This window comes from Chrysemys picta, chromosome 3 (assembly GCF_011386835.1).
Source record: "Chrysemys picta bellii isolate R12L10 chromosome 3, ASM1138683v2, whole genome shotgun sequence".
NCBI classification, from domain to species: domain Eukaryota; kingdom Metazoa; phylum Chordata; order Testudines; family Emydidae; genus Chrysemys; species Chrysemys picta.
In genome coordinates, this window is record NC_088793.1 from 116,975,986 (window position 1) to 117,103,224 (window position 127,239).

Below are 127,239 nucleotides of genomic sequence, written 5' to 3' on the forward strand. Positions count from 1 at the left end.
TTCCAGGTCAGGAATGAGATGTTTGTTTTGCTGCTGCCACTTCAGTTAATAAATACGGCCTCAGGCTCCAGCATTAACTCACACACACACACCTAAGAACAGACAAGTTCTTACAAAGAGATCGGTTTTACTGCATAAACTCCACATGGGAATGAGGTACTTGCATTCTTTCAAGGGATGACTGAGGTAATCATGCAGAGAGTTGTAAAAAGGTACATTTATATCTGTTCTAGATCATGCTGCAATGTGTTTCTCTCCCACTGGGAATAGAGCTGGAGAATACTCAGGTCTGATTATTTTCTCTACTAAATATATAATCCTCATTCTTCCCATTAGAGAAATAGACTTGGCAGCCATCTCATGTCTAGTGCCTAACTAGACTAAAATATAGATATCCTGCTTGGCTTGTGTGGTACATTGAGGACTGCGTTGGATCACCCCCAACAAAAGCCCTCTTGGCCACCATCTTTCTGGCACCACATCCTATGGCCAAGAAAACCTACACCCATATTTACAAACTTCAGGGGTTGCCTCAGGACCCGGGAAGCCCTTCACCCTGCTCTTAAAGTGAGAGCTTGCCATTCAAAACTGTCCTCAATACACCACAGCTCTGAAGAATGTTAGGTCAGCGATATTGTTAATGGGATTCAATCTTTTAGCTCTAGACTAAGTCCTTAGTGACCAGAAGTAGCAATCACCTGCTGTTTGATGCTCTAAAAGAAATTAACTGATTTCCATTACTTCTCAGGTGACAGGTGTTCACTATCACCCAATGTTTTGAGTGTGCAAACAACTCAACTACCCTGTTGTTCTATCTAATCTAATGGTCCCTTATTCCCGCCCTCAAAAAAAGGTGAATGTGCTGATTACATGGTTGTCAAAGTGCAGAGTTCTCAGAGTGCAGCTTGCTGTGAGTTTTCTATTTAAAACTGATGGAGCACTGTAGGCAGTTGAGTTCCGTGAGATTACACTTAAAAGTAAGCACTCGACTGCTCTTGTCATATATTTTACAGCTCAAGTCCTATGTACAGAGCTATATATAACTACTTTATATGACTGTCCCCGTTTCAAATATTTTAACACCACACAAATCAGAAATAAGCCAATTGGGAAAGTAATCACTTTAGAACTTGTGTGGGTTTTCTTTCTAGATTTGGCACTACGTTGCTAAAATTGTAATAGAGAGAATATGGAGATATTTACTCTTAGCAGGCTAGAGCAAATCTTGGTCCCCTTCCAAAACATGTAACTAATTATTTTTGAGCACTCTTCCTACACTTAATGTTTTTAATGAATTCCCTGGGTTTTTTAAACATTCTAGCCCATTATAAAACTCAAAGGCGACGAGGAGAAAAAAGAGCACATCCGTGCAATTGCCCAGATCTTTTATTAGGTTCTGCATGGGCACAGCAAGTCTGATGCAGGATCAGGGCCAAAAAGAGGAAGGTAAAGTAGAGAGCCTTCCTTATTGTACAGAATCAAATAATCCAGCCAATGCTTCACTTCTATATCAGAGTATCTGGTGTTGAAGTCATGCTCTGAGACTGTGTAAGCTGTTAGTTATGGAGAAAGTTAGATGAACAAGTACAAAAATAAATAAATAAATCTAGAAACCATGTGCAATAAGGCTGTTTAGAAAGTATATTTTGATGACTGATAGGTCCAGGTGTCATTATCCTACTCAGATAAAAGGGAGGCAGGAGAACTCAAAGAGAAGCTAGGATGAAAGTTGAACAGTTCTTAGGAAGGAATCCTAGCAGCAGCAAAACCCAAAAAATAGGTGGGAGCTGAACTTGCTATTGAATTGGTTAAAACTGAAGCCCAGAATTGGGTTTAAACTGGACTCTCTATGCTGTGGATGTATGTAGGACAGTAGAGGAAGGACACCTGCTCACCGCATGCAACGAAAACCCATCCCTTTACAACTTGTACTTGAAAAACAAGTCACTTAAATCATATTCCCGCAGAGAGAAGTCCAGTCATTCCTCCAATGTAAAGCTGTCCAATTTTTACCATCTGCTTCCTGATTTGGCTGAGTTTTAGGTTTCATGTTGTATTCAGTGAACACACAGGTCTACACAGAATATTGTTTTAAAGCAAGTTTTGCTTAGTAAGAGGAAACATCTTGTTAATTTCCTTTCGTCTTTGGTTTAAAGAAACCACACACACAAAATTTACCCTGTATGCGTGTCACTGTTGGGCAGCCCATTTCCAAACAGCAGTTGTCCAGAACACTTATAAATTTAGTCATCCCTAATACTAGAAAACCAAAATTGCTTTATAGTTGTCCTGAATATATTGTTACAGACTGTCCTCATTCTACCAGTTCATTTATTTCACTTCAACTCTGCAGGCTTCTATTGGCCTGGCTATCCCCCTCCACTGTTTTTGATGTAAACACTCCTGCAACTTCAATGTACAATGAACACACACACACACACACAAAAACTAAAAATTCAGTACACCAACCTTTTTTGTGGAATGGTAACTGATTTGTCTAATGTTGTTCCATCAAAATGTGATGTTCCACCCCCCAGAATGATATTGCAAACAGATGCAGTGATTCTGCATTGTTGTACCACAGCAGGCTAATAAATACTACCAGCTTCCTGTAAATTTAGTATTATTGCATACACAAAGGTCAACTGTTGCTGTATTCTCTAGTAAAATTAGTCTAGGTATTACTCACTAGCGTACACACAGCCTACCTACCAATAGTCAAACCCATGGCAGCCAAGTCTGTACTAACAGGCAAGCTTGAACTTGTATGTTTCCCAAGTGTTGTCTGGCTCCCAAAAGCTGCAGAGCACCCACAATACTTGTTGCCGTCAATGGCCGTTAACATTTGCACAGCACCTCCCAGGCCGTATGACACAAATGTAGGTCAGGAAATATACTTAAGCTTGCAGCATGTGGGCACTAAACCCATGAGAAACAAAAACATTCAGAAGTTTTCCTTTCTGAGTCAGAAACAGCTATTTGAATAAGGTGGGTGGTGTCAGAGGTAATGGAAGGCTAAGAGAAAAACATTAGTCACAGACACATGTACATACCAGACGTGAGGCTCCCTTCTCCAGCTGAGAACTAAGAAGGGACAGGAATGTTTTGTTTAAGTCACATTTTTAATACTTTTCCATGTTACAAACAAACAATGTCAAAAAGGGTTAGACTTTTAACAAAGGCAGTTATGGTACAGAATAAACAATCCAGACTCTGCCATAATCTGGCCTTCATTGCTGCAGGTTCTTCTCTTTATTTTAAATCCTTCTAGCTAAACCAGTAGTTGCACTTGTTCTGTATCGTCTTACTATCTGCTAAACATCAGCTAATTAATACCAAAGCTTGGGGTGGAGGTAGAGAGCTGTTCAAGTAAGACTTTTATCTTGTCTATTCTTTAATTTCCCATTGCCAGTAAAGGAAAATCAGACAGGGAAGTAACTACCAGATATACCTTGCTTGGGGCAATGATGATACACTATGCTATCTTCAAGTTCCTGCTCTTTTTATTCTGTGCATTTCCCCAGGAGTTGGTTTTTCGATTTGACATTCATTTAATGCTCATGAAAAGTGAGAGACTTGATATTGGCTTGAAAAAGATGTAGGGCTTGATTGTCATTTACACTAAGGCCCCTGGTACACTGCTCTACCAGTGTCAATAATACAGGCCACCAGGGTGTACATTTCCCCTTCACAGCTCTGACAAGGCCCCCCCCCTCCCAATTATAGCCCGAACCACCCCCTCTGCCATTCCAGTCCTCCTTCAGTACAGGGTTCCAGCTGTATAGCCATTTTTTAGGTATAACAAGATATTAAGGGCTAAATGCTCTCTGCCTTGGTGTGAGGGAGATCACTTGCGCATGGCATGGGCCAGGATACAAATAGAATGCTCTCAGAGCACCAACTGCAGCCTCTCCACATAGAGCATGGGCTCACGGAACTGAGATATGACCATGGGGCAACATGGCGTGCTTTCCTAGGTATGGAGCCATGTTCCTTGCACAAACTCCTGGCCAGCTGCTTCCCCTGCCCTTCCCCAAGGAAGCAAGAGCACAGCTACCATGGGAAGCAAACACCTGGTCATGCTGCCCAAGAGATGGAAGAGCCTTAATCAGAGCAAAAAAAAAAAAAAAAGGCAGGCATTCAGAGATTGCGCCTGGGATTTTCCTCTAGATTCTTGGACTGAAGATGTTTTAATAGCTACACCCCTTTCCAGGGTTTTACTAGCCTCCTCTCCCTCACCCTGCCCACCACCATGATGGGAAGGTTGTTGCCTCTTCTGTAACCCAACCCAGTTTGAAGCATTGTTCCCCTTGCTCTCCCTATTCAGCCTTTTCCCCATGCCGTAGAGGGGCAAATAGCTCTAGGAGAAGTCACTTGCACCCTTAACCCAGGTCTCCGGAGGTAAAAAGTCTGTGCAGTAACACACTGCACCGCAGAACCCCAGCTCCCAGAAACAGTTTAATGATATACACCAATAATTTAAATGTTCTCATTGGATCAGAAACTTTCAATGATTGCTTTAATTGTTAACCGTGTTCCGGTGCAGCAAATTAAGATTGGGTCCTCAGGAAGGGAACACACTTGCAAAAGGGTAGGCCAGGTGCACGAAAGAGGGCCAGGGTGGCAGACTGCCAGGAACCTGACTGTTGTCTAATTTACATACATTATCAAATATATAAACATACACAACCATTATATTTGGTGATATTTCTAGCTTCTTTGATATGCTACATTCCTTATTAATTGGATTTACCAGCAATGAAAACAAAGAGTCAGTGTAGGCTGTTCACAAGGATGTCAGAGAACAGCAGTAGGTTTAGGCTGCTCTAAGATAGATAAAACCAAAAGCAGGGCTGCGTTTTAGGTACCTCTGTGCTGGGCAGTTTATGCCTACAAACTGAAACCACTGGGCTGGTAAGATGTTAGTGTCTCTTTCCTTCTCCAGCATCCTCTGCCAGCCCTACTCAAAGGAAAACTCCCCAGATGCTCCCATGGAAAAAAAGGTGGCGTAGCCTCCCCATTTGGCAATCCAGTATTTTTTTTTTAATTTTTTTTTTAAAATAAAGTCACCTATCAGGCCTTCAAAATGCCAGCTTCACAAAGAAAGCACTACTACAAAAAGAGCTTGCAATCTGCGCTGAAACAAAGTAAGCAAAGCCTGGGGCTAAGAGACTTATTCCCCATGAGAGGGGCAAGCTCAGGCAGCTTGCTCAAACACAAAGCATGGTTGATAAGCATGTGCCTTTTGCAGCATCTGGAGCCAGTCCATCGTGCTCTGCTACCAGTGTATGCCTGTTGGTGCTTGTTAACCTTGGCAGACCTGATATGGGGTGATCTATTATTTCACGGCAGTTATGTTTAGGAAGAAGGTATTGCAGACTTGCTCTCAGAAAAGCAGTTTTCTTTGTGGTGGAATTGGCAGTGGCAGCTTCCTCCAACTCAGTTTCTTGCAGAACTGGGTTTTTTTATTGCATTCATTCTTTCCCCCCTTGTGCAGCCTCAGTGCTATTAAAAGGTACAAGGTAGGTGAGGAAATATCTTTATTGGACCACTTCTGTTGGTGAGAGACAAGCTTTCAAGCTACACAGAGCTCATCCTCAGGTCTGCGAAAGGTATTAAGGACAGGTCTACACTTAAAACCCTGTATTGGCGCTGCTGCACCATTGTAGTGCTTTAATGAAGATGTTCCTATGCCAACAGGAGAGAGCTCTTATGTCAGCCTAGTTAATCCACCTCCCAGAGAGGGAGTAGATATGTCAATGAGAGAAGCCCTCCCTTTGACATAGCACTGTGTACACCGGGGGTTAGGTGAGTATAACTACGTTGCTCAGGGATGTGGATTTTTCACACCCCTAAGGGACGTTGTTATACCGATGTAAGTCTGTGGGTACACCATACCAAAAGTGTCACCGCTAAATACAAGGTTGAACAAATAGTTCAGCATAAGTTGTTAGCACATTTTAAAGGGATCATTCAAGGTGAAGTGGTCCATTAACACCCCTGTGGTCATAGGACAGAAAAAGGGGGGTTAGTGGGTTACAGATTGTTGTAATATGTCATAAATTCAGTCTTTAGTAGGACCATGATTTTAGCTATTAAAAGTGTCAGTCTCTGCCACAGCTTAGCTCAGGGGTGATCAAAGGCAAGCCGCGGGCCAAACCTGGACTGCCAGACACTTTTGAACAAACCCTCAACTCTTTTTATTTACTTATTATCATTATTGTTGGTCTTTTAAATTATTTTCTCTGGAGTGTGAACCTTGACTATACCTTGACCAAAAAATAATTGACTACCTCTGGTTTAGATGTTTTCGAGCTTCCTTGCACTGCTGTTTTGATTGCATCTGTTGTATGCTATGTACATTATTTGACATTTGAAATTTTGTTGGGGGTGGGTTTGGGCGGAGGGGCACACAGTGTCTACAATGGCCAACTAAATTATTAGTGATGGACAAGCCTCCAGTGTGTGGGGACCTGTTATGTACTTTAGGCCAGAAATCTTGCGAGATCAGGCTCTCTTAGTATTTTGGGTTCCAATGGAAGCAGCAATACAAGGCGAGACTACGTCTCACAGTAGTTTCCAACCCAGCCAAAAATCAGGAATTGCCAAAGTACAAAAAATATCAACTTGCCCTCCAAAATCACAGTAATTGATGACATGACTTTGAAAGAAGCCAGAGATTTCTCCAAGGTGAACTGTAAAGCAAAAATAAATGTGCCGGTATCCTTCACCCTTCCATGATGTTCAAGACCAGTGCTCAGAGACATTTCAGAGAATCCTCTCAGGCGGTTCCGCTGGGTGGGTTTTTTCACCTTCCTCCGCAGCATGGGTTCTGCTAGGATTGTCTGGTTATACCCCACCTAATCTCATTTCTCTGCTGTTGCAGAGGCTTCTGCCATTAGTGGCACCTCAGACCCACTTGTCCTCTGCCTCTCCTGAGGACTGAAATGCTTTGATCTAATGTCACTGGAGTCAACAAAGGGGCATCTGGGTGAAGTTTAGGGTATGTCTACACTGCAATTACACACTCGCAGCTGGCCCATGCCAGCTGATTCAGGGCTCGGGCTAAGGGGCTGTTTAATTGCTGTGTAGACATTTGGCCTCAGGCTGCAGCCCAAGCTCTGGGACCCTCCCACCTTGCAAGGTCCTAGAGCCCAGGCTCCAGCCCAAGCCCAAACGTCTACGCTGCAATTAACAGCCCCTTAGCCGGAGACCCATAAGCTTCAGTCAGCTGGCACAAGCCAGACACCGGTTTTTAATTGTAGTGTAGACATACACACAATGGCCTGTGATAATATGGAGGTCAGATTAGATGATCTAATGGCCTCTTCTGGCCTTACATTTCATGATGTTTATGAAAAAAATTTAAGACCAAGGGCCATATTTTAAGGTAGTTAGGTGCCAACATATGCAGATAGGGGCTAGTGGGATTTTCTGAAGTGCCTAGGTACTAAACTCCCATTGAAATCAAAGGGAGGTTAAAATTGAAATCAATGGGAATTAGGCACCTAAGCACTTGCAAAAACCTATTAGGTGCCTAGCTGCATCTGTAGACACCTGAATAGCTTTAAAAATCTGTCCCCTAGTATCAGTGTCACAGCACCTCTCATTGGGGGAAATGAGCAATGCTGCTACAGCTGTGTGTGACATCACTCTTGGGTTCCTCCAACAAAGAGAAAGAAGTCTCCTTCCTTGGAGGTTTTTAAGGCCCGACTTGACAAAGCCCTGGCTGGGATGATTTAGTTGGGAATTGGTCCTGCTTTGAGCAGGGGGTTGGACTAGATGACCTCCTGAGGTCCCTTCCAACCCTGATATTCTATGAATCTAAGTAAGAGCCTTGCAATATCATTTGTTTTTATTAAAAAGTCTGAAGCTATGTTTTATACACAGTAAAGGGCAAGATCGAAAGTTTAGTTTTGCTTTGCAGCCTAATTTTAAAGAAAAGGCAGAGAGGAGGGAGAGGGAATAGCTAGGAAACAGATTTTTAGATTTCTAATATGGTTTGTCTGACGGGTGTGGAAGTGACCAAACTGTTATAACAGTGTTCAAAATATAGGGATGATAACTGGCCAATCAGATCAGTACAAATGCTGGAACAGAGTAAACTAAACCTAAGATCCAAACTAGGGTTAAGAACCATTCTCAAACACAATTTAAAAACCAGTGTAGATTAAGGTGTAATGACTACTGAAGTTTTAAACTACTTTGACTAAATTAGAGCAAGCTTTCCTCATTATTCTTGTTAGACCGAGTGCGCTTCCAGAGAATCAGACTGGGTGAGCCACCATTACTAGACCCAGAAGGGACAAAGTGTTCTCTGGAGGCAACCCTGCAACAACAAAAAGCAGTACACATCTCCGATTCCACCCATCTGAACACATGTACAGCCCTGTTCACAAATGTGTGCTTCTACAGACACCTTTAGGCCTCTCAAACATAGGATATCAAAGGCAAGCAGAACTTTGTCTACTATGAATTACACTGAATTTAACAGCAGTTGTTGAATTGGACCATAGCGCAACAGCAGCCAGCCTAGCCTGTGTGCACAGGGCTGGACTACGTTGTAAGTGGCTTCTAACACACCGTGTTGGTTGCCTAGATCTATTTATACAGAGAAGTTTCTGCACTCAGCTCTGCCCCATCCACACAGGTGGAACTCAACGGAACTACAAGTGAGTTTGGCCTTGTCTGCACTACCAGTTCTGTCATGTTGAAAGTGAGGGTACTACTGCACTACTCTCCATTATAACGTGGTATGGTCATGCTTATGAAGATGGGACCAAACTGTGTTATAACTGTGTTAAAGAATGGTGTTACAGCTCTAAGGACAAATTCCACCCTAGTATAAATCACCATTTAAGTCAGAGTTGCACTAACTTACCAGAGAGCTGAATTTAACCACCTGGTCTCTAGAGGGCCATAACAGAGTTCCATAACATTTTTGTAACATCAGCTTGGTCACACCTACATAGGCAAAACCATGCTATGTCATAACATAGTCAGGGCAATACCCCAACATGCTAAAATTCATAGTACAGACAGACACTAAAAACTGTTAAACTGTTTTTCCTTTCTTTAATGTAGATGGAACACAGGAGGCTCTGTCATTACTGCAAGATCACCCAATGCAGCATTTGGCAGTTGATTTAATGGAGAACATAACAGTATTTGTTTTTTGGCACTGGTTAATTAGTGCACAGTGCTGTAGATAGGAATGTACAAACTACATATGGTTAAGAGTAAAAAAAAATATACAGCTATATTTAACACTTAAATTAAACACTTTTTTGCATACTAACAACCTCTTGTACATTCAGTTTTAAACAATGATTCTTTAATAACCATAATTTTACAAGCTTTTCCCCCCTCCCCCAATACCAGCTGCTACTTGAGACTTTTAAAGGTGAAAAACTGGAGCTACATTTAAAAATAGCCAGGTGTCTTACTACTGTAACGTATCCCAGCATATTTTTCTTTCTGAAAACACATATCTATCAGTTCAAAAACTGAACCACTGTAGAGGTTCCATAAAACCAACAGGGGTTGTTTTTATATGGATACTTTGGTTAACAGCAAATCATTCTTAAACAATGAAAGAAAAAAATACATTTCTTTTACCACCTCTATAGATGCTCTTTCTTGGCATGTTGTAGCAATCCACATCTTTATGGATGAGCACTGCAGCAAGTCAGAGAACACTAGTTTGCCTGTACTGAGATCTCAATAACTGGATTATAAACCAGGTTTAATATATTCTTAACACAGTTCTCTGGTCATCAGAGAGAAGAAGCTACCTTTATTCCTTACAAAGTTAAAGGTGCAGCAGTACTTGCCACAACACCACATTATTATACAAAATAGATGTTTCCCCTCTTGCCTTTGTGGTCAGAACAGCTCTGGATTTTCACTGAGCCCTACATATTCGGCAAGCCAGTAGGTTGTGCATCAGAGCATTTTAGCAAATGAAGTGCCACTGGACCTCATTGTAATGCATCGATTGCTTCTGCACAGGTCATACAGATTTCAGACCAGATATGACCTCTGATTCACTGAAGCCTTACTTGTTTCCAGAGGAATGAATTCCCTCAACTTTGGGGCAGGAAAAAGAAACTAGACCTTTATCCCACTTCCATCTCACATTATCCAATCCTCTCTGTTCCAGTATATTAGAGCCAAAAAAGGGGAGATGGGTACAACTCTCCAGGAATAGATCAACACACCAGTCACTATGTAATACTGTAGCTGAAAAGCAAGAAGTCTGACTGAGGAACAAAGGCACTTGGTAACAGAAGATGAGAACACATTCTATTAAACAATCAGTGAGTCAACAGTTTAAGTCTTGTGATCCAACTGACCAGTAGCGAGGGCTCTGTGGAGGAAGATTTTGTGGGTGATGTAACAGAGAGTTTTTTAGCTCCTTCCTCCTGGAAAGGTATAGTTGCACTGTTATGAAGATCCGTGTTCACAAAGCACCTGCTACCTCTGATGTAGTCTGCGCCCCTCACTAACTGCCTGTCAGCTACTGGCCTTGCAAAATGTTGCTGCGAGGAGGAACTTTCTTCAATGATTGGGGGTATCCTCTCATTACTGAAATACCTGCAGAGGACATCTTCACCTGCAGTAAAACAAAGTGGAAATCATGTCGTTTTTGCCTCTAAAATTCATTAAGTAACAATCTTGCTTTTTTATAACTATTGAGAGGATCTCAAGGCATGATACAAACATCAATTAAGGCACAAAGTGTGCTTATGAGGTGGATAAATATTATTTCCATTTTACAAATGGGTAAATTGAGGTCTATAGAGGTTTCAAGTGACTTTTCCATGCTTAGACCATGAAGTCAGTGGCAGAACCTAGGAGAGCTGGCATTCAACCACCTGCCCTATCTGTGCACACTTAGCCAATAAGGTATTTTTGGCAAGATGGCAAGGTTATTCAATACCCAAAACAAAATAAAATTGATAAGCACGGAACAGTGTTTGAAGGTTAAGTGGAAAACTCAAACAGGGCAAACCTGCTGTAAAGCAACATTTCACACGAGTTAGTACCATGATGATGCATGTTAGCTGAATGAAATAACATTGTTTTCATACTGTTGAATGACAAATTGAACATGTACCTACTCCTGACTTGCTATAACCCTCTTAAAGCCACAATATTCTGTTTGGACACTGGAAATCAAATATTTTGAAGATATAAATTTAAGCTCTTTATTTCTGATTGCACAGTTATATTGTACTAACAGTTCAGGTACATTTAAAAATCTCCTAAAATCGAAACAAAAAGCAGCCCTGCCACCTGCTGATCATTCTGTTGGATTGGCTAATTAGTCAGTTTCAGCATTTTGCAAACCTCAAATGACCTTCTTTATATTGCAATGACCTTTCTTGGAAATGCACATAGACTTCTGTAATTGACTTCAAGAACAGGTAACAATAGTCATCCTGTCTGCTTTCCTATTCTGCACAGGTTCTTATACAACCCCCGTCCGTCACTATAGTACCTGAACTTTGGAGAAACAATAGGAATCATGCTAAATTAACACAGCTAGTATCCAACATCATCATACTAAGTTTCTCTGCCATTCTGTGCATGCTGCTTTAAGAATCCATCACCTCCTAATTGACCCCAAAGTGCCAAGCAGGTCAAGCCCTAATGCTTAATCGCTAATCAGTTTGCCAGCATGAGTACATGTTTAAAAAAAAAAATTTAATTGGATTTTCTCCTGGCTTCATTTTAAAAAAATTGTTCAAATGGGACCATGTCCCATTAGCAACAAAAAGCCTCGGTCCAAAATTTTAGAAGAGTCCTGATGACCCAACTTTGTTTTGGATTTCTTACCTTGACAGTTGCTGAGGCTTGAATTGGCATTTCCGGAGGAAGTGCTTCTTGCCTGTCTGACAATGGTGCACTGTCTCTCGTGAGATAAGCATTGTCTATAGCACTCCTGGTTTTCTCTCCCTTTCCTTTCGCCTGGTTTCCTCTCCCTGCACTTGGCTAAGTCATCCCCCTCATCCCAACCACTTTCTAAGAGCTTCAAGCTTCTAGTGTTGGACACTAGCAGCAGTTGTAGTGGGGATAATTCCTGGAAAGCTCTGCTTCTAGCTTGCTTCAAAACCAGCCCCTACTTCAGATTGAACAAACAGAAAAGCTCCAACAAGAAACAGCTTAGTCCTCAACATTCACAGGACAGATGTGGGAGGGACGAGAAGGGTACATGTGAAATGGAACAGCTGTTAGTAGAAAGCAGAAACAAACACAAGTACAGATCTGCCCTAATCAGTCCAACCCACCTCAAATGCTTAAGTCAACTGCAAGACAGAACAAAGGTTTTGGTCTCAATGCAAAGTAAGCCTGAGATGTCCAACCACTGCCTTGTGCTATTAATACTTATTAAAGCATAAAACAGTGATATCAGTGCTGAACATCTGATCTGCAAACAATAATCCTTTATTCCTAAATTTAAGATTTTTTCTATCCAATTAATCCCCTAATAGAAGGACGTTTTTGTTTGTTTTAATAGTCTTGCCTTTTCTCCCTGGTGCTCGGGGCCTCAAGAAAGGATCTGCAGCTCCCAGCCAGCTCCCATCTGCAGGCATCGACAGAGGGCGTGGTTTTCCTAAGGGCAACATGGAGAAGGTTATAAGAGGAATGTAACATTAAGTTTAGGAGAACATTATCTCATCTCTATTTATCTCATAACAGTATTGTGGGAACACAAATTATTTCAAGACACTTTGCTTATAAAACAAGGAAGCATTATGAGGAGATCTGACAGCCACACAAAATGCTTATCTCCAACTCTACTAAAAATGACCACCAAAAATTACAACCAATGCACAAATGGGAAACCAAAATCTGATCTCATTCAGCGGGGCTTTGATGCCAGTCATTAAAGTAATGAACAACAGAGTTTAATTTTAGTGAAATGAATAAGTGGTTTCAAACTTAGAATTTTGTTGTTTATGTTTTCCTCAGATTATCTTTAAAATTCAGCCAGAAGTTCTCTCACACATAAAAAAAATCCACACTCTCTGAAGCATTTAAATCCTGAATAGCAACAATAAAAGAGACATGAACTCACCATAAGACTGTGTTTTTTCCCTCATCTTTGTTGGCAGTATATTTGCTTCCATGGAATACCCAGGCAACTGATCAGAATCAGCAATGGTAAACCTTCGCCTTCGGCTTTCCTGATCGAGGAAAGAATTAGGAGACTCTGCACCCTTGGAGCCAGGTAATGGCTGCTTAGGTTTATAACCTCCTCCATAAACGAGACTCTCCTTCTCATCCCTGAAAGGACATTTGCCTCAATTAGCAACGTGAAAGGTATTTTAGTACTGCAGTCATGAGTCCAGAATGATTATTCTAGCTCAGGGGTCGGCAACCTTTCAGAAGTGGTGTGCCAAGTCTTCATTTAGTCACTTTAATTTAAGGTTTCGCGTGCCGGTAATACATTTTAATGTTTTTTAGAAGATCTCTATATATATATAATATAACTAAACTACTGTTGTATGTAAAGTAAACAAGGTTTTCAAAATGTTTAAGAAGCTTCATTTAAAATTAAATTAAAATGCTGATCTTAAGCCGCCGGCCTGCTCAGCCCACTGCCAGCCTGGGGTTCCGTTCACCTAGGCCGGCAGCGAGCTGAGCGGGGCCGGGACCCCAGACCAGCAGCGGGCCGAGCTGCTGGTCTGGGGTTCCATCCGCTAGCTCCTGCCAGCCAGGGTCCTGGCTGCCGGCCCTGCTCAGCCCGCTGCCGGTCTGGGATTCTGGCTGCCGGTCCCTTGCCAGCTGGGGTCCCAGCCGCTGGCCCCGCTCAGCCCGCTGCCAACCTGGTGCTCATGGTGGGGGGTGGGGATGTGGGGGGTGCAAGAGTCAGGGCAAAGGGTGTGGGGAGGCTGGGTATGTGTGGGGAGTGCAGGAGTCAGGGATGGGGTCATTGGGGGGATGGAGGGAGCTGGGATGCAGGGGTCAGGGCAGAGGGCTGGGGGGGTGGGCTGGGATCAGGGGGGTGCTCCTAGCCCCCTGAGCGGCTCACGGCAGGGGGCTGGAGGGATACACCCTGCTCCTACCCCCCTTCCCCCGCCTCTTCTCCACCTCTTTACCCGTCTGAGCAGCAAGGGCGCTGGGGCTTCTCTTCTCCCCTCCCTCGCAAGGGCCATAGGTGGCAGGGAGGAAGAGGAGGCGGGGCTCGACACAGCGCGCTGGCGGAAGAGGAAGCTTGGATGCCGGCGGAGCCTGCCGTACAGCAGCAGCCAGCAGGACCAAGCTTGCTTCTGCCCCCTGCCCCCGCCAGAGAGAGCGGTAGGCGGGGGGCGGAGAAGAGCAGGCTGGGTCAGGCAGGATTTTTAATGGCACGCTGCTGCCTGCCAGGGTCCGGCTCAGCCCGCAGCTGGGGTTCGGCAGCGGGCTGAGCGGGACCCCAGCAGGCAGCAGCGTGCCATTAAAAATCGGCACGCGTGCCATAGGTTGATGACCCCTGTTCTAGCTGATAATCACGCTTCTTTCAACTAACTGCTGTGCAAATAAAATGCCGAGAACTTGCAGAAAATGCAGCATATTTAGAGAGGGAAGACTTCATTAAACATATTTATCAAGAAGGAAAGAAAAAGTTACTCCCTCCAAAAAAAATTCAGTGATGAGCTAGTAGTTTAACACATGTAAAACGTAGTGGTTTCCTTATAAACACCTACAGACAAAACTTTAGGGACAAGAACTGGAAATTTTATCATTAAGACAGCAGGGCCCTCATCCTCTAGTGGTCAAACATACAGAGCAGATGAAGTACTTGGATACTGTGGTTCTCTTGTGAACACATTAAAATTCTTTGAAGGGAAAAGTGCAGGTTAAAATAATGATAAGTTTTTTTTCAGTTTTGGGTGTGTATCCCAATTTGCGAGGTTTGGCATTTCAGTCATTACAAATGATGCTCCCACTGGCTAATATATCACCTTCCCTGCCCACTTACCAAAGTATGATTCTCTTAGGGTTTTTAATTATAAAATAAATAAATAAATAAATATTCCAATTAGATTTTTACATGTTCTAGGGTGGTTTCTGCATGAACTTCCCTTCCTAGAGTGACCATATGTTCATGAAAACCAGAAGCACCTGTTTAATTCTAAAAAAAATAAAAAAAAAAATAAAAAAACCCACCACCCCACAGCTGTGATCTGACCCACTTTTTACACCCACTATTATATGACCATCTGAAGGAGCTGCCAACCAGCTGAGCCATGAAACTGACAGCAGGCTCGGAGTACATATGCACCTTAGGGCCCCCAACCCTCATTCATATAATTCCAGGCCTATCCAGACCTCCATGAGGCCCAAGAGCCACATGTACAGTCATATCTACGGGGATTCAGAGACAGAGTCTCTCAGAACTGAAGCGAGTGTCTAGCCTACAGAGAGCTCAGCTATGTCACCACCATATGCAAGAGGCAATTGAGTCAGGCTAAGCAAATGCCCATGGTTCTCTTCACTCTTAAGAGTGGGAGGAGAGAAATGACAAAGGTATACAAAATATAAAAGGAAGTGGGCACCCTCTCTCCTCCTTCCAGCTGCCAAAAGCTTCCCATGTTTAATTCCTTAAGGGAACAAAACCAACACACAATTATCTATTGCCTTTCCCTGCCCCCTCCAGGAGGGGTGTCCAAGTTTTATAAACCCCCATCCCCTAACTCCAACACTATCCCTACAAACACTCATTCAAGGTGCAGACAGTTGGGCTTAGATTTGCTATTCTGGTCCCTTTAAAAGCACTACAGAGCCTCATAGTAAAAACTGTTTAAAAATACTAGTCAAAGCATATCTAGTCTGACAAATTTTAAAACTGAAGACCAATGTTTTAAAAAAATGAGCATCTCAGTTAGGCTGCTAAATACTTATTTATTTATGTTTATGTTTCATGCTGAGCACCCAGCAGCTTCTCAGGAATATTAACACAGGAGACTAGGTAGGTCAGATCACCAATGATTTGGGAACAGCCTAAATCTAGCACGATCTCAACCACCTGATCTCTCTTTCTCTCATATGTGACTAAGTCTGAATTTTATTATGGATTTAGATCCCCAAAGACAAAAATACAGCCTGCCAACTGACTCTTTCACTCTGCCTAGAGTACTCCTGAGTTTTAGGGTTCTTCATGGCTAACAAATTTAAACCGGTTGTTTTCAATCATAAAATTCTTCCAAGTAGTTACTGAAGCTGATAAGAACAGAACATTGGAAAAAAGTATGTCATGAAAAGGATTAAGTATGGCTATTTTTGCTACTCAGTGTTTTTTCACATGCTATAATAGCATCCGTTAATGTTTTTTGGGCAACTCTGCTCTATGTAGCACACAATGATTTTCTAAAACTGTACACAACTGTTTTCTCCAACAATAAGAAGTACTGTTATACTCTTAGTGGCTTATGCCTTTACTAAGCCCAGAGAAAATCTGCAAGATCTGCAATTTCCTCAAGATAATTTGCGCAGAGTTTTGCAGCCAAGCCAGCACAGAGAAGTCTGATAAAAAGGAGCTTTTTGTTCAGTAGTGCATGCGTATCTGCATACCGAGGAGAATACGGAACAGCTGGTGGTGGAGGTATATAGAGGTCCAGGATGGCTGGCTTCTCTTTCTTCATTGATGTATCAATGGTGCTTTCTGGTGACTGAGTTGTAGTTGGAGGAGGACTGGTCTGAAATTAAAGCAATAAAATACCTGTAAGATATTTTAGAAATTATCTTCTCCAGCATCTCCTACCACCCACCAGAAAAAGCCAATCTTATTATCAGAGTTACCATATTTTACCCACTGTGGAATTCACTGTTGAAACAAACTATTCAATGTGTATATGAGATTATAGAAGTTATTGCTGATGTAGGGACTGTGATGGATGTCTTCAGTACGCTGAAGAAATATTTCATTCAACCCATTGGCATGGTTGAACAATTTACCCTATGTCTAAGGGGCATGGATGAGAGCAAGATATCAGACAATGTAGGTAACACTGAGGTAATGTTGTTAGGATAGAGGAAGAAAAGCATGGAATATATTTGCCCCACTATTTGGAAGGTTTGCCCTGCCACCTCTTACTCAGTTTCACAACCTCCTAGTGCAGCAGAGATTACAAGGAGTGTTTTAATCTTTGCTTGTATCCTTTACTTTCGAACGAAGACCTTTCCACAACTATCCATGATTTTGTCACCTTGTGGTTAGATCAATAGTGCCCAGTTTACATAAAGCTACACCTTGAAACCCATTTGGAAGTTGCTACTGCACCAAGCAATTGCTGATTTATCAAGTGGTATTTCCCAAAGGGATAAATATAAAAGCTGCACCAGTTGATTTCTCTGTGAAGTTTCAGATTGACCTAGAGAGCCAACAAATGGTTTGGCTTCTGACTACCACAGAGACCACCTCTCCCTCTTTGTGATACCACAGCAAGAAAAGGTTACTTACTGTAACTGTTTCTGAGATGTGATGCAGACATATATTCCATGTAGGGGTGTGCGCACCCAGCATGCTGGAGCCAGACACTCTTGCCTAGCAATACCCGTAGAGGGGTGGCACTTGAGTTTCGTGCCTGTGGCCCCAACCTGGTTATATGAGGCAGCACCGCCCCAACCCCGCTCGGTTCCTTCATACCAAAAGCCCATGAGAAGACTCTGATGCAGACTGGACAGAGGGCAGGTCGTGGAATACACATCTGCATCATGAAAAAACAGTTACAGAAAGTAACCGTTTCTTCTTCTTCGAGTAGATGCCAACCTGTAATCTACATAAGCAGCTCACAAGTAGTACCCCAATCTGGAGGCGGGGCTCGAAGTCTACTGAAATAGGGATCACAGGACTGCCCTTCTGAGGTGTGCATCCGCTCTGGAAGACGTGATAATAGCATAATGGTCTGTAAACATACCTATGAGTGACCACTAGGCTGCCCTGCAAGTGTCTAGTCTAGAAAATGTCACTGAGGAATGCTATTGATGTCACTTGCGCTCTCATGGAGAGAGCCCGGATCTGCTGGCGAGGCATAGCTGATGCCATCTCATAGACAGTCTTGATACAGAATATTATCCACCTAGAGATGGTCTGTGCAGAGAGACTACTTGCCCCTTCATGCGGTGCGCATATGACATAAAATGGCTTAGTCCTGTCTAGATTAAAGGCTACACATCACCTGACCTCCAGAGTATGGAGGCGCTGTTCTTCCAGGGAAGAGTGCAGTTTAGGGAAAACACAGGTAAATACAATCGGCTGAGTCAGATGAAAGACCACCTTGGATAAAAAGCTTTGGGTGTGGTCACAGCGTCACCTTGCCCTTTGAGAACTGAGTGTAAGGCAACTCACCCATTAGGGTCTGCAACTTATATATCCTTCTTGCCGAAGTGAAGGCTAACAGGAACACAGTTTTCTGAGACAGGAAGGGAAGTGGGCAGGATGCAAGAGGCTCAAATGGAGAGCCCATCAGAGCCAACAGAACCATGTTTAGGTCTAACAAGGGAATTGGCTCTTGGACCAGAGGATGCAAGTGGAGAAACCCCTTCAGAAATCTCATCACCATGGCATTAAAAAAAAAAAAAAACCTTCCCTTGAATAGGGGGATGAAACACTGATATTGCTGCCAAATGCACTCTCAGTGAACTGAGCACATGGGATGATTTCTGAAGATGTAACGGGTATTCTAAGATGTCCTGGATGGAAGCCCTTGTTGGCTGGATCCCATGGGCCAAGGACCACACCAAGAACCTCTTCCGTTTCACTAAGTAGGCCATCCTAGTGGAGGACTTCCTCCTACTTTTGAGTAGGCTTGTTGGACAGCCTCTGAACACTGCTCTTCCTCTTCATTCAGCCATGCTGCAGCCAGGGCATAATATGCAGGGAGCTGATCGCTGGATGCAGGGTCTGGCTGTGGTTGAGTGACAAGGTCAGGATGGAGACAAAGGGTTTGGGAAGTTGAATTAACGGAGCAAGGAGATCTGAGAACCAGCACTGTCTCAGCTGTGCTGGAGCAATGAGGATGAGCTTGGCTCAATCCGCCTTAAACTTGAGGGTGGACCTGAGGAATGACCAAAATCCGTGTAAAGACATACAGAAGAGTTGTCCGCCAGCTGCAGTGGAAGGTATTTGAGAGAGAGCTTGTACTGAGGCCCCGTCAAGAGTAGAATAGTAGAACTTTCTGTTTTCCCTTCTCACAAACAGGTCGATCGCGGGGATGCCCCATGCTGCAAAGACAACCTGGAAGACACTCTCCTTCAGAGACCTCTCATGGCTCAGAGGAAAAAACCCTGCTGAGGTGGTCCATGAGACAATTTTGCACTCCCAACAAGTGGACTGCTACCATAGTGATGTTTTCTTCAATACAAAATGGTCACAAGTTGATCCCTAGAGGAAGAGTAACATGGAATGCACTTCCCCCTTGTTTGTTCACATATTACATCGCGATGGTATTGTTGGCGAGTAAGTGAACCACTGAGTATCTGATGTGTCCTGGAAGGCACGACATGTATTGTAGACGGCCCAAAAGTTCCAACACATTGTTATGGAGTGAGGCTTCCTGTCCTGACCACAGACCCTGCACCCTCAATGAGTCCAGATGTCTGTCCCTCCCTCCCCCAATCCAGAAGGGAACCACTGACTTGGTTGGCAATGGCTGAGCGAAGGAGACTCCTTGGCACACATTGTGCAGGGAGTCCCACCAGCACAAGGAATCTAGGACTACTGAAAGACGGCGAACCAACCTATCCAGAGTATGCAGAGCAGGGCAGTAAACTGTCCTGAGCCACATCTGAAGAGGGCGAAGGCACAGCCTGACAAACTGGACCATTTGCGTGCAAGCAGACACATGACCCAACAGGCTCAGACACATGCAGACTGTCATGGAGAACTGAGATTACAGACTGAGTCAGAGCCGTTGAAATGCCTGGAAGCAGTCAGCTGGCAGGAACGCCTTTGACCTCAAAAATCTAACAAGGCCCCAATGAATTTGATTTTTTGAGTAGAAGCCAAGGTTGACTTTGTGGTGTTTAAAATGAGTCCCAGATGGTCGAGCAAACACTATGTGGTGTTTATGTGGGCTAGAACCTCCTCTCTGAAGCCACCTGTCAGTAACCAGTCAGAGATACAGGAAGTTGTAGATTCCCTTTCTCCTGAGATATGCCATGACCACCACCATGCATTTGGTGAAGACTCAAGGGGCAGAAGAGACAACGAATGGGAGAACCATATACTGAAAGTAACATTCTCCTACCACAAAACAGAGAAGCCTCCTGTGGCTCGGCAGAATTGCCACAGGAACATAAGCATCCTGAAGATAGAGCAGCATACCAGCTGTTTTGAGACAGCACTGGGAGGATAGTCAATAGAATGGCCATACGGAATCTCATGTACTTGATGAATTTGTTGAGGCCGCAGAGATTGAAAATGAGTCTCATCCTGCCCTTCAGTTTCAGTATCAGGAAATACCGGGAGAAAAAGCTGTGGCCCAGTGTTCCTGCAGAACTTCCTCTACTGCTCCTAATGTCAGAGAGCTGACCAGCGTGATGAGCAGTGTCTTGTGAGAGGGGTCCCTGAAGAGGGATGATGGGGTTGGGGGTGAGAAGAGAGCAGGGAAAGGAACAGGATTGTGTAGCCCGATCTATCAGTGTCTAGGGCCACGTCTACACTATTCGCCGGATCGGCAGGTAGTAATCGATCTATCGGGAATCAATTTATCGCATCTCGTCTAGACGCGATAAATTGATCCCTGAATCGACACCCGTACTCCACCTCGGCAGGAGGAGTAAGCGGAGTTGACGGGGGAGCTGCGGCGGTCGACTTGCCGCTGTGAGGACGGCCAGATAAGTCAAACTAAGATACTTCGACTTCAGCTACGCGAACAGCGTAGCTGAAGTTGCGTATCTTAGATCGATTATATAAGATCCTGCTGTCGGAGGTAATTGAGTCCCAAGAGAGGGCAGAGTAATGACTGGACCATTGCTCTGGACTAAGGAGTCAAAACAGGTGCTTAGCAAGCAACGAGGGAGGGCATGTGGACTGTCCAAAGCCTGAGCCCAACTGCTTTCTCTTGTGGGATCTATCCCTCTTTCTAGGATAGTCCCACTGTTTCAGAGGGAAAGGTTGCAAAAAAGATTGCTGCAGGCGATAATGTTGCTGCTGCTGCACCCTATAGTGGCGTCTTTGTGCAAACAGCATGTAAACTCCCAAGGACCTCAGGGTAGCCCTGGAAACCTTAAAGGAGTGCAAAGTGTCATTGTCTTATCCAAGAACAAAACAAGACTTGGCTGTCAAAAAGCAAGTCCTCGATGGTTTGCTGGACTTCCAAAGTAATCCCAGAGTTCTGGAACCAGGAAGCCCACCTCATAGTTACTGCCGAGGCCATGACCCAGGTGTCCATAATGTCTTTGCAGTCTGTCTTTCACATTTTGGCCACCAAGCGGCCTTCCACAACAAACGCATGAACCTCCTCATGCAAGACATTGGGCAACTGGTCTTTGAATTTAAACATGGCTGATCAATTGAGGAAATCAGTCTTGGACAGCAAAACTTGTTGATTAGCGATCCTATACCTCATCATCCCTCTATATAAGATCTTCCTACCCAGAAGATCCAACTGCTCAGAGTCTCTGTCATTGGGTGTAGACTTAAACCTACCCTTACGATCAGGGAATTCAGGGTCAGGCGGAAATAGAACCCCTCAAATCCTGCATGGGAACAAAATAGCACTTTTCCATATACTAAGCCACCAGTGGTACCAAGGCGGGTGTACTCCAGAGGTGTCTCACTGGCTCGAGGAGTGCATCATTAATCGGGAGGGCCACTCTCACAGGGAAGTTGGGCTGTAGAATATCTACTAGTTTGTGTGAGTTCTCCTGGAGATCAAGGGATGAGGCTACACAGCATAAAAGGTCCCGGTGCGCATTAAAGTCCTCCAAAACCAAGCAGCACAGCATGGTCCAGCAATGATGATACGGGTCTCGGCTGAGTGACAAACCTGCTCTTACTCCCAGGAAGGCATACCCAGGAGGGAGGACTCTGGAGGTTCTACTGGGAGGAAGACTGCCAATGCCTAGGCTTGCGGCTGATCCGCAGTCACTACTGTTGACCTGGCAGATGACTTCGGCTTTGAACAGGACAAGGAATGGGATCACTGAAAATGAGGAGCATCCCACTGAGTCCAAGGAGGTCACTGTTCTTTATATAGATATATGATATTGGTGGCCAGTAGGAGCAAGGCCTGGGAAATTCTTCCCAGCCTGGGCATATGCCAACCCTGGGAGTCATATTGGTCCACTGGCGGCCCTCAGAGCTCATCACGTGATGCAGAGCAAGAAGATGACGAAGATACCTCAGTATCAGAAAAGCCCCAAGATCTCGGAGACATGGGAGGAGTGATGCCCAAGGGAGCCAACAGGCAGTCCGATTCATCTGTCATCCAGAACAAGACAGGAATTCGTGCCCCCGATGAAGGCTGACCATGCTGGTGCCGCAGGCAGTGTTGGTCCCGGTGCCAACACTGGTACTGGAGCATCCAAGTGCATTGACGTCGAGGGTGGTGAGAGCCGCCATCTGCAACGTTGAATGTAGCAGGGCCGAAGATGGTCCCAGTGCCAAGGTCCCCCGTACGGATTCTGATTCAGGTGCTGGAACAATTTTTATAATGGAGGCGCTGAGAGCCAGTGAACCAAACTGTAAACCCTTTATATGATGGAAATCTTCGAGCCAGAGGTGTGGCAGCATCCCTAGTTCCAGCACCGACTCTATCGCCATCATGGGAAGGGGAGCATCTGGATGTGGTGCTGACATACACAAGGATTCAATGGCTCACTCCATCAGCGGGGATGTAGGTGATGCAGCCCTGGGAAAGTCCTGGACCAAAAGGCAGAGTAGGTCTGCGGCTGCCTGGTATGCCGACGAAATGGACACCGTGGGTACTGGCACTCCCTCGTCAGTACTGGACTCAATGGACCCCCAGAGGCCGGAACCAGACCAGATGGTACAGGGTTTCTGCTCTTCCCGCTTGGTACCAGAGAAGGGTCAGAGGTACCCGTGCCATCCCGCATGCCAGAAGTGGTGCTGGGCCAGACCACTCTTTTCCTGGTGGAGGCATAGGAGTCGTCCCTCGACCTAGAGCTGTCCCAGATGGTCTTATGAGATCTCTTCGTTGGCACAGACAACGGAGAATGGCTCCTCTGCCTCTTTGGAGGGGCGCCTGCCCTGGAACCAGAGGTGGCAGCGCTCTCCACGCACAAGGATGATCTTCAGCCCAAGCAGGACCTCAGTACCAGAACAGGCTACATGACCTGTTCGAGGAAGTGCTGCTTGATGTGACGGTCTCACGCCACCCGAGTCCACTTCTACAGATTGCACAACGCTCTTTGAGGTGAGTCTCACCGAGACACACAAAGGACAGTGTTCAACCCTCGGTAAGGGCTTCACCAGGGACACGATCTAGCAATTAACCAACTAACTAACTAGGCTAAGACTTAATGCGAGTTTGAGAGTCTAAAACCACACAGAGCTCTGACTCCATCCAATGGCAGTGAGAAGGAACTGAGGGGGGGGGGGGGGAGGGTCAGGGCAGCGGCACCTCATATAACAGGGGAGGGGCCACAGCCACGAGGCATGACCACCACCCCTGTACGTGTACTTCTAAGCGTGCTGGACACAGACACCTAAATGGAATAAACATCCTCATCTACTTGAACAACTGTGATCAGCTGACACACTCAAGCTAACAGGCCCTGGTTTAACAAGACAGGCTGCAGAAGGGGCCAGACAGTCTCAGAATCTCCTAAGCTTTGAAGTAAACTTCTCTCCCTGTGGTCTGCCAGACCCTGGATTTGATGTCCTTCAGGGGAAAGCTTCAAATTATTTTCTCTCTCTTGCAGGGGAGAGGGAGAATGAGGCGGGAGACTATCTGGTTCTTCTTATAACCTGTCACCATATCCCTCAAGTGCCTGAAATGGAAGGTGTGCTAGAGAGAACATGGTGTGTGTAGGGGCGGGGGGTTAGTTTTGGACACTAGGGCAGAGTTTGTATATTGGATAGATTTGGTTTTTTTTTTTTGTATATGCACCCAGATCTTTGGATGGTCACATTTTAAATGACCCTGTACTATAAATCGTGTACACATTGTAAACCATGTAAAATAATGCTGCTCAAAGCGCACAGGTGTAACTTGATAATCTGAATTCTTTTGAATGAGACTTACAGCTTTCTGGAACATGCATGCACATACACACACCCCTCAAGCACTCCAGATAGCCATCTATGCACTTTGCTGAGAAACAACTACCCCCATAGCTATAGGGATCTTATGCCAGAACAGAGGCTGGAACAAAGGAAAAAATGGTACCTGTAGTCATAGGTAATTTATTAGATGAGAATGTAATTAATTGTCTCTTGCTGTAGCTGTTAAACAAATTGCTTTCTGCTATAACATGCTGTCCTCCAAAACTAGTCTTTGAAGTTATTAACCCCTGTTCCTCCCCCACTCATTACCCCTCCTCTGGCTTTCTCAACATCCAAATCATGCTTACATACGTCATTTGAACACATACGCAAAACAAACAAGAAGCTCACTCCCTTTTCTTTCAGCGCTTGAACTATTTTTCCTTCTGCAGACTAAAAAGGAAGTATACATTGGATAGCATTAGTTTATTCAGCAAAAATAATCTCTTATCAGTTTTCCAAACCAATCTCAGTATTTATTGTTTACTTACAAAATTCATCAGTGCAGATTATCAGCCTTTCAGCCTCAAATGTTTTTTTTTCTAAAATCAGTGCCTTGATAATTTGGATTATGAAAGCCAATGTTAAATACTTTTATTGTTTTGGAATGTTAGATGAGATTATTTGGCTAAAAAAGGACCCCTTCTCATTTTAACTTTGATCCAAAAGGGACAGCCATTTCACAATGAACACCTCCAAAACTCCATAGATATATGGTCATACTGGCTGACGATGTCAGATATTAATGAATAAATTATCTTGGGGGGGGGGGATTTTAAGTAATTCATATCCAACCATTAACGTATAAACACAATTCTTCCGTCATTGTATCACCTGTACAAGTGGTGGTTTCCAGCGTAGGTTCTTCAGTGGGGCTGGAGTAAAATTAAAAGAGCCTGTAGGACGTTTCTTAAGTAGCAGTTTAACTCCAGAAGGATTCTCTCGCAACTTTCCCACAAGGTTTTTTAGTTGCCATCCCACCTTAAAAAGAATAAAAAGTACCTCTTTACATGCATTCAAAATGAATGGAATATAACCAGGTCAGACTGTTTCTCTCAAACACCACAAATGAACACACACAAAATAGAAGAAACCCACTGAAGCAGCCGAAAAGGGTACAAAACTTGAAATGCTAACTTTTTTCTTTAGGAGGTCTCTCAAATATGTACCACAATAATTTCAAGTGCACGTCCATTTGTGATAGGTCAGGCTCCAGTCCAGCATGGGCTTATGCATTTGCTCAACTTCGAACACATATGCAGTCATTATTACAATATAAATACCTAATCTTTAATGCCATTGAGTTCTATGGGTCTGCTCTTGTGTGTGAAGTTAAATGCAAACGTGACTGTTCATGGGACAGGGAACTACAATGAGGGGGGAGAGGGAGAATCCCTCAACTTTCCGAGGGGCTAAAAGATATTTGCCAAAAAGAATTTCTTATTAATTAAAAAATACCAACTTTTTAAACATACACAAATGCAACATTTCACTTTAAACATAGGCCCTAAATAAGATATCATTTTATCCAAAAATATTACAAGGATTTATTGAAAAACAATGTGTGATAAAAATCAAACCTTTCAAGTGTTTTCAGAAATGACTTCTACATTAAAGTCAAACCATTTTTACACACATTGCAATAAGGACACACAAAAAAACCCTAAATACAACAAAGCTTGTTACCCAGTTGGAGGGAAAAGTCTTGCATAACAACCAAGGCTTAGGAAAAGGTTGATAGGGCTTTTGATTACTTACTACAGTCTGACGATTAACCTGGATCACCTCATCACCAGCATGAATCTTTTGAGATCTATCAGCAGGGGACTACAGAGAAGTAAATAAGAGACATGTGTTTCAATAGGCTTTCCCTTTTTCTAACCCCCCCCACCCAGCTCTTCTATGCCAAGGTTGTGAAAGGAATATTTAAAGCAGCAGCAGATAATGTCTGTATATATAACTATATTTATCCACAGAACTGTCAAGTGTGTATTATGTCCCCAGTACCCACGTGGTTAAGTGACAAACAATGGCCCATAGATATTATAACAAGTTCTGTCATCAAGTAACTCACAGGTCCTCATCCTGCAAACCCTACCAAGCATAGCGCTAGCCCCATTGCAGCATGGACTACACTTGGGAGTCTTTTCAAGGATCATAGCAGTATTCCTTCTCGCAAGAGAAGCAGAGAAGGAAAATAGGATAGTTGAGATCCATAAAATCCATATATATCAGAGGGTCAGGAGAAGTCAAGTTACAGTGGAATTATTTGTACATCATCCATTTGTGTGAGTGTGTATAAAGGAAAAAATTACCAAAATAGTGCTTTTCTGGGGTGAATATTGGAGGTGGAAGAAATTTTCTGACAAAACGGTTTTTCATTAGAAAATATCAATTAATCAAAATAGTATTTTTTTTGCAGGAAAGTATCAGTTTTGACAGAACTGTCATCGGGAACAGTTTCTCAGGTCTAGGATGTAATTCCTGGCCTAAATCAGAACTTCAATTCCCTGCTCTGCCTGATTCGGGCCAGACACTTGAACATCAGTCTCCCACATCTCAGCAGAGTGCCCTAACCACCAGCTGTTTTGAGATCTCAATCTCTCCTGTTGGATCTGTTCAGCTTTGTATAAATAAATACTCAGCTTTAACAGGAGCAATTGAGACATTCCCCCTCCCCACCCCCCAGACTCCAGAACAGTCCATGGGTTAGGGCACTCAGCTGGGATGTGGGAGACTGACATTCAAGTGTCTGGTCCAAATCAGGCAGAGCAGGGACTTCAATTTGTGTGTCCCATATTCCAAGTGAGTACCCTAACCAATGGGCTATTCAAGGAGCAGCACGCAAGCACGGTCTCTCTTTTTGAGAAAATCCTTGAAAAAGATCTCAGTTTGGTCCCAATGTGGATCAGGAACACATTTGAAACCTCTAAATTTTTCACGAGACAGGAAAACACCAAGCTCTAGTTAATATACACCCATTTGTGCCAATTCCTTATCCTAGCCTCACACCCAGAACATTTCCCCGCCCCCCAACACACACACACACACACACACACACAAAAGAGAGTCTGTGTTAACTATCTGATCTGCTGTTAGGTTTATGTTGCTATTGATGATAGCTAAGTAAAGAAAAAGTGGCAATTAGTAAGTGCTAAGAAAACCCAGGAACGCGCTAAAAAGAGCATCACAAATTGTTTGGTTCTACAGGCATGGAATAATTGGCTGCATTGCAAAGAGTTTTTAACTCTATGTTATTTTAAATTTGATTTAAAAACAACATGTCTACACAAACTACACTGAATAAAAGGTTTTAGAAGAGAAAACAGCTTTGAAGTGGATAATAAAAGATTAAACATATCCTATTAAGAAACAACATGGACACTGTTATAATAAATGGCAACATAACTAACTAACTGAATCTAAACACAATAACTTGGTTTCATTTAGTGTGTTCACTAAAAGCCTTAAGTCTCAAATACTGAAGATATATGACAGAAAAGTAACGAGTGCAGCTGGGGCCATTTCATTTTCCCCTCACTGCTTACTAAATGAAAGCTGCAAGTTTTAACTTGAAGTCCATAATTTAGTCATTTAATCCAAATGCCTGCATCAAAAAAATAAGCAAATTATATTTAAGTAAAAGGACAACATTATATGTGTGCATGATGTGTCCTGAGAGATATAGGTGTTAAAAAACATTAAAAATTAATTTCGTCCCAAAACAGACAACATGCTCAGCTAGACATTACCAAGCAGCTGTTAAATGTGTAAATATTTACTTTGAGTTATCTAAAGCTGGTGCCATGCACAGGTTATTGCTACAGTTATTTAAAAAATATTCCTGCTACCATAACAACATATCAACTCTGATGAAGCCGTGGCAACACAGGCAGAACAGAGATACACTAATAGACGTGTCCACAGTGCAATTCACACAAGGAGGGCTACTCACCATAGCAAAAGCCTCACTCTCTCCTCAAACAACAACATGGATAGCCGGGCAATACCCCTGAGCTACTGAAGAACTGAAAGCCTGGATGGAAGTTTCTCTCTCATCACCACCAGACCTTCAAAACTCAAGTAATATCTTGTAATAGAGGGACACTACAGGAGTAAATTGCGCAACAAGGACGATGCTGTAGATGTAACGGAGGCTCCAGCTACTAGGAGTAACCACATTTCTTTGCTGTCCTCTTACTACTTCATCAAGGAAATGCCTGTTTGGAGGGATGAATACTGTCCAAACCAAGGCTAATGGCATCTTTTGGGCTGTGATTATGCTTGCAGAAAACATTCTAGGGGGGTCCCCACACAGGTCAGTTCTGGGTCGGGTACTATTGAATATCTTCATTCATGACTTGGATAATGGAGTGGAGAGTATGCTTACAAAATCTGTGGAAGATATTAAAGGGTTGCAAGCACTTTGGAGGACAGGATTAGATTTCAAAACTACCTTTACAAATTAGAGAATTGGTCTGACACTGAATTCAATGAAATGAAATTCAAAAAAGTGCAAAGTACTATATTTAGGAAGGAAAAAAAAATCAAATGAACACCTACAAAACGGGGAATAACTGGCTAGGTGGCAGTACTGCTGAAAAGGATCTGGGGGTTATAGTGGATAACAAATTGAATGAGTGGCAATAATGAGATGCAGTAGTGGAAAAGGTTAATATTCTGAGATGTTCCAACAGGAGCATCACATGTAAGAAGAGTCAGGCAGTCTCACTCTACTCAGCACTGGTGAAGCCTCAGCTGGAGTATTGTGTCCAGTTCTGGGTGCCACACTTTAGGAAAGATGTGGATAAATTGGAGGGAGTCCAGACAAGAGCAACAAAAATAAGTGGTTTAGAAAACCTGACCTATAAGGAAAGGTTAAAAAACTATGCCTGCTTAGTCTTGAGAAAAGAATCCTGAAGGGAGATCGGATAACAGCCTCCAATACGTTACGGGCAGTTATAAAAAGGATGGGGATCAACTGTTCTCCAAGCCCACTGACGGTAGGACAAGTAATGGTCTTAAACTGCAGCCAGGAAGATTTAATTTTTTTTTTCTATTAGCTAATCTAACTGTAAGGGAAATTAACCTCTGGAACAGACTTCCAATGGAGGTTGTAGAATCCCCATCATTGGAGATTTTTAAGAACAGGCTAGACAAAAGAGGTGTCAGGTATGGTCTAGGTTTTTGCTTGGTTCTGCCTCAGTGCAGGGGGCTGGACTTGATTACCTCTCAAGGTCCCTTCCAGCCCTACATTTCAGTGATTCTATGATTCATTAAGCAGTGAGCACTGAATTCAGAGTATCCTACAGGATGATCAACAGTCTGCTTGGGAGAGCTCAGATAATACATACATAGCCAATTTCAGCTCACAAGGCAGCTATTCCACTCCTATGGAGAACTTGGAAGAAAGTGGAAAGATTTGTTTTGGCCAGTGTGTTCTCATGCAACACAGGAAATCACGAATAGGCAGGAAGACCTTGGAAATCCTGTCAACTGACTGAAATTAGATAGTGTATTGCTTTCCCGGAATCATTCAGTGTGGTTGGTGCAGTACTAGAGTTCTGATAACAGCCACCTGACAAAGGTTTCATTCACATATGTTAAACACAGGTTCTTCCTTTCAGCAACCACACCATCCACGTAGATATATTCCTACTACTATTATCTATTTGGATTATAGTAACACCTAGGAGCCACAGTCATTGACCAGAACCCTATTGTGGTAGGCGCTGTACAAGCACACAATAAATAGGCAGCAGTCTCAGCACACCAGTGGACTGGTATCTAGACAGCACCATCCTAAACCCAAGAGGAAAACTTTTAGTGATCTTAGCTGCTGCTTTACTTTGCCACTTAGAAGCGCATAGTTTATTCCTTGTCTAAACTACCCTCCCTGATCTCCTTTGGTAAAGAGAAGTTGTCCTAATAAGAGCAAAGTACAGAAGAGCATATTTGCGCAGCAAGCATTTGTTTACACAAGACACCATAAAAACTTTGTAACTGAACAATAATTTCTGGTAATTCCATAAGGCAAATATTCTAATGCCAATGGTATTTTGAAGGCATTTATATATCTGCATGAACAAAAATGATTAAAGGTCTAGAAAACATGACCTATGAAGGAAGACTGAAAAAAATTGGGTTTGTTTAGTCTGGAGAAGAGAAGACTGAGAGGGGACATGATAACAGTTTTCAAGTACATAAAAGGCTGTTACAAGGAAGAGGGAGAAAAATTGTTCTTCTTAATCTCTGAGGATAGCACAAGAAGCAATGGGCTTAAATTGCAGCAAGGGAGGTTTAGGTTGGACATTAGGAAAAAAAACTTCCTAACTGTCAGAGTGGTTAAACACTGGAATAAATTACTTAGGGAGGTTGTGGAATCTCCACCAGTGGGGATTTTTAAGAGCAGGTTGGACAAACAGGGATGGTCTAGATAATACTTAGGGGACTGGACTAGATCACCTCGAGGTCTCTTCCAGTTCTATGATTCTATGATGGAAACAGAAGCTGTTATGTGACTATTCTGGTAGCCTTTAACCTTGCAACTTGAAAAGCAACAATGAAGGTCGATGTCCCGATGTCCAAGACTGTTGTTCCCTCTATAGCTTCCAGAGACACTGAATGAATCAAGGCTATCCCACCAGAGAAAGATCTTAGTGAGCAGCGGCTCACTAGATGTTAAATAAATTTGAATATCTTCTCCACATTCAAATACAGGCTGTTCTTCTATTTGTGTAGTAGGTAATTGCAGTGCCCCAGCAATGTTCTGATGTGGTTCACTGTGATCCATATCTTACGTGGTGAAGCCACGTGGTTGGTCTGTGGGATCAGTGATCAGGTCTGGATTCTTCACCTTGCTATTTTGCCACAGTCTCTGCCACTTGTCTTTTGGTGACAGTCTTCAGGTTTGGGGACCTTTGGCCACTAACCAGAAGGGATTCCTGGACTTAAGGCAGCATATCCGGGGCTATTGGAGGTCTTTGTAGATGAGCAAGTTCGGGTTTGTTATCATCTGGTCATATTATTGTTGCTTCTCTTCAGAGGGATGGAAGAAAGATATACGTGAGGATGGAGACACAGACTGTTGGAATTGACATCAGCACTCCTGTGACAACTCTCATAGGAGTGTTTCATATGTGTGTTACCTGTGCACGCTGGTGTGCAACATTCAGCTGCTGAGAAAAACACGGCCGAAGGTGCATGTCCGCAAGGCATGAGCGTCTGCTCCCCAGCTGGTCCCAGCTAGTTTGTGGATTATATTGTTCCTAGCCTTTATTTTGGCAGCAGTCATTTCAGATGTTGGCAACATGTGAGGCTATGATCCACAACAAGATATTTTGGGAAATCCTCGTGCCTGAGTTTGGTGTGACAGTCAGGCAATTCTTCGCATGGCGGCTGCTCAGGTGAAACGCAAAGTATTATTTGGGGTTTTTTTAGGGTCAAGTCTGAGTCAGCTTCACCACTAGTACTCCTGCAGTTTTTTCAGATCTTCTGTGAGGATGCATTCCACTGGGGCGAAAGTGCTCGATTGGATGACGAACGCGAGATCCTCCATGTAGCCAAATTTCCGTGACTGGGTTGATGGCATAATGCTGATATTAATATTAATATTAAGACCGATGGTGCCAAGACCGATCCTTGTAGGAGCCTGCTGTTCAGTAGATGAGATCTACTAAGACTGTTCTATTAGGTGTATGTGAAACTTGCAGTTGATGACCATAACTATCAGTAGGAGCAGTGTTCTGCAATGCACTATTTTCGACACTTTCAGAAGCAGGCTGTCCCATCAAACTGTGTTATATGCTGAGGACAGGTCCACAAAGGCCACTGCTGTTGCAAGCCTGCATTGACAGCCAGCTTTGATCTGAGTTACCAGTTTACCTGATCACTGGAGCTTTGTCTTAGTTGAAACCCAGATTGCTCTTTAGGGACGTAGACCTCAAAGATGCTTTCTAAGAGCTTGTATGTTATCCACAGTAAGATAGTTTTTTGGATCGTTTTCCCCAGTTTTAGGATGCCAGTGACCTCTGCCTGTTGCCATACCTTGGGCATTTGGCAAAGGGCATACACGCAGCCATGCTGACCGAGGTTTTTCCGAAATTGTGGGAAGATGCCATTGGGTCCTGCAGCTTCGACACGGTTGATGAGCATTATGGCCTTGTCCACATTCTCAGGAATGACTTTGCTATTACTGGGCAGTCGGATAGGGAGCAATGAAGCTCTCTTTCTTCACTTTCCTTTTGTGATGAAAATCCATTTCAGACTCAGAATTCAGGAACATTTGGGTGGTGATGGCACTGGCTGTGACATGTGGCATTCTCCACTGGGGAGAGTTCACACCACCCATATTACGGAGACGCCTCCAGGCTTTACATAAGGCCATACTGGATCAGACCAAAAGGTCCATCTAGCCCAGTATTCGGTCTTCTGACAGTGGCCAATGCCCCAGAGGGAATGAACAGAACAGGTAATCATCAAGTGATCCATCCCGTCATCCATTCCCAGCTTCTGGCTTTCCTGCTTGAGTGAGTGGAATCTAGGTTCTGCTAGATGAGAGTGATGGGCAAAAGCTACGTGGCGTTCAGTGATTCCAGGAGTTGAAGCAGCAGGGTCACCTGTTATCCAGTACTCCTTTAGGAATGCCTCACTGTCAACCAACAAAAATTGTGGCTTTCCTGTAGCTGGGGAGAGGGGGAGAGTGATGTTCCATTTTGTGCCCTCTTTAAGAAGGCTAAACTGGAAACTGGCTATGTTTGCAGGTATCCTGTGAACCACTTTTTCTGTGGTTTTTGAGTAGCTGTTCCCATAGGCCTTCCTAAAGTTCCAACACGGCCTTGGTAGTGATGTGATTGGAGGGGACTTGGAGAACAACGTATATGATGACAGGAGGATGCTCGCTATGCATAAAATTGTCAAGGACAGTTCGTTCCACAACTAGGAGGCCACTTGTTCTGGCCACAGAACACAAACTACACGTCCAGCAAGTAGCCTTGTCTCCGTCCGGCTGAACGGAAGATTTCTTGCTGCTTGGAATTGAACAGTAGATGCTGGTCTTGATTCGAAGCCCACTGAAAAAGTTGTTCATCTAAAGCATCATTGTCTCATAACCCCAGGATGTCTGATGGCTATTGAGGTCTCCAACCCATATTAAAGGGTGGTTGTGATTCAGCACAACCTGTGTGGTACAGGAGACATTGGTGGTTTATAGACGTTGGGGATCGCAAACTCACCGATTCTCATTGTGATGACATATGGTGTTGAAGAGTTCAAGTCCATGCAGCAGATTTTCCAGAGCTCATCTCACAAATCTTGCCAGTTCATGTTTTATACAATAAGTCTCTCTTGTGAAGTGCTTTGGCATAAGCTATCAACATGGCAACCGAACAGCAATCGATGGCCTCACAGTCTAAAAGCAACTCAAGTGACAGTCAAGTGAAATGGCCCTTCTCAGGGCCATCACCAAAAGAGAAACATAGGATCATACCTAGATGTGTGCCACCACAATGTAGAAGGCGGTCTCCTACAAAATGTGACTACTTGACCAAGCTATTATATCAACAGAAGATCGATGTCCTTGTGTTATTCTATTAAAACATATACATGTGCATAATCTTTACAAATCCAGGATAAACCAATAGTGTATCACACAAAGTCGCACGCAATAGGATTTTGAGATCCATATATGGCAGAAACAAAAGCCTCAGAAATCTGCCTAAACATAGCTTCATCCAGAATAGTTTAAATTAAAAATACATCTACTTCAAATTGAATTAAACATACTCACATTTTCTGTAGTTCCAGTAATTACATGTAATCCATCATAAGTTGATTTGATATACATTCCCTAATGTGGGGGGGGAGGGGGGGAGAAGAAATTGAAAGAGTCAAATTTAAGAACAGCAGTGCCAAAAATAAAAACTTGCGTACTAATTATATAACAGGTTAAGCAACATCTTACAAACTTAAGACTCATTCTGTGTAAAAAACATCAAATATATGAAAATTCATGGACTCACATTTGTAAGTAGTGTGATCTAGTATCAATGTGCTAAATGTTCCTCTCTTCCTGAATTCTTGGGCACTCAGTACATATAAGTTAAAGAGATTGGAATTTTATACTTCACCCTTCACAGATGATGATCTTTAAAATATTTATTTTTAAATAGTGTAACTTAACTTCTTTATAGCCTTGACTATCATTTAGAGTCCCTTGCATGCCAAGCATCTCTTCACAAGTTTGCTACAAATATTCTACAGACAAGCAAGCTCCAATAATCCCTGTTCTTAATGCAAGCCATCTTGTAACATTACAGTGTTGGCAAAAAAACAGAAGCACGGGCAAACCATGCGCTAGCACCACTTTACTATACTACTGGGTGTGGATGCAAAGATAAATGCTAATGAAATAGGTCTGATCGTGAGAATTCTCTAACATACCATCTACAAACAGGCTAACACTAACATTTTAATTGCACATGGTAGACTTCTGCAGCATAGGAGACTTGTATATCAATTTCCATATAGGTAACAGGTAGTTTTCCTTCCTGATAAACTGTTTAAGATTACTTATTGTCTGTACTGTGCTCTTTAGCTATGCAGTGCCACACAAGTACTATTTATGTGCCAGGAATTACCATCCACCACTTAGAAACATGAACGCAACATTTTTCTTTCTTGATTTTCTTCTCCATTTGTAAAGATTTCCCTGCTCTCCTTCGCCGTCCCACCATTTCTTGAAGAGCACAAGCTATCATGCTGCTATTCTGTGAATGCCCTTATTTGATACCCAAAACCTCACTGAAGAGGTTGCCATAGTTCTGAAACATGGTTAGTTCATTTGTGTTTCTTCCGTTAGCCCTGCAATAATGTAGCTCAAAACACTGTAGGTTCTCCATAATAGCATCAAACGTGTTTTTTAAAAACTGTTTAACAAGAGATTTCTCACTTCTTCATAGTTTTAAGAGTAAATTAAATAATTTCAGATAAATATTTCAGTTTCCTTTAAGGCATTTAAATGTGAACCACCTCCAGCCAGAAAGGTCCCATCTCCAATTTTTTGTAAACATTCAATGGAACATCTAACCGGACCAACAACATTCAGCAGTACTGAGATCCAGCTAGTGAAATTACACGATATGCCATTGCATGGTCAAAGGTTTACCACACACCCCTGCTAAAAAGAAACCCCAAGGACACCCCCATACCTAACCAAACCTACAGATCAAAAACTCCCACAAAAGGACAGACCAAAAAAGAAATACTTCAAAAAGTCTCCATGTACAATTGATTTCAGTGACCAGCAAAGGTCAGGGACCACTTTGTTCACCTCCATCAATGAATCCCACCAATAGCCAGGTGTACTCAGTATATTACCACCTCAAAAATACCTTAAACACACACACACACACACTTACTTACACTTATTCCCACCATTGGCTCTCACTCCAGCACACACCCCGCTGTGGCTTTACGAACAAGGGACTGATCCTGCAGACAGTTTTGCCCATGAGTCTAGTTATTCCCACGCTAAATCCTTACTGATTTTAATGGGAGTAAACAGTTCTCATTGGTGTAACGGCTTGCAGCGCCAGGCACTAACAATGCAGACATAGTAACCACAGAGTAGCCACAGGAGCAGACACAGCTGTGTTCTTACCAGGCCTTCCCCAGGTTTAATGTTGGTTAAATGAACCTCCTCCAGACATGCACTCTGGCTCATCAATGGATCCGTAGTTGATCTGATCATCTTATCACAAATTCCATTTAAAATCTTGGACTGAAAATGAACAAAAATTCATTACGAAAGCCATATTCTAGAATCCCCTCCTCCCCATTTCTCAATAAAGCAGAAGTTATTTAATTATAAAATCTGGCCCACTAAGAAAGCTTGATATTCTGCCAGCAGTTCTATGAGAACATTCAGAGAATTCTCCTCTATGGCCTTATCTACCCTAGGCTTCAGGGGTAAAAATCTGCCACTACTGCTACCACCAGTGACAGGAATGTTGGGACAGTTAATGTAGACAAGGTGCCACTACAGTTGTCTGGAAAAAAGGCAATTACGACACCACCACACTCTTGCGAAAATTTAGTCTATATTTTTCTGGAATTTTTATTTTGAAATCCAGAACATTTGACTATCTTTAGTGCCAACAGTTATTTAGATCTGCTTTAAGAAGGGTTAAGTCAGGATGGTGCTAAAGAAGCCAATGACAACTGATGAATACTCTATACCAAGTTTTTGAGTGGGTAGGCATTTAATAATTAAGTATTTTAGCATTAGTTATCTCCTTTGTGCCAGTTGCTGTAATCCTTACAAACTTGTATTTGCTTGTTACCAAAATATATCCAATCCCAAACCAATACCATTTCTGAGGACACATTCGGACCTTAAACACATGTATGTAACTTGGACTAATGAAGTCAGTGAGAGTGAGGCTTATGTATCAGAAGGGAATAATTTGTCTTTTACATTCTAAAAGTTTCAAACAGGCAAAATGACTACTTAATCAGCAAAAATGCAGTGGTCAAAACATCCACTTTCTTCCCACACACTCCACATTGTTTAAATTTATATCAAGACATAAAATACAATGTATTTAACTTAAAGTTGTTTTCAACAGTTAACAAACAAAACAAAACAAAAGAGGCCTTAAAATGTTCAGGATAGCATTTATTTGTAATTGGCTGTGAAACTGGAAGGTAGCTCACCTGAGAGACAGTAAATATCTCCAAGTGCCCTTGGGACTTCTCACTCAATGGAGACATATGTAATTAAAGGGCTGCACAAAATCCAGCTTTGTATAAAGATAGCTCTGTCGAATCACAGTGGGCACAGGGTAAAATATTCTCAAGGTTTGTTATTCTAAACCAGATTTATAGAACTGAAATAATGCAATTTAACTAAAATCGAAACAATGCCTAAGCATGAATACGAGGAACTGCTAAAACAAGGGAATTCCAAACAACAGTGCGTACACGGAATGGGGTGGGGAAAAATGAGAAACTGAAGACTCCTATTTGCTTGGTTTCCTTATTTATGGACAAAATTATTTTTAGCTATTGTGCTACTGAATGCCTAAGCATCTATCAGCAAACGGAAGGCCTTATCAAAAAACACAGCCTGGCTCATGTCAAAAGCAGGAAGCGATGATTAACTGTTACAAAATATTAAAAGCATTTCATTACATCCCACTGTTGGTCACAAGGTTCTTCAAAACGATTTTGAAAACTCAGAGCTTTCAAAATGAAGTATAATTAGACATAGATCTTTCTAGTTCTATAGGCAGGAGTGCCTTTACAAGGACCACCACAAAGTACATTATTTATTAAATAAAGTGATATATCCCACGCTGTGAATCATGGACATTTTGCTTTACTTGGTCTAACGTCCTTTTACATTCCTTTGCCTCCCCTTAAAATCTGAGCCAGACATCGGTCTTGAAGAAATACCAATGGAATAAAACCTTAAGGATCATCTACTGTATATAGCAGTGCTGACTTATACATCATTAAAAATTCACCATTATCCCTTCTGAAAGAATAATGAATGATAAAAACAGCCTGCAATGGGGTTTTGCTTACATGGTACATTTCAACTTTGTCAGTCTGAGTAATCAAGAAGTCATTGAAATAAATGGGAATACAAATAACTAGGTTGTAACTGAAATGCATACTTACTACATGTAGAACTTTATCTTCCATTTCAGCCATAGTGCAATCCTAAAAAGAGAAAACAAGCACTAAATTAACAGAACTGTGTAAACGGACTAGGTTGCAAAATACTGAAATACAGCTACCTCTGACCTCAAGCAAAAAGAGCAGTATCTTTGGAGCAGGGATTAATCAGGCATCTGCTTCCCCTTCTAGGGATCAAATGTACCACTGAACAACAATTTTCTGACACCTGGTCTAAAAGGCAATACAGACCTTCAAAATGTCAAAAGAATACAAGCCTTCAGTTACTGCAGAAAAATTTTCCAGGAAAAATGAGTTATACACAAATAAAGATGGACTTTGTTAAGGTAAACCATACAATCTTGTTTTAGATACTACAAATACTGAGCCAGCTATTACTGTATTCAACATTTCAAAATGGATAAAAAACACTTGTTAAAAATAGCTACAGAAGTGCTTTTAAAATATGCTATTGATGGCATTCAGGAAGGCAAAGGAATGGCACACAAAGCATTATTTACACAGCCCAGGTACAAAAGACTTTGAACTGAAAAGAGTTCATTTAGTAGATTACAGAAGAGACCATTGTTCTCTGAAAAAACAGCAAAACTGGAACACACCAATACATTCCCAGACAAAAAGAAGGGGAGGGAGGGGGGAGAAAGGTTAAATTACAGGATTACAGGTACGGTTGTAAATATTTATCAATTACTTAAGAAACCTCCATTAAGACTGTTATTTTCTCAAAAATAATAAAATGTTAGAAAATACAAAGTTAAGGTTATATTTGGAGGAAAAACCCCAAATCCCAAGGTTATATTTGGGGGGAACCCCAAACATTACAAAAATCACTTGAACAATCTTAACTCTGACCCATATCACACCAGCCTTCCAAGCTGCACAACTGTCACATCTCATTATAAAAGACTGAGACATTTTAACGAAGATTTCATGAAGAAGGATTTGCTGAAGACGAAGTATTCACAGTCTGCATATGCAGGTATCTTAAATCTTTAAGTCTACTTACTTTATATAGTTTGCCGTGAAGTCAAAGAACTTAGCACACAACTTGGGTTTTGTACATAAATGTACATGTTTTGGAAGCGTGAGCTCAATACCCTGAGTCCTTAGCATTACGTTAATTTTTGGCCTGGTTCTTAAGGGGGCTAGAGCCACCGCATATGTATCTATACCAAGTCTGACCACACTTTTACATTTTATACTCCATATGCTTTTGAGACTGGTCCTCAAAATTGCTCCAAAGACAGTCACTTTTAGCAAACAGACAGAAACCTCACTTTTTCTGGTGAAATAAAGAGTAGCTTGCTTTACTAATGGTAAAGTGGCGTACGTGTGCTTGCTATACTAATATGAAGAGAGATGTACTTTGTGTTAAGGGCTTCAATAGAAAACAATATATCAACAAGAGTAAGGTACTAAAAAGCCTTTTAGATCACTTCTAAATTTTCAGTCACTGAAGTAATGACAACGTGCACTGTTTCCACGTAGGATTGTCTTCTGAATTTTGGTTGTTCTGTAGACAGCCATACAGGGACAGAATAAAGGTTGTGTGGTGACTAAAGCCATGTCTACACTACAAAACTTATGTTGACTCAAGTTATGTTGGCATACAGATGCCACGGTTAGTACATTGCTTGTGCCCATGCATACTTGACTCCTTATGTCAGCAGTGTACGTGCTCACCAGGAACACTTGTATTGATGCAGAGTGCGGTGCACCATGGGTAGGTATCTCACTGTGAACTCACCACTATGCAGCACACTATCTTTTGGGAAGTTTTGTCAATGTATGATGGGGCTGAAATGAGTCACTCAGGTGTCTGGAAGCATGTCCCATTTTGCAACTGTCTCCATCCCATAATGTTATCTGTATCCCATAATTTTCATGCCTTTTTTAAAATCCCACAAACATGCATGGCCTCCTCTGTCCACCATTCCTGAAAGAAGCATGGAGCCTGCACTATTATCATAAGCATTGCAAGCACAGATTGTATGATCTTGAAATATTTCCAGAGCTACAAGAACCACCAAATAAAGTGGGGAAACCTGACAATTCCTTGGAGGACAGACTGCTGTGGGACATAGTGAGAATTAATTCAAGGTTGTTAGTGGCATTCAGGGAGCAGATGAAGATGGTGGAGTGCTGCTTCTAGGCCCAAAAAATAAGCACTGACTGGTGGAATCGCATCATAATGCAGGTTTGGTATGGTGAACAATGGCTGCAGAACTTTCAGATGTGCATTCCTGGATCTGTGCAGTGATCTTGCCCCAGCCCTCCAGCACAGGGAAACCAAAATGAGAGCTGCACTGCTGTGCAGAAGTGAGTGGTAATCGCACTGTGGAAACTTGCGATGCCAGATTGCTATCGGTCAGTCGGGAATCAATTAGGGAAATCCACGCACCACAAGGGCTGTTGTGAGGCAAGTGTGCAGGGCCAGTACGCAGGACTGTGACTCTCAGCAATGTGCAGGACACAGTGGATGGATTTGCAGCAGTGCTGCTCCTGAACTGCAGTGCAATAGATGGCTTGCATCTCTCTATTGTGGTATCAGACCACCTTGCCATTCAGTACAGCAAACAAGAAGGGCTACTTTTCTGTGGTTATGCAAGCACAGGTGAATCACCAGGGACTCTTCACTGACATCAGTGTTAGCTGGTCAGGGAAGATGCATGATGCTCACATCTTTAACAACACATGACTGTTGAGAAAGCTACAAGACTTTTTCCTGATCAGCAGTTTACCACTGGAAATGTTGAAATGCCAAAAATGATCCTGGGGGACCCAGCCTACCCCTTACTTCCCTGGCTCATGAAGGCATGTACCATCCACCTTAGCAGCACCAACGAACAATTCAACTACTGTCTCAGAAGGTGCAGAATGACAGCTGAACGTGCTTTTTGTTGTTTGAAGGGTCATTGGCATAGTTTACTTACAAGATAGGACCTTAGTGAGAAAAACATCCCAATGGTTATAGCTGCCTGCTGTGTCCAGCATAATATATGTGAAGCAAAGCGGGGAAGTTTCCATCGGTCTGCAGGGCAGAGGTGGAGGAGCTGTCATCTGAATTTCAACAGCCAGACACAAGGGCTATTAGAAGAGCTCAGTGCAGAGCTATATTGCTCCAGGAGGCTTTGAAAGACCATTTTAATCCTGAACAAGAACAGTGTGTGTTGTAATGTGCTCTATCTGGCTCTGCAGAAGTCATTTGGTGATCGCTGTACATGTAGGAATATAACTTTGTCAAGGCACGTATTAATTTTGTCTGTGAATCATCTCATGAGTTATGTGGCACTGTGTAATAATAGGTAACTGGTTGCTTTCAGAACTGCTGAGCATTTGGCAGCATATGTTATGAACTAATAAAGATGAATTATATTGCAAAAAACACAATCAGTGCAAAGAAAGAGCAATTTTAAAACAAACATATTACAAAACTTAAAATTTAATAAAGAGAACAGAACTTATGAAGGGGAAAGAACACTGATGCTCATTTCAGCTACACATGCACCAACTGTGGCTTTCAGATATGTTTGGCTGTGATTGTCTTTAATGTCCCCCAGGTGGCATGCCAGGGGTAGTGCAGAGGCCCCTGATGCCACATGGAATGTTGCAGGGATAGGGGGAGGTATAGGGAGGTCCTGATATTGAGTTCTCAATGGGCTGCAGAGTGAGGTGAGCCCGGGACTGTTGAACCTGCAGATCCACCACAGTCTGCAGCATCTGTTTGCACTGCCTTAGAAGCCATTATGTCTTGGTGCATCTTCCTCTCCTTTTCCTGCTGGAGCTTTCTCCTCTCCACTCTTTCCTTCTCCAGGCTGTCTGCAATATTCATCCTCCAGCCCTGTGCTCGCAGTCTGATGCGGCAGTGGCTTGCAGGATCTCACTGAACATGTCATCCTGAGTCCTCTTCTTTCTCCTCTTTATCTGGCGCAGGCATTCTACAGGTCTGAAAGGGAGTGTGAAGGCCGCAATGACAACAGCTGAAGATAAAACACACAGAGGTACCACAGTCAGCGTATTCACTACAGAAAGGGAAACTTGCTCCCCTGCAGTTGTAAGCACGACAGTCTCATTTCTGCTTGGGATTGTTTGTGCACGGCACCAGTCACAGCACCAGCCATGGTGAGTATGGCCCGCCAGGGGTGGGGGAAATGAGGAGCAAATTGCTTGCTTGCATGATCCCAGTAGTGTAGGGCAATGGCACTGAATACTGGCACAGTTTTCCACAGGCAGTGGTGATTTTAGCTGATCTCTCACTGCTGAGGGTGACAAAGGCAGAGACCCCACAGCTGCTGTGGCATCCTAAAGGTGCCCGAGCCCATATGCTGCTAGCCTGTACTGCTATTGCAATGGTGCCTATTGAAGTTATAGCTGAGTGTCATAGGAAAATGGCCTACCACAGAGGATGAAATAGGACAGCCATCCCTAGAAACCTTCAGGAGAGGATTGCCGAGTACCTCAATGAAAGTTTCATGGAGATCTCTCAGGAGGATTCAAGGGACACCCCTGTATCCATAAACAAACTGCTCTATGTGGCCCCTGCCTAACTCTAGAGGGGAATGAAAAGCAAATAGCAACTCAATGTCTCTTGGTTGTACCACTACCTTTTCTAGCATGAGTAAATTAATGAAAAAAGTCAAAAATGTGTCCTGCCATCCCTGTAATTGAAAATTTATCTAAACGCTTACCTGAGATTCCTTTCCTTGCATCGGGCTCGCCCTTGATCGACTGATGAGACTGTGGCAGAGTTAAAAACAGGATCTGGCTCGCTGCGCAGCTGGATCCCAGGTCGCCTGACCCCCATACTCCTCCTCCACCTCCTTGCTGTTCATATCGGGGTCTGTGACTCAGTGGGCTCCTCAGAGGTATCCATAGTGCTGTGTGTGGGGAGGGGGTGTCCTCCACTGAGTATGGCTTGTAGCGCTTTGTAAAAGTGGCACATCTGCGGCTCAGCACCAGATTGATTGTTGGCCTCCCTGGCCTTCTGGTACGCCTGCTGCAGTTCCTGGGCTTTCACATTGCACGGCTGCTGGTCCCCATCGTACCAGTTCTTCTGCATCCCCTGAGCCATCTGCTCATAGATGCCAACATTTTTACAGCTTGTTCAGAGCTGTGCCTGCACAGCCTCTTCTTCCCACAGGCCCAGGAGACCCAGTATCTCCTGTCTACTCCAAGCTGGAGTGCTTCTGGAGCACACAACCAGCAGGGGCAGCTGGGCAGTTGCACTCTACAATGGAGAGCTGCTAGGTGTGCTCGTCAAGCTGGACAATCAAGAAAAGGAATTTCAAAAATTCACTAGGCTTTAAAGGGACGGGGGGGGCTTCCAGTCTCAGTCTCCATGACGCCTGCGCAGTGGAGTTCATAATGATGACCTGAAAGGTCCTCAGCTGCTGGAGGACAGTTGGGCTCAACATAGGTAATTCAGTGTCTACACTTGCCCTGTGTCACTCAGGGAGGTGGTGTTACTATGTTGGCATAACAGGGTGCTTACAAAAGTGGGAAACTAATTTAAAGTGAAGACACATGCACAGCTAGGTTGACGTAAGCTGGCTTGTGTCAATCTAAATTTCTAGTGGCCTAACTATGCCCTTCCTTATTTTGTTTTGTTTTAAATGTAACTTAAACAGTAGAAATTTTGGAAAAACTTAGTTGTGAGGTTTTTTGAGAAAACTGCCAGGTTCTCCGAAGGGCTGTCTCTTCAGTAATTGATAGAAATATACAACTTTTACTCCAGTATAAAGTTGTTTGTTTTTTAATGAGAATTTCCTTTGGGTATTTGAAAAACAGAATAACGATTCAGTGAGTCCCTGTGAACCATGCAAGCTGTGCAGGAATTAAGTCTTGCCAGTGACTAACCCTGCTTTAACCATGTTACTAAAATTTGTGTTCTAAACATGACTCTCAAACTGCAGATTTGATAAGGCAGATGGGCCCATGTCTCCATCCCTTCCTCCCCCACCAAACATAACCACAATCTCCATTCCTAATTATTTCAATTTGAGTTGGCCTGCTTAGTACATGTGATCCAACACTGATTGCTCCCATGGTTAGAAACAATTCTAAAAGCAGCAGCATCTCATTAATTTCCTTACACTGGTTAAAAAGGGAGGCTTGTAAACATGCCGGGGACAGGACTTGGGGGGGGGGGGGAGGAGGAAGGGAAGGAAGCAGAGGTAGATTGAGAAGCCTTGAATGGTGATCGGCAAATGCACTGTTAAAAGTTATCTAGCTACAGGATAACGCGCAGAATGCCCCAAAGCAAGGGTAAGAAGGGCACTGAGCAATTAAGCAATAAACCCTGTTTGGGTGCCTGGTTCCTGCTTTTTCTATGACACTCCAGCATGAAACATTTGAGGTCACCTGCAGAAGCATGGAGTTATCCCAAAATGGGAGACGCAATTAACTCATTTTCTTTCAATATATGCATGGTTTTGAAAAGTTTTTGAAAATGGCATAGCTTTTGGGCAGGAAGTCTCTCTCTCTTTTTCTCTCTCTCTCTCTCTCACACACACGCCATAGATTTCACCTCACCTACAAAAAACCCACAAAATCCCCAGGTCACACACACCACATACCTGACCACCTTCTACAAGGGAGTTCCATGCTCCAGCAGGCATCAGTGGGAGCTGCATATCACAGTATGGTACATACTGAAGCATCAAAGGAGAGTGGGAGCCAGCCACTCTGACCCCAGCTTATACCCAAAGCTGGAAATGAGCTGGTCTGCTGAAAGTCACTTACGTGCCAAATGCCCCTCTAGCCATTACAATTTAGGCCAATCACAACTAATAGTTAATTTGTAATAAAACATTGTGGAAGCCAGCCTGGTGGAAGCAGAAACATGAGGGAAAGGCAGCTCTTCCAGTCGCCTGTTGCAGTCCACACCCAGCGGCTAACTGCTCTCTTCCAGGTTATAATTTGAGTTCTATTCTATTTATTAAAACAAGTTACCAACGTTGATTCTAACTGGAGTTAAAAAGCCAGCTTGCAGGTTTTCAAATTCAAAGCGGCTATTCCTGGGCCTACCCCAACTCTTACAGTTAATGAAAACACTAATGGACTTTAAAATGGGAGCCAGATCAGACACCTAGCTCAACACTGCTGAAAAGTTTTGAAATTAACTGAACAAAAATCTCAACTGCAGGAGAACAGTGACCAAAGTTGGTAGCAGCCAGTATGCACCTGCTCATATCACACATATGGTACTCCAGCATATGTTTTCCTCACTAACAAGTTGTACATAACTAGCGCACAGTTACTTCCCCAGCCACCTACCTTCCTTCCTTTTTGGAGAGGTGAGAAGAAAAGCGGGGAGGAGGGAAAAAGTCAACTGACCTTCTGAACCGTGGTGGTGAGATCCAAGCAGAGCTGAATGATTCTGTTCTTTGTCGCTGAGAAGTCAGCAATCCCTGTAAATGGGGCCCTGTAACAAGACAAAATCCCCTTAGAATGAAGAGCCCTCTCAGCTTCCAACTCTGGCTGTTAATGGGCACAGCACATAGATTTACACAGTTGCAGGTCAGATAGCAAACCTGAGACATGCTGGAACTATCACGTTAATACAGTAAAAATGTTATCTAAATAACGTACCTGCAGTAAATAGACTAAAGTGCCTTTTAACACAAGTGCACCAATATGGTGAGGAACACACTACCCTTATAACAAGTGTATTCTCTATCATGAAAAATATCTCAGCCAAGATCAGCCTCTGTAATGGCTTGCTTTCCTCTAAGAGGTAAATCTGAACAGCTGCTAACCTTTCAGCACTGTTTACAAAGGACTCAAGTCTAGCTCAGTGATTATACCCTCCCTTAAAGGAGGCCGCTTTAGAGAGCTGTTGAGGGGCACCTCAGCTCCACCTGCTACTTTATGAGGGGCAGGGAGAGAAGGGAAAAAGTTCCAAAACACTGACTGGGCTCAAAGTTGGATAAGTCAGCCATCTTGCTGCTGGGGCTAGCAGACAGGAAAGCTGGTGGGGGCTGGCAGTGACCGGAGGAAAGAACCAAGTGAGAAGAGCAAGCTATTGCCAGGGAACAGCACCTGACAGTGACAGCAGGGCCATTCATGGGATAACAGCTCTTCCTCCCCGTGATCTCCTTCTGACTTCCCTCCCCACAAGCTGGGTCCTTAGGAAAGCTGGCAACATGTGAGATAATTTACAATCATCTATTATCCTGTCCCAGCATCACTGCTGGGACACTATCTGCTCAGCTGCCTGTCTGTTTCCGCAGCAGCTGTCACAGAGCAACCCTAGCCCGTGTAAGGAAAAGCAAAGGGGTCTCTCTTGCTGCCTGTCTTTTTCCAGGCCCCTGAAGCACACATTTGGGAAAGAACAAATTCATTCAAAAATTAAAGCCATGTTAACAAATGGCTGTTTTTTAAACAATCATTTTGTGTGAGGGGATGGAGCAGAAAGCTTCAACTGTATGGGGGGGGGGGGGGGGTGAAAATATACTTTAAAGCCCTGTCTGCACTAGGGAAATTTGAGGGAGAGAGGGAGGGCAGGGGAAGTTTTCCACCACTGTAAACACTGGTCAAATCCATTGATTTTAGTAATATCACCACCCCATGCCCCACAGCCACCAACAGCCTGGCAATTCAACTTGCTAATTACTGACATTCTAAGATTTAAATTAAGTGGTGGTCTGGGTGGGAACAAAGACATTTACATTCAGACATCACTCTAGAAGCTGCCTTTGCAAACAGAAATAATTCATTTCACTAACTCAAGTGACCATATGGACTTTTTTTTTTTTTTAAATGCGAGTACCAATCTCATACCTGTCCAACCAAGCTAGCAAGGCCTTAGCAGCACCAATAAGCTCCACCACTGAGGTGAGGAATTCATTGGGGGGTTTGTGTGATGTTTTTCCATCATAATTTGAATTTTTCCTCCGGCTGCTGATATAATTCTGCAGGTTGTTGGAAGAAGCTCGCAATTTGAGAACCAAGTTCTTCATATTGTCTGTTTCAAGACCATAATTCTGCAAGAAAAAGATTTGTTTTAAATAGTTTAAGTCATTATAGAGATCCCATTTAAGCTAATTGCACCATAAAACAAATTATTTGGGATGGAGGATCCAGAGAGTTGCCTATAATTTCTCTCTCGAAAAAAGAAAAGTTGCTTGGGAAAAAAGTAACTTTACTGAACTAGTTTCAGAGGGGTAGCTGTGTTAGTCTGTTTCAGCAAAAACAACGAGGAGTCTTGTGGCACCTTAAAGACTAACAAATTTATCGTGGGCTATGACCCACTTCTTCAAATCTTACATCTGTGCTTACTGTCTGTACTGAGATCTTACATCTGAAGAAGTGGGTCATAGACCACAAAAGCTTATTTTCTAATAAATTTGTTAGTCTTTAAGGTGCCACAAGACTCCTCATTGTTTTTGATTGAACTAGACACCATTGGACAACCTGCTTTGTGAAATGCAGTCTCTGATCTATATTAGGCATTTGAAAGTATGCTATTAATCCTAGTTATCCTCAATGCTCTTAACTCCTAGAGAATGCAGGAAGTCCCCAAATCCTGTTGTGGGTGTGTAGGTAACTGGTTTGGAAAGCAGGAGTAGGTGCTGTCTCAGATACAAGGACTTGAAAAGCAGTCCACAGATTTCTGAACATTCAGATGTAGCAGAGTTCGACTTCCAGCTGCAGAATGCCACGCAGACAAACACATCAGAAGCTACCTCACTGAAGGCCTGACTTTACTATGCGACAAACCTCATCAATTTCCACTGAAGTCACTGGGAGTTGAGGGGAACTCGAAATTTCAAAATATTAGGGCCCAAAATCCCATCACATCACTTGATTCTTACTGGAACACAGTAGCATCGATTTCACTTTTCTCCCATTAAAGGAAACGGAAGTCTGGCTGCTCCCAGTACTATGGTGGAAAACCAGAAGCAGCACAGCTAGGTTCCATTCACAACAAAAAAGGGGGACGTTTAAACCTGCTGGGGGACAAAAGCTGAACTACCAGGAAACGGATGTGATTAAATATTTACACCAGGGTTTTGACTTGTAATTTCACAGTTCTGAGTAAGTGTTCCCCTACTAGGAAGAGCATTGATTTGCACGGGTATGGACAGCATCAACACTATGCATGAGTGAAAACTGCCTTTGAAGTCCCTTCTACCTTTCCCCTCGCAAAAGACAAAACCCATGGAATACTAGGCTTGCATCTGAAGAAGTGAGGTTCTTACCCACGAAAGCTTATGCTCCCAATACGTCTGTTAGTCTTAAAGGTGCCACAGGACCCTCTGTTGCTTTTTACAGATTCAGACTAACACGGCTACCCCTCTGATATGGAATACTAGATGGCTCGGGAGAGCGAGAACACGTAGAAAACCTGTAACATCTAGTCACTAGTAACAAAAATTAGAATCCAGTTGGTTTATGCAAAATCAGTTTGCTTCAGTCCAAATGTCAGTCACAAAACCCATGCTGTATCGGTTCTGTTGACAACAGAGGTTAAGGCCAAGATTTTCAAATGTGATTAATAATTTGGGATGCCTCACTGGAGACATCGTAAAGAATTCTGATTTTTAGAGGGCAGACAGGTCCCTCAGCACTTTTTGAAAAATAAAGTCCCTTTAAGGCATTTCAGGTTGAGGACCAAAAAAACATGGGTATCCAAAATCACTAGTCATGTTTGAAAAAGCTTGGCCCTAGTCTCTAAGGTCTTGTCTATACTGAGATTTTTGTGAAATTCTCCCAACATTGCTATTGCACAGATGCATTTCCACCATCCCTAGCATTGTAGACTAGCTATGCTCAGAGGTGGAGCTACACCAATGCCATGGCAACAATGGACTTTACAAAAACCTCTGTTTAAACACAGCCCAAAGGCACCACTCCAGCACAAAGATCACTTAGAAAGAAAAAATAAGTACACAGCAACTCAGAGTAATTACAGGAACACGATGGGTTATAACACATGCTGGGAATGGGGAAGCCTTCGGATGATTTTCAACTGCACTTTGTATCTAAGTGCTAATATAATGATTTGTAAGAGATGAGAGACAGCAAACCAGTTGTCCCCGTACAAATCTTAGTCCTCCTCTTCCTCCTCTCCCTCCCCTCAATCACAGCATTTCTCCCAGAAGCCCTCTTATGGCCTTCAAAAATGCCTCTTCCCACTCCATTAAGCTTACATGACTCGCGCACCAGCTTTGCTGGCAATATTCCTAATGTAGGATCTCTTATGCAGATTGTTGTGCTCCACTCTACTCAAGTTTCATGTACTCTGTGGCTTTCGCGGTCAAATGTGCATAATGAAGTCTTGGATACCTTGGACTGAAAAAGCTGTAGCACAAGTGACCAGGAACTTTTAAAATAAAATAAAAATAAATAAAAACACCCCTCCCCCAACTCCTTCTCCAAAAAAGCCTACAGAACTCCCCCCAAGAATCCACAAAGCTAAAACATACTGGGATTTTTCAGCCACTGAATTGCCTTTAAAACTACCTCCCATTTCTGGCCAGAGTCCAGTGGGTATACACCGCACAAGTCTACTAAAGCAAGGGAGCACATAGTATCTAGAGTACAGCTAGAGATGTGTTGCTGAGATGAGAAAGGATGTGGTCTAAGTAACAACACCCTTCCAACAGCAGAGGATATCCTTAAGTTTTCCATCATCCTAGAGCAGGAAAAATTTTGGCTTTAATAAACAAAGTCTGAGCATTACATTCTGTAGCCATATAAACTTGTCACCTTTCGATTTAAAGAAAAACAAACAGGAGAACATCATTCTGACGAGTTTCTTGCAGCCAAGTTTTTTCATCCTCTCTTACACAATGCTGCAATATTGTTTGTTTTTGGTGTGCTTGCTTCCTCACCACCAGCTCTGAGTGCCAGGCCAGCTCCTGCAGCCACAAGAATGTGAAAATAGCAGTGTGCCAGGAGAGTATAAAAGCCTAATTACTCTGGCAAGGGGAGAGGGGACACAGAATATCCCTTTCACTAGGGACTGAAAATGTTATAGGCCCTTTTAACCCTCAAGGACAGCAAGTGATTAGGTAGTTAGAACCACTCTATAAAGAGCTGTGATCCTTTCGAATGTGGCAGGGTGGGGGACAACTGCAGAATTCCCAAGGCTTGAGTTTCAAGCACTCAGGCATGCACTCATATGCATAAAAATGAGAATGCAACTGCATGCCTAAATTGTGCAAGCAGTTATCACTATTCCACTCAAAGAAGTTACACATCTTGTGCAGCAACAATGGTTCTTCAAGATGTGCATCCCTACGGGTGCTGCTTCCCTACACTACTGATCGGAGTACTTCGGTAGCAGTGTCCGTTGGGCCCATGCATGTGCTTTGTTTCCTTGTGCTGCGCCACGAGGCTAGTCAGCGTGCGTGGGCTAACGGTCCTCAGTTCATTCTCTACCACAGAGTCATAAACAAGAACTCCAAAGTAGAGGGGAGGAGGGTGGGTTGCAGAGCACCCGCAGGGACACACATCTCGAAGAACCATCATTACTGAACAAGGTGAGTAGCAACTTCTTCGAGGAGTGTCCCTATGGATGCTCCATTGTAGGGGACTACAAAGCTGCACCCCTTTAGGAGGGCTGGGATTTTAGAGTTGGGTCAGTCACAGATAACAGTACTGTGGAGCCAAAGATGGCATCAGAGGCGGAGTCCCCAGTGACCTGTGAAGGTGTGGGCTAACACCCACATCACTGCTCTGCAGATCTCTGCAATAGAAACATCCTTAAAGAAGGCAACAGATGAGGAGATCAATCTTGTGGAATGTGTATGGATAGAGTCTGGAGGGATCATGTTACGAATTTGGTAGCACTGTCTGATGCAATTCGAGATCCACTTACAGAATCTTTGGGCTGATACTACTGAGACCTTTGATCTTTCTGCCACGGAGAAGAACAGTTTAGCTTTAGGGGACTTCCTGAAGGTGTTTGTCCCATTGAGGTAGAATGCAAGGTATACAGTATGGCCTCCCTATTGTCTCGGTGAGGCTTGGGGTAGAAGATGGGAAGGTGGATAGACGGATTCATATGAAATGAGGATGTTATCTTAGGAATGAACTTTAGATGCAACCTGAGCATAACCTTGCCTGGGAAGAATACTGTGTAAGGGCGATGCACCATCAAAGCAACTATCTCCCCAATTCTTCTAGCCGAGGTGATTGCTATCAGAAAGGCCGTTTTCACCGATAGGTATGTCAGTGAACAGGTAGCCATAGGTTCAAAGGGGGGCCTGGTCAGCCCTTTCAGTACCAGGTTAGGTTCCATGCAGGGTAGAAAGTCAAGGTTGAGGGAAGAAGTTAGTTATACCTTTAAGGAACCTTTGGTGGTTGGATGCGATAGTACTGAGTATCCCTCTATGGGTCAGTGAAACGTTGTGATGGCTGTTAAGTGGACCCTGAGAGAGCTCAGGGATAACCCCAATTTTTTAAGGGTCAGAGCATATTCCAGAATATGTGAAAGAGTTGCTGACACGGGAAAGATTTGTTAGGACATGCACCAAATCTGAAACCTGGAACCACTTCTGCAGGTAAGTGCATTGTGTGAAGGACTTTCTGTGTAACAGAACTTCTTGCACTTCCCTTGAGCATGACCTTTCTAGGTGCTGGAACCATGTAGGAGCCATGCTTTGAGGCAGAGAATCCCCAAGTTGGGGTGTATAGTACTACCTTTGTCCTGTGAGAGGAGGTGCAGAGAGTTCAGAAGGGAGATCAGCAAGCACATCACAAGCTGCATCAGGTAAGGGTACCAGGTCTGTTTTGGCCAAGTAGGAGCAAATCAGGATTATGTGAGCTCTGTCCCTCTTTATCTTCAGCAGGATTTTCAGCAGAAGGGGAAATGGAAGGAAGGCGTAAAGAAGGTCCTTGTCCTAGGGAGAAGGAGAGCGTCTCCCAAACAGTACTCTCCCATCTCCACCCTGGAGTAGCATCATGGACACTTCTTGTTCTGGTAAGTAGCGAACAGATCTGTGGACTGTGTTCCCCACTGTGTGAACAAGTCGTGAAAAACTGACAGGTGCATCACCCATTTGTGGTCATGCAGAAATTTGCGACTGAGCTTGTCTGCTATTGAGTTCTGCGAACTCGGGAGGTAAGCTGTGGACAAGGTGGTGCTGTGAGAGATGCACCAATTCCATAGCCTCATTGCGTCCGTGCTTAGAGAGGGTGACCTGGCCCCTCCCTGGCGGTTCACCTAGTACATGCAGGCTATGTTGTCCGTTAGGATCTTCGTATGTGATCCTGCTCTCAGCGCAGGCCATTCAAGGAGATTGATGTGTAAGGATATCTCCACAGGTGACCATTTGCCTTGCATCGCATGGCTCTTTAGATGCTTGCTCCATCCTCTGAGCAATACATCAGTGATAAGGAGTGACGATGGGGACGCCTGTGAGAAGGGAATCCCTTTGCATGCGTTGGCTGGGTTCTTCCACCAGGCTAGGCAGTTTTTTATCCTGGTAGGTAGTGACAGGGGGTTGTGCACACTGTCTCTGTTCAGCCTGTAAACCGAACTGAACCATAGTTGTAGGCATTGCATGTGGAGTCGGGCATGCAGTATCACAGTTGTGCTTGCCACCATATGCCCCAGGAGTTGGAGGCAGAGTCTGGCCGGTATTTGAGGTCTGCATTGAGCTGCATCTAAGAGTAACATCAGGGATAGGAACCTGTCTTGAGGTAGGAAGGCTTTGGTGTTGAGCTGAAGGCCCAGATCTGTGAACAAGCATATCATGACGTCAGTGGCTTGACAAGCTGCCTGGAGCAACTAGGCTCTGAGGAGACAATCGTCCAGATAAGGGTAGATCATTATCCCTTGTGAGTGTAGATGAGTGGCTACCACTGAGAGAACTGTGAAAAATATCTCAGGGCTAATGAAAGTCTGAAGGGGAGGAATCTGTATGGATAATGGTCGTGTCCCAGAGTAAATCTGAGAAATCGTCTGTAAGCCAGTAATATTGAAATATGAAAGTAGGCGTCCTGTAGGCTGAAAACCAGTCCATCATTGGAACAGGGAGACTGATCATTGATAAACTGACCATCTTGAACTTTTGAGCCTCAACTAACTTGTTGAGAGCTCTGACATCCAGGACAGGTCTCCAACCTCCCTTCCTTTTGTGTATTGGGAATTAATGAGGGCAGAACTCCTTGCCTCATAGATATTGAGATACTTGTTCTATAGCTCCTAACTGTAGGAGTTGATCTACCTCCTGACATAGTCGACTCTCATGAAAAGGGTCCCTTAAAAGGGATGGGGAAGGCTGTTGTGGGGGAATAGACAGGGGAACTAGATGGTGTATCTGGAGCTGATAATCTCTAGGACCCATCTGTCCCACATTATTCACTCCAGAACGCTGCCAAGCACCCATCGAGACACGACTCAAAGAAGAACCTGCAACTTCTTGAAACTGCTTGAAAGAAAAATCACTCATATACAGGTTTTATGGGAAAATGAGTGTTTCCAGATTGGATTTAATTCTGTTCCATTCTATTTGGGTTCCCATTCTGCACCTAATATCATGGGATCTGAACACCTACGTTATTTTGATGCTCGATCTTCCTTCAAGGAATTATTTTATTTAATCAGACCTTTTTTCATGTGAATTAACGTTTTTAATCTTCAAAATGTTTTACAAATATCAGTCAATCTTCAACACCGCCAGGAACTGGCTAAATATAATCTACTTCATTTTAGTTTCTCCATCTTTAAGAACAAATTAAGTGACTCACCAGAGGCCACCAAAGGAGTTAGAGTCAGGATTAGAATCCAGGAATTGCTGGCTCGCAGTCCCATGCTCCAACCATGCCTCCCCCTCCCTATTTATACACAGTATCAGTTGCTGATGTTTGGTAGGTAGCTGAAGCCCCCCCAAAAAATTAGCTTTTTGCTTTAAAAAGAAGTTTAATAAAATCTGACATTAATGTTTTAACTGTTTATTATTTCAAGAAAAAACAGTTTTGTTGCTTATGTATATGCAAACTGTTTTCTAGTTCAATACATCAACAAACTTCATTTTTCATCAAAACACACAAAGAAGTGGGCCCTCGGGAGCACATTATGTCAGACATTCCTATCTGGTTCTTCATTAGTTTGGGAAGAGATATGCAAGAGTACAGCTTAAAGAACACACCTCAAAGTGTGTCTACTCCCCCCACCAAACCATGTTATAATTTAGAGAGACAACAGTCTACTAAACAATACACTGATCTGACAACAACTTAAGTTAAGGTAACTGAAATAGAAGTAACTGACATTTAAAAAAATATTTTCAACTGGAGACTTCTTAATAGAGTGTTGGGGGGGAGGGGCAAAAGATCCAAGAAAGAGTCAAGTCTGAATATACATTGATTCCAATTTCCTCCAGCCTCGAAACGTTAAAGTGAATGTAGTGATGGGGGTAAGTTGCTGGCTTGAAACCTCCACGAACTCAAGTTATAAATTTATATACATGGACGGTTACAGCACAAGCACAGCAGCATACACTTAACCTAAAACAAAGGTAGTTATCCATCCTGGTATTTTTAGTTCATCTTTAATTTTTCAGGTCAATTCTGCAAGAACTGCTTATATGATGTCACTTTGCATCGGAATCCTTTAAAAATGCCATCGTGATACAACTTGATCTGATGGTCTTGTACCATGCGTGATCTGATCAATTTTTCACATGATGCTGAATACGACGACACACCAAATATCATTACATTGTACTGCACCAGACTGATACAACATCCCAAGCATTGCTACAGCATGAGGGAGGAGTTTGCCCTATCAGGCAAAACTAACAAAGGCAGATCCATCACACCAAGATCCCTCAACCCTAAGGTAGAGGAAAAAAAACAGCTGCATCTTTCTATGATGGTTGAAGTTCTAGTCTGCACTAGACTAGATATATAGATATAGATATAAATAGATAATATAGGAGTATTATAAGATACATGAGAATTCAGGACCCTAATCCCGAGAGCAAACTAAAGATGAAGCTATTTCCCATTAATGCCTGCATTGTTCTTCATTCACTGAACCTATGTCAAAGTCTAGTCATATTCTCGGCAAGATGTTCCACAATTTTACCACCCTTCCAGGTGATTTTTGCACAATTCTCCTTCACGGTGACATCTTATTTTTTAAATTTGTGCCACTGTTTCTGTGGTTTAACTGGAGTTTAAAAAGCAAATGTATGTCCCTTTAAAACTTCAGTCAACTGAAGTGTCTGCTCCCCAGCAAGTACAACCCTGTTTTCTCCCCCTTTAATGTCTGGAAAGCCAGAGATACTCAATTTGATTTTTTTAACAGTTCATTTTCTGACAGAGCACCCTTTTAATCCAAGCTTTTTAAAAAAAAAAAAAAAGTTTCTTCTGCCCCATCTACCTGTTGAGAAGGGTATTTTAGGCAGGCTTAAGAGCAGTAAACGTACATGCTCAGAGGGGAGCCCTTTGCCCTTTCCTCAGAGCACACACTTGCCTGCTGTCTTGTCTCCTGAGTTACAGTACTGTTGCAGGTGTTACTGGTAAACACCCTTCTGAAAAGACTAGGGGGAGGATATACAATCAAAGCATGAAACAGATTTCACACAATGAACTGTCAAATGCACAACGTAAATAAACAGGAAAAAACAGACCTACTTTAATCTTCACTTATACTATCTTAGGGGTGGTTTACTACAGCAACAGACAACATTTACAGATGGAAGTTATTTTCAAGTTGACAGTGTACTTTTAATATCATTAGCTCTCATCCTTCAATGTGGTCCTCCTTTAGATTTTCTTTGATGACCTTTCCATAATGACATCTTAGCTACAGACTCTCCTTTATTCAGTGGCTGGATGGCCCTAGAAAAATCTCAGAGGTTGACAATCTGGCGACCATTTAAGTAGAAAGATGCTCCAAAGGCAACTCTACATTTCTTTCTTTGGGTTCACAGGAGTTCTTGTGGTATGCAGTGGGACCAGAGGACACTCTTGAAAGAGGTCCAGAAAAGAACCATACTAGACAGGACTAGGGGAAAGGGCAATCTTTCATAAAGGCAAAAAAGCATCAAGATCCTGACAAGGCCACATTGTGGGGTATAAGCTCAGAGAAGTCATTTAGTATGTGCCAGGTCACGTAGGAGTAGATCATGGGAGGTAGAGGAAGAAGTCTTCATAAAAGTATGCTTCTAATAGTAAATTATGGTTTATTTTTTGGCTTTTTAATTCGGGGGTTAAAATTTTAGTGAAAAACAGTCACTTCAGCACAAAATACCAGAATGCATTAATGCATAAAACTGTATCTGAAGGACCTGAGGATGGTAGGGGGAAGGAGGAGGAGACGACATTCTCCCTCACATGAAAAGTGAAACCGCTAGCAAAGTCATGAAAAGCTGACTGACATCTAAACTTGAAGCAGAAACACTGGAGCACAAAATTAAGGCTGATTTGATACAACAACGCCTTTCCTAAAACTCAAAAAAGAAATTAAGAAGATGACAAAGGACACAGCTAAAACACAGGAACACCTCCCCCCAAAACTCCCTCCACCCAAAAAAAGAACAAGGACATTTCAGTTACAGCATATGAACTCTGTCTAATGCATTAACTTGAGCTGTACTACACAAAGTATTTCCAGAAATGGGTCTGAGGTCAAAACTTTTGTCTACAAAGGAAATTAGGAGGAAATTGTAGGAGATAAAACACAGCTTTAGGTTCTGGCAGTCATCCAGCTTTGTTTTATTCTAATATTATAATAGTAAGGGGAAAAATGCCTTAGGGTGGCTGCCACATCCATTATTTCACTCAGGCCAGTATACAGTACATTTACTACTTCATTAGATTCTCTCCCCCTGCCTGACACACTATACTCCACCCCCACAGCATGAATGATGTTTCAGTTCTCCCATTAATCTTCACTTAACGTTAAAAAAATATTGATAAACAAAATATTTAGGAAAAAAGCCTTTGCTGTTGTACAAATATTTTGGCTGAAGTATTTGAACAAAACATTTATAAATTCTTTTGATGAAACACAGTTGCTTTGTTATAGGATATCCCATTTGTCCTTGTTTTAATCAAGTACAAACGATCTCTGTACCACCTTTCTGAAACAAGAATAGCACATTTCATATGAAGTAAAAGCTCTGTCCATTTAAGAAGAATACTCTCAGTGCAACCAACATTACATAATGAATGGAATGTAGGCCAGTAATGGCAAAAGAATTGCTGAGCATTCTTTCCCACCATTCTCAGTGATGTAATTGTATATATTTCTGGCTTTAGCTCATAGCATTACATCAAACACGTACTCAAAGTGTGGCCAAATCATGGCTTTTAAATAAACTGTATCTAATACTGTACCACCAATACAGACAGCAATTTATGCATTCATTCCAGAGCAGGTCTACATTTAAAACCCATTAATACAGTTATACAACAGGAAGGAGGGAACAGCTGAAATTTCAGATACAATGACTTTAGTCCGCCTGTTCTGTACTCCTATCATCAAAATATTCCTTAAATCATTTTTAAAGGCCTCTTTATAATTATCTACAAGAGTACAGAGTTCTATAGTTTTGCTAGTTTATGGAGAAGAGATGTGGCTAGCCTAGTTCAGTTTGTATCGACAATTATTAACATCTGCCATTTCCACAATGTCATTTTTTATGACCAATGCACTGTACTTGACAGTAATTTTCTCGGTAATGTGTACAGTGACAGGAACCACATGATTTTACCTTCGTGCCACCCAAATAACTTTATTCTTCAAATACAACCCATAACTTAGTATGTTAACAGGAGACAAAAAGATGCAAAAACTACTGAGATGGCACTGATCTGAATTAAACAATTTTCTACAATTTCATTTTCAACACAATAAGTTTCTTAAGCCTCATCTCTATGTTCACTGTATAACTGACCAGTGCACAAAGAAGATCCACTGCCTCCAGAACCAGTTCCTGGTGTCCAATTCGTGAGATACCCAACTCTTCAAGATCTTGATGGGAAATCTGTAACAGCTGTTCACCATTTATCTTCTCCCGTTCAAATTTGGGGACATACTGCTGCAGGCAATCATCCAAGCCTACCAAGAGAGTGAGAGAGACAAACCAATTATAATTTTTGTTTAATTGTAAATAGCACAAAAAAATGCTGTCACCAATATATGTAGCACTAGATTATCAAGCAAACACCACTTAACATCAGGTTGCATATTGGCAAAAAAGGGAACAAGCGCACCAAGTAGTCTGGTCTGCAAAACAGAGACATGCCTCACTTGAAACATGCTCTCAATTGAGTGCACACTCCAGGAGTATGCCCAAGTAGATATGCTCCCCTTAGCTTCAGATTAGCATAGAACTGTGGAGGACTGTACTCCTTATTGGGATCTTTTCAATTGGGAAACAAGGCCTGCTGCAATAGTGTTCAGCCCACCCTGAATCAGTTATTAGGATTGACCCAAGACCCGTACAGAAGAAGAACACAGCAAGTAGCAATCTATACTATTTAGCAGCCGAGATAAGTGATGTGCTTTATAGGAAGCAAGAAAAAACGAGGCCTGTACTTTGAAAAAAGTCCAGTTTAAAAAACAGAAAACCACCACACTGAAGGGAAGGGACGCAATATAAAGTCAAAGTAATCAAGATGTTTCACATGTCTCAATATTTTCATGATTTATAGGAGACAAATTGCATTTACTGTCATTCCCTGAATCATCCATTCCCCATTGCAAAAGTTGAAGACCCAGAGTCAACTAGAGAAATCTAGTTAGCTTTGTTTTTATATATATATATTTATTTATTTATTTAAAAGTAGTTCCAGATACTACATCTGCTGTCTGAGCTCCCTTGTTGATTTTTACAATAATTTTCCTAGTATTGCCAAATAAATAAATTCCATCTCTTGGTGCTGCATGCAAGATCTTTAAAAACAGAGGAAACTGACTATGAAAAGGAGCCAATGAAAAGCAACTATACATCATGTAATCAAATGAAGAAAAATCTCTTCTCTAATCCCTTACAATTATAACAATCTTAGATATTAGTTCTAAGAACAGAAGGTAAAAAATATTCAAACAGAAGCGTTTTTAAAGTTGATGGGGTCCTCTTAATGCCCTTTTACAATTTGTAGACATAATTAAACAGAATAAAGGAAAACAAATCACACAAATCAATCAGCTTTATACAGATGCATCAGTGTGACTGACAAAATACACAGCTAGACACATGAGAACTACATATTTGAAATATAGCCCATATACATGACAATCGTATAATAGCCAACATATATTGTAAAAGTTGACAAGAATGTATCGATACATTTTCGAAAGCTTAGTATTAATATTTATTTTTCCTTCTTCACTGACTTTGGAGTGGGGGGTTCCACATATCACCAATGGAAACAGTAATAATATCCTGAACAGGAACAAGGACAGATGAGAGTACTGAGTACAACTCATCAACTTGCGAGAGGTGACAGACATATACGGCTTACCACACCCATATCTGTTAGAAAATGAAAGAGGACTTCGCAAGTCAAATGCAATGTGTTCATACAATAGCAGCAATGTGACATACAATTTCTAGCCACAGGATCCTTGTAGACTGCAAGCTCTTGTGGGCTGGAACTTGTTTAATGCACTCAACTTGCTCTGATGGCACCCTACAAGCAATGAACAGCAGCAATAGGCACCACTGGGATGAGGCAGTCTGTCTCTTTCCAAGAATTATGCATGCTTAGTTGTTGTGATAGGTCAAACCCTGTGTGGATGTACCCATATGCATGACTGTTGGCATACATGTGCTTTAAAAATAATAATAATAAAGCTATTTTGTGCGGACAACACCTGCATTAGTGCCCAGATGCAAGTTGGCTGAGCACAAATTTCCTAGTGCTCAGTCACTTATTAAAATTGCAGTCTATTTTGGCGAGTCCTTGAGGGTTCTGAAAATTGAGTCCAGTGTTTTCTTTCTCTCATGTGTGCCAAATTCCCATTTGGGGCATGCAAACTTTTCCCAGAAAAATCTGGCCTTCATTGTTTAAAATATTCCCTTTTTTTAAAGGAATCTAAACCAAGGCTAATATACAGTACACATTTGGCATTCCCCATTTTTAATGCTTGTCCTCTAAACCACTGTTTCCCATCACTTCCCATTGGAAGCCCATAGTTTCCTTTACAAATTGTACAGGCACCTCAAGCAACTACATTTTACTTGAACTGCTATAAAACTTTTTTTTCAAAATTTCTTGGACACAATATTCGTGTTCCTAGTATCTGTCCCGGGTGCTGACCCAGTTTACTTGACTGATTCTTTGGCCTTTTTTTTTTTTTTTTTAAATGAACTCTACACAAAGAGACACCAGACACATTAATGTGCACATCCCCATGAGAAATATAATTGTGCCTTTCCGTTTCCTTGGGGCTTTTCCCTATTCATTTTTTCCCTCTTCTTGAATCTCTACCATCACTCACATCTATTTCTGAAAATATGTATTTAAAAGAAAAATCCTGTGCTTTCACAATAAACCTTAAGAACAATACTTCCATGGTCACTATATGAGAATATTTGTAAACTGAAATAATGCTACCAAATTATGTGGCTATTAATCCAAAACAGTCAACCCCAAGGCACAAGGATTGTTCATGGAGGGAAATATGTTTAAGATCAGTCATGAAAAGGTAATAATTTTTTATGAAAAATAATCAGGAAATGAAGACCTTGAAACCCAGCATTTTTATAGCAAGGATTCACACCGGGTTTTTTTTTGTTTGTTTGTTTGTTTTTTGGGAGGTGGGGGGGTGCAGGCACTAAGGAACATATGTTAGAGATTTTTTATATTTTAATTGAGATTGCAACCATATTTATAGCCTATTGTTTAATTTTCCATAGTGTGAATGAAATATTTATGTATGGTATGTAAGTCAAAAGAGCTCATATTCCCGTAATAGGGCAAAAGAAATTTCAGACAAACTCATGTAAGTCTGCTTAACAAAAGAATTTGGAAAACATTTTTAAAAGTAGCACTCAAATGCATCATGTGATGGGAATCTTGATACATCAGCAACATTCCATCTCCTCCAACTATCTGAAATGTTCCAGATTCTATCAGTTTTATATATGTAGTTTGTGCAATGCAGAGATTCTCTTATACACTTCAGTTTTCTCCATCTGCAGAACCCAGATGCTTCAGAGAACTTTCCAGAAAGCTTAGTTCTTCAGATACTCTTTAGATACAGAGCACTTCAAAAGAAATACAATATTGTAACTCCTGCTTTCCAGTTCAGTTTCAGCAGATTTACACAATGGACAGTAGCATCAAAGCTACACCGAATATATGTGCTTCTAGTAGGAAGGGCAACCCATTACCTGTAGGGTATGTGGCAAGGCAACTTAAAAAAAAAAAAAAAAAAAAGACTTGCTTCTGGCAAATTAATGAATCATTCAGTAGCACATTCAGGGCCAGATTCTGATCTCAATCACACTGGTGTAAATAGTTAGCTTGATTTCAATGGAGTTACTTGAAACTTATACCACTGTAATTTAGAAAAAAATGTAGCCCATTCGGAAAAGCAAGCTAGTTTTCTTCAGAGTAATTAGAACTCCTCTTGCGTCTCATAAAATCCAATTCAGAATATGAAGTTGGAAAGAGTCTATATTCAGTGTTATAAATCCATTCAAATATGTCTCTAGAACAGTGGTCACTAAACCATGCGGCATGCCACCATGCGGGGGTGGGGGGTGTAGGAACGTTTGAGGGGCACGCAGCAGGGTCTGGTTCAGCTACCACAGGGGACAAGGGGGCCCGTGTCAGCCTCCATGGCGGGCAGGGGGCACGCAACGGGGCCCAGGTCAGCCCCAGCCCAACTTTGGGCCAGGCCACAGCTCCTCCCCCAGCTACAGCTCCACTCCACCCCCTGGTACAACTGCTGGCCAGTTCTGCCCTCATCTCCAGTTCAGCCCCCAGCTCCACCTTCAGCCCAAGCGCCTCTGCTGAGCCAACTGTGCTACAATGGAGGGGTGCAGACAGATTCCATTACTGGGGGGGGGGGGGAGAGAGGAGAGAACAACAGGAAAAGTACGGGCACCACTGCTCTAGAACGTCAAGTAGCACTCAGCGAGGTGTGGGATATGGAAAAAGGGTTATAATAGATAATGATTATATGTGAGATTGGTTTTTAGTACACACATTATAAAGCTAAGAGGCTAGACATAAGAGCTAACCTCTTTCCCAGTTATTTAAAAAAAAATCCTAGTCAGGTTCATGTTACTAATATCCTGAAAATCCTCCAAGGAATCCCAAAGTGTCTATTTAAAATGTACAAATCTCTCCCATTACTTTTGGGAGGTGGGGGGATGTGCAACAGATCCTTAGAACAGTCTAGACTCTCGTCTACAATAGCCCTTCATCACCACTCAAAACATCCCAGGAGTTACTTGATATTCTGTATCAGTGAAAGAAAATTAGGACAATATTTGAGTCTATGGATTCATACTGATACCAGTCATTAGACAATTATAGCTAGTTTCCAGTCTCAATTTGTCAAGATTAAGGAGGTCATTCTGAATCATAAAAAGAAACGTAGAGAACTATTAAAAGGACAATATAAAGTTGGGTCCCAGCCTTAGCCAACAGTTCACCGTGCACCGGGAATTAAAATTTCTACTATTTAAAAGACCAGTCACTCAGCAATGAAAGAAAGATAAAATTTGACTCAATATTAATAGAGGACAAAAAGGTTTGTCAACACAACATGAACACACATATATGCAACACTGATTTGTTTTGCTTAATCTGTATGCTGGGCTGGTATCAGACAATTTAAATTAGGACATAGCATGGAAACGGACGGAAAATTTAGAAACCAGTACCTGGTTTCCCTTCTGCAAAACAAATTATCTGATCTGCCAAAGCCGTTAACACCAATATAGCATCGGACTGTAAAAGAATAGCTAAACTCTAGTGCTAATTGGAGAAACCAATTAAGTGGACACTTTGGATAGCATTTTAGGTCTCATGTTAACTGCCAAAGCCTTATCTGTTTCCTTGTCACTCTCAAGCAAACATTCTGACATTGTAAAAATCTGACCTTAGTAACTGAGGATATCACAGTCTTACTCTGCTCCATTCCTTCAGCATTTACTGCAGCACTGACACTTACCATTGGGAAACCACCCCGGAGCAAAAAAATCTCTCAATCCAATCCTCTACTGGTTTTTAAAAATGTCAATCCTTGGCTAAGAGCCTCACCTATCCCATGTTTTTGGTGATATCATAGTGTTGGATTCTTATATTTGATATTATGTTATCATTATTAATTATTATTATTGTCATTTAACCCCATTAATTCATTTTCTTAACTCCAGGACTGAAGGGAATGGAAGTTGTAGAGGTTAGAGGGACCATGTGGCATCATTAAGGTAGGTGGGGGTGAGAGTAGGGAAGCAGCAAGTAGGCATAGGAGCACCATAGCAGGTAGATGGAAAAGGGAACAGGACCTAGAAAATCTGCAAGCCAGCTCGGTGAAGCTACAGAAGCAGCTCACACTGAAGTAGCTGAGTGCCGTAGGGTTGGAGGGAGGTACTAGACAGCCTGCTCAGGAGAGAGTGAGTGTCAGCTGGCTCTAATATAGACAGGCTGCAGCACAGTGGAAGTGCTATGTTATGGATAGGGCCCTACCAAATTCATGGTCCATTTTAGTCAATTTCACGGTCATAGGATTTTTAAAAAAATCATAAATTTCATGATTTCAACCATTTAAATCTGAAATTTGTAGTGGTCCTGACCCAAAAAGGAGTTGGGGGCGGGGGTTGGGGGGACCCAGCTGTAACACAGGAGCTGCAGGGAGGGAATGCTGAGGGTAAGAAGGGGGTGTGACTCAAGCTGTTAAGGGGGGTGAACCTTTAAATTCCACACACACACACCCCCACACCAGTTGTCTCTGGCTGAAGCCCCTAGCCCCACTACCCTGCTGCAGGGCAGAAGCCCCAAGTTTCCCTCTCCCCCCAATCTGGTAAGCGAAGAATGGCGGGGGGTGGTATGGGGAGCTCTGCGAGCTGCACTTTAACTGTAAAAAAACTGCATGCGGCTTGCAGTTTGGCCACCCCAATAAAACTTATCAACTTGACCAGCACTGGCATACTTGTCATTTTGAATTAATTGAATGGCTATCCAGACTGAATTACCTCTCACCCCTTAGACTGCATCTATACCAAGCAGGTTTAGCCAACATAGTAGCAAGAATGCATGGGCCCTGTCTACACTGGTGCTCCAACCACTGCTACAACTGGTGGAGTTAGAGGCAGTCTTCCTGGATAGTATGCATTAGCAGGGAAGTAGATGGAAACTGGCATTCCTATGTTCCATGCTGTACCTATAGGACTGATTTACAGGTTTGTCAATGCCTTAGGCAAATATCAACTTTTTTGTTGTTGTAAAAAAAAAGTATTTACCCTTTTCATAGCTGTGTTATTTAACAGAACTAAAAATGTGGATATTTACCACCACAGAGGCATAAGATCCTTCCATAATCTCAAATAATGTATTAAAAAATGAAAAGGGCTAAAGGTTTAATATTGAATTGTAGCATGACAATTTAAATGAGAAAAATACAGCCAGTTTCAAACTCCAGCGAAAAAGGCTAGCAAACATCAGGCCCTGTAAATAATGCTATGAAAAACAGACAGGAGTGAACTGCACAGCTGTTCATGCAGGTTTTAATCCAGATTGTGATATAAACAGCAAGCAGCAACGCACTGAGAGACTTAGAAATCATGCTTCAATCTGGACCTATAACTGCAGAGTTTTCACCAACAAGACAAACATATTCAATAGAGGCATACAGTATCAGAGCATAATACTGTACTGAGTGAAAGACATTCCTGGGAGAAATAATGATTTAAAGGCCTGTGGCCCATTCTCAGGGAAATCTTGGCTAAAGCTCAACCAAAATTCATTTTTAAAATTGCTCACTTTCAGAGAAATCTTAGACATAACATTATGGGAGCCCCTGGGTCTCTTTTTTGTTATCTTCAGCTAGAGTTATAAGTCATTTCCATTATTTTCCATAGGGATTTTCCTGTTATTTATGGCCTAGTTTTAAGATTTAGAATTACAAGCAAAATAGAACTCTAATACCTGGAAAGCTATATAAATAGAAAAATGAACTCTTCTGTCACATCAGTGTTTAAAAATAAAAAAGGTAACGATGTAACTTAATTTGGCTTTAACCAGAATGACTTAATAAAAACATTATTTGGGATGAAGATATCGATTAGGAGCCAACCATGAACCTTCGTCACACCTGACACTGAAAAATAGGTCGTAACACCACCACAAATGTAATACTACAAGATCTAAAGTGCAGCTGTGTACATTTGCAAGAAACCATTGGCTATATACTGAAAATATAGACATTGCTAGCAGAGAGTCATTGTAGTACACACCCATATATCCCAAGGGCTTCAGAAGCCAAAAAACCTGTCAATTGCCAAACATTATATCAGCACGTTGGCTTGTTTTGGTTTTATTTAGCATGTGCATACACAGAGAAAGAGACACACATGCTTCCCAGTATGAGACAGCAAGGACTTCTAAAAGCCATGGTAGGCTATTCATCTTATTCCTCAGACAAATCAGTTTAACACACTGTGGGTAACATTTGGGCTTGATCCAGGAATTACTGGGTGAAATGGCCTGTGTTATGCAGAAGATCAGACTAGATGATGATAATGATACCGTCTGGCCTTAAAATATATTAATCTGTATCAAACATTTATAAGACTGTATTTACCTGTTACAAGTTGTACACAGTGACACTGAAAGATGGCCAATGTTACCTACATTAAATGGTCTTTTTTCATGAGACAGGTCATTTGTTCACAATGCAACAAAAGCGGCACTATGTAGCATTGCAGTAGGAACATCAAGAGCATCAGACCTGTGCATTATGCAGGAAGAGAACTAAAGACAACTCTAGAGGCATGGCTACACTTGCGAGTTAGAGCACATTAAAGCAGCCCAGTGCACTCTAACTCACAACCCGTCCACACTGGCAAGGCACATAAAGCGCTCTGACTCCGCGGCTAGAGCGCTCCTGGTACTCCACCTCGGCGAGTGGAATAACGTTTGATGCACCCCCGCTGGAGCACTGTGGCGCCAGTGTGGATGCCCTGGTCTGTTAATGCGCTCTGATCAGCCTCCAGAAGCATCCCACGATGCCTGTTCTAGTCACTCTCATCATCAGTTTGAACTCTACTGCCCTGCCCTCAGGTGACTATCACACCCACCCTTTAAATTCTCTGGGAATTTTGAAAATCTCCTTCCTGTTTGCTCAGCCAGGCGTGGAGGGCTCTCAACTAATCTTTCCAGGTGACTGTGCCTCCACAGGCCAGGCGATCCCCAGTATAGAGCAATGGTAAGGTGCTGGACCTCATAAGCATTTGGGAGGGAGGAAGCTGTCCAATCCCAGCTGCGCTCCAGCTGTAGGAATTACGGTACCTTCAGGCAGATATCATAGAATCATAGATTATAGGACTGGAAGGGACCTCGAGAGGTCATCGAGTCCAGTCCCCTGCCCGCATGGCAGGACCAAATACTGTCTAGACCATCCCTGATAGACATTTATCTAACCTACTCTTAAATATCTCCAGAGACAGAGATTCCACAACCTCCCTAGGCAATTTGTTCCAGTGTTTAACCACCCTGACAGTTAGGAACTTTTTCCTAATGTCCAACCTAGACCTCCCTTGCTGCAGTTTAAACCCATTGTTTCTGGTTCTATCCTTAGAGGCTAAGGTGAACAAGTTCTCTCCCTCCTCCTCATGACACCCTTTTAGATACCTGAAAACTGCTATCATGTCCCCTCTCAGTCTTCTCTTCTCCAAACTAAATCAAGAGACATGATGGAAAGGGGCCGTGACCGGGACACACTGCAGTGCAGGGTTAAAGTGAAGGAGCTGCGGAATGCCTACCGCAAAGCCCATGAGGCAAACCGCTGTTCCGGTGCTGCTCCCGTGACCTGCCATTTCTACAAAGAACTGGACGCAATACTTGGGGGTGACCCCACCTCCACTCCGAGTACCACCATGGACACTTCAGAGCCCAGTTTAACAAGGCAGGAGGAGGAGCACCAGCAAAGCAGAAGTGAGGGTGCTGAGGTGGAGGAAGATACCCTGGAATCCCTAGATGCATGCAGCCAGGAGAAAGGTAGCCAGTTGCGGCGGCCGGTGCTTGGGGGGAAGGACAAATACCAGAGGAAGTGCCCGGTAAGCAGCTTTTATTTTGGGAAGGAAATTATTCAGTGCAGGCTCTTGGGGCGAGGAGGGTTAGGGCTGCATGCATGCCTAGATGCGGATTAGGGCATTGATGCGTTCTCTCACATCGCAGTAATGGCCTCAGTGATCTCTTCAAAGGTCTCATCCAGAACTTGGGCAACGCGCTTGTGCAGGTTTCTTGGGAGAGCCACTGTGGTCCTTGTCCCAGTCAGGCTAACATGTCCACGCCACTGTGCCATGAGGGGCGGGGGGACCATTGCTGCACACAGGCAAGCTGCATATGGGCCAGGGCAGAAGCCGCATTGTAGAAGACCCTCCCTTGCTTTCCAGGTCACCCTCAGCAGCCAGATATCTTCCAGAACAAACTCCTGTGGAAAATGTGGGGACAGTATTCAGTATAGGGGCCCCCTGCAGCTGTTGGCTCTCCCCAAAGGCACAGAAACCCAGAGGACAGTACAGTCATGAAACAATCATTCCCCCTGGACCCTGTGCTTACTCACCATTTTGGGGCTCCCGTAGGTTATGTGCGCTCGCTTTGGGACGGGCAAATTATGCTATTTTATAGACTGTGCTTGCCCTCCTTAAGTACGGGGGAATCATTGCTCTGTCTGGTGTGAACAATGTTAAGTGTTGCATTTTGCCTTTACAGATGCAACCTTGAGATCTCAGCTGTCTGTGTTATTACCGGCCGAGAGGCTGCAAAGACTCAGGAAGAGGCCACGTAGAAGCAAAGAAGACATGCTGCATGAAGTAATGCAGCACTCACTTAATGAGAATCTAAAAGTGCGGGAGTGGAGGGAGAATGAAAGGAGGATCCACCAGCAGAATGCGGATCGCCGAGAAAAGCGCAGCGCTTCGGTAGCAAAGCACAGATCAGCTGATAAGCATCATGGAGCGCCAAGCGGACTCGATCCAGGTGCTCTACCACGCCTGCCGCCCCCCTGCAGCCCCTTGTCCCAAAACTATTTCCCTTGTGCCCCCATGTCACCTCCAACCCACTTTCCCCAACATCTGGGTTCTTATCGCCACCAGCTGCCTCCAACACCTGTAGCTTCACCACTCAGCCCTGGAAACTACGACCCTTACCCACTGCACTCAACCCTCATCACCATGCAGTATAGCCATCCTGAAGTGCAGCACTCATTGCACAGCACTCCAGACAGGAAGGCTGAGTATGATCACAGGACATACGCAAATCTGTAATTGTACCATTTCCCACCCCATCCCCTTGCTCTTTCTGTTTCCCAAGCAGTTGTTTCTTTTCAATAAATGGATTTTTTGGCTTTGAAAACATTCTTTATTATTGCACAAAGTAAAAGATACCTTAGCCCAGGAAAGCAACAGGCACTGCAAGTCAGTGTATCATAAGTAGCAAACACAGATTCCTACTAACATTGGAACCACTGCACTTCACTCCCATGCAGGGCACCAGACATTACTGGTGCCTTTCAGCCTCAAACTGCTCTCTCAAGGCATCCCTAATCCTTGCAGCCCCACGCTGGGCCCCTCTAATAGTCCTGCTCTCTGGCTGTTCAAATTCAGCCTCCAGGTGTTGAACCTCCGAGGTCCATGCCTGAGCGAAGCTTTCACCTTTCCCTTCACAAATGTTATGGCGGGTACAGCAGGCGGATATAACTGCGGGGATGCGGTCATCGGCCAGGTCCAGCTTTCCATACAGAGAGCGCCAGTGGCCCTTTAAACGGCCAAAAGCACACTCCACATTCTGCACCGGCTCAGCCTGTTGTTGAACTGCTCCTTGCTGCTGTCAAGGCTCCCTGTGTAGGGTTTCATGAGCCATGGCATTAAAGGGTAAGCGGGGTCTCCAAGGATCACAATGGGCATTTTGACTTCACCTACGGTGATCATCTGGTCTGTGAAAGACCAGATTGCAGCTTCCTGAACAAGCCAGTGTTCTGAAAGATGCGTGCGTCATGCACCTTTCCAGGCCAGCCTGCGTTAATGTCAATGAAATGCCCACAGTGATCCACAAGCGCCTGGAGAACCATAGAGAAATACCCCTCCAATTAATGTACTCAGAGGCTAGGTGGGCTGGTGGCAGAATTGGAATATGTGTCCCATCTATCGTCCCTCCGCTGTTAGGGAAATCCATTTGTGCAAAGCCAGCCACAATGTCATGCACGTTACCCAGAGTCATGGTTCTTCTGAGCAGGATGCGATTAATGGCCCTGCAAACTTACATCAACACAATTTGAACAGTAGACTTTCCCACTCCAAACTGGTTAGCGACCGATTGGTAGCTGTCTGGAGTTGCCAGCTTCCAGATTGCAATAGCCACTCGCTTCTCCACCATCAGGGAAGCTCTCAATCTTGTGTCCTTACGCTGTAGTCTGGGGGCAAGCTCCTCACACAGTCCCATGAAAGTGGCTTTTCTCATCCGAAAGTTCTGCAGCCACCACTCGTCATCCCAGACTTGCATGACAATGTGATCCCACCACTCAGTGCTTTTTTCCCCCAAGCCCAAAAGGGGCGTTCCACAGTGATGAGCATGTCCATGAAAGCCACAAGCAATCTTGTGTCATATGCGTTACTTGAGTCGATATCATTGTCTGAGTCCTCACTGTCAGTTTGGATCTTAAAGAGTAACTCGACTGCCAAACGTGACGTGCTGACAAGACTCATCAGCATATTCCTCAGCAGTTCGGGCTCCATTTCCGCAGACCGAAAGGGAAGACAGAGTGCATAGCACAAAAAAGGTTGAAAGATGGTGCCAATTGTGGACGGAAGCAGAGGGATTGCTGGAATGCGAACCAATGCATCATGGTGCGTTGGGACAGGACCCTGAATGCCCCACACACCCCCTCACCCCCTTCCCACAAGCCACAGTGCCAGAAAGGGAAGAGGTGCTCTGTGGGATAGCTGCCCATAATGCACTGCTCCCAATGCTGCTGCAAGTGCTGCAATTGTGGCCACGCCAGTGCGTTTGAAGCTGTCAGTGTGGACAGATTGCAGTGCTTTCCCTACTGTGCTCTAAGAAGGCTGGTTTAACTCAAAGCGCTCTACATCTGCAAGCATAGCCATGCCCTACAAGTTGCTTGGTTACTTCCCACATCTCTCTCTCCCCTTTTGAGGTTTGAAGGCAGCTAGCAAGGATAGCATAATCTTGGGGCTATGCATGATTTCCCTCATTACAGTAACTACTTCAACACAAATACAGACAAAATTGTCAAGGGCCTTGGCTACACTGGCAATTCACAGAGCTGCACTTGCTGCGCTCAGGGGTGTGAACCCCCCCCCCCCCCGAGCGCAGCGAAAGTAGCGCTGTAAAGCTATTCCCCTCGGAGAGGTGGAGTACTTTCAGCGCTGCGGGAGAGCTCTCGCAGCACTGGTGGCGCAACTACCCTTGCGCTTCACAGCGCTGCCGCGGCAGCACTGTGAATCCGCAAGTGTAGCCAAGGTCAAGGTTAGCTGAATAATATTAAGCACCTGAATGCACCATACTTTAGGTACCTATTATGTGGCCTAATTTTCAGAGCATCTAGTCACCCACCCATAGCCTTTGTCTAAGGGAAAAGTGGATTAATTAGGTTGGGCTTAGTTAATACATGCTAACTAAAGCTGACCTAACCTCAACCTTTTTCCTAGTGCAGTTGTAGGAAAGTTTAGGTCAGGATTAGCTAGCACATATTAACTAAGTCTGACTTAAAGTTGGCCAATTTTTCCTAGTCAAGACAAAACCACTGACTTCACCTTTGAATAGCAGGTCACTTAAATAGCTTTAGGCACCAAGGTTGAAAATGGCTCAATGAGATGGAAAAGATGAGTGTGCCGCGCTTTAAGGATTTAGCACTCCAACTTTAGTAGCCAGACTCTTCCCTGAGACACTGAATACTCAACTTGTAACAGGCGGAAGCACAGGAATTACAAACAAGGCCCACATCCAGGTCTCAAAGTGCTGGCAGCAGGATGTGCTGCTGGCAGCTCTTCAATGCTAACTCCTCACTAATTCCAACCTCTGCCAAAACCGGGGTAATTGACTGGAGCAGTGGTGCCCAAACTTTTCCTGTCGCACCCCCTCTCCCCAGTAATGGAATCTGTCCGTGCTCCCCATCTCACCCTACATTACTGCATAGCTGGCTCAGCAGAGGAGCTTGGGCTGAAAGTGGAGCTGGGAACTGAACTGGGAATGGGGGAGGAGCTGGGGCAGAGGGGGAATGGGAGCAGAGCTGGGGCTAGAGTGGAGCTGAGGCTGGAGCCAAAGGTGGGCTGGGGGCAGAACAGGGCTAGTTGGCACTCCCTTCCCACCGACCCAGGCCCCACCACACGCCCCCTCCCCCACCCAAATGTTCCTCCATTTCTCCCACACACACACACAGAGTTTGGGGACCACTGGACTAGACAGAGTCAGAAGCAATATCTAAGCATGTAGTAACACACATGTACACGACATGAGGAAAAAATTGCATCAAGTGTTTGCATCGAATTTAAATTTCACTGGAGGAGGCGGCTTTATGAATATACATTCTTGGGCCGCTCTGACATTTCTCTAATCTACTACATATGGCTAAATCTTCAACTAAACTTGTTAATGTGTGGAAAGGTTAAACTTAGTAAATCAGAGGAAAGCAAAGCATGTCCACATGTTCACTGCAGACACCTGGCACTTCTATTTTCAACAAAAACTAACTTACAAAACCAACTTTCAGCAAATGCATGCAATATACATTAAAATAAAGTACATCTGCACTGCATAGGCAAGCCCAGGCAGTCTCATGACCAACACCAGAAAGTGGCATTGCTGACAGCATTATAGGTGACTCTGTAGATTAAAAAACAAAAACAAAAAACAACCAACCCTATTTGTGTCAAGATACAATTCACCTGCATCCCTAACTAGTGTACAGAGTGAATGAGACAAAAAAAAAAAAAAAAAAAAAAATCAAATGAATGGGCGCGTATCCTATCACTATTAAGGCATTTCCAGACTTTTTACTTAATTGACATACAGTGCTGTTGAGATGGCCAGGGGTGATGTAAGTCCCAACTGCAGCACTGTTGGTAATACCCAAATATTTCTCCACAGCAAAGGGGGATGGCGTGTGGGGGAGGCAGAGCTCAAGATATATCTTCTAAAGTAAGAAACATGCCTTTCCATTTTTTTTTTTTTAAACATAATGAAATGTAGTGTTTAAATGAGTCATTATAACCAGTGCCACTGACATGGTTATACTGCCATCAAGTCAAAAATGTGACCCAGATCTGGTTACATTCTGTATCTTTCCCCAGTTCATCACTACTGTATTTAACAACAATCCACTCATTTCCCCAGAAAAACAAAAACAAGAACTACCCATATAAACATACATACATACATACACATACACACACGTTCATTACACCCTACAAAATTTTCTGTATGCTGAATACCCAGTTTAGGTGAAGAACTTGTTAACAATTTCAGCTAAGCTCTTCCAACAGTAATCATCTCAAGTAATTATTGTGATGTAGCCTAGTGTTTATCACAGCTTATTAGTGAAATCATCTGGCTGAACAAAAACACATGGCTGGGAAATTGTCTGCAAATAAATAGCTTTTAGCATGGTGACAGAACAATTATCAAAAGCAATTTTATGCATGTGTGTTTTAAAGAGGAGACAAAACAGATATCTATTAAAAGATATGCCAGAAGTAATATAGATAATGATCATATAGATATATCTAACAAGACCTTACAGATTGTGCCATGATCAGCAACACCCAGTCGGAACAATTAGCAATTCCTCCTTCGAGACTGGTAACAGATATCTTAAGAAAAGGTTGCATTGATTTAACTGTGGCTTTGTCTACACTGAAAAATTATACAAGTTTAACTAAAGGAACTGATTTTAGTTAACTCAGTGCAACTTGTGCATTTAGACTAAACCACATAGGAGTTCTCTCCAAACGCACATACCTCCTCAGTTTAATGTGGTATGTAGACTGATTTTCACCTCAAAAGGACCCTTCCAGTTTACCTTAAATAAAAGGCACAGTCAACAAGGCTACAAGTCCCAGTGCACTACTTTCAGCATGGCTGAACATCAGCATGATCTTCTCTACTGGCTTCAGCAATGTAATGCATGATCTTGATTATAGCTTTTTTACTCAATGAACCATTCAGCAACAGAGGTGCCTTTTCATAGATCTCCTCCTATATCAGGACCCAGCCCTATTCTCCATCTTTGTTTTTTAATTTTGGATACTGCCAGGAAGAACTCTGTTCCACAGAGGGCTTGAAAACTCAGTTATCCAGGAAGAAGAGACGTTTTCCACAGGTGAGTGGGGTCACAGAGCTACTGGATCCTCCCCTAGCAGCTGGAAGCAGAAAACAGAAGCCTGTGCACAGGAACAGAATGACATTGGTATCACTTCTGCGTTAAGGCTGAGCCTAGACTAAAAAAAATAACTAACATGTCTTAAAATGCAAGCTAACACATTTTAACTAAGTTTTAAACTGACAATTACGCCTAGTCTACCAAGATAACATCTCACTCAGAATTTTAAGGAAGTTTATGAAAAAAATTAGGGAGGCTGCTTGGAAATCCACCCCTCCCGCTCCCGACTGTTGAGTGACTATCTGAGAGCAGGGAAAGCCATGGGCTATGCTCTAACTGCCCCATGTGGACCCTGCTGGTGCACTAACTGCCTACAGCGTATTAACATAGTCCAAGCAGGCTAGGCCGGTGAATCCAGGAGCACCTCAACCCATTCATAATTACCACAACTTGCCTCTTACCAGCCCCTCACTGCACAATCTGCGCATGTGCCACAAGGGCAGTGAGGAAAGAACGCCCCTCCCACCTCCCACACGGCTGTGGCGCTACTTGTTATATTCCTCGGACAGGAGCGGTAGTGAGCGACACCCATTTTTTATACATATAAAAACCTGTGTGCACTTGCAAAATTTGTAGATTTAAGCCTTAACTAGTCATATCATAATTACGTGTAAAAATTGGAAGATTATGCAAAGCTAGGGAGGGCTAGAATTTGAATGTAGTGTACAGTGTTTAAAAAGTGTTAATTGGTCATGGGCAACGCTAGACTCTTCCCCGTGAAACAGGGAGCATTTCCAATAGTGCAAATGGCAGCTCTGCCTAGCTACACTGGGGCTTTGTACAGGCGCTACTATAGTGGAGGCTGACCATTGATGGCTGTAACTGGGGATAGTCCCCAGTTTAGACAAGGCCTTTGTTTCCCTTTTCATACCACTTACAACTTTGTGGAGAGTACATAGCATGCTTAACCACATGCGTTCTTCTGTGTATAATATCTAGTAACAATTAGCTGAGACAGAGAACACCAGTGGGGAAAATCATTCATTCCTTTTGCAGGTAGGTGGCAGCAACATGAGGTCAGACCAAGTTGTTGCTTCCAACCTCAGGTTGAGCATTCTGGTCAGTCAACTCACCCAAGACCTTCTAAGCCCATATGAGCAGCTCATCCAGTTTCCCTCATCTGAACCAGGGTTTTTGGATCTCCTGGGCTGCTGAACTTCCCAGGAAACTTACTAGGAATTTTCCTAGGCTAGTCAGTGGTGCTGACTACCCCAACATCAGCTTAGAGCTCCTTGGACAAATAGTTAGTGCCGTAACATTCACAATTTTTCCAAACTCTCTCTGGTACCAAATTTCAAGTCCATCCCATATATATTTCAAAGTCCATTATACATAGCCCATGTCATACAATATGAAGCCTGGCACCTTGTCACAGGGTGAACATTTCCCAGAATTCTAAGTAGTGGGTTCACAGCAACTGGGGACCACAGCAGACACCAGTGCCAAGCAAGCAAGATCCTACAACACTGGAAGACATTCCCTCAGCCACCAGCACTCACTCCCTCACAAAGAAGTTTGTGAGAAAATGTCATTCCTCCAACTAGCAGATACAGAAGTTTTGGCTAAACTAAAATAACCTACAGAGAATTCAGTTTTTCTCAAATTTTTCCAGTTCACATAACCATACTAAATTCAACCTTTTCATACCACTCAGTTTTATCATATGTACAAGGCTGAAAAGAGAACTCTCCCCCCTCAAGAGCAGTCTTTAAATATTTCATCATTTCACTTCCAAAAATGAGCTCAAAATACTGTCCCTACTTAGAAAGGTTTCAGAGTGTCAGCCATGTTCATCTGTATCAGCAAAAACAACGAGGAGTCCTTGTGGCACTAGAAACTAACAAATTTATTTGGGCATAAGCTTTCGTGGGCTAAAACCCACTTCATCAGATACATGGAGTGAAAAATACAGTAAGCAGTATAGCATCTGATGAAGTGGGTTTTAGCCCACAAAAGCTTATGCCCAAATAAATTTGTTCCTACTTAGAAAGTTACAAAAGTTATGAAAACCAGAGCACTGTTCTCCATTAAAAAAAAATTCTACAAAACAAACAACAGGCTTTGGTTTCCAGTAGTGAAGATCACATTGAAGCCTTATTTGCAGTAAGAATGGTAAGCCCTGTAATTCCAGTGATGGAAACTGCACACAGAGCTCAGGCCTTTTTATCACTGTGTTACCACCACTTTAAGTGCTGTTGACAGAGTAGTGCCTAATTCAAGTCTGCACTGTGGACTACACCATTGTCACCACCAATGGAGGTGAATTCTAGGTCAAACAACAGTGTCACATTCTTCAAGAGAATATAAAACAATTAGCTAGATATCAGATGCATGTTATGCACTATACACAATCATGCAGCTTTACACCTTAGATTCCCAAGTTACTGGGAGAATAGGTCAGTCAGGACACTGTGAAGTGGCATTTAGCCTGCCTTTAGCTTGCACTAAAGAGAGATGAGGAATACTTGTGGCACCTTAGAGACAAATTTATTAGAGCATAAACTTTCGTGGGCTACGTTCCATTCTATATGCATCCGAAGAAGTGGGCTGTTGCCCACGAAAGCTTATGCTCAAATAAATGTGTTAGTCTCTAAGGTGCCACAAGTACTCCTGTTCTTTTTGCGGATACAGACTAACACGGTTGCTACTCTGAAACCTGTAAAGAGAGATGGAACATCACATTTATGCCTCATCATCGGAGAGTAGCTCTTCAAAAGAGCCCATCTCTCTCCCTGTTCCAAGTGCTCTGATTTTACACTGAAAAGGCAAAGACCAAGTGACATTTAAAATGAGACCTGCTGAGAGAGGCAATGAAAATACACTTAGCACCACCCTCCATTATTTTAATTCTCTCAGCTCACCTGATTGTGAAAGTAAAGCTCTTGAGTAAATCATTACAAATACAGCCACAGACTGAAACACAAGCAGCAGGAGAAGGGGTGAACCTTCCTATACAGCTTAATGGAATATTCTCATCAAATCAGAGTTGTAACAATTTAAATGTTAATACTACCTTTTAAAACAAACTTGTAACACCCAGTTCGAGTCACCACCATAATATTAATACAAGGGAAGACTTGCCAGAGTTTTGAATTTCACACACACACACACACACACACACAGAAAAACATTGCCATCTTTGGGGGCAGGGGGAGAACACAGGCACAGTTTGTGTCTAGTCAGTTTCTTTGTCTCTCTGTATAGTCAGTCTGTTTTTCACCTGAAGAGACCTTTATGCAAACAGGATTTTTTTTTTTTAAATGGCATTACTTTAAAGGGGGCTTTTTTAGAAACTGGAATTTTTTGTATAGTCATTTTAACATTTTAATTGGCATTTTCTCTAAGATTCTGTGCAAACACAGAATTCTTAACTACACACATATATGAGGAGATATGGTATCCTATAAATGGTTGATAGTTTAATCCCGGGGAGGGGCAGGCATTGTGTATTTTTGATTCTAACAGGCAGCATTTCAGTCGCTTTTCTCAAATCTAACTGCTCTCCTCAGTCTGCTTGACTTGTAATCTTTTAAGGGCCAATTACGGAGGGAAGCCCTTCCAGCTATTTAACATTAAGGACATGGATAACTACCAATCAGAATATGGCTTAAGCAAACAAAAAAGTTTTTACATAGTCATATTTACACGTTAATAACATTAACAGAATTCTCCATTTTCATATCTTAGCGCTATGTTAGAGAAAGAGTAAGGAGGAGGAGGGGCAGCATTGCATTGCAAAGGAGTAGTTTATCCCAAAGGTAAGAACCAGACAGAGCTAGCGTAGGCCAATCAGCACTGAAAACAAGAAAGGGGTCTGGTCCTTGGCCTAGTTTTCTATCCAATCCTCCATCCACCTACACCTCTACCTATTTCTAGAGTCACTTAAAAGAAAAAACTTGTTTCTCTTTCAGTTTCTTATACAATTGTTCTTCTAGTTGTTTAATGACTAGGGGTTTTTAGTGTCATTCAAAATTTTCTATTTGATTTAGCCTTCTATTGGTGGTCAAAGGTCCTACATTATCCATTAATAGTTATCCCAAAATACTGAGTTGCACGTACAGACCTAAGCAGGAGTGTGACTTGAGGGGAGCAGGACCCCTAGCACAATGTAAGAACTATTGTAGGTTGTATAACAACGTTCTATTATATAAAAAAAGATACACAATTCCGTAAGAAATCCAATGCAGCGTGATCCTGGATGAAAAATAGCAAGACACAGGGAGAATGGATGGTAGACAGGTGGGAAAAGGAGAACCATGTTGCATGTTTAGAATAGTAAACACTTATAGCTTTGTTAGTTCTCTTTTTTGTAACAAGCCTAGCTGCCTTTAACTCTCCTTAACAAAACAGTATTGTATCTCTAACACATTTGCTAGGTTGAAAGCCATGTTGCTAGAACAATATATTAAGCTCTCTCCTTCCCCCAGTCTTTTATAGGAGTAATATTCACATCTATCACAGAGTGGTTTTATTAGTGCTAGTAACTCAAAACAAGTAAAAAGCTATAAAATCCCTAGCAAAATTAGAGTGTTGGTTTGGGGGCGTTTTTAACCCTGAAAACTACACATCACTTTTTAAAAGCTGGCATGTGTTGAGGATAAAGTCTGTATAAAACTAAAAGGCTTGGAAACTTATGGTGACTGACGTATCTGCTAATCAAAAGATATTAAGTTTGATCCAGAAATTTTGCGAGCTTTGTGAATTCAAACAATATGGAAAGATTTAATTTTGACGACAAACTTGCAGACTGGACTGTTTCCTCATTACCCACTTTGTCTCAGCTAAGCATCAATCTACCCGAAAAGATGAAGAACCCACGGTAACTAAAATCTAGGATTTATTTTTGGATGGTAACCTGTACATTGGTGTGATCATATTAAAATTTCCAGCCTATGTTCACACTTTCACTGTTCCAAATCATGCAAAATTGATCATCATGCCAAATGGCGCACATGTACCAATATAAACCCAAAGTAGTACTGTAGCGGGGTGATCACCCGCTCCAGCCCTGAAGGGGTTGGAAAAGCCCTGCAGAGGGCTGGGGCTGGGTAAAAAGGAGCAAAACCCCAGCTGATTGGGAAAGTGGCTGCAGCTGGGGCCACGCCCCAAACTGAACCACTTAGCCTTATAAGAAGGCCAGGGTAGCCAGAGCAGAGGAGTCTTTCTCTGACAGGAGAGAGAGACAGGCCTGGCTACAGGGAGCTCACCCAGGGACCTAGAGTAAGGCAGGGCTGGGAAGCCCTAGGCCAGCGACTCCCCAGGCTGCAGGACCTGGTTTTAGGCCATTTAGATACTGGGGTTGCAGAGGGGCAGCCTGAGGGTGGGTAAAGGCAGCTAGTCCAAACCCCTTGTTGCTGGTGATGATTGGCTGATAGACTGCAGTATGCCCCAGCGCACGGGGGCTAGATGGTGACTGGCAGTAGCCATGACTGAGGCAACATTGGGATAAGGGGTCGGAGTTCCCCTGGGTGGGGAGACCCAGAGAAAGAGTGGGGTACTGCCAGGGGGACAGCACCTAAGCCAAGGGCACCAGGGTCCGGGAGGGACACGGGGGCCAACGACAGGCGGGACACCTGGCCTGCAGAGGGCGCTCCATATGCTGGTGAGCTAATTCCCCGGACGACCAGCAGGAGGTGCCGCAGGGGTGAGTCTGCGCCTGATTACAAGTACTTTGGTGCAAACATACATGTTATTTTGGGAGAGGAGAATTTAAAACCAAAGAGAACTTCAAGGTTAGAGGACTAAAGTCACTTTGACATTTAAGAGGTTTCAGGATTCTTTGTTACCTCATATTTAGCACCTGAATTACACGATTATTGATTTTATGTAATGATTTCTGGACACTGATCACTGAACAGCTTTGTTCTCCCATGCACTTACTTGCCCTATAGTGGCCTTCTTTATATCAAGCTAACCTTTATTTATGAAAGGTCAGGATTTCTAGGGATTTTTAGTGGTAGTTTTAAAAAGAGAGGAATGTTTTTGCAAGATGCCAAAGCTCTGGAAACTGAAGCTTCTACCCACAGAACAGCAACAAAGCAGCAGTAATAGATGCATTCCACAACCCATCAGTGACGAGCTTCAGCATGGAGCTAGAGAGACTGCCACTAGGAGCATCATTCAGTCGCCATTCCCACTACATCCTGGGCCTCTCTTCTGGCAGGTTCAGTAAGGGTATCAGTTGTGATGCTGGTTTCTGCAAAGTGGATCCCATTCATTAGAAAGAGGACATACTACTAACTGGTTTGAGAGTTATCATAACAGCAACCACATAATAATGAATTTGGCCACCATCAACTGTGGAATGATGAAAGACTCAGTCCGTATCAGCAGTTCCCAAACCATGTTCACTCTATGAACCACTGCTGTTCTACAGAGTACTTGCTAGCCACGTGGCATTCCTCCTCCCTTGTTCTAATGTTTTCACCCCTCAGCTCACAGAGATTCTACACTCTCTGGGTTCTTCACTGCAAAGAGCTTTGAAAACAACTAGGAGGCAGCCAGGCTGGCTCTTAACTATGTAAGAGCAAAGAAGAGAGGGAACAGGAACTATTGCTTCAATGACAGGAATGCCAGTAGAGAAGGAAATAAGATAACTGGGCAGTTTATTCAATAGAACGGGGGAAAAGATGAAAGCTAGATATCTAGAGGGAAGCAGCAGGGAAGCTTGAGCATAAGGAAGAGGGTTGGGATAAGGAGAAAAAGGAAGCATGTTGAGGAGAAAGAGGATTAGTAGGCAGAGATGTGTTCAGGAACAAGGTGGAACAACATTAAGAGCAAAAGTAGGCTGTATAAGACCTTTAAAAATCACATTGCATTGAAGTTCGATAAAATGCATTACTTCCCTCATCTTATTTTTCCTCATTAGCAATTCATTTGATTGCCAGAGATAGCATGATCGAGAATGGAGAGAGAAGCTAAGCTGCCCACAAGACAAACAATGAAAGCTTGTATAGCATATTGCCAGATCACTTTATCCATGTACAATCCTTTTAACTCATGGTTCTCTCTCTCAATGGAAATCCTACCTCTCCCATGTGAAACAGAAAACAAGTATGAAATTTCCCCCCATCCCAGGAGTTTACAATTCTGGGTTTAATGGAATTACAAGTATTGGTTGATTCTGAGTATGCAGGAACTAAATCTCTCCAATTACCATTTTTCCTCTCTCAACTTCCACCCCTGCACCTTCTTTGCATGTGTGAATTTAGTGCTTGTCAAAGACACTGGACTGACACCCCTAGCAAATCAGTCTTCCATTTACTCACAGTGATGGCAGTGCATGCTTCACTATACTATACTATGACCTGGAGGGACCGATTCTAGGCCAGAGAAGATAGGTCAGCTTCCAACCCATTCAAATCCTTCACCGCTTACTCCTGGGGGAATTCTGTGCCAAAAAATTAAAAATCCTGCACAATTAAAAATTCTGTGCATAGTATTTTAAAATTCTGCATATTTTATTTGACAAAACAACAATATAATCACTCTGGTTTCAAGAATTTTGGTAATTTATTTAAACTATGAAATAAGTAGAATAATTTTAACTGCCAGGGGGCAAATTTGTCACGTACACATCGGAGAAAGTAGAAGGGAGATATGCAGTGTCAGCTACGGATCGCCCCTCCCGGGGCTCCTTGCTTGATTAGCAGTGTCCGTCTCTCCTTATTCCTCAGCTGGAACGGACAGGAATTTCTACGACAACTACAATACAATGGATGGAGAAAGGGAGTTGGGAGCAAACCCCCTTGCCTAATAGTAATGTAGCTAGGTTTGACCCTTTATTTCTAGTTTAGTCAACAAATACGTGCAGCCATATGCTCAGTGTTACAACATAAGCAACTGAAGAGCAAGTGAGGGCTGGGCGATAAAACTCACAATTTATACTGGCTACTGACCATCTCCAGAAAGGTCAGTAGCAAACAGTTCATAGAATACATTTTAACAGGAAAATTCTTCAGTCCAAAAATTTAGGCCAGTTAAAATCACTGAAGCACCGTAAGCATTTATAAGGCCATACCGTCTTTTACACCACTCTGGCAACTTAAAGGAACCTTAAAACTTTTACACCTGTTTTATACTCTGGGGAATTCACAAAGATAATGGGACTAATTCACTAAGCAGGCAGGCTGCTACATTGTGCTCTGCCTGAGGGGGACAGAGCCTGCCCCACACGTAACTCCTCAGAAACACCCTGAAGCCCTGCCCCTCCACACCGGGCGTGCTGCCATAGCAAGCAAGAGGGACAGAGGCCTTGGCTACACTCAGGACTTCCCAGCGCTGCCACGGCAGCGCTGTAAAGCGCAAGTGTAGTCGCGCCGCCAGCGCTGTGAGACCTCTCCGCGGGGAGTGCGAGACCTCTCTGCTTTACAGCACTGTACTCGCTGCGCTCAGGTGGAGGCATTTTCACACCCTTGAGTGCAGCAAGTTGCAGCGCTGTACAGCGCCAGTGTAGCCAAGGCCAGAGTGTCTCCCTCTCTCACACATGACTGCCCAGCCCTCCCCACCCGGCAGTGATTTACATCTCTACTTGCTGTTCCTGGTGCCCAAACAAACCTGTTTGTGCTGCCGGGGAGGGGCGTGTAACCACTCTTGTAGCTTCCCTGTCAAAAGTCATTTTTCTGCAGGGAAGCAAAAATATCTGCAGGGGACATGAATTCTGCACGTGCACAGTGATGCAAAATTCCCCCAGAAGTAACTGCTTTGCCGAGACTCCCAACAAGTGAGCAATTAATGCCAACTGTGGCAATGGCTTTTGTGATATGAATACCTGATCACTGACAAATAGACTGAAAACCAACCAACCAATTCCATTTAGGTCAGTTAGGCAGACGTCCATGACAGCTTCTGGTCATAGATTATGCATCCCATTTACCCAACCTCTAGCCATGTAGTTGTCCTTGCTTACCATTGCTAATAGGAGAACTGTTACTCAAGACAGAGTTGTTAATTACCTTTAAGGAAAAAAAATGAGAGCGTGGAATTCAGTCGCTTACGGTGTCAATACTCTTTGGTATAAAAACATACGGGTTATTGAAACCAAAAAAAGTTCCTTTTGAAGCATGCTTCTGAGGGATTTACCTTCATGGCTGGTCAACTAATACTTTAATATTTTAGGCTCCAGCTACACAGCCCAGGGAAATTAGGTCAACACCTTTCTTCCAGGAAGAGACATGTTTATATACTTTGGCAAACCTAGCTAGGGCCTTTGTTGATCTTTAAAAAAATAAATAGTAAGTTTATACAGATCAAGCCCAAATTTATTTTGTTTTAAAACTATTAGTATACTGTGAGTTACTTGTTTGTATTTCTCATACATCGGGTTTGTGTGCTCGGTAACTTCATGTGGTTACTGTGGTACAGCAAATCCCTGCTCTAAGGCCTTCACCTAAAACATGCAATTAAGAGCTCACTCTGTTCAAAAGGGTATGTATTTTTATGGTTTAAGGAGTAGTTCATTAGTCACAAGAGCTCCCTTTCTGAACTCCAGTAATTAAGGCTCTGATGTCTTGTTCCCACAGTGGAAGCAGGAGTAAATGTTGCAAAACTGCCTCTTGGCTCCCAAGAAGAAATGGGGCAACCTCCTCTCTTGCTACCATGTGGAATTGTTCTGGTTGATTGCAACGAGGTCTATTACTCACATTTTTCCCCTTTGTGGATGCACATATGAATAATGTACATATGTGGGAATCCACCACGGCTACTGTTACGTCCATGAGCTAGTCAAAGAATATGATGCAGTAAGGCAAAACCTGCTGAAGTTGACAGATTGCTATCTCAAAGGCTGGTTATCTAGGAGATGACTACGAAATGTCATGAAACATTTATGAGGAGCAACCCTACAATCTAGTTGTCACCAGATGTTTTGTTTATGCCCCTCCTATAAGAATCACTAGCTATCAACCGCTGCTAATCACTTAAATATGGCAGAGCAAGACTTATGAAAATAAAGTTAAATAGTGTTTGAACTCCCAAATTAAAAACAAATTGTGGATACATTCCTTACAACAAAGAGACAAAGGTTTTGACTTATTAGGACCAGAGTTCTGACTCCAGTGAAGGGTTATTATTTGTATTACTGTAATGTTTAGGAGCCCCAGTCACGGAGCAAGACCCCCATTGTGCAAGGTGCTGTACTGACACAGAACAAGACGACCGTACCTGTCCCAAAGAGGTTACTATCTAAGTATAAGACAAGAGACAACAGGTGGAGATAGACTGAGGAGTACAAGGAAACAAAGACAATATTGGTCAGCAACAAAGGCAGTGGTCTCAACACACCAGCAGCCTAATCATTGTCAAGTTATTTGTAGGCATCAGAGCAAGAGAGTTTTAAGGAGATTTTTGGAGAACAAGGAGTTTGTTTTGCAGCTATTTATGAGGCACTTTTCCCAAGTGTGAGGGGCAGCATGGCAGAAAGCTCCAAAGACTTGTTAAAAAATGTTACTAGTGAGCAATGATGGCTGGCATCATTGGCTGTTTCTTTAGTGAATCAAGCTTAGTTTGCGTGCTTTGTTTTATTTGCTTGGTAATCTGCTTTGTTCTGTTTGCCATCCCTTAAAATCTGTCTTTTGTAGTTAATAAACTTATTTCTTGTTTATAACATAACCCAGTTTGTGCAATCCATATCGCGGAGGGGGAGGGGAGGCATCTCTCTCTTCAAATTGAGGGGGAGGGCGAATTTTTATGAGCTTGCACTGTGCAGATCTTTCTATACAGCGCAAGACAATATACCTTTGGGTCCAAGGACACCTGCATGCTGGAGCAAGTCCCTTAAGCGGAAACTTCCCAGAGCTGATCTCAGTGTCTGTCTTTCTGCAGCTGGGTGTTTCCCTGCCTGTGTGTGTGTGCTAGAGGAGGCTTAAGAGCCTGGCTCATCAACACAGGGAAAAAGGGGCCCAGGCTGGGTTCCAGTAAATCAGGAGGCACCTTAAAGGAAGGCAACCATCTACAGCATTAGAAATTTGATTTACTAGAATCCAGTGTGTTTGACTCTGAGATCAAACAAGATCTGTACAAATCTTTCCTCATTCCCATATTTTTATAGTTGCTATAAAGAATTACCTACCTATCCTTTAATTATTCCATATCAAAGCCAAGGTGAGGCGCACACTGATTGTTACTTCCCCAATATGGCCAAAGACCTTGCCTGCATACAAGCACATGTGCAATGCTGTTAACTGTAAGAAAGTTGACTAGTAGTAGACTTTTATATGTTTAAAACAGCAATTCATATCAAATATTTGGAAACCTGGTCCACTTTACTTATGTGATGCGCACTCACTGTTGTACTCAAACTTTCTGTAGCACCAGTTCGTGCTTAAACATGTTCTGTTGGCAACATTTATCATAGATTATTTTTCTTTAGTGGTGTGTGTTCTAGTGTCAGTGGGATGCCGAAGTTTGCAGAAAATAGTCACTCAAACACACACAAGGCAATAACCTCAAAAGGGCCAGTCATGCAAGATGCTGAGCACTTCTTGGGAATGCTGTCAAGGTAAGTGGAGGTTTCAGAAGTTAGCAATTTTGTGTGAGGGCACAGTGGTTTTAAGCAGGGCTTTGGAGTGGAGCGCAGAGCAGCTCCGGAGCAATGGAGCTGCAGGTTTTTGCCTGGAGCTGGAGCAGAGCGCAGAGCACAGCTCCAAAGCCCTGGACTTTTAAGCAATTTTTACCAAAATTCATTCTGCTCTTTAGTATAGCTACAACAGGTGTTTAGCAGAATTTACCAATTGTTAATATGCTGTAATTTCAACACATTTAATCCTTAGAAACCTGACAATGATACAGTATTGACCAATAAGAATTTAGTTGAATGTACAACATATAAAGATGGGTCTGAGACACATGGACAGTTCATTCATCATCCAGCATTTCCTCCAGTAACCAAGTTCTATTAACTGAAGTATACGTAGTTCTCAGAAGAGTTCAGGATCTGGAAAGTAAATATTTATGTGAAGGACTACTGAACAAAAGGCCCCAAGCATGTCAGGCATGTGACTTGTCTCCAGAGAGCTGGAATTCCTCTCCAATTAGACTGTCTTGGGATTTGTCTCAATCCAATTCTTACTGAGCTAAAACCTCTGCCATTTAAAAAAAAAAAATTACCAATGTTACTACGATCACTATCTGATGCTTAGATACCAAGTTGAGGAGAGCCTTAGAAATACAAGATTTGCATCACTTTTAAAACAGGTGGATCAAGAATATAATAGAGTTCTCTAACAGGATACATTTTAAAGCATACAACTGAAGGTATTTCACTGACAATATGTTTTTATCATGTCCAGGGATAACCAGGTTGCAACTAGTTCCACTTCTATGGCCAATTCTGTAAAATAGGCATGATTTTAGATATAGCAGGGATTAAAATTAAACTCTGGAAGGGGGTCCAAAGAATACCATCAAGGTAAAATGGGAAACATTCTGAAAGCATAAGTAGACCAATAAATTTTAGAATAAACAGAAACTTGATAGCACAAAACACCTGACAGCATCTCTGTATAGTAGGTCACCCTTGAATCTATTCTGCAGCTGCTTTCCTGCCTTCTTACAGGCCAACTTGAGGTCTGTCAAGTAGCAATATTTCATCTGTCCTACGTGCAGTCAGGCTAAGTTCTTTACACTCAACATTAGCTGGTTGGTTTGGACAAAATGTCACTCCTTATATACAGTATTATGGCAGCACAGGGGTTCTCAAACTGAGGGTCGGGACCCCTCAGGGGGTTACAAGGTCATTACATGGGGGGGTCGCGAGCTGTCAACCTCCACCCCAAACCCCGCTTGCCTCCAGCATTTATAATGGTGTTAAATATATTAAACAGTATGTTTAACTTATTGCGGGGAGTGGTCGCACTCAGAGGCTTGCAGTGTGAAAGGAGTTGCCAGTAAAAAAAAAGTTTGAGACCCACTGACCTAGAGGTCTAACACAAAGAAGAAGGATGGTCCAGTGGTTAAGAAGGTAGCCAGAGACTTAGGAGAGCCAGGTTCAACTTCCTCCTCTGCCAAAGCAGAGCAAGTTTCTTAGTTTCTCTGTACCTCATTTCCCTGTCTGTAAAATGAGGGTAATAGTCTTTCCCCAACTCACAGGGATACTGTCAGGATAAATACAATAAAGATTGTGAGGTGCTCACATGCTACAGTAATGAGGGACCATATAAGTACCTACAAAAGACTCTGGGCACTGTGCAAACACATAGATGACACTGGCCCTGCCCCCAAGAAGTTTGTTTGCAGAGTCTTTTTAAATTGTTACCTACTTTTTGGTGTGTGTTTTTTTTTTTTTTTTTTTTTTAAACAGACTAAACAAATCCTAGTATGCCAGCATCCCACCATTCACAGACAGATCGTGCACATGCATATGCCCTAGTGCCAGGGCAAAGAGTCAAGATGACACCAGATTTCCCTTGCAACACTCCTCCGTCTGGTCAGGAAGCAAATGTGGGCAGGTGTGTGTACCCCACTTAAGAGATGGGCAGGGGAAGGTCTATGGGAAGCCTCAGATAATCAGAGGATTTGAGGGGGAACAGTTGCTGGGTGGGAGGGAAGCATAGCCCAGCAGTGAAGAGTGCTAACCTGGGAATCAGGAGACTCATTCAATTCTCTGCTTTTCCATAGACTTCCTCTGTGACCTTAGGCAAGTCACTTAAGCTATAATCTACACTAGCTCTTTTGTCAGTGTAACTTGTTTCACTAAGGGGTGTGAAAAAAAAAACCCACTCCTGAGCAATGTAAGTTACACAGACAGAAGCACCAGTGTAAACAGTGTTATGTCAGTAGAAGACACTCTCCCACTGACATGCTCACCACTCATTGGGGGTGGTTTAATTATGTCGACAGGAAAGCTTTCTCCCGTTGGCATAAAGCAGCTGCATGGGCTACAATTGCATCAGTACAGCTGTGCCATACTGTAAGCTCTCTAGTATAGACATGGTCTTAGTCTCTATGAGCCTCAATTCCCCATCTGCAAAATGGGGATAATAGCATTGCCCTACTTCACAGGGATGATGAGGATAACTACATTAGAAAAATCCTGTAGTCCAACTGCAGAGGAATGGTTCAAAAAGTATGGGAGGTGGTTGTTATGGAAAAATTGGACCCACCAATTACATATCCAGCAAAATAAACAAAACAAAGAGATACTTGGTTACCTTTTATTCAAATACTCAAAGTACATTCACCAGCAAAAAAAAAACTGTCCCATTATTTTGAATAGTAAAATTCAAATAAATGTTAAATATCTATCAGATTTCACTCAATTTAATAAAAATCATAGGCATAGTTTGACTTCTATATTTGGGAAGGCAGGGGGCTTAATACTATTAATAATAGGAACAGGTCTAACTTCTGGATTTACTGATTGTTAGTGGTACTTAAATTACAGTGTACTTGAAATCACAAATACAGTTTACGTTCATTATTTAATCACCCTTAATTATTTGCCATGTCTACCAGCTGCCACTTAAAAATCAACATTAGCATAAAAACAAATGCTTGAATAAACGGAACCAATCACTTTCATTTAATTATTAATAACGTCTCCCTGGTTTTATCAATACATAAATGTGCAATGCACACACAAAAATCCATCATTAAAGCCTGTCCCCTTTGCCCATCTGCCTAAGCACACTGCATTCACATTTAACCTTCTCTGTTCACTCTGTCACTCTCCTGGGCTTGACACAGTCAATGCTGTACACTACTCAGACACTTGGGAGCAGCTCAGATCTATGTTCACTTTCTTACAATGTAACTGGTTCTGATTAGAATGTCTAGATGCCTGTGTTTCTGGGGCAAGTCTCTTACTTTATAGGGTAATCAAACTGAAATGGCCCCAAGCTGGAGCTCTGCTGTGAGCATTAGGTGCTGCTCTCCTACCTTCCCCTTAGCAACCCAGGTGGGGAAAGTGACCTGGACACACAGAGCACCTGGCAATGACACCGCTCACACCCCACCCACCCCCTGAATATTCTTCTGCAGGGAGAAAATAGAGCCAAATAGAAAGGGGAAATCTGCCTTCACCCCCACACATCACCTCTGTGATGTATCCATGGGGAGGGGGGGGGTGAGAATGCCCCTGCATACTCCTCACAATCTCTGCCCCTGACAAAAATCACTAGAAATGACCTCACAAGTGTTGAAAGGAGGCACACTCTGTAATAGGGTAACACCCTGCTCTATGGAAAGATCTGATGACGTTACTATACAATGGCTCTAAACAAAAGCTCGCTATTGTAAAGAGTGTTTTGTTTCTGATATTTACATACCAAAGATTTGTGACTCTGTCACTACTCCCTAAACAAACAGTTTAAAAAAGAGGAGAGGAAATCATGAGCAGCTCAGATACTATGACAATTGGGGCAATGTAAGTACTACAGATGGATAATGGGTTGCTTCAAGGCAGCCCATTTTAGCCCCTGGTCCCCGTAAGAGCTTCCCATTTCTCCTGCCTAAGCCACCTCCTTGCCACCCCACTGCTCCATGTGGCTGGGATCAGCAGGGGGAGAACAGTCAGAGAAGGAGACAGAGAAGCTGACTTCTCAGCAATAGCATCCATAGTGGCGAGCAGGCTGACCTGCAACCCATATTCCCCTGCTTGTGAACAGCCCAGGAAAGCATAACATTTAAGATGTGGGAAACAGCCAGGGATGGCCTGCAGGACAGGCCTACAAATCAGGTCAGATAACACCATTATGAATATTAAATACAAGTATTATTGATTCATTAAGTCAATTAACAGGACCATTATTTGGATTAATTCATTAATACTTGTAATCTGTGACATTTCCCTATCTATGCAAGTTCTATTGCAACAAGAAAATGCAATAGACTAAGAGAAAACTGAGTGGCTGCCTGATATTTTGGGAGGGGAATTTAGGTCAAGTCACTTCTTTTGAACTTTCCTGGAGTTTAGGATTATTGGTTAATAGTAGTCATTGTCTGTTTTTGTTTCCTGGGGGCAGCACACCTGCAAGAAAACAGTTCACTCCAGACAGGTCCAGGGACTGTAATATTTTAAAAAAATAAATAAAACATGATTGCAAAACTGTAGGAATTCTCTATATAAGTGTATACACACATACCCTTTTGAACTGCATTTCTGAGGGCTGTGTGTCATCTGTTACAGAAAAAGCTAAAAGTAGAGACTTTTTTGTTTGTTTTCAGCCAAGATTGTATCCATTCGAAGCCATTTCTTAAGAACATAAGAAAGGCCGTACCGGGTCAGACCAAAGGTCCATCTAGCCCAGTATCCTGTCTACCGACAGTGGCCAATGCCAGGTGCCCCAGGGGGAGTGAACCTAACAGGCAATGATCAAGTGATCTCTCCCCTGCCATCCATCTCCATCCTCTGACATACAGAGGCTAGGGACACCATTCCTTACCAGTCCTGGCTAATAACCACTAATGGACTTAACCACCATGAATTTATCCAGTTCTCTCTTAAACTCGGTTATAGTCCTAGCCTTCACAACCTTCTCAGGCAAGGAGTTCCACAAGTTGACTGTGCGTTGCGTGAAGAAGAACTTCCTTGTATTTGTTTTAAACCTGCCGCCTATTAATTTCATTTGGTGACCCCTAGTTCTTGTATTATGGGAATAAGTAAATAACTTTTCCTTATCCACTTTCTCCACATCACTCATGATTTTATATACCTCTATCATATCCCCCCTTATTCCTGGTCTATTACACAAAACCTCTTAATTATTTCTAAACATGAAAAACAAATTCTTCTGCAGCCCAACTACAGGTAACTTTCAAGTCAGAAGAATGGAGATGCAAGTACTTGCAAGTAAAAATCTATAATCCCCACAATATTGTGCTTAAAATTATTTGGTACCTTACAACATTAATGCTCTCTTGGGAAAACTGAATACAAAAAGTGAGGGCTTAGAGAAGTTGGGTGCCCATGTGCCATTCATAATTGTTCCAGCTATGGTTTCCAACTTAGTAGCATAAACAATTGTGGTACAAGTGACCTTTTCCAAGTTGCATAAGTTAAGCAACATAAAACACAAAGAGCTTTAAATAGTCAAGAGGAGCCTTTCAAGATGAATTGCTGCTAACGAGTAAGAAAACAGAAAAAGAAAGGAAATGCATTAAGACATATTTAGTACAACTGTATTTGCAGGTACCAAGAACAAAAATCAGAGTAGTTTATGACATACCAGAGGGCAGAAGCTAATGAGTAAATGCACTGAGTAACTAAACCTGAACTGCAGTAAAAGAAACAAATGTCATCTTGGTTCAGGGCTACCTGAGTCTAGAATTGTAACATATAATCCATTTTGTAATATAACAGAGATACACAATGAAAGAGTCTACACTCCAGTATAATGTCTCACTATCTTTGCTGTATGCAGTTTGGTTTGAAGTCACAATTAATATAGGCATGTCAACAGCTAGAGAAGAACATGGCTATATAGAACTAAAAAAGAAATATAGAGGATATTCCTTTTTGTTCCAGGAAGAAGTAATAGCAACTATGCTTCTTTTACACAAAAGAGAATCACACCGTTAAAAATAAATAAATAAAAAATAAAGTCGGAAAAGAACAAAGCTACATTCTTCTCTATCAACATTTTTTCTGAAGAATGAACACAAAATGACTAAGATCGGATCTGAGGCCTCCAGGAACTTGTCTACACAGGGAAATTTACTAGAATAAATCATATCGCTATTGTTGTACCAGTATAAATCCCCACATGGACAGTCTTATTCCAGAATAAGCGTCCACACAAGTGCCATACTAGTGTAACTATAGTGGTATGATTATGCCAGTAAACTCTCCTGGTAACTAGGTGGAATCTATCCCAGATTGGAAGAGACTAAGGGTATGCCTTCACTGCACAGTTGCCTCAGTCATCAGTACCCAGGTTGGCCTACCTTGAGTGACAGCAGCCACACTGCAAAGCTATAGCCAAGTGCTTCCACACAGGTGCTGCACTCACTCATCTGAGGGCACTAGGACTCCTGGCATCATTTCCCACAGTTGTTAGGGCTGCAATTGAACCACGCTATGATTCGTTCACAGTGAAGAGTGGTAGAACTTGGCCGTCCTTCTGAGCACACAGGGAAATTGCGGGAAGGCACTGAAAGACTTTCAGCACTTGAGTGGTTCAGCCTGTGCCTACATTGCAGAGTGAGCAAGTTACCAGTTGGAGCATAAGCAGTACTTTGAATACCCTAGGACAGACCAACTGCCCTTAGAATAAAAGCAACAACACACTTGGGTGAAAGGATGTGTTTATCAACAGAAATCAGGTTAGGGACAACGCCTAAGAGCATGGAGTTGATTCTGCACTGAAGCCCTGAGAGTGAAATCCTCAGTTCCTTGAAGTCAGTGGTTGAACTCCCACCAACTTCAGTGGAACCAGAATTCACTCTTATCTAATGGCTGGTCAGACACTGTATGTAAGACGGGTTGTTGACCTCAGAATAATCAGTTTCCAGTGAACAGGTGACTACACGACAACTGGCATGACCCATCCTAGCTGACTCCATAGTGATTCAAGGGGCCTACTGACCTAGACAATGAAGTATGCTCTCACTGCAAAAGGTGGGCCTCAACCCTATTCTGGGGCAAGTTTGTGGGTCAGAGCAGAAAAGCTTCCCAGCCACTCTGGACTTTTTCCTGTAAGCAGAGAAGAGCAGTCCGAAGCACTGTCCTCACTAGGGCCAGTACGCATGCTCCAAACAGTTTTCAAACACTAAGCAAACACAAAAGAAATATGGTTTTCAGCTATCATTACAAATATTCAGAAGCAGCACTACAGACTTGTCAGAGGGTAGTCTTGAGCACAGCTCAGAGAAAAATTCTGTGCATGTTGAACAATGAAGCCATGATGAAGACATGTATCAAACCTTGTTATTCTCAACCAAATTTAGCTAGCTAGCATGGTTCTGCTTTTACTGCATGCAGTGTCCAGTACTGTAAATTCAGCCCACTTTAATCACAAAAACATTTATATTAATACACTTGTCCAGGAGAATCATGGAGTATTAGTCAATCAACAAGAGGCAGCAAGTGACAGTAATTGGTCTATATCAGTTGTTAAACTTTGATGACCAACAATAAGGCCATACACACATTTATATAAAACTGTGCACGCCTAAAGCCCATATTCAAAATCAATTTAAATCCTATAATATAAGCTTCTATATCATCATCTCTTAGGCCAATAGTTAGCCTGTCAATAAATCCAAGTGCAAAAGCCAGAAAACATACCCTAGCCACACTTCTTCCCCCCCTCCAAAAAAAGAAAGTCAAATTTACTTTAAGTGCCTCTACTGATACTTATACTATAAGTTTTGTTTGGTTGTTTTGTTGGATTTCTTTTAAAAGGAGAAAGGAATTCCAGAAGTTCTGCTCTAGAAGAATTAGAAGCTGATGAGGCTTTAGTAGAAAAGAAAACCTCTTTCACAGTCTCCTGATGAGCTTCCAAATGGGATTAGCCAGATCCAAATGGTTATACCCCTTATTCCCCACATTTTCTGAAGTGTATTAATCCTTGTCTAAATGCATCAGTATCTGCTAACCTGAATCCTCCACTGAGAACTGCCATCCCCCATTGCATCTATTTATACCATTTTGTCATGATTCATCTCTATGCCATCACAGTTCTGAGTACAGGTAGAACAGAGCACCAAAACACAAGCAGTTTTTCCTCAGACAGTCCTGTCTGTTCAGCTACGCTGAAGATTATTTTAGCTATTACTCAGTGGCACACATATACCTAAACAAACACCCATCAAAACTATAAAAGGAATCCCTGTACTATTATTGCTGTTTATTTGTAAGCATTTTTTATTTTTATCAATTTTAATTTCCCACAACTGTGAAAGTTTTGGCAAGTCAGACAATTATTTAATGAGAGCAGACACTGTAATTCAAAACGTTTAACCTTTATAACTATTAACACACAAACTTAACATCATATGTCAAAATATATAAAGTATCCTTAAAATCAAATGTTAATAAGTTCTCAAGTAGCATTTCTCTTACTTTGCCTATCTATACATTTTGATTGATAGAAATATTTTTCATCAGTTTGAGTGTACAGTGAAGTTGATGTTTACCAATGTTTACTGATAAAAATCTAATCCTTCCAAACCTAGTTATAGGCTTGGAGGGTTGGTTTTTGTTTGTTTGTTTGTTTGTTGGGGGGGGGAGGGGAGAGAAAATGCATGCTGTAATTAGAAAACAGTCCTAAGCTTTGTGAGCGATAGTAATCACAGGATAAAACTTACAATATTAATCTTTGGTCAGAAATAAAATCTGACAGTGATGGGCTGAAAGGCAGACTTATTCTGGATTATTCTGGATTAAAAATTAAACATGAAACATTGTGCCAACATGGGCTATTACCCAGTTATTTACAGGCTTTTAAGTGCCAACTCTGACATTCAGATGCAATGACAGAAGTTAACGTGTACGCATAAAAAAAAACACTTTTTCCCTGCCTACTTCCTTATTACAAAATTGTCATGCATGGAGTGGTACCAGAAGGAGATTTCTGACGTGAAGTTAAGAGGTCAAATTCACACTGTGAAATTGAAAAATCAACGACAGAGTCTTTAATTTATTCACTCCTATGAGCCTCTTCCTTTCAAAGCACATGTCTTAGTGTCAATCAGATGATTAAACTGCAACCAGGACTTGATTATTCTGTGTAATACTAATTAAGTGAGAGTCCAAGTAAAGAGTGACCTGTTAAAAGGAATAGACAAGCTAAAATAAATTATGCAAGAAAACAAACCAAGTTTACTTAAGGCATACAATAAAACCTTTTCAAATGATTAGCAGATTTATCCCTTTATCAAGTAAGGCAATAAACTTTCAATGCCAAGATAAAATGCAGGAGAGACAGACTAGTGAAGAGGAAAGAATGTGTTAGGTAAATATTCCATGTGACAAAGCAAGACATATTTCATAAAAACAATGCACTCCTTTTAAATCGACACCACTGAAAGAAACAGATCTTTCTATGGAAGTTATTTGTGTTGTGAAGTTATGCATTACATCACATTTCTACAGCATTCTCTTTCATAGAGGCTGCTTGCATGCCCTGTCATCATAGGTGCTGTAGCATTCTTACATGAGTTCACACTCACAAATGCTGAAATTACCCATGCCATCCTATAGCAAAACACTAGCATGGCTTCCAAATCTATCTAGTCTTCAGACAAAGTTGCCAAGAACTGACCACAGCTATGCAGTTCAATCAGCATTAAGATGCTTAAGTGAGGGCTTCTGGTCAATGGGAAACTTTCTCTTCACAAGGACAGTAATCATAGCTTCAAGTCAGCTTGATGCCAACAGAACATTTTGATCCATCTTACTATATCAATTCCATCTAACAAGTGAACCCTGCAATATAATGTATAAACTCTCAAAAAAAGAGAGGCAAATGATAGGCTGCAGGAAATGAAGCTCTCACCCAATTCTTAATCATTTTCCTCTCTGTGTAGCACATTGCAATGTACAACAGCAGCTCGTAAAATACTCTATGATGTGACAAGATTTCTGTCTTTACGAAATGGATCATAAAGTAAGTCAAACTAGAGCTGCCAGGATTTGACTATGAAAAAAACAAAAAGGCAAAACATTAACACAGTGGTGGGCAAACATTTTGGCCTGAGGGCCACATCGGGTTTCTGAAATTGTATGGAGGGCCTGTTAGGGGAGGCTGTGCCTCCCCAAACAGCCAGGCATGGCCCGGCCCCCATCCCCTATCCGACGCCCCCCTCCCGGACTCCTGCCCCATCCAATCCACCCTGTCCCGACAGCCCCTGCCCCATCCACCCCTCCCTGTCCCCTGACAGCCCCCGGACCCCCCCACCCCTGACTGACTCCTACCGCCTCATCCAACCCCCCTCATCCAACCCCTCCTCTCATTCCTAACTGCCCCCCCCGGGACCCCCTGCCCCATCCAACCGCCCCTTGTCCCTGACCGCCCCCGGAACCCCTGCCCCTGACTGCCGCCCCGCTGCCCCATCCAACTCCCCCTCTCCTTCCTGACTGCTCCCCCAGGACTCCTGCCCCGATTCAACCCCCCTGTACCCAGCCCTCTGACCACCCCGACCACCCCCCCAAACTCCCCTGCCCTCTATCCAACCCCCCCGCTCCCTGCCCCCTTACCACGCTGCCTGGAGCGCCAGTGGCTGGCGGCGCTACAGCCACGCTGCCCAGAGCGCCAGGACAGGCAGCCGCACCACCCGGCTGGAGCCAGCCATGCCACCACACAGCACAGAGCACCGGGTTAGGCCACGGCTCTGCAGCCCCGCCGCCCAGAGCATTGCGCCAGTGGCACAGTAAGCTAAGGCTGCAGGAGAGGGGGAACAGCAAGGATGGGGTGGGAGCTAGTCTCCCGGGCCAGGAACTCAGGGGCTGGGCAGGAGAGTCCTGTGGGCCTTAGTTTGCCCACCTCTGCATTAACACTTTAAAGTTGCCTTTCCAAAACAGTGTTGCCAAGGGGTTAGAGACGATCACACAAAAAATCCAGAGTGATCACAAAGTTATGGCATCCTGCAGCTGCAAACATAGGGCTGTCTGGTTGCAGTGTGACTTCTCCAGGTGCCTGCCTCCCCATCGTCCAGAAAAAAAAATTGCCCATTTGTTCAGCTTTGAAGATGCTCTGCACTCTTTTCAGATACAACAGCTACACTGAAGCTTCCCACAGCTATGTCAACATGCTGATAAAGCCTCAAAATGGGGTAGGAAGTTGTGATGGATAAATGAGAGAGATGGGTGGTATAGTGTCAGAATCTAGAGTTCAGCATTCCAAACCCAGCTCTAACACTAACTTCCTTAGTTTCTCCATCTGTAAAATGGGATTAATAATTCTTGCTTACTAGAGCTGGTTGCAGTTTTCCATCAAAATTATACAAACTCCATGCCTTTTTTGAGAGTAAATGGCTTTGCTTAGAACTTTGCAGAATGAGTCACATAATACTTGTAAAATTCTTTGAACAAAAGAATATGACCACAAGTGAAAGGGACAAAGGGACTGAGCATTGGACAGAAACTAACACACACACACACACACACACACACACACAAAGTACCATGCAACTCAATCTCAACGCAAAGCAGAGCAATCCAGGTCAAAATGTACTCCTCCCCAAAAATAATACTATAACTTTGCTGGTTTCTGAACTATGGAGCTAGGAGACCAAAGCCATGTAAGTGGACTGGAAATCTCCCAGCAAACTGCCAGGTTTCCAGCAGGATTCTGGAAATCCTAAACAAGTAGTGCCAAGCTTACACACACTCATGGAAAATAACTTTTCCTGCCCAGGAGACTGACTTGGAGTCAACATCAAACATATCCTTCAAGTTGCAAAGTTGGGTCATTTTATCAGCTCCTCTCCTCCCTTGGGGGGTTGAGTGGCTCAAAGCCTAACTACTGCTGCTTAGCCAGGCATTCAGGAGCCCCACGCTTCTAGAGTGTTATTTAATGAGCATTTCAGGGTTCTTCAAAAGGATCACACGAGAGTCACGGTACGCCCCTGACGGCCAACCACCAGCAACTGGAGCGTTGCACAGAGACCAGCAGGAGGCCAGAGCTGTGCAGCACGAGCACTTGTGTATACAAAAGCAGGAGGCGGCGAGAACTACTAACAGCATTAACTCCACAGCCGAGGCTCCCCCAGCAAGCCGCAAAACAACATGTCCGGAGGCGGGGTGTTCGCTTGCAGCAAGTCCCTGGAAGGGGTAGTACAGAGCCGGGGAGGCAGCAGGCGGCCGAGCTTCACAAAGCGCGTTGAAGAGGAAGAGTGAGAACTTGTTCGGCAGCGCCCCACGTCCCCGGCAGAAACAGGGGGTGGCGGGACACGGCAAGTCACCCCCAGACAGCTGCTCCCTTACACAGAAAGTTTGTGCCAACAGCGGTGCGCGCGTGGGACCCCTGGCTGCTCCCCTGAACGGGGCGAGCCCGGCTGAGTTTCTCTTACCTTTGGTCCAGTCCACGACTTGCTTTGGGCTCCACTTGGTAACGGGCTCCATGCTGGGCGCTCTCCCGTCGGGCTGAGCCGCGCCACAAAGGTCCCTGCCGGGAAGCCTGCGCCAGCGGGGCACGCTCGCCCCAGCCACTTGTCCCGCTCTCCCTCCTCCGGCCACAGATTCCCCTTTCAAGCACCCATCCCCGCTCCCCGGCTGGGCGGGCTGCCCCCCTCCAGCAGCTCCGCCTGCCTCCCGCGGGCTCCTCCTCCACGTGCTTCCCCTGTCTCGGCCGCGCGTCCCGGCCCTGCTGCGGCGGCCTCAGCCGGCCCCGCCCCCGGCTCTGCCCCCTTTCCTCTCGCGGCTTCGCCCAGCGGAGGCGGGCGGGGAGCGGCCGGTGGCTCAGCTGCTCAGGTTGCGTGTGCAGCTGTTTCCAGCCCAAGCGGGGGCTGAAGTGAAACTCCTGAGAAGGGCCGGGCCGGCGCCCACGCGACTCCACAAGTGCTTTGGGCCTCTGCACGGATGGGTTTTCAGAGCGTGGCGTTATAGCCTGCAGAGGGGAGCGGGCGCAGGGACTGTGGCATGGACCCGTCCCCAGGAATGGCTTTCTTCCATATGTATAGCGGGGGTGCTGAGAGCCAATGAACCAAACTGTAAACCCTGCATATAATGGAAACCACTTCAAACCACGGGGTGTAGCAGCAGTCCCCCTACTTCCAGCACCTACATTTGTTTCTTTAACCAGTCTCCCCTGGGGTTTTTCTTTCCTTTTCCTGGGTCTCATGTTCCCTTAGAGGGCCTGAGCAGTGCTTAATGTTTGGCAGGGCTGCACTGCTGAGCCCTGGCACTTCTAGGTTTGGTCCCAGCAATCTCAGGGCTTGTCGCCTCAGTTATGAAAATAAAACAATGGCTTGAGCCCCAGCACCTCTTCCATTACAAATAAGCTCTGGCCTGGATCTTGCAAGGAGTTGGGGGAGGACCCCCACATGGAACTCAAATACCCAACCCGAGACCCAGGGCTTAAATTCAGCCAGACCCATCTGGAGCAGAGCTCCAGTAAATATTTTCAAACCCACGGGAGCCCCAGCACACCCTGCGGGACAGAAGTCCCCAGCTCCAGAAAATAATCTGTGAGAATTTAAGTGCCACATAGGCTTCAAACAGGCAAAGACCTAACCCACGTGCCTAACTATATGCACTGGGAGTAGCACTATCAAAGTGGGATAGCCCAAAGTGAAGCATGTTAAGTCTTTGCCAAAGCAGGGCCCTAGAATGCACATCTCTCTCACTAATGGCTCAGATGTGCTTCCAGGAGAGAAGAGACTCTTTAGTAACATAAGACTTATGGCCTTGATCCTGCAAACACTTATGCACATGCTCCACTTGAACAGAGTAGAGCAGTTTGGAACATTTTCAATGAATCAGTTTCAACAACAACAAACAGGCGGACAAATAATTCTATGATTTTTTTCACAGATTTCAAACCACCAGCCTCCTTCCCCTACCCCCCATTTTCCCCCTAGGTCTACTAACAAAAGTTATGCGCCTATATTCAACACTCTGGGGTTATCTACACTTAGAGCAGTGGCACCACTGCAGTGCTTAGTGAAGACGCTACCTACACCAACAGGAGAGCTTCTCCCATTAGCATAGATACTCCACCTCCGCAAGATGTGCTAGCTATGCTGATAGGACAGCAGCAGCTCCAGGCACCAGCGCTCCAAGCACGTGCCTGGGGCAGCAAGCCACGAGGGGCGCCCTGCCGGTCCCTGTGAGGGCGGCAGTCAGGCAGCCTTCGGCAGCTTGCCTGTGGGAGTTCTCTGGTCTCGCTGATTTGGCTGCAGTTCAGTGGCGGGTACGCCGAAGCCGCGGGACCGGCGGACCTCCCGCAGGCATGCTGCCGAAGGCAGCCAGCCTGCCGTGTTTGGGGCAGCAAAAAAGCTAGAGCCGCCCCGTGATAGGAGAAGCCCTCCCTTCAACATAGTGCTGTCTGTGCTAGGGGTTAAGTCAGTATAACTACGTCGCTCAGGGGTGTGGATGTTCCAAACCCCCGAGTGACATAGTTATGCTAGCATAAATTGGTAGTGTAGACCAAGCCTCCTTTCTGAAGGTTAGCATTTACAGAAGGAACCAGCCCTATTTTGTGGCCCATTGAATAAGCATTATACAGTAGAACCTCAGAACGATAAACACCAAAGTTACAAACTGACCAATAAACACACACCTCATTTGGAACTGGAAGTATGCAATCAGGCAGCAGCAGACACACACACACACACACACACAAAGCAAATACAGTACACTACTGTGATAAATGTAAGCTTCTAAAAAATAAAGGAAAAGTTTAAAAAATAGATTTCACAAGGTAAGGAAACTGTTTCTGTGCTTGTTTCATTTAAATTACGATGGTTAAAAGCAGCATTTTTCTTCTGCATAGCAAAGTATCAAAGCTGTATTAAGTCAATGTTCAGTTGTAAATTTTTGAAAGAACCATAACGTTTTGTTCAGAGTTAAGAACATTTCAGAGTTACGAACAACCTCTTTTCCCGAGGGGTTCGTAACTCTGAGGTTCTACTGTATTACAGCTGGTCAGAAACTGGAATTCACATTCCATGGAAAATTTCAAAAAACTTCCATTCTAAAATGGAATAAAAAATTAAATTTTCCCATGGAACAGGAATTCTTAATATTTTTTTTAGAAAAAAATCAAAAGGGCATTTCATTTTGTATTTCTCTAAACACTTCTGAGGTTCCCCAAGCTGCTCAGAGTTCCAGGAGCATGCTTTATTGGGAAGCCAGTCAACTTGGGAGCTAAGGTTTTTAGGCTGCCAAGGAGCCAGGACCCTGAAAGACCTAAAACCCCTGACAGGCTGCCCACAGCCAGGTAGGCTGCTGAAGAGCAAGATGGCCTCAGAGGTGAGAATGATTTTCTAATAGAAAATCTAAATTGTCTGGCAAAATTGAAATTTTCCTTTGGAAAATTTTGATGAGTCAGAAAGTCATTTTTCCTTTGGAAAATAATTCTAACAGAAAACTGCCCCAACTAGCTCTATGTTGTGTACTACCACAGAACCTGGAGACCTGGACAAATCTTAAAAGTCAGTTTCCCCAGCCAGGAGCAAATGTACAGGTAGTGATTTTAGGCTCGAGAGAAAGTGCAGCTGCAGCACACTTTTGCACTCTCCCCGAAGCTGTTTATGGGGTGGGGCTGCAATGCAGGAAAAGTCTGACTGCTGCAGAACGCTCATATCAGAAAAAAGGTCACCCAATATTAAAGCATACAAACTTTTAGGAACCCACTCAATAATTTGGGAAATGAAGAACCCTTGGCATAGGAAATTAGAGCCCATTCCTAAAAGAAAAATAAATGGTTATCCATGTCAATAAGAGGGAGTATGGTCTAGTGGTTAAAGCTGGAGATCTAAATTCTGCTTCTGGTCCTGTCATAGACTAACTTAGTTCCTGATGTTGGGTGAGTTACTTCATCATCTTTGCTTCAGTTCTCCCATCAGTGATAATATCAAAACAGCTTTACTGGGGCATTGTGTGGTTTAATTCATTCATGTTTAAAGCATTTTGAATCCTTGTATGGAAGGAATTATAGAAATGCAAAGAAGTATTATAATCTAACTTATTCTGTCAGGTAGTTCCTTTAAATGTTTTAGACTGATACTATTCCAGCAAAACAGTTAATCATTAAAATTTAATCCTTTTACATTAAGTGGAATAGCAACCATCTGATACAATGGGATCAGAGAACATAGAATGGGACTAGAGATAGAAATGGTGGATTTCTTTTCCACCTACAAAGTATTTGGATGTTGTGTTTTAAACTGAAATTTCTTGCACAGGGTCTCCAAAATGGGTACTTGCTCTGAAAACAATTTCAGTTGCTCTGTTCCAAAATATATCATCAAGCAAGGATTTGCTATACCATAGGGATTTTTACAGGGGCATAATGTGAGGAAATGGAGGAATTTAATTCCAAGCCATGTGAGAACAGTAGTTGCAGTAAAACATTTTAAGGAATGCCATACATTCCACCCACACTGTAACTGGGGGACTCACACAGGTTAGCAATTGGGGGGAGATTATTTTTCATCTTTGGAAAAAATGATTTATTTTTATGTTTGCTGCCTCTCGACTCCTATCTCTATTTCTTGGTTGATAGCAGAAATTCAGGACATTGATGGTGTGTGGGGAAGAACATCCCTAACCACCTGGCAGTATTATTTATTATTAATTATTATTATTTATTTAATATTTATATTGCAGTAGTGCCTAAGCCACAACCTGGTTGGGCCCAGTCATGCAAGGTAATTACTGCGGTAGCAGTAGTTACTGAAGAAGTGAGGGTTTTACCCACGAAAGCCTATGCCCAAATAAATCTGTTAGTCTTTAAGGTGCCACCAGACTCCTTGTTGTTTTTGTAGATACAGACTAACACGGCTACCCCCTGATACTTGACTGCGGTAGCTGATGTCCACACTACCCTCCTTCTGTCAGTGGTGCGCGTCCTGACCAGGAGCACTTCGCGGCTCTAAGCTCTACACAGCTCTCCTCCCAGAGCCCAACTGCATCCCAGGCTTCTCGCCTCCCCGCTCCCAGCTGAGAATGGGGGGAAGCTACCCAGGGCGTCTCGCCTCCAGCAGGGAGATCCACACCTGGAGTCCATCTGGCTGCCGTGCTCCCGGTGAGGAGCCAGGATCTTGGGGGGGAGGGAGAGAGAGCTATAGGGCTCCCAGTGGGGAGTCCGGGCAGCAGCTCAAGTCGGGAGCCCAGATGGCAGCCCGGCTTGGAGCGGAGACCCGGCAGCAACCTGGCTGGGGAGCCGGAAGCCAGCTTTCTTGTCAATTTCACGGATCCAGCAGAGCCATGAAATTAAAAAGACAGCCAACTGCCAATGTAAGGAACGCAGGTTCTACACAGACACTGCGCCATTCTAATTACACCGACATAAGCCCTACGCTTCTTGTGGAGGTGGAGTTATTATGTCGGTGTAGTAGGGGCACTTACATCAGCAGGGACAAGGCTGTAGTGTAGACACTACACTATATTGACATAGGTCAACATAAACTGCCTTATGTCGACCTAACTCTCTAGTGTAGACCAAGCCTGAGACTATGCTAGGATATTGTCAATGTGTTAGAGCAGGCCTGCACAACTCGTAAAGTGGCGAGGGTCATATTACTCCAAAGAAAATAGCTGAGGGCCGAAACCCCCCGGCCCCGCCAACCCCCCCCCCAGCACCGCCGAAACACACACCCCCAGCGTCGCCCAGCCCCCCCGAAACACAACACACACTCAGCCCAGCGCCGCCTGCCCCGCAGAAACAAACCCGCCTTCCCCAGCGCCGCCCCACCGAAACAGCTATATGTTATAGCGGGCCCCTAAGGTAGTATAATCAAGGTAAAAAAAAAATGTCTTTTTGAAGTAGAATAGAATAAGATCTTCCCCCCACTTTGTTATCAATTGCCCTGTTGAATGAATGAGGTGTGAATGAGGAAGGCGTGGAAGGCAGGCACCTCCAGACAGCAGCAACCCTTGGAGAGGGGATGGGAGACAATCAAACTTGTCAAGTGGGCTGACTAGAGAAGAGCAGACATATTGACGGCCTCCGGGGTTAGAAGCAAGCACCTTCCTTTGGGAACACCCTCTTTGCAGCATTGGGACAACCCCCAGCCCAGAGAAAAGCAGCAAAAAGGACCAATTTTTATGAGAGACAAGATCAGTAGAACAGGTCAGCCACTCACTCGCTGCTTGCCTCCTCCCCATCCCAAGTATAAAGCTCCCCTGCTCACTTGGCTCCTCATTCTCCCCCCCCCCCGGATCGCCTACTCACCCCCCACCACCCGCTCGCCTCCTCAGCCCCCCACACGTCGCCATCGCCGCCAGCTCACCTGCCTGTCCGCCATCGGCTCGCCTGCTCCCCCCGCAACTGCCCACCCGCTCGCCTCGTCAGCCCCCCCCCCCCCCACCGCAGCTCACCTGCCCCCCTGCCACTGCCTGCCTACTCGCCTCGTCAGCCCCCCCCCCACCGCAGCTCACCTGCCCCCCTGCCACTGCCTGCCCGCTCGCCTCCTCAGCCCCCTACCCCACCGGCTCGCCTACTCACCCCCCGCTTGCCTCCTCAGCCCGCCACCACCAGCTCACCTGCCTGTCCACCGCCGGCTCGCCTGCTTCCCCCGCCGCCGGCTCGCCTGCTTCCCCCGCCGCCAGCTCACCTGCCTGCCCACCGCTGGCCACTTACCTTCTGTCCCCGCCCCCAGCCGCTGGCTCATCCTCACTCCCCAGCTTGCCACTGGCCTCTTCACCACCCCACCTGCCTGCCTGCCGGCTGGCCAGCCAGCCATTGGCTTGCCCCACCCCTAGGGTTACCATACGTCCAGATTTTCCCGGACATGTCCGGGTTTTTGGGACTCAAATTCCCGTCCGGGGGGAAATCCCAAAAAGCCGAACATGTCCGGGAAAATCCGGTGCCGCTGGGCCGGGGCCAGGGGCCGGCAGTGCTGGGCGGCCGGGGGGTGCGCCGGGCCGCCGGGGCCACCAGGGGCCGGCAGTGCTGGGCGGCCGGGGGGTGCTCGGCCGGGGGCCGGGCCCGGGGTGCTCGGCCGGGGGCTGGGGACCGGCAGTGCTGGGCGGGCCGGGGGTGGTCAGCCGGCGGCCCGGGGGCCGGGGACCGGCAGTGCTGGGCGGGCCGGGCCGGGCCCGGCACCCCAGGGCCCGAGCCGACCCAGGCTGGAAACGCCGGGGGGGGGCAGCCTGGGCCACGCCTCCTCCGCCCACACCCCCCTTACCTGCTTCAGGCTTCCCGGGAATCAAATGTTCGCGGGAAGCAGAGGAGGGGGCGGAGACTTTGGGGAAGGGGCGGAGTTGGGGCTGGGGCTGGGGCGGGGCCGGGGCCCCATGGAGTGTCCTCCTTTTGGAGGCACAAAATATGGTAACCCTACCCACCCCGCCACTTGTCTACTTGCCCCCCGCAGGCCGCACAATGAGCCCACGAGGGCCACATGTGGCCCGTGGGCCGTATGTTGTGCAGCCCTTTGTTAGAGCTTGTCTACATTACCCGCTGGATTGACAGGCAGCAATTGATCCAGCAGGGATCGATTTATCGCGTCTAGTCTAGACAGGATAAATCAACCGCCGAGCGCTTTCCCATCGACTCCAGTGTTCCACCAGGGTGAGAGGTGCAGGCAGAGTGGATGGGAGAGTGTCAGCTGTCGACTTACCACAGTGAAGACACCATGGTAAGTAGATCTAAGTACGTCGACTCGTAGATTAAGTTGTGTAACTTAGATAGATCCCCTCCCCCAGTGTAGATCAGGCCTTAGAGAAAGGCTTTCCCTCTCCATTCTCACTTTAATTCTAGTTTCGGGTGGCCAGAGTCCTACTACTGAGTGGGAGCCACTGACTGCATGGAGGAGCACCACAAAGACCAGGAGTGGAGCAAAAAACACTCCGCAGTGTTGCCAACTCATAAGATTTTATCACAACTTTTACAGTGTTTTTCTTAAAGCCCTGGCTCTTGCAGTCATATGATTACATGAAATCTCAGATTTCATAAAAACAAGGTACATTTTTAGCCCTCATAGTTGCAGAGAAAAGCTTGAAAACATGAACCCTAAAAGGCTCAAAACCCAGAAGGCAAATTAAAAGAATCCTGTTAAAAAAAAACAAAAAAAAACCTCAGGATTTTTTAAGACAGTCTCATGATTTGGGGGGACCTGACATGTGATTTTCAAATGCCTGGGGATGGTAACAGAAGAGGGCATTAGACAAAGCAGGCTGCTGCATGCTTAGTAGTAGTAGAAGCTGTATTATCATAGTGCCTAGGTGCCCCAATCATGGACCCAGATCCCATTATGCTAGGAGCTGTACAAACACAGAACAAAAGACATTGCCTCCCCCCAAAACGCGGATAGATGCTGCGCTGAGAGCAGGGAAGGGAGAAGGAATCTTTGATTGCCTGAGGTGGAACTGCTCTCCAAGATTTCAGCAGCAATTGCAGGCTCCCCAGGACCACTCCCTTCCCATGTTAACACCCTAGCATTCTAGTTGATATTCCTACTCTAAACCCTTCAATTCTGGGTGTTCGTGGCTTTGGAGATCCATCTCAGTAAACTGTTTCTCTCATTATTACCCTCACTGTGGGAGCTACGTTAAGTTTTTAAATGTTTTTCAGGCTCACTGTCTTCTGAGGAAATGTTTATAATTTGTCCAAGGCAACTCCATGTGGTCAGAGCAAACCCCCAGCGACTGACAGAATATACTTAGAAGTTCTAAGGTCTGTATGAACTAGCGCACAACCCACTTTCTTCAACTGTTCCACATTACCAAGTATATCACTCATCTCAGAATCACTTTTCCATTAACCAACATTAGAGTAACATGGGGGAAACTATCTGGGTGTTTATACCATGTTCATCCCTAGGGTATCTTGCTCAGCAACAGCTTCTTGCTCTCCGTACCTGAGGCCCATTTGTCAAGTGCACGAAGCTCTCACTGCTCCTCGTCCACTCAAGCAGAATGGTGAACTCTAATGTGATAGGTGAGCATGTGTGCATGAAACTTTTTGTTCAACACTGTTAAGCTGCATAATGGGTATATGCAGTGGTGATATAGCCGTGTTGGTCCCAGGATATTAGAGAGACAAGGTGAGTGTGGTAATATTTTTGATTGGTGAGACAGACAAGCTTTTGAGCCTACACTGAGCTCTTCTTCAGGTCTGGGAAACATAGGTCTGGTCTACACTACAGACCTATATCGGTATAACTACATCACTCAAGGGTGTGAAAAATCCACACCCCAAAGCAATATAATTATACCTCCCCCTTTTTGACCGACGTATGTTGATGAGAGAGCTTCTCCCACCAACATAGCTACCTCCTCTCGGGGAAGTGGATTAACTATGCCTTGGTTTAGAGCATCTTCATTATAGTGCTAGAGTGGCACAGCTGCAGTATAGACTTCTCCTAACTCTGTGTCTCACAGCTATTTGCAAGGTGGAACAGATTGCTTAGCATAAGTAGTTAACAGATATTTCAAGGGACCATTCAAGGTGAAGTGGCCCGTTAACACACCTGTCATAAGGAGGAAAGAAGGGGGGTGGGAAAGCAGATGGGGGGATTGTAGTGGGTTATAGATGTTGTAATAGGCCATAAATCCAGTGTTTCTGTTCAGTCCATGATTTTTAGTGTCTGGCAAAGTTATAAATTTAAGCTCCCAGGCTCATCCTTTGAAAGTGTTGTGCAAGTTTCCTTTGAGGATGAGGACTGATCACCCGTGGGTGAACGCTTTTAACAAATCAATCACTCTGTATCTGACCTATCAGACCAATCCTCAAAGGTAACCTGCAAAACACTTTCAAAAGACAAGCCTGGGAGCTTAAATTTATAACTTTGCTAGATACTAAAAATCATGGACTGAATAGAGACACTGGATTTATTGCCTATTACAAAAATCTACAACCCCTCTCCCCCAGCTGCTTTCCCACCCACTCACTCCCTTTCTTTCCTCCCTATGATAGGAGGGGTGTTAATGGGCCACTTCACCTTGAATGGTCCCTTGAAATATGTGTTAACTACTTATGCTGAACAATCTGTTCCACCTTGTGACACTCTGGGTAAGGGCATGTCTTCACCACAAAATTAAGTCGACATAATTTATGTCAGCATACAGCCACTGCAGTAATTACATCATTTGTGCGTGTCTATACTTTGCTCCTTGTGTCAGCGGTGCACATCCTCACTAGGGGTGCTTGCACCGATTGAACTGTCGACATAGGCAACACTGTGTCTACACTGAGACAGCATTGACTTAACTACCTTATCATTGACTCTACATCTCTCATGGAGGTGGAGTTAAGTTGGTATAGCGGATGAATTACATCGGTGGGAGCAAAATTTTAGTGTAGACACTTATGTAGTTAGATTGACGTAAGGTGCCTTGCGTCGACCTAACTCTGTAATGTAGAACAGGCCTAAGTTTCCCAGACCTGAAGAAGAGCTCTGTGTGTCTCAAAAGCTTGTCAATCTCAAGAAGTTGGTCCAGTAAAAGTTATTACCTCACCCACTTTGTCTTCACAATGGTTAGGCAGCTGACATGCTGGGCCCACTGTCTGTCATGCTGTCCAATAATGTCTCGTTGTTTCCTTGTGCTCTCCCCCCCTCCACCATCTATCTTACTGTATCCATCTGTTGTCTCTTGTCAGATACTTTGCCCTGGTCTACACTACGAGTTTAGATCGAATTTAGCAGCGTTAGATCGATTTAACCCTGCACCAGTCCACACGACAAAGCCATTTTTGTCGACTTAAAGAGCTCTTAAAATCGATTTCTGTACTCCTCCCGATGAGGGGATTAGCGCTGAAATCAACATTGTCGGGTCGAATTTGGGGTAGTGTGGACGCAATTCGACGGTATTGGCCTCCAGGAGCTATCCACGGTGCTCCATCGTGACCGCTCTGAACAGCACTTTGAACTCAGATGCACTAGCCAGGTAAAAGCCACAGGAACTTTCGAATTTCATTTCCTGTTTGGCCAGCATGGCAAACTCAGCAGCACTCAGCAGCACAGGTGACCATGCAGTCCCCCCAGAATGTTTCTATGCGCCCCCTATCATCTCCGTCCCTGAGGTTATCGCAGATTAGAAGGCAAAAAAGCATTTTAGAAATATAGTTTTGAAAAACAGAAACAACATGAAGTTAAGACTTTTGAGTGAGAGGAGGAAAAAATATATGTATATACACACACATATACACAAATAAACACACTGAAACCCTCTCAATATTAATTATTTTTCACTTATCAGAGAACGATCATTTTGCTCAGTTTTTCAGTTAGGTTGCAGTTCATTTATTTGCTATTCAGTTTGTGAACCATGTGCCTGTCAGTTAGTCTCCAAGCCCTTTGGAAAGATTACAATGCAATTAGTTAAAATACACATATTGGTACAAAAGCCAGAAGTTTACAGATTCCCCATAGTACCTATGTCATTTAAATTTAAACAGCAACAAAAAAGCAACTCCCTCCTAACCAACCCACCTCAGGCAAGAGACCGAATAAACAGATGGGGCTTGCAGTGCCCATTTAGCAGTTTAACAATGGTTAATGTAACAATGATTCTGTAGTGTCTACACAGGTGCTGAGCCCCCCAGATTGTAAGAAGAAAAGCAAACGATTCTCTCTGTTGGATTTAGAGCATTCATCTGCAGAGCAGCATCTCCTTTGTCATCAACTTTGGGCCCAATCCCACTTAGATACATCTCTCCCTCCCCATTTTAAGCCATACACATCAGGTCCTTTGTCAGCAGACTAGCAAGGTGGTACATTCCCGTGTGGTTCTTAATTATTCCTCACTTGTATATCTGACAATTTTTTTTAAATGGCTGATTTAGCGTTCTTAGACAAGATGGGATTGTGTTGACTCTGTATCTGTGTGATGTACTGTACCCGCTTACCCTCAGGTTGCTGAAGAAAGTTATTCTTACAGGACATTTTTTTTTAAAGGTCAGCATATTACAATGTATATCTTTGCACGTAGGAGTTGTTTGACCTTATCCTGTTTGTTCCTGTAGCAAATCTTTGTCTTAGAGAGCTTCATTGTATTTTACTGCATGTGTCTAAAGGGTTTACGTATTTATTGATGTGGGATTCGCAGTGTACCAGAAATATTGGCAAACTTCGAATAGCAGAAAAATAGAAATCATGTGCCTCCCTTTGTCATTAATGGTTATCATCAGGGAATGATTTCCCTGAACATGTGCCATTCATACTGTAGCATGTCATTTATTATTCCTCCTCATAACAACAACAACAACAACAACAAAACAACAGTTTAGCATCTATATAGAGCTTTTCAAGCATTGTCATACTCATTCAGATAATGCCAGTGAAATCATGGGGCCACTCACAGAATAAGAAGAGGATTTAACCCTAATTAACTAGCATTCACAACCTTTGAGGTAGGTAAGTATTTGAAACCTCACTTTACTGATTGGGAAACTTGAGAGAGAGAGATTAAGTGACTCACAGTGAATCAGCCTCAGAACTGGGATTGGTCCTTATGGAAAAACTAGCATGTGATCATGTAATTAATGACTGTATTATAATACATGCGCAGAAGGGGGACAAGATTGCATGGGCATTTATATCCCACTCCCTACCTTGATATCTGAAATCATCACGTGCCCTGTCAATGAAGAGTTTTGTATATGTGCTGCAACATGAAGATGTTAACATTCCACTCTGCATGCAATAGCTCTGTCTTGTCTGCACTTTGAATGTGGAAAAAGAACAGGAGTACTTGTGGCACCTTAGAGACTAACAAATTTATTTGAGCATAAACTTTCATGGGCTACAGCCCACTTCTTCAGATGCATAGAATGGAACATATATTGAGGAGATATATATACACATACAGAGAGCATGAAAAGGTGGGAGTTGTCTTACCAACTCTGAGAGGCCAATTAAGTAAGAGAAAAAAACTTTTGAAGTGATAATCAAGATGGAGTATTCCATTGGAATGATTTTCCTTTTGAGAGGTTCAGAAGAATATCCTGGACTGCTCTGTGGCTGGTTTGTGCTGTACCACGGGCTTCAGTAAAGGGAATGTGGCCATGTTTTCCCTATGCCCCAGAGTTCCCAACCTACCATTTCAGCCCTTTGGGGGTGTTGGGAACAGGCATAATTTAGGGCAATTTGAGGGTTATTAATCTAAACTCTACTGGGGGACTGGCTCATCCCACAGCCAGCCCAGCATTGGGGAGTGCAAAAGTCACCTTTGTGTCCTTTCTTCTCAAGATGCAATTTGTACTATGTGCCCACAGCTGGGGATTTCAACTCATGGTGTTATTGGTGGGATGTTAACGGTGAAATGAAATTGGTAGGGGGATGTTAACGGTGAAATGAAATTGACCAAAATGTATGCAGTCATTTCACTTTAAGTCCTGAATCTAAAATTATTTAGTTATAAAACTATGAAATTTCTTTCTGTAAGACCAAAATATACATGTTAAATTAGAATGTTAATATAAAATGTTTTTCCATAAGCTAAATATTAAATGCAATGAAGAGAAAGGATGGGGGTGTAATAGACTGACCCTTTGGCTGGAAGCATCAGGATCTCTTGAGCTCTAATCCCAATTTTGATACTGATTCCCTTGACAGACTGGTATAAATCACTTACCCTTTGCACTTCAGTTTTCCCATGTCTGAAATGGGGTTAATAATACTTACCTCGCTCATGGGCTTGATGTGAAAATTAATTAGTTGATGTTTGTATAATGCTCTGAAGAGGACTATGTGCTAAGTGTTGTTATGATTTTAAAGTAGAGACGGGCCAGACTTTTTCTTGCCTTTGCTAAATTAGTTTTAGTTTAGTTTCTATGGGATTACAGTTTATCATAAAACTATATTTATTACCATGAAGAGGACAGTAATTATGAGTGTGCCATCAATAACCACAGCAATCTAGTGTGATGTTTATCAAAAGCTGTTGATGGAACTACCAGGCTCTTCAGTGAAAGGATTGTTTTTCATCAGCTTTTTTCATCTACTTATTTCCTATAGATTTCACTGCAGTCTGGATCAGGTAGGTCTTATACCTGGATCTTCCTAGTTTTCTTTAATAGAGGTTTCAGTCAGCAGGTTCACAACTAAATCTCCCAGTTGCGAGTTTTGGGACTTGCTTGATGCAATAGCTATTTATAGGTACATTGGCTGCTGATACTTTGCAAAACACAACTAAAAAATATGGAGGGCCTCCTCCTGCAGTTCTTACTCAAGGTGAAATCCCCTTGCCTCAGTAATAGTGGGCTCTGCCTTATTATCTATTTGCATTGCTTAACTCTTTGAGTTATTTTAGAAAGTCAGTCTCAAATCACTCAGTAGAAAACATTTTCTTTTATAGTTTTGTACTTATACAGCATTGTTCATTCAAGGATCTCAACATTGTTTACAACTAACTAAGCCTCCCAGCATCCCTCAGGGGTGGTTAAATACAAAGTATATTTTACAGCTGGGTAAATGGCAGTACAGAATGATTTGCCAGCCTGTCAATATCAGCCTTAAATAGAAGCCTAGGGTGAAATCCTGGCCCCACTAAAGTTAGTGACAGTGTTGCCATTGATTTCAGTGGGGCCAGGATTTCACCCTGGAGTCTTGACCCTCAGTTGCTTGACCTAGCCCTTGGACCACACATAAGAAGAGAGATACCTAGAGCAGACACTCTCATCACAGCCAGCTTCCTCAGCTCCAGAAGAATTATGTCCCTGGATGAAAAAGAGCTGGCAGAGACTTAACACAAGCGAAGTGATAGTTATGCTGGTAGAGAGGGAGAAACACCTTGAGAAAATAGCAGAAGCCATGCCTACTCCATCTGTCAGGGATATCTGTCCAGTGATCGTTTATCAGAGTGGTGCACAAACATCGTCTCACACTCAACTCCGCTTAGACCCAGTGCCTTCAGGAGGTGAAGCACAGATGGCACAACACTGGGGAGGGGGAATATCTTTAAGCCATTTTTGCACCCTCCCAATTATTGGCTATTTCAGGGGCTGAAACAGCCTCCAGCGTAATTTAGGCAGCCCGGGGGGCTACTCAAGCCATCTCTTGGTGTTGCCTATAGCATGCCACACAAGTCACAATGGCAACAGCAGCACGAGTTACAGCTTAACCCTTACTGATGAACACCATGGCTCCCACGTATTACAGCAGTGGCCAGAAACGCCTTCTGCCATCTCTGGCTGGTCTGTTTTCTTTTTTCACTTAGAGGAAGACCTTAGGAATAGGTCTCACTAATGGGAGAGCAAAGAGGGCAATCTAACCAAGAGAGTGCTGACGGTTCTTTAATTCTTGTATTTGTGCCTAGATGGTCTGGTGACGGCAGCACTAGAAATAGATAGATTTTTTAAAGTTATATAGGAGCTCGCTTTCAAAAATACTGCAGAATTCTTCTCTTCTTCCCCCATACTCCCCCGAGTATATATATTTCTTCTTCCTCTTCTTCTGGAGGGGATAAACAAGATAGGCAAGCAAACGTTTTAATTCAGATGCCTGTCATTCTTACTATTATACATTTGTTTCCAGACTCTAGTCTCTTGGAATACAAGATAGTTGTGAGGAAACTCTTCATTATTTCCACTGGGGCTTTACATAGAAATATAAAAGTTAGTTATGAGGATGGGGGGATTCAAACATAAGGGAAAGACAGGAAATATTTCAATTGCCTATTTAAAACAAACCCCAAATAATCTGAGCAGATGTTTTGACGTTTTCCTGCACTGACTCACATGGTTTGATGTGTGTTTTAAGTGTAATTGAGATCGCAAGACACACATATGACAACTGATTACTGCAGCCAAACAATGCAGTATCACCAAGAATAGAAGCCCCCACTAGTTTATAAACAGTTTACCTAGATGTCAGTAAACACACTACAACGAAAGGCAAATCCACAGCTCTTATAATAATACTTTGTACTTCTACAGCATCTCTCGAACCATGTTGCAAATTTAATGAATTGTCTCACTAATTACATGTGGCCCTGTGGGTAAGACATTGAACTGGGACTCAGTTCCTTGCTCTGTCAGTTATCCTCCAAGTCACTTGGCAAGTTGCTAAGATCCTGATTCTAAAACATCTTACACACCTACTTAACTTTAGGTCTGACAATATGTCCATTAATTTCAGTGGGAAGCCTTCAGTGTCCAAGGTATGTCTACACTGCAATTAGACACCCAGGACTGACCCAAGCCAGCTGACTCAGGCTAAGGGTCAGTTTATTTGAGGTGTAGATATTCTCTCTGGGACCGTCCCACCTCGTAGGGTCTTACAGCACCGAAGGCAAAACATCTAGATTGCAATGAAACAGTGAGGGTGACCAAATGTCCTGATTTTATAAGGACAGTCCCGATTTTTGGGTCTTTTTCTTATATAGGCTCCTATTACCCCCCACCTCTGTCCCGATTTTTCACACTTGCTGTCTGGTCACCCTAGAAACAGCCCCTTGTCCTGAGCCCTTTAGCTTGAGTCAGCTGGCACAGACCAGCTGCAGGTTTTTAATTTCAGTGTAGACCTACCCTAAGGGCAGGTCTACACCACAGCCTAAGTCAATATAATTTATGTCTCAGGGGTGTGAAAAAGCCCCCCTCCAAGCGATGCAAGTCCACACCTGCTTCTCACCAAGTACTTATTGGCCCAGTTGCACCAATGTAGCGCTGTAGTGAAGACTTGGTCTAAGAGTTTCCAGAGTAAGGGCCTTAATCTCTCTTTGCACAGTTCCTCACCTATAATGAAGGGATCTCACCAAGGGTGTTGCAAGTTTAAATCTGATCATGCTTGTGAGGCGCTCTGATACTACAGCAATGGGGCCCTACAAGTATATAGACATATAGGAAAGTATTGTCCTCATTTTACAGATGAGAGAAAATTTGCAAGACTTAGAGGTTAAATGACTTATTCAGGTCCCATATGAAGACTTTAGCAGAACCTGGAGCTGAACTCCCTAGTCATGAGACTTGCACACCAGTCTGCACCAGCAATGCTTTTTGTGCTGTGAAAGTATCACTACCGTAACACATTAGTCTTTTGCTTCAAATAGGAATTTTAAATTAAACTCATGGGTTTGTTTTGACATTTATAGATTAGTTCTTTTTTACTTATCAGCATTGAGATGTTTAAACTTCTCTGTTTTGTTTAAATAAAATAATCAGAAGAGCAATAGTGAAATTTTACTGTATGTTTTTCACAGATTTTTCCAGCTTCTTCTTGCTTTTGCATAAGAGACAGTTCTTTCCTTATTTCAAACCTAAACTCAAAGTGACTTTGGCTGAGGAAGTCCATGCAGACAGGCAGGAAAAAAAGGTCTCACAGTCTATCTATGATCTGGAACTGGCTTGCACAGCTCTATTGATTTGGACCAAAGAGTAAGACTGTCAGTTGAATCAATGACTACTTTGAGGGCAATAAAAGTCACAAACAATTGTTGGTTCATTCTTAGGGAGTCCTTATTAATCATGTAAGAAAGGGTAAAGCAATTATCTGAAGTACAATAGTCCCTCTTGAAACCTATCTACTCTTCAAAAATAGGTTTACTGTCTCCCCTCAGGACAGTAATTTTCATAACAGAAATCTGGCAAAAAATCTTTGGAAACTACTTCCAGTAAACACATACGTCTACAAGTCTTCCCTGTCTCCTATACAGGGATAATTATATTTCCTTTCCAGCTTAGAGGAATTGTTTAAAATATGATAATATAATTAAAATGTTGAACAACAGGCAAGGAGTCCACTAGACAAGGAAAGAATTATATACTTGTGAGGGAATCAAGTTGATGCCAGGAACTTTTCTCTTCCGTTGTGTAAAAACCACAGTAGTGACTTCCCTCTCAGTAACAGAATCCTCGGAACCAAACTGCATACAAGAAAGACATAAAGGAAAAATTGCAGGATGTGAATAGGTTGAGAACATCAAAAAGCTTAATGATGGGAGATCCAATGGGCAGAAATTTCAGCATCAACATCAACTGTGTGTGCATTGTTTATGCCTGAAGCCATAGTGAGACAAAGTTGTTTGAAGTCCTTGGCTTCTTGTGTGTGCAATATGTCTGTAGTATGTATTATCGCAGCACAAGCCAGACAACAGACATTTATTCTTTCCAAGAGCCACCAGAGATTGGCAGAATTGTTTTAATATTTAAAACATTGGATGTCTGGCATATCTAGTGTATCACTCCTTACACAAGTACTGCCGTGGTCAGCATTAGTCATGAGTCAAAGTTGTGGTTCAACATGGGTTTCTGGCTCTTCCACATTAACAGAACCACGCAGACATTTATTAGTTGGGGGATATTTTTGCATGTGTGATGTATTTTGTCACTTTTTTAAAAAGTGAATTTCATGTTCAGAAAATGGACAGAGTTCAAGACTTAAAAGCCTCTTCATATCCACAAAATGGGTACAGCATGGAGGTGAAGTCAACTGCAATGGGCTTTGGAACAGGCCCCAAAGTTTTTCCCACGCTGCATTGCTAACATGCCTCAACCACATTCTGGCAGGACCCCCTATTTGTGAGAGTATAGTGTGTGCTAACATAGAGAGCACCGTAAAACAGAGGGGGTATTGGTATTAGTCTTTGCAGTCATTCCATCTGTAGCAATTTCAGGAGATCAGCCAGCTCAGCCGGAGGATTCCTGATGGACATTTATCCACAGCACAACTCTATTAGAACAAATCAGCACAATTTTCACTCTGCTTTGGATAGACCCTTGTCTTTTATAAAAGATGTTATGTTAGCAGAGCTATTGGGGAATGTGTACCTTGTGCAGCTATTATATATCTTCTCTTTCATGAACACCTAATTCACTACACTATTGAATTATATATGTTACACACACACACACACACACTTTTAAGACTGGGACAGCCTTAGAGTGAGATTTTCAATAAGTGAGTGTGGAGCATAAGTTCTATTGAACATCAAGGCCTTGAGCTCAAGGCCGGCTCCAGGCACCAGCGCAGCAAGCAGATGCTTGGGGTGGCCAAGGGGAAGGGGTGGCACGTCCAGCTCTTCGGCGGCAATTCAGCAGCAGGTCCCTAGGTCCCTCTCGGAGCTGCCACCCAAGTGCTGCCGATCGCGATCGCGACTTTTTTTTTTTTTTTCCCCGCCGCTTGGAGCCAGCCCTGCTTGAGCTCCTAAATTCTTTAGGGGCTTTTGAATATCATCCCCTTAATGTGCATTGACTGTTTTGCTTTGTAATGTTGATATTACATGAGAAATGGCAAAGAAACGCAACAACTCTGCTGAGGCTCCTTAAGCATTTTCCACATAACTTTAAATTGGTTTTCTTGAGTTTTTCTATGTTTCTTTAAGATCTTTTCTGGATCTTGCTCCCAAAAGACATATCAATAGTACATAAACAAGGGTCCAATTTTCAAAAGGTGCCATGACTTGAATTAGAGTTGTGGGTGCTCAGGAACTCTGCAAACCATGCCCCAAGGTTTTAATGTCAGATGTAAGAAAACTATGTGAACACAAGACCCCTTGCACGTGCAGATTTCTGGGGGTGACATCCCAGCACTATTGAAGTCAATGAGAGTCAGGGTGGTCAGGATTTCACTGTTAGCCTTTAAAGGCCTGCCCCAAAGCCCATTAAAGTCAATGGGAGTCGACATTGACTTCAGTGGGTTTTGGATCAAGTCCTAACTCATCTTCACTCCTGGCAATTCTGCCAGCATGTTTGTGTCAAAACAGAAACCTCTTCTCATTGAGAGCATTGATCAAATCGTTCAAATTAAAATGATGGCCGGCGATCTCAGTACCTTTTGCCTTGAAAAAGCAGAGGGCTACCTAGACAATATTGTTAGTCCTTTGTTTATTTTCTGAAAGGTGAAAAATTCAATAGAAAAAAATACTTATCCCGAAGGCTTCACAAGTCCCTGTTTCATTCAGTGTTATTGTACTGGAAAATCCTTTTCTATAGTAATATTTTCCTGTCTTTTGATAACATTCTAGCTTTATGGTGCTCAAAATAATTTTTTTTCTGCCTTTCTTTGTGATAGCATGTGCGTGGTAGAGAAGGCCATAGTTAAGGCTGCCAGTATAGTATTTGAACAAAACAGGTTTAAAAATGCATTACTCGCTTGGTGAGGCATGAGATGGTTTGGCACATCAAGTCTTTGTGTCTTCTAAAATAATTACTTTCTAACAATGAGGTCCCCGTCATGCCTTATTTTACAATTCTCATCACAGTCGCCTGTTCTTTTTCTCATTGACTTTATTTTGAACAAATGAACATTCAAAAATGTAAAGCAACCAGCCATGCTGTCGATTAAGGCCATGTCTACACAACCACTTATGTCGGCAAAATTAATGTCACTCAGGGGTGTGAAAAAAACACCGACATAGCTATGGCAACTCTTTGAGGTGGTTTTATTATGTCGACAGGAGAGCTCTCTCCTGTTGGCATAGAGCGGCTACACGCAAGATCTTACAGCGGCTCAGCTTATAGATTCATAGATTCTAGGACTGGAAGGGACCTAGAGAGGTCATCGAGTCCAGTCCCCTGCCTGCATGGCAGGACCAAATACCGTCTAGACCATCCCTGATAGACATTTATCTAACCTACTCTTAAATATCTCCAGAGATGGAGATTCCACAACCTCCCTAGGCAGCAGGCCAATGCTCAAACCACTGAGCTATCCCTCCCCCCCACTAGTGGGTTTACAGTGGTACAGCTGTGCCACTGTAAACCCACTAGTGTAGACATAGCATAAGAAAGTTTTGGGATTTTGTTCAAGCAAGTGCTGATACAGTAAGGTACTTCAGCACGTGAGCAGTCCCCATGAAACGGAACTACTCCTATGTTTAAAGTTACACGTGCTTAAATACCTTGCTGAATCAAACCTTAATTTTGAGGAATTGCTCTCAACTGGAATACCTCATTTAGGGGAAAGTAATCATACATTTCCACTCACTGAGTCATTAAATAGTTGCTTTTGTTAAAAAACAAAGGTGACCTGCTTTCAATTCACTGTATGCTCTAAATCTGCAAGAATGATAATATATTAGATGATTTAAGAGAACATAATCCCATAAGCACTGATACCAGTGGCGTGAGAGACCTTTTGTTGGGTTCTTAATGCAAAATATAGTATAACAATCCATTTAGCCAGAGAAAGTGAAAACCAAATCTGAACATTTAAGCCCATGGTGTTAAGCAATACTAAAAGGTGAACCAATAACTGTTGGTGCTACTGTGCCCATTTCCCTGCAAGTTGTGTGATAATTGTGTAGCATTGTGGTTAAGTGTTAAACATCCTGTAGCCTTAGGGTGACCAGTTTTATAGGGACAGTCCTGATTTTTGGGTCTTTCTCTTACATAGGCTCCTGTTACCCCCCACCCCTGTCCCGATTTTTCACGCTTGCTGTCTGGTCACCCTATGTAGCTTCCATCAGCAGTTTATCTGAAGGCAAGTTTTCCAGATGGTCCTTTAAATGATCAGTTATGTTGTTTGGAATAGCAGGCTCCTCTGCCACATGTCTGCTTCCCTGCTGTTTCTGTGTGAAGAAAGGTAAAGTCTTTAACCGGTGAACAGTTGGTATGGTTTATGTAAACAGTTACTAGTGCAGTATTTGAGAATCATTACAAGATCAGTCAGACCTGAGAATGCATTTTCCTTTCATATTTTAGTAATTTTCATGTAGGAGAAAGTACAGTTTTCACATACAGAGCTATCGCCATGTAATATATATTTTCTCCTTTCTGCGTGGAAAAAAACTAAATTAAAAATAGAAAAAATGCATTCTCAAGTCTTATTGATCATATATATTCATATACAATAGCTAGCTCTTCCAATGACAATATGTATGCACAGAGAGAGAGAGAGAGAGAGAGAGGCCAAAAATACAGATGAACAAAAAAATGAAACAAAAATATGAGACATATTTGAGTAATGCCTGTCTTCCTTTGCCAAATAAACCAAAGCATCTTACGGCTGGAGTTGGTCTCAGTCTGAATTAAAGATATAGAACCTGATCTTGCTCCCATTGAAGTCAACAAGAGTCCTACCATTGAATTCAAAGGGAGCAGTATCCACCCCACACAGAATCAGCGGGGCAAATTAATCTTTGGTGTAATCTACTGAAGTTATTGGATTGCACTAAGCATGTGTGTGGCCCTACATATGTATCACTGCCTGCTTGTATCAGCACAGTGCAGGGACTGTCAGATTTTTAAAATACAAACTGTTACTTTTATGAGGTTAGAAATTGGCCATGAAAACTTAGAACTGTATTTAGATATTTTTTAAAAAGCAAAACACACCCACTTAGCATTTTTAATTAAAGATGTATATTCTCTCTGGCATTTTGGAATCTTGACAATGATTTTACCATTTAACACTATAATTTTTCAGGCCATTTATCCATAATAGGGAGTAATGCTTTTGAGGTATGCCATAGGGCAGGGGTAGGCAACCTATGGCACGCGTGCCGAAGGCGGCAAGCGAGCTGATTTTCAGTGGCACTCACACTGCCCGTCCTGGCCACCAGTCCGGGGGGGCTCTGCATTTTAATTTAATTTTAAATGAAGCTTCTTAAACATTTTAAAAACCTTATTTACTTTACATACAATAATAGTTTAATTATATATTATAGACTTATAGAAAGAGACCTTCTAAAAACATTAAAATGTATGACTGGCACGCGAAACCTTAAATTAGAGTGAATAAATGAAGACTCGGCACACCACTTCTGAAAGGTTGCCGACCCCTGCCATAGGGCATGCCCACCCTGTAGTGCCCTCAGCTGACCGAGCAAGTCTCTGCAGGCACACTCCCCTCACTTCCCTCCAGCAGGGGTTCTTGCAACACATTTTTTGGTGGCCTCAGCGTGTGTGGCCACCAACTCTCACTGTGGCCACACTGACACTTTTTCCCTAAAATAATTAATATAGGAAAAAATTAAATATGCACAGATTCACATCCAAATCGTTGTAATGTGTATTTGTAGGGTTTCTTGGCAGACTCAATAACAAAAATAATGCTGCCTTGATACTTGCATGTTTGTTGATATCACTTTTCTCAGCAAGCCCCAGGACCCATTAAGGCCTTGATGGGGCGGGGGGAAAAGAGGGAGGCAGCTGGGACCAGAGGCGATGGAGGGTTGGATGCGAGGCAGAGGGAGGCAGCAGGGTCTTGGGGAGGGCAGGGGGATGGATACTGGGCCGTGGGGCAGCAGGGGCCAAGGGCGATGGGAGTGAATGATGAGTCCCACTGTTGCGTGTCCAGAGCATGGTGTCTACTGCCATGTGGCCAGGGTCGGGGCTCAGTGCCCCTGTCCAGAGCCCACAGCGAGGGACAGGAACTGTGTGGCTGGAACCAGGAGTCGGAGCTCACAGCCAGAGCTGTGGGTCAGCGCCCAAGGCTAGTGTAAGGTGACCAGATGTCCTGATTTTATAGAGACAGTCCCAATATTCAGGGCTTTTTCTTATATAGGCGCTTATTACCCCCCAACCCCTGTCCCAATTTTTCACACTGGCTATCTGGTCACCCTAGGCTAGTGCCTACTGCCACAAGGCCAGAGCCCAGCGCTGGGCGCCAGAGCCCAGGAGTGCATGTCTGGAAATAGAAGTCAGCACCCACTGCTGCATGGCTGGAGCCAGTGCTCGCTGCTGCGTGGCCAGGGGTCGGCACCCGGGGCCAGCTCCCACCACCATGTGCCAGAGCCTGGGAACAGAGCTGTGGGTTGGCGCCTGCTGCCGTGCAACTGGGGCAGGGGATCAGCACATGGAGCTGGGGCCGCGTGGCTGGAGCCCGGGGCCAGCGCCTGTCCCAACTCAGCCAGAACTGGGGGCCAGAGGCTGACTGAAGCTCTGTGGCCGGAGCCGGGGGTTGGTACCCCCTGTGCTTGGAGCCCGCTGCCGTGTGGCTGGGGCTGGGGTCAGCGCCTGTGGCTGGAGCCTGAGACTGGAGCCGGGAGGCAGCGCCTGCTGCCATGCAGCTGGAACCAGGGGCTGGAGGCCGAAGCCCCGCAGCTGGAGGCCGGGGCCGCGTGGCCATAGCCGAGGGAGGTCAATACCCGCTGCCCCGCAGTTGGAGACCAGGGCCGCATGGCCAGGTCCCTTAAGTCCTGCCGCTGGAGCCTGCCGCCCAAACCCCCTTCCCCCAAGGTGGGTCAAGAACTCACCTTGCTCCTGCAGCGTTGTGCCCCACCTCTCTCCAGAGGCGGTGTAGGGCCCTGCACATCCAGGAGCAAACAAGGAGGGAGGGGGAGTGGCTAATGCTTAGCCCCGCTTTCCCCCCATCACCACCTAGGAGGTTGTTGTGGCTGCACGAAAAGCCCCTGGTGGTCGCATGCGGCCACAGTGGTCGCATTTGAGAAATGTTGCTCCAGAGTCTTTAAACAATATTCTCCTTCTTCAGGGGTCTAATGTATTTAGTTCTTACACCTTCCTCAATACAGCTCCCTTTTAAATTCAGGGATGTTAACGGCCCTTCCTTCTGGAGCTGTGAGGGTTTTAGTACTGGCCTTTCTGCCCATAATGTTTTCCCCTCAGGTTTAGGAATTTTCCCAGGCTCTTAAAGAAACAGTGACAGGATTTCCTCCCAAACACTACTTATTCCCTGGACAGTTTCCGCTCTATCAATATCTCCTGTCTCCTTGTATATACATCAGCCCTTTTCAAAATCTTAAAGGGCCACACCACGATGGAGGTGGGCTAACCCCTAGGCACCACTACCCATAAGGGGAAAACTATCCCATCACAGGGTATTTTCAATAAATCATTTAAAGGGCTCAGTTCTGCTCCCCATGAAGTGAATGGGAATAAAATCATGCCCAAAATGATTAATGTCTTTGAATCTAACAAGTGGGCTACTGCCTATATGCATTCATTATTGGAGCTTTGTGAACTTTTCACACCGGACTGCAAAACATGTGGAGTCTATACATATACCTGAAACCCACATGGTATTGTGTGAACCTGTTCTTGGCGTGTGGCCCTTTGCTGAAATTCAAAGCAAAATTAATTGCTATCAGAGAAGACTGAAAGTTATGGTTTCATTGTGGTTCATGAAGCTTCTGATACTTGGTGATGTGGTATGTTCTTCTTTGTTCAACTCCTGCAAACCCTTCTGAAGCCTCTGTTGCTAAAATATAGCCAGTTAATTGACTACACTTGGGCTTTGTTATGAAAAATGTTCAAGACACTGAATAACAAAATTTAGCCTTTGTCTAAGACAAAGTAGTACAATGTGAAAGGGAGACAGACATACCCCAGCTTTTGGGAAGCAATTCTTATCTCACAGAACGTTCACCTTACACAGTAGGTGTGCTTCAAAAGGCACCCTCAAAACCACTTATATTTATAGGACAGTAGCTTACAAGTTAGAAAGCACTTTGTACATCACCGAAGATCCAGCTCACCAGTTTGTACCAGTTCCTTAACATGTTGTTCGGTACCTTTCCTTGTCTCTGTTTTGGATATTACATTTTAAACCAGTTGCCCATGAAAGTGCCTGTACTAGGACACGCAACAAATGTATTTTGCCACAGGCTTTATATTTGCTAATGTCAAAAGCTACATTGAGCATTGCAGAGTCTTGTGGGATAGATATCTCTTGAAATAAGTGAGCAAAGTGGACAGAGATGTGGGAAAAACACAATATAATCTGGTTAACGTAACTGCCCACATGCTGGGTATAATACAGTATTAACATGATATGCCCTATAGCTATGTATTCACTAACACCTCAGTAACCGATATGCAACATAAAGAACTTCTGTTCTGGGTCTTGTCTTTACCAAAGTGGATTCAAACCAAACCAAGAAGCCCTTATTGTGGTGTTTGTCATACTGCTCCATTTTTTAGATACAAAGGGGTGGCATTTTCAACAGCACTTAATCCTGGCATAACTCTGCTCCCACTGAAGTCAACAGAAGTTTTGCCATTGACTGCAATGGGAGAAAAATTAGGCCCAGTTTTTTAATATCCACCCAAGAGATATAGATAAACATCCAAGTTTTTAAGAGTTTATCTGAACAGAGCCAAACATCTGATCCTTTTGGAAAACTTTCATCATCTGTCATCAGTTAATAATGGTCCTGCATTGCCCATCCATTCATGTTGTCCATTCCTTTGTAATCACTTAGGACCAGATTTTTAAAGGTATTTAGGCATCTAGTGGGATTTTGCAAAAGCATTGGGTGTTAGGCACCCAGAAGCTTTTGAAAATCCCACTAGGAACCTAACAATCTTTACAAATCTTGTCCTTAGTCTACGTGTGGATGGGCCGTGTTTGATATTAAAATCTTCCGAGTCTGTTACGTTTTCTGGTTTTGTTTCAACTCTCTTGTATTGCCACTGTATTTTTACTTGCAGTATACATTCACTTTTTATTTCCTGCAGAACAGGAAGAACTGACAATCTCCTCCAAATCTCCCTACTAGGCTGTTTTTGAAACTTGGCAGCTCTTCTTTAGGGATGTTCAGATAGGAGACAGCATTTCTGAAGTTTTCTGTGGACAGATAATTCTTTGTACAATTCCATTATGTTCAGAATTATATCCAGATGCCTTTAAAAGCATTGTTCTATTTTTATTTATCCAGCTATCTGGTTATTTGAATACTTTGGGTGGGGGAGGAAGGAGGCCTAACTATTCAAGCCAATCAGAGGGCACTAACATCATACATTTTATCTGTATTCTGCTACGAGAAGTTAGAAGATTATTTAAAAAAAAACCACTTTTGTAAATAAATATTAATAAAGCTTTCATATGATTTCTTTATGTTGTTTCAGTGTGACTCACAGTTCCTGCACTTGAGCATTGGTTTTGAAAATATGTACCTTGGAGAGATCTCATCTTAAGAATTCCTGACTTTTGTGCCTGCTCTTATTATTAGTAACATACTGTCAGTATGCTTGGCCTGGTACACTATATAGGGTAAGACACGAACTGTGCCTCAAGGAGCATACAGTCTAAGACAGCAATAGATATGAAACACAAAGCACATACTTGAATTGGATAGTGATGCAATAGTCACTTTTTGTTGGGGAAAGAGGAGAGGGAAGTGTTATTTAGTTTTGGTGAGCTGTAGATTACAACCAGTAAAGATCTTGGGTCTTGCAGAACCAGTGTGTTTTAAAGAGCAAACTGAAAGAAAAAGGATGCAGCTTACTATACTAGGATGGAGAGGATATTCCAGGAAAAAGGGACAGTGTGAAGGAAGGAATGGAGAAGAGAGTAGGGGAAGCATATAAAGGGGCCAGTGAGGCATGATGTGTTGGAGGAGTGAAGAATAGTAGTAGGAAATAAGATTGGAGATGTATACCGGGGGCCGGGGCAGAGTTGCCCAAGGCTTAAAGGTCAGGAAAAAGAGCTTATATATATATGCAGGTACAGAAAGGCCAATTGATAAATGCAGGTCCAGTAATATAAGATAATGGGACAGTTATTCTGCTACACTCAGTGCCCGCCTGCTGGTGGATAGTTGGAACTCTTGCACTATGCCTCCTCAGTGGACACATCCCTGGTTGTAAGGAGTGCAATAACTACTATATATTCATCTAAAAGTACATTTGTGGATCTCTGTGTCCACAAGGTAGACATGATTCTCATTTACACTAAAAAGTAGAAGAATAGTTCAGCCATCTTTACGAATGAAAACTTTTCCCATTTTAATTTTTTGGTGACTTCTCTGCACCATCTCTAAATTCCATGCTGTTTCATGTTCCACCTTGTCCGTCAGGGTTCCTAGTGGCCATATGACATAGATTGTCATTAGGTTTAGTTCTGGGTTTGCTTCAAGATTAAAATTTAAAAGGTACTGATTTTTATCAGTTATAGTACAGTATTAATTTTCTTCTCAAATGCTTTTTCAGCAGTGCAGATACAGGTCAAAAGTTATATTTTAAAAATTGATGCCCGGAGCTTTTTACACTAATGGAAACTGAACAGCCAAAGCACTACACATCACATGACGAGTATACCATGTATCACATATATTATATAATACATAAGGCTAAAACAACTACATTGCTATAATGTTGAAAATAGGTGAAGTTTACATTATGAAAATGTATGTTCACTGGCAAAGTTATAGTACATTTCTAATTATTCCCAATTAGATGCAAGGAAATTAGAACTTCCATATAACTGCAAAACTAATTATGTCATAAAAACAATTATAAAGCAGACAATGTAAGATACAGAAACAAATTATCAAGAAAAGCACAAAGGGCATTTCCTTTTCACTGTGTCATATCATGACATAGCATCTTTCATCCCAGGCTGTAATTAATTAAACCTCAAGTGAGATAGGTATGGTTATAAACAGTAACTGACTTGTCCATAGTCAGATAGAAGTAGAGCAAGGAACAGAGCTGAGGTCTCCTGACTCTAGCTCCTATGTTCAATCCACTCAACCACAGCTGAGGCCCTGATTCAGCAAAGCATCTAAGCACTTGAGTAGTCCCACTGAGTTCACTGAAACTACACAGACACTTAAAGTTACACATATGCCTAAGTACCTTCCTGAATGGGGACCCGAACATGGAAACTCAATCTGAAAAGATGGTCTGGTAGCATGGGGAAGCACTGCAGCTGACTCCTGTATCTGTTCAATGAGTAAGCAAAGAACTTCAACCTCTGGGCCTGCCTACTACAAACACAAAATTCCCTTTTAAAAACATTAGATCACAAGCCAGAGAAAATCATCCCGCACATCAACAGATTGAGTGAAATGTATGAAATCTCACAGGTGCTGATTGTTGTCATGCCCAGGAGGGCCAAACTCCAAGACATAGTGTACTCTGCAGGTATAACACCATTTTTTAAAAAGCTATAGAGTAAATCAGAGATCATTTCACATTTTTAACAAAATGTTCAGAGACTTGCTGTCTTGAATGCAACACTCTAAATCAACTACTGCTGCTCTATTTTTTATTAAAAGAGGGATTTAACAATGATGTATATAATGTAACAATTCATTTAAAAAAACATGGAACTTAAGTGGATTTACTTGTTGTAGAATTATCCAGTGATACAGGATCTCCAATGTTCTTCACTTTCCCTACAATAGGTTTTTGCACTAGAGTGGTAAATTTATGCCAGGGGATTACATATACAAAAGTTCTTTGCTGTCTTTGCCTATACTGCATTTTAAAACATCTGCCAGAACTCAGGACAACATAACCAGCATCTGGAGTGAATTCAGGCAGCTATCTGTTGCTCTGGCCCTAAATCATTGAACTGTAGTCATTAATAAAATATACATTCTTTTCACCATTTCTCCATGTTCTCCTAGGGACTGCCTATTAAAGAAGGCAAGGTCATTTTATAAAGACAAAGAGAGGTTTTGCATGTCATAGGAGACTGTTATCTTAGTACATACTTAGCTGAAAGGATCCGTTTCCCACTGTCTTTCATCAACAAAGATTCATTCCTGGCTCAAATAATTACAAAAATATTCAGTCAGCAGATTTGTTCCAGATTTTTAACTCCTTTGGAAACAAAATTTCAAGGAAACAAAAGATTTAGAAATGAGTTAAGATAATGAACATCATTGAGCCAAGGATGCTTTTGCTCTAGCCACAGATTTGGAAGCCATGAGGAGTTGGGGGAGGGAAAAGACCCCTGCAATAAATTTCACAACTAATTCAATCCTAATTACTTTCAGAAGTCTACAAAAAAGGATCGCTCAAGCTCAAGCCACACAGGGATCCAAGAGGCTACTTTTCTATAAGGTCACTAAAAACAGTGTGTGCATATCAAACTACCCCACTTAAAAATACAGATACTGTACTCATTCACCAGAGACCTTTACCCCTCCCACAGCACACATAGCTACATAGCACACAACATGCCACTCAACACACACAAGCACAAACACACATTACAACGTGCACACACAGAAAAGGAGGCAGAGTAAAAAGCTCCATGAATAAACTAATCCAAAGAAGAAATATGTAGCGAATTATCTTGAGGCCCACAACATTTACACAAAGGGTACCTACATCAGCCTGGCCTAAGAAATTCGGAGAACAGCTCTCTGCATAACAATGGATAGAAAGGGAGAGCTGAGCTGACATGGTAGTTTAGTGGATTAAAGCATTAGTCCATTAGACCCTGATGCCACGGGTCAGGTCAGCTCTGTTTCTACTGTCAAGTCAAATCATGTTCATGTGACTTTTGTTTCTGGGATGGAAGAAATACTTGCATTTAGATACTTTGTTTCAAATGGAAAAAATAACCACTCCAAGCCTGGAATGACTTGCTGACTGTGTTTAGCCATGTAAATGCCTGGCTATGGAGTGGAGTTGATTGTGTTACATAA

General features: G+C 43.3%; 1 protein-coding gene across 2 annotated transcripts; it reads right to left on the reverse strand.

The window, feature by feature from the left end:
- Positions 1–9,058: 9,058 nt before the first annotated feature.
- Positions 9,059–97,716, reverse strand: CNKSR3 (CNKSR family member 3). 2 transcript variants are annotated; one of them, XM_005301433.4, is made up of 13 exons: positions 97,422–97,716; positions 57,787–57,950; positions 46,706–46,908; positions 45,260–45,347; positions 37,907–37,948; positions 35,883–36,002; positions 34,011–34,070; positions 25,982–26,050; positions 25,058–25,204; positions 16,564–16,688; positions 13,085–13,293; positions 12,530–12,619; positions 9,059–10,615 (listed from the first exon to the last, which is right to left on the reverse strand). In XM_005301433.4, exons 1-13 carry the CDS (start codon positions 97,471–97,473, stop codon positions 10,317–10,319), a joined length of 1,668 nt encoding a protein of 555 aa, XP_005301490.1. In that variant the 5' UTR covers positions 97,474–97,716; the 3' UTR covers positions 9,059–10,316. The 2 variants fall into 2 exon arrangements, with proteins under 2 accessions (XP_005301490.1, XP_065444920.1); XM_065588848.1 differs by lacking the exon at positions 34,011–34,070 and having other exon boundaries at positions 97,422–97,704.
- Between the last annotated feature and the right edge of the window lie 29,523 nt (positions 97,717–127,239).

Coding starts and splice junctions, on each gene's coding strand:
- CNKSR3 (XM_005301433.4), bottom strand. CDS start 97,473: ATGGAGCCCGTTACCAAGTGGAGCCCAAAGCAAGTCGTGGACTGGACC. Junction 45,348..46,705: donor TTGCTAGCTTGGTTGGACAG/GTATGAGATTGG, acceptor GTCTTGTTACAG/GGCCCCATTTACAGGGATTG. Junction 36,003..37,906: donor AAGATAAAGTTCTACATGTA/GTAAGTATGCAT, acceptor GTTCATTTTCAG/TCCAAGATTTTAAATGGAAT.